Source organism: Salvelinus namaycush, chromosome 4 (genome assembly GCF_016432855.1).
Source record: "Salvelinus namaycush isolate Seneca chromosome 4, SaNama_1.0, whole genome shotgun sequence".
NCBI classification, from domain to species: Eukaryota; Metazoa; Chordata; class Actinopteri; order Salmoniformes; family Salmonidae; genus Salvelinus; species Salvelinus namaycush.
This window is the reverse complement of record NC_052310.1, coordinates 46,642,908-46,787,086: the sequence shown is the minus strand read 5'-3', so window position 1 is coordinate 46,787,086 and position 144,179 is coordinate 46,642,908. Positions and strand designations below refer to the sequence as shown.

The following is a 144,179-nucleotide window of genomic DNA, read 5'->3' as shown; positions in this document are numbered from 1 at the left end:
AGGGGCAGGCAAAACGACAGCTCAAGGGCAGGCAGAGGTCAGTAATCCAGATCAGAGTCCAAAAGGTACAGAACGGCAGGCAGTCTCGGGGTCAAGCAGACAGAGGTCAATAATCCAGGGTGGTGTGACAAGGTACAGAACGGCAGGCAGGCTCAGAGTCAGGGCAGGCAGAAATGGTCAAAACCAGGAAAACTAGAAAAAGACAGGAGCAAGGGGGAAAATGCTGGTAAGCTTGATGAACAAAAGAAACTGGCAACAGACAAACAGAGAGCATGGGTACAAATACACTGGGGAAAATGGGGAAGATAGACGACACCTGGAGGGGGGTGAAGACAAGCACAAAGACAGGTGAAACAGATCAAGGTGTGGATGTAGATGTAGATGTGGACATCCGCCAGGCTCTGGAGTGGAAACCCGCTCCTGCCACCTGGCATCCGGAGCGCATCTACATCCTCAAGGGGGTCAGAGATCATTGGCTGACCTGGGCACACTCATCCCTCGCCGCTGAACATCCAGGTATCACCCGCACCACTCAATCCCTTTCTGAGAAATACTGGTGGTACACTTTGGCGCAGCATGTTGCAAACTATGTCAACTTATGTTCAGTATGTACTCAATCTAAATCTCCTCTGCACGCTCCAGCAGGAAAACACCTTCCCCTTCCCGTGCCTCAGCCTGGTCTCATCTGTCCATTGGTTTCGTCACTGATCTGATGGTTTCACCAACATTTTGGTGGTTGTGGACAGATTCTCAAAATCATGTCGTTTCATCCCTCTCTCTGGTCTCCCTACCGCTCTCCAGGTCGCTGAGGCACTGCTCCAGCAGGTCTTCCGGCACTATGGCCTTCTGGAGGATATCGTCTCTGATCGCGGGCCCCAATTCACATCACGTGTATAAAAGGCTTTCATGTAGAAAATGTGGGTCACGGTCAGCCTCACTTCGGGGTACTGGCCTTAATCTAACGGGCAGGTGAAGAGGATGAACCAGGAGCTGGGGAGGTTCCTGAAGAGTCACTGCCAGGACCGACAGGGGAGTGGGCCCGATTCCTTTCCTGGGCAGAGTACACTAAGAATTCATTGCATCACTTCTCCACTGCCTGACTCCCTTCCAGTGTGTTCTGAGTTATCAGCTGGCCTTGGCTCTGTGGACTCCAAGCCAGACCGAAGCTCCTGCAGTGGACGAGTGGTTCAGGCACGCAGAAGAGGTATGGAACGATGCCAACGTGAGACTCCTGCGCGCCGTCCGCCGTCAGAAAGAGCAGGCCGGATCGCCACCGCAGTGAGGCCCTCAGGTTCCATCCTGGTGATCGCGTCTGGCTCTCCACCAGGAACCTCACCTTTCGCCTGTCCTGTAAGAAGCTGATTCCCCGGTTTGTGGGGCCGTTCAAGGTCCTCCGGAGGGTCAACGAGGTAATTTACAGATTACAACTCCTCGTTAACTACCAGATCTCACAATCTTTTGTTCCTGGTCCTCTGGCTGATGCTGCCGTTGGGGGTGGGGGGGTGGATGTACTGTCACGTCTACTCCTGCTCTCCCTCCGGCACTCGACGTTGCCGGTCTACTAACCACAGGTCCTGGCAACCCATCTTTACATACACCTGCGTCTCATCAGTCACACCTGGACTTCCTTACTCCTTGATTACTTACCCAGTATATAGCACTTTTTTGTTATCAGTTATCAGGCAGTATTGCTTATGTTCCTTGTCAGACATTTCTCCTGTTTTTTATTGTTCTATGTTCGTTCATATTAAACTCACTAACTGCACCTGCTTCCTGACTCTCTGCGTCGACGCTACAACAATAATGCATGATGAGAAAAAACACCAGCAAAACGAAAGCTAGGATAAATATTCAAGTACATATTGTTTCACACACCATAACCAGCATTATATGTGGAATATGAGGCTGGTTATCATGTCTCATAACAAGTATGTGCTGTGTTATTTAAAATAGGGCCTAGGTAATACAGTATCTTTAGCCCATACAAACCAATAGCGCGCGTCTTGCCTCCCTTAACACACACACAAACACACACAGGTCAATGGATCACGTATATATCAGATCGGAAAAAAATATTATTGTTGACAAAGATTTACACTAACGTACTGCATCTGTCATCTTGTCTTCATTTGACAGAGCAATGTACTGTAAACATGCCATTCAACACAACACTAAGCCCTACCCTTAGGATCTGTAACATGCAACTCCACATTTTTACGGATGACATGAATTTCTCCCTTTTTCTCTCCTTCTGGCAGAGAGCTGAGTGTTTCACCTTTTCAAAATGCAAAGCAAGTCTCTAACTTGGAGAGCGAATGGGTGGCTTGTGATTGTGGTAGTAAATTGAGGGACTATTGCAGTAACTCACAGAGAGGGATAATGGTTTTATGTCTGCCCAAGTCCTGACTTGGTTATGGGGATACAATAACACCTTCAGGGGTTATGTTAATCTTTAAAAACAGGCTTTTCTTATGCCGCCCCACACTTTACCTCATTTGAATGAGTATTTTACCTCAATCTAAGTCTCCCTCTGCAGCTTATATTGTGTTATCCTCTCCTTTCTCTTTTATTTGCACACAAAAAGGGAAGCCTGCAGTCTATTTACTCTCTCCCATATAGAGCACTCGTTTGAGAAGAACATTAAAGTCCATAAAACAACCACTTTCTCAACCTCATTCCCAGTCTTCGTTTTTAATAAGCATTGTAGCTACATCAACATCAATCATTTCTGAGGGCAGTCAAACACCGTACATGACCTGGCTGGTATCCATTTTCCCATGTTGGCTTGTATCTCTCCCCACATCTCTTCATGAGTTTCAAAGTTTTACTTTGAAATCCCTCATTATGAGATTGGGTAGAACTCTGCCTTAATAACCCCACTGCACTTCAGTAACACATTAAAGTCCCCACAGACAAACACCCACACATGCATAGAATATAACAAGGATTAACTCATGGGAGAATAATTTAGATTCAATAGTTTAGCAGTAGTTTAACAGAATATAAACAATTAAAGTATCACCTTCACAAATGCATGTGAATGTGCTTGCCTGGGTGCATGCGTGTGCGTGCATGTATGTGTGTGTGTACCTTATTTATCTTTTGCTTTTCAGGTGCTCATTAGAGTCTAAATCCAACAATATTATTATTCGGTCCACATCTCTCAACATTCATATTTCGACTGCACTATCTGGTGAGAAATGCAGGTTTACCACACTCCTTGTTTTCACGATTGGTTTCATGTCATGGAGTCCAATGCATGATAACTACAGATGTAGGATCTTCATTTGGTAACTCTTTTGTTGATGAGAATGCAAACTTGTAGTGTATTTGAGTTTTTAAAAGGCTTCCAAAATTTGTCACTTCCACTTTGAATGAAAAATGTATTAACCCGACAAAAATGTCTATTAATTATAATCAACATAATAATTCACATTTACTGTTGCTGCAGGATTATTTTCCTGCTGTAGCAAACTGGCTCAAATTAAGATCCTACATCTGAACTCTGACACTTTCAAAGAGCCTTCTAAGAGAATACAGACACATCCTCCTCCCCCCCATGTTTCTCTCTTTTGTTTTCTTGCCAAATGTGTTCCGTAGCCCCTCTCCCTAAACAGCAACCTGTTCATGCTCCTCCTTAAGATGAAACACTGACTGGGTTTCAATATTGATGTTTTTGGCAGGTGTGAGAGAGAGTTCAATTCCCACGTTAATGAGAGATAGATACGTTCCAAACCCAGTCTCTTTACGACTGTTAGATTAATACGTTTTGGAAACAGGATAAGTGCTGTTTAGAGTGAGGGTATCCTGTTCCTTTACTATGATTTCCACAATCCTGACTTTTAAAGAACAGAGGTTCTGTAGGAATGGAGAACCCGATGAGAGAGGATATAATAAAGATGTGGAATATGTCCTTTCTTACTCAGAGAAAATTGCAATTACATTGTTTTGAAAGGAAAGTTACGTTTTATTTGTTTCTATTTTGAGAAAGATGTTCTCCGTGAGTGTTATTTCAAAGGAAGCCAACCAACTTTAAAGCTTGATTAAACAAATAACGTATTTGTTCAGGTTAATTGAACTATCAGGGTTGTTGCTCAAATGAGGTAAACAACTCAAAATGAGTCTAAAATAATTTCTGAGTCAAAGGATTAAGACAACCTCCATTTGTCACATACATCACAGGCAATATCTAGTAGGCCACAAGAACATTTGAAAAGGCTAAATAAAGCTTTGTTCCTCTGCCCAGTTGTCACTGAAACATACCTGTGGAATTTTAAGTTTCAGCTAACCACATCATATGTTATAGCAATCTGTCAGTCGATGACACAGTCAATGGCGTGTCACGCAACCATTGGTTGATGCATGCAATGTCTGAGCAGGGGAACGCGACTGCCTACATCTGAGTTTGTGGGACATTTTGATCTGACTGTTTGAGACACTTCAAACGATGGTGGATAAATGAAGACAGTTCACCCCATGCCTTTATCATTGAAAAAATAATGATCAGTTCCAGTCTACTTAACTGGGTGTGTCTCCCATAGACACCCATGCAATAGCATCAGAATAGGGAGCAGAGTTGTGTTGCATTCATAATCTGTAAAATTGAATAGGTTTAACAGTCTTGGGTAATGGGATTAAATTGTTGTGAGGCAGCGGATTACTTAGGAGGGAGAGAGGTTCAAGGGAAGTAGAAATGTGGAAGTCTTCAGGGGTGCTCCATAAAATGAACACACGGAAATGGCCAGAAGCCATTGGCTGAAATAAGAAAAGAAAAGCAGAGGGAACAGGTATCTATCTGTACAATGCTGTCAGGTCAATATGTGGAGAGACCATTGGCTTTGTTTTACAGTGTGTGGGGGGATAGTTTGTCTTGTCAAGAATTGTTTTGGAAATATGTTTTTGGATGAACATCTTGATACATTTTTATATATATTTTTAAATGGGATTTTAAAAAATTATTATTTCAATATTTAGAAATGTATAATATACAGGAGTGGCAACTAATGCATAGTTAATACTAATGTAATTACATGCAATGTAATTTAGACATTCTCTATAACAAAGCCTCACACTCTTTGTCTAGCTGGACTGAGAAAGGTATGAGAATTAGAGAGATTTCCCCGATGTTATGTATAAAATCTCCATATTAGTGCATTTGAATATCTTAATTATCGTGGCAATGAGAAAAGATTACAGGCTGATTAAAGGCATATGCCGAGCACTCAACATGATGAACACACTGAAATAAACCATCTCCATTCACCTGAATAAAAGGGATCCTGTTACTTGATCACAGCGAATTGCATTCTCCGTTAACTAACAGGCTGCACACCCTTTGACATGTTTTTCCATATGCTGTGTGTTTGTGATGGATTAATCCATCCTTGAAATAGGTAGGTCATGTTTTTCTTTCTATTTTCCCCCTCAGGTTGAATAATCCATAGTATATGTATCTAGCTTTTACAGTAAACATAAGGCCATATTAGCCTACACACCCCCCACAAGTGATTTTGCATGCACAGCTGCTTCTTACTTACCTTAGTAAGAAGGAAATGGAGAGGAGTTATGAAAAACAAGTGGGTGTGTGATGTGCAGTAGGAGCCAGTGTTTTATCCCGCCTGGAGCAAACACGCCAGACCAATCGGCCCTCCAACTGGGACAAGAGGCACCAGCTCGGACAAGACCACAGCTAACAAGCCACACACGTGCACACACGGATGGTTACATCCACTCACGTGTGCATGCACGCACAAACTTGCACACACACACGCACGCACGCACGCACGCACGGACACACACACACACACACGCACGCACGCACGCACGCACGCACGCACGCACGCACGCACGCACACACGCACACACACACACACACACACACACACACACACACACACACACCTTCCGTGGGAGGCTAGCAATGTTACTGCCAGATAGAGGCTAGCTAGGGAGTTCTTAACTCGACTGGGCAAACTTCCTCCATGATGGGAACAGTTGCATGATTTATCTTGTCCTCTGGTCGTCTGTAGGAATGAGATAGCTGGTACTTTTATCCCCACAGCCTCTGGTGAGCTTAGGCACATGGTAACAAGGACTTTTGGGTTGGCAGGGGACGCAGACTGACTGCCATGTCCAACAGAGAGCATAGGGATGGACAGAGTAGTGGGACCACATAGCACTGCTGTTAAATTACAGCTCTCTGAGTGGAGTGGGCTCTTTCTCATTTCAGCCTAAAATGAGCACTGTTTTTGTCTGGAGGATGAGACTGTAATGAACCAGTCTGAGCAGAAATAAACACGTCCTAATGTGAGCTCATTGCATCAGTTCAAATTTGTTTCATGAGAGAGAGTGGGGGGGGGGGGATTTATAAGAATGGTAGGGAAGGACACAAAAAGAGGGTGAGGGTGCGGAAGAGCTGCGCGGGAGAGCGGGAGAGGGGAGGAGGGTGTAGTCTTGGCACCAGAGTAAACAGAAAACATTGATATAGGATGTTATGTGAATTTGCCTGGCCATCTCCATGGCAACTCTATTTTCTGGTCGCAGCTTTAATGAATAGGTAATGAAAGAAATGCAAAGCGCAAAACTTCAGGGAATTACAGAGGCTGTCGTTTGCCGAAACTGGCTTTCTGTTTTTGTCCGGCACAACATCAGGGTAAACTTGTGTCTAGCGGGGCTGGGAGAGGGGCAGTATTGGAGCTCTTTGATAGTAATGTTAGAGGGTACGTACCTTCAAGGTAGCAGGTCAAGATGGTGGTGGAGATAGCAGTATGAGGAAACAATATAGCTTTTTTTCCAGACAATAGCTATTCACTAAGACTAGATAATAACAGCTGTTATTGAAATGTTTGACCAAGAATACATATTTGATGCAACATGTCTCTCTTTTCTCTATCCATATACAGTAGACCTATTTGTTTTTAAAGGAAAGACTTGACAATGTCATGCTTTGTGTTCCAAGGACATTATCACATCATCTTACACTAAAATGACCTATGGGTCTACAGGTCAGCATCACCTGCCACCTTGCACTTTGCCTACTCAAGGCTGACCTACATTATCATCCTGATGTAGTTTAGAGATGATCACAAAAATGCATTTCTCAAAATCTGAGGAAGATAAAGGATGAGAGAATGTGCCTTGCAGTAACACGAAGGCCACCTTCCTTTACTTTAGCTCCAGGCCTTCATGCATGCTGGGATACAGGGGTCATTCCATGTCATTTCAGAAATCCATGACACCCACTATCTCAGATTGTTCTGAAATTGTTTCTGTAGTTAGAAACAGCTAAGATTAGCATTCCTGAAACCATATTTGGTTGAAATATAATTTGATCTCTGAAAAATTAAGCTAATTGATTGCACCCAAATTGTCAATTTTTAAAATGATCAAAAGCCATCCTGTCACGCCCTGACCTTAGAGATCCTTTTTATGTCTCTATTTTGTTTTGGTCAGGGTGTGATTTGGGTGGGCATTCTATGTTCTGTAATTCTAGGTTTTGTATTTCTTTGTTTCTGGCCGAGTGTGGTTCCCAATCAGAGGCAGCTGTCTATCGTTGTCTCTGATTCGGGATCATACTTAGGCTGCCCTTTTCCCTCTTTCTGTGTGGGATCTTGTTCTTTGTTTGTGTGCAGGGAGTTTGCACAATGAAGCTGTTTGGTCGTTTTATTCTTTATTGTTTTGTCCTGTTTTAGTTTCACTTCGTGATTAAATTATGTGGAACTGTAAGAACGCTGCGCCTTGGTCTCTTCCTTCCGACGACACCCGTTACACATCCACAGACTCCCCACACTCCTTGCCAATCCCACCCCAACAATCAGTATACAATATCAGTTCTCTACGTCTAATGGGATCTTGAGTGGCACAGCGGTCTAAGGCACTGCATCGCAGTGCTAGATGCGTCACTACAGACCGGGGTTTGATCACAGGCTGTATCACAACCGGCCGTGATCGGGAGTCCCATAGGGCGGCGCAAATTGGCCCAGCTTCGTCCGGGTTTGGGGAGGGTTTGGCCGGGGTAGGATGTCATTCTAAATAAGAATTTGTTCTTTAACTGACTTGCCTAGTTAAATAAAATAAAAACATGACAAGTAGTATGGAGCTGCTGCTTGGAGTATTGCTTCTTCAACCTTTGTAATGTACTCCCTGTGAATCGGGTGATCCCCCCCCCCCCCCCCCCCCCCTGCGTTCAGAGAAATTTTCAATTGAAGTCACTTGCGTTCTATCCCATACCTTAGTGTGAAAGTACCTGTTCCTGCTACTGCCACCACACCCTTTAATTAATTTTGCTGGTCTCTTTTGTATTTTAAATGGATCACAGCATGTTCTTTGCAACTTTGGGTTGAAAACCAATAGCTTTTGCTCATGATGAATATAAATTGTGTGGTCATCCTCACAATTCAAGCCAGTCCTCCATGGAAGCAGGAAACGGCCCCTCTGTGTGTGGTTTATTCCCACACACAGAGGGTCTGGATTAGTTAGACCATTCCTGGCAACTGGCGAACAAGCAAACCATTAGGCTACAGCAGTCTAATGGTTTCAATGGTAAAATGCCCAAACACACACTGTATAGTGTATTGCAATGGTAATGTTATTGGGTTGGGTTTAATGGTAAATGTCACTAGTCACACTACATATTGAGGTGTTTTTTAAGAACTTTATTGAAAAACATACGAATGCCAAGTCACTAGCCCATTTCTCCATCAAAGTTTTGGGCTTGTAGGAAAAGTCTTCATATGAGAATTGCACCATACGGATAGCCCTTTCAGAGAGCTGCCATTTTTTGGGGACTAGTCAAGGAGAGTTGGTTTGAATCATTAGGTTGCTAAGTGGAGGACAAACTGAAATGCTTTCATTGAGGACTGTCTTGACCACACAATTGACCACACAATTTATTTTCTTCATGAGCAAAAGCTATTGGCTTTAATAAACACAAGAGACGAGCAAAATTAAATAAAGGTTGTGGTTGCAGTAGCAAGAACAGTGGCATCTAGTGGGCAAGACTTGGTACTTTCACACACATTTTTGGTAAAGAATGCAAGCAACTTCAACGGCTAATTTCTCTGAACAGGGGGAAAAAATATCACCAGATTCACAGGGAATACATTACAAAGGTTGAAGCAGCAATACTCCAAGCCGCAGCTCTATACTACTTGTTAGACGTAGAGAACTGGTACTGTATACTGGCTGTTGGGGTGTGATTAGCGTGGGGGGTCCGTGGGTGGCTTTTGTATTCCTTTTCTTACTCATTGTTAGGAAGAATTATGGTCCAAATCGGTTTGTAGGTACTATATTTATTGAAGATTATATGAATCCTATAAATTAAAATGTCCAATTTGGGTGCAATCAATAAATGTAATATCTCAGAGATCAAACTATATTTCAACAAAATAATGTTTCCGGAATGCTAATCTTACCTGTTTCTAACTACAAAAACAATTTCAGGACAATCTGAGATGGTGGGTGTTGAAATCCTCTTTCTTGTGCTTTTTGAGGTGGAATGACTCACAAATTACTTTGGTTGTCTGGCAATCTTCATCACCTTATCAAAGCCTTTTCTCTCTAGCAGGTGGAGAACCTCTCAACTCGTCACATCAAAGAGACACACCTGCAAATAAATCACAGCAAACAGACACAGTGGATCCAGACTAGGGCCTCCACTACCAAAGAGGTACGATTAATTTCAGAGTCTAATTTAATATTCATGAAGGTACGCTTGGTTGAAAGGTTGTTTACTGAAATCTGTCTTTTGTCTATAAGAGACAAGAAGTGTGATGCGCCAGCTGGCATCTATGTTTGCACTTGTTGGTCCATATTTACACATCACAGTGTGCACACAAACATGCGCAAACATGCAAAAACGCACACACACAAACATTCATACGTGCACAAATACACACACGCATACAAACATAGTATGGGTTCTTCCACTTATCATCGTTACGACGGTGGGAATGGATTTTGCTGAGTGTTTGTAGAGTTAGGGTGGGGTGGGGGGTAGTGTTGACCTCTCAGTGAACTGAATAAATTAGGATGCTGTGCCACAGAGATTTAAAATATGTCACTACGTCAGAACAGAGGGTGTGTGGTGTGGGCTGAGCAAACAACAACAAAGCTACCTACAAAAATATAGGAAGAGGAAAGGAAGGAGAGAGGGGTCAAGTCATCTGTAATTAAGTTCATACAGAAGTCCCCCTGTGAGTTCTTCCTCCTCTATGAAGAATGTGTGTGTATGTATGTGTGTGTGTGTGCATGCTTGTGTGTATGAGTGTGTGTTTATGCTGAGCTCCTTGAGGCTGGGGTGTGGTGTATAGTCAATGCATCGAACAGGCATGTCGTGGCAAGTCCAAGACGAGCACTACAGTCTTACTATCCAGCAGGTGCAGACATAAAATACATTCTAAACAGTAACACACAGACAGATGGACAGACGGACTGCTAGACAGTGAGGCGCAGGTGTTACTTTGTAAGCAGCACCTGCTTCTAAATACGCTGGAGGCTCCTCTTCATGGCTACTGTATCGACAATTCTCTCCCCAAGCATTACTACAGTCCAAAGGAGGTTGGTGGCACCTTAATTGGAGAGGACGGGTTCGTGGTAATGGCTGTTCCGCCATTAGTGGAATGGTATCAAATACGTGAAACACAAGGTTTCCATGTGTTTGATGCCATTCCATTTACTCCGTTCCAGCCATTATTATGAGCCGTTCTCCCCTCAGCAGCCTCCACTGATATAGTCTCACAATCTACCTGTTTATAACTTTCATCAATCCAAAGGCCACAGAAACACTTATACCGCCTCCATTCCTCTTACCTTATCCTTTCAGTTCAAGGCAAAGAAGAGAAAGGCCCCCCCAAAAATGCAAAAGACTCCAGTCAGCCTATCCATAGACTGTTCACTCTGCTACTGTCCGGCAAACGATACCGAATAATCATCTCTCGGACCAACAGGCTCAGAGATAGCTTCTACCCCTAAACCATTAGACTGCTAAATAGTTAATTAAATGGTTACCCGGACTATCTGCACTGACCCTAACTTGCACTGACTCTATGCACACTCACAAGACTACATATACACACGATATACGCACACTCACACACACTACACTGCACTGACATTCTCACACAAAACCCACACACATAACACACACACGCATACCGACACAACACAAATACACATACACACACACATATGCTGCTGCTACTCTGTTCTTTATTTTACTGTTATTATTATCTATCCTGATGCCTAGTCACTTTAGCCTGCATTCATGTACATATCTACCTCAAATACCTGGTACCCCTGCACATTGACCTGGTATTGGTACTCCCTGTATATAGCTCCATTCTTGTGTATTTTATTCCTCTTGTGCTACTAATTTTTCATTTTATTATTATTATTTAGCTCTTTATCGTTGAAAGGGGCTCATAAGCAAGAATTTCACGGTAAAGTCTACACCCGTTTTATTCGGAGCATGTGACAAATAAAATGTGATTTGATTCATGATGTGCAACTGCCTCTGTAGATAATATATTTGATGGTGATTTGACGGTGCCATATGAATCGCGGATCCAGGTGGATCCATCTTTGCCTTTCTTTACCTCACTGTAAAGTTTGGTAATTTTTAACAAGTCTTCCATAGGGTGGAAGATTAAAAAAAGAGGACGATCTTGGAAGATAAATTACTATCTTCCTCTTTCTCTGTTCCTGTGGTTACTGAACACATGTTCTGTCAATCCACTGTCTCCAGCAGCAAACCTATTAACTGTGAGAGAACGGATGGTTCAAAAGGTCAGTTCATTGTCTAATTCATCTCTTCTTAATACTGTATGATCTAACGGTGAAGTAAAGGTCAGGCAAGATAGAAAGACCCTGGAGAGAAAGAAATTGTGAAAAACAATCTCCCTGGAGAGTGCTCAATGAAAGAGAGCAGCTGCTCCACAGCCCGCTTCTTTCCCTCTCTCTTTCTCTCTCTCTCCTTCTATCTCTCTCTCTCTTTTGCCCGCATAGAGAATATACAGACATCCCAAGCAGGTGTTCTCATTGCCTTACACCCGATCCTCCCTCCCTCTTCTCAGTGCTCCAGTACAGTCGGCCATGTCCTCTTTAAGTGATTACAGTGAAACAGATTGTTTCCGAAGGTAATCTGCCAGATTTTGGAACATGTTGTAGCATGTTTAATAGGCATCATCAAGCTCCCTTCCATGCAGATGCTCTAATTTGCCTGTCTCTGACATAAAGTTCAAACCCGATTTCTTTCCCTTTTTTCTTTTCTAAACCTGTGCCCCGATAGGTGATGTCTTTCTTGATGAGGTCATGCACAACATAACAGATAAGTAAAAGAACCGTTACTCACATAGCTGCCATCTGCTGGAGCTATGTGCATTTAGCCTTAAAACATTCTGTAGGTGCACTGCAGTGCTGAAGACAGAGCAGACCACATGCAGGCATGCACCCACACTTTCCATCTCAATCATGTTTGCCATTGAGCTGGTGTAAGTGCCTGAGATTGTCTGGATTGTAGCAGTATCAATTCGACCAAGTTCGAAATAACAAGCTTGCATTTTCATGGTGAATCTTAATCACGAAGGAGTATAATACCTTAATGTCCAACCTGGTCACAGAGCATTTCATATTATTTATTCAGTATGATACACTACATGACCAAAAGTATGTGGACACCAGCTCATTGAACATCTCATTCCAAAATCATGGGCATTAATATGGAGTTGGTCCCCCCTTTGCTGTTATAACAGCCTCTACTCTTCTGGGAAGGCTTTCCACTAGATGTTGGAACATTGCTGCGGGGACTTGCTTCCATTCACCCACAAGGGCATTCGTGAGGTTGGTCACTGATGTTGGGCAATTAGGCCTGGCTTGCAATCCGCGTTCCAATTCATCTCAAAGGTCTTTGATGGGGTTGAGGCCAGGGCTCTGCGCAGGCCAGTCAAGTTCTTCTACACTGATCTCGACAAACCATTTCTGTATAGACCTCGCTTTGTGCACGGGGGCATTGTCATGCTGAAAGAGGAAAGGGCCTTCCCCAAACTGTTACCACAAAGTTGGAAGCACACAATTGTGTAGAATGTAATTGTACAGTATGCTGTAGCGTGAAGATTTCCCTTCACTGGAACTAAGGGGCCTAGCCCGATCCATGAAAAATAGCCCCAGACCAATATTCCTCCTCCACCAAACTTTACAGTTGGCACTATGCATTCGGGCAGGTAGCGTTCTCCTGGCATCCGACAAATCCAGATTGGTACGTCGGACTGCCAGATGGTGAAACGTGATTCATCACTCCAGAGAACGTGTTTCCACTCCTCCAGTGTCCAATGTCAGCGAGCTTTATACCACTCAAGCCGACACTTGGCATTGCACATTGGTGATCTTAGGCTTGTGTGCGGCTGCTCGGCTATGAAAACCCATTTCATGAAGCTCCCGACGAACAGTTCTTGTGCTGACTTTGCTTCCAGAGGCAGTTTGGAATTCGGTAGTGAGTGTTGCAACCGAGGACAGATGGTTCCACGCTGAAAGTCACAGAGCTCTTCAGTAAGGCCATTCTACTACCAATGTTTGTCTAGGGAGATTGCATGGCTGTGTGCTCGATTTTATACACTTGTCAACGGGTGTGCCTGAAGTAGCCAAATCCACTAATTTGAAGGGGTGTCCACATACTTTTCTATATATAGTGTATATTATGTTTCATATGCTATGCATTAATTTGTGGATGTCCATCACCCATTTCTTATGATATGTTACGAATTACGATTCCTCTTATGTGTTATGACTTTGCAAAATGTATAATATGTTACGACTTCTAGCTAGGTCCCTAGGTTGCTAAAGTTTGCTAGCTGGCTAACGTTAGCTAGGCTAGGGGTGAGTATGGTTAAAAGGTTAAGGTTAGGGGAAGTCTTAGCTAAAAGGGTTGAGGTTAGGGTTAGTGGAAGGGTTATGTAGCATGCTAGGTAGTTGCAACGTTTAAAAAAGTAGTAAGTAGTTGAAAAGTTGCTAATTAGTTAAAATGCTATAGTTGTCCATGATGAGATTCGAACTCTCAACCTTTCGGTTGAAATACGTTTGTGTTATACCCTGCTTTCGTTTTTGCCTTAAGTAACCATCTGTCTTATGTAACCAAACATAACATATCATACTAATTTGAGTGTCCCGGATTTACCTTTACTATGTTCCGTCTAGTCTATGAGACTAGGCTGCAACGTCTCCTCAGTTTATTCTTTTGTCTTTTGTACATCACATCTAATAATCTTTCTCATTTATGATGTAATTGATTTACACGTTTTTTCTATCTAAATCTTGTGACAAATGGTGTACTTGAAAATAGATTGCCCTTCATTACGTAATTAATCTGAATGTGATTAATTAATGAGGAACAAAGGGAATGGTTGTCTGATCTGACTTTCCTTAAGAACCCAATTTTACTGTAAAAGGAGAAATGTATAAATAATACAATTTTACATCTCCGTATCTCAATGTTTCATATTTTTTTAACTTGCACTTGGAAAACCATCAAGATGTGTTGCTTTGTGATTTCCTAAAGAAGAGTATTTGGATAATATGGTATATTCATCTAATGCCTGATCTGGTAGGAGTGTCTGGACGGCTTGGATGAGGAGGAGCAGTTGGTAGCTGCCAGCACTTCAAGGGGCACAGGACGGTCCTCATCATGCCTCCCGAACCACATAAAGTGCTCTCCTGCCTGGGCAGCAGCTGCCACAGTGGACCTATCAAGATGGTTACTGGGAAAACGCCTGCTGGTGGAGGAGCCCTCTGTGTCCTGGCGGTCCTGGTAGTCTGTCTGATAGGCTGAGAAGTCTCCCCTCGTCTCCCCCACGCCACTCACACTTCCATGGTGGCACAGGCAGAAGTGGGAGTTATGTTGTCTACGCTCATCCAGGCACTTCTTGCGGCCTAATCCCTATGAAAAACACCATAAGAAAAATGGTATTGTTTCCAATTTTATTTTGTTGTATTATCTTATTAAAAACCTTAGTGTTGATTTGACAACATCCTTGATGATGTCTTTGTTTTCCTTGTAGTGGGCATATTGCTTACATCATCAAATACATTGATGGTATCTTGCAGTGCAGCTTGGTTATCATGGGCTGAGAATGGATAGACTCTTCCCATGGTTTTCTGTAAAGAGAATAGTTAATTGATATATCACATTTTCTCCTAGGTTTTGGCATAGTTATGCCAACGATTATTAGTAAATTGTATAAAGGATAAATGTAATCATCTTCATGGAAATTAAGGTGATTGCACACATAACAACAACCCAAGACCATGTAGACACTTTTGAGTAAGATGTTTCACTCTCTGCATGAATGTATTGCACTCTGCCAACCTGTTCTGTGTTGATGAAGATCTTGGGATACTTCTCTGTGCTAGATGCTGGAGGTAGTGGTTCACTCTGAGACATCATATACCCTGTGCTGGTGCACGTCTCCCGTTTACTGGTGTCATTTGCTGGTAAACCTGCATGAGCCAACTGCACATTTTGAAAGACATGAAGTTGTTAGGAAAGGTACAGGGGTGTCTTTATAATAACTTTATTTGTCAGTATCTGCAACGTTGCGTGCAATTATAATGGGCTCATCATAAGCTAATAGTGAAAGATTTAAAGTAATCAGAATCGTACCCATTTGCCATCCTTTTCCATTGATGAGTATTTCTTACCACCTTTTGTCATTTTAACAAGGTTGAAACTTTGTAACGACAGCACAAAATATGACCAACTGGACAGGGTTTATAATACTTTTGCTTCTCACATTCTTCTCACAAAGAATGCAAACAACAGTAACTATAATAACATACTAATCACAAATAATTTGTATTCCATTTGAAAAAAAATAAGTGTCTTTATTTCTGTTTGTTACATCACAATTCAGCCCGCCTTATTCCCCGTTTTCTAGTTAATTTGAAGGCAGTTTTATTTAACCTTCCAATTATAAAACAGAAGGAAAGGGAACTGGGGGAAAAGGAACATGAAAATAAAGAAATAATACATTTAGCTAAAGACAAGGAATTAGGGTAAAGAATAGAAAAATAAAGAATCAGAACATAAGAGAATTAATAAAAATTATCCAGAAAATGTCATTTATTGTATCCTTTTCTGTAAACTCACTGGAAGTTAACTTCCAGAAGGAATTGTCATATCCAGAGCATAATTGAACATGTGAAGTTAGCAGCAACTAAAAAGCCTCACTGTACATCACAACCGACTGCTTATATCAAACTAAAAGTCCAAACCTAACCTCTCTTCTCTTAAATGTTTTTGTCGCCTTTGTCCAAATCCAATTATATCAGTTATGTAACAGCTAGCTACCACATCCTGTTGTATTATATTAAAAGCCACTTACCCTTCATAGTTTAATTTGGAGTTTGGCTCAATTCATAATCCTGAAAATGCGGTCTTTTATTTAGCTTTTTTTTACCCGGAAGTTGTGAGCTCTCGCTTTACAATAACGCGTGGTCTGTCAACAGCAGCAGACAGAACGGCTAAAGCAAGTGGTGTTGTTGATACCGTCTGGAAGGTTCTGCAAAACAGGGATAAATTAAATGTAAAAGCAGTAACTCAATTTGTTAGCAAATTTTCATTTCGTTCTGATCATGAACAAATAACGTTATGTCGTTTGGTGTAAGCAGCAGGTGGTGAGTTAGCAGCAATCTTGTGACTGCAATTTTTGTTGACATTTTAAGGCAGCTAGTTTGCTATGAACGGGTACCCCTTGGACAGCATTCGTTTGTGTGGCCAGGAGCTAGCTTGTAGATAGAACATGAGTTCAGCAACAGCTAGGATTGGGAACCGAGATGATGGCGTCCCTCCAGACCGTGGAAGTGAAGAAGTGGATGACAGTGGGGGCGACAGTGGCAGGCAAGTAAGCAATAGCTAGTTAGCTTTGAACTGCAGTTAGCTATCTGTTTATGCATGCATTGCAGGGTCACGTTATTTTATGACGTTGCACAGGACAAGTAACTGTACATAGGATATTTAAATGTATTTAGTTAGTTGTAGCTAACATCACAATATCTACACAATCATTTAACTATTTACTTGTTATATTGAATCAAGTTGTCAGATGTGCCTAGGCAACAACGAAATAAAGAACCGTGCAGTGAAGTACTCTGCTGCCCCTCAACCCACCACCTATATGCACTACTACAGGAGAAGACTGATCTGAAGCCGCCAACTGGCTACGGGAGAGCCCCCAACGTGGGCCTGCAGGCACCTCTGTACTAGGGTCCAGCAGCAAGAGCAAGCCTTTCTCCAGGTGAAGCGCTGGTTATTCAGCCCTCAAAACGAGATGTGATATCTGGTGGTATGCATCATCACTGAATTGTTGCAAGGTGCTCATGTACATGTACTTTCTCCTTGCTCAAGTTTGGGGATGGCTTATGACTTAATTGATTCCATTAGGGATAATGTTGATATGGGTGTAGGACTCTGAGGTAGGTCTATCCACTGAACAGCTAAGAATGTTGCATTGTTATTGCTACTGCTAATATGTATTTGGCTTGTTTGGTAATCAAAACTGTTTGGTGAACCTAAGGGTCTCATTCTCTTTTCTATTCAGAACATCAAGAAGCTGTTGAAGATCCCCTGCAGTAAGTCCCATGTCAGTATGGCAGTCCACCGTGTGGGAAGGACTCTCCTCCTAGATGAACTGGCTCTTCATGAGTTCTTCTCAGGTACAGTTAGACAGCCAGTGGAGAGGAAGCCTGTTTAAATGTCAATGAAGGATGTGAGAAAGCTCATATCTGGATGATTGACAATGCTTGTAAAAAATACATTTGATTGTATGTTCTGTTTTTACACTATGTCACAGAGAGGAGATTGGACATGGCTAATGGAGTTTTACCAGAGGGTAATAGATCAGAAGTGGCAGAGGAAAAAGAAGAGTAAAGAACACTGGTACCAAAAAGCAATCCTGTCCAAGTTCCTCTACTACAAGTGAGATACTTGAGGTTGGACTTCTAACCTACTTGTTAATGTGAACGACGGCAATAGAAACAAGAAAACCTTATTTGAGCCAGAGTAAATCCTAATGGTTGTACTCCTCAATGTCTTCGCCAGTATAAATGGTGATGGAGCCACAGAGCCTGTCCCTGAATCAGACAACCCTGATGAGGCGTGTGGGGTGGAGGAGTTTGGTCCCTCCTGGCCCGTTACCTTCATCAGCACTGCTTCATACTCAGAGGAGGCCGCAGCACACAGAGGTAGGCCACACTTTATGGAATGTGCAGTACCTGGTGCAGTACCTGGTGCAGTACCTGGTGCAGTACCTGGTGCAGTACCTGGTGCAGTACCTGGTGCAGTACCTGGTGCAGTACCTGGTGCAGTACCTGGTGCAGTACCTGGTGCAGTACCTGCTGTGTTGCTTTGCTCTTGTTGAGTTTCACCGTTTCTTCCTTTGTGACTGTATGTCCATTCCTTACAGGAAAGTGTTCCCATGGACAGCAAGTATGCATTGGGACAAGTGGCTTCCAAAGAGCAGAACCTTACCACATTGTTCAACAAAGGGGAGAACAGTCAGGTAGGCTAGTGGTAAGAAACTTCAACAAACTCAGGAGACTCTCTATTTTGTTTTGTTGGCATTTGTTTCTTTGATTGTAAATGAGTTAAATCTATTCAATTCAAGTATCCATTCAACTTTTTTCCCTCAACTTTATTTGACAGGGTTTGAGGCCTCCCGGGTGGTGCAGTGGTCTAGGGCACTGCATCGCAGTGCTAGCTGCGCCACCAGAGTCTCTGGGTTCGCGCCCAGGCTGGGCTGGGTTCGCGCCCAGGCTCTGTCGCAGCCGGCCGCAACCGGGAGGTCCGTGGGGCGACGCACAATTGGCATAGCGTCGTCCGGGTTAGGGAGGGTTTGGCCGGTAGGGATATCCTTGTCTCAGTATGTAAAAATGTAATAAAAAATGTATGCACTCTACTGTAAGTCGCTCTGGATAAGAGCGTCTGCTAAATGACTAAAATGTAAATGTAAAAAAAAATGAATGACTTTGTGAGGAACATCTTGTGGATGTTTGAGGAGATCCACACGCTGGTGGGGTCCAACATGCCTATCTTTGGAGAAGGATGCTACCCAGCCTGCGGCTCAGTTCAGAATCACGAAAAACGGGGAACAATGGCCATTATTCATGTCAGTCAATATAAAAATGTTCAGATGGTTTACTACTGTTCCACAGCAATGTTCCCCTGCAAAATACCTAGAAGGTTCTTTCTTTTTTAGGAATAACCACAAGCCAATCAACATTCTCACAGGTATTGACTACTGGCTGGACAATCTGATGTGCAATGTTCCAGAGCTCGTCATGTGCTTTCACGTCAATGGCATCGTCCATGTAAATAAGCCTCGTTTTTACTGCCCAAATGAGTCATTTGTATTCACAATTTAATACTGTTTTAATGTTAGTGCTGATTGTTCTTTGGTCAGAAATATGAGATGATCTAAACAGAGGACATCCCTGATCTTGAGAACTCCACCTTCTCAACTATGGTTGTGAAAGACGTCGCTCAGAACATTCGGTTCTTTCTCAAGTCTAACTGCACCAAAAAGGGCTATACCAACTGGCTCTTCAAAGGTGGGAGATAACACAACACACTAACTGTACCTCCTGTATGACTTACAAAATACATGTGAGAATAACCTGGTAAATATACACTACGATGTGGTAGTAGGCCTACTTCATCGAATAGTCATGTTTCTGTGTTTCCTCAGCTAGTGGAAGTGACATCGTAAATTGTATGACCTCATCACTCTGTGAGGAAGCAGCAGAGGAGAAATGCCAGAACCCCTTCACCCTGCCTGTGGATGTGCTTCTTTACAAGTAGGTGCCTGCAACCTTGTACGGTATCAACACAGTATACCTGAAACTAGTGCACAACGCGCAGTGTTATCAGTCAATGCATTAATGGCAAATTAGTCCCAACAGATGGCACCAGACTATACATTCTGTTTTATAGAATGTGCATTGTTGTTCTTGCAGAGTGGCAGAATCAGAACGTTGCTCCTGAACCAGGACAGGCACCCACAGGTAATGGCCTGGAGTCGCTGTGGGCGGGGGGCTCTGAGGACAGCTACAGAGGAGGCTCAAGAAGATCTACCAGAGGACAGTCATGAGAATGGTTCCTGCAGTACCACCTCGGACCCACAGGATGATAGCAAAGCTGTAGCTATTATCAAATCAGTGGGGAGCTGTCTGTTCCAGAGAAGTACAAGTTCACTCATCAGATCAGGGTGAGTGTCTCACACATTTGTCGCTAGCTACTCTGTTTGTGTGACCTTGTTGATATGTAACCTTGACATAGCTACAGTAACCATAAACTAGCCACTACCTGGAGTGACTATTGGAGTCTTGGATGTTTTATCTTGACATTTAATGAATCCTGTTATTTTCCCATATTGCAGCCAATCTATGCATTTCCCGTCTCTCAAAACAAGGAGGAAAGATGTCGGCACGTCCTCAGCTATGTCTTAAAGGTGAGTCTCTACTGTAGTGATAACTATGGGAATGGTTGTCACCAAATGCTATGTTCCGTGAGCTCTAACTGTTGGATGTGTTTGGCAGGGCCTGAAAGCAGTGGACGACAGCATTAAGAAGGAGAGTGACCTCCCAGCTGCTGACCCCAACACCCCCATCCCCCTGAAGTACTAGGATGGGAGTGATGCTGTAGAGAAAGGGATCACACTTCTCCTGGAAAGAGGTTGGCCATCACGGACCCCATCAAGATTCTGAAGCATAGCTATATGACATTGTTGATAATGAATGTTGTTATACCATAATGAGCAGGTTCCTTGTTGTATGTGAATTTGCCCCTAGTAAATACCTACATTTCTCCTCCTTATACTCTTTTCCTTTATATCTATATTATCCTCTCCCGCCCTCCCCCGCCATCTCTCCGTTCCCCTCTCTCTCTTTCGCTTGGTTACGGCTGGTCCATTCCAGGAAGACCTGAAGCATCCGTCCCAGTCAGGGATGATCCCAGGGTCCTGGCAGCACCGTATGAAGCTGCAGCTCTCCTTCAAGGCGTCCAAGGCCTACTACATACTGTCAGATGCTGCCACTAACCTGCTGAAGAACAGCCGGGCCCTGCGCTACATCAAACTGGCCCTGCAGTGCCACTGTCAGTGTCTCCTCTCCGGCTCACCTAAGCATGCTGTAGTCAACTGTGGACTGATGGATAATGTAGGCGACCTGTTGTAATAATTTCTTGCGTTACCTCTAATTATCCCTGCGTTACTACGATCAGTGTGTCTGTCTACCACCCTTCCTTCATTCCATTTTCTCTCTCCCTCTGCAGATGCCTACTGTTCTGTGAGGAGTATCATGTACCTGCTGGCGCTACTGTTCCGCATCCAGTGTCTCTCTGTGTGGCGACATCCAGCTGTTGCTGGCCCAGAATGCAAGTAACCGTGCTGCCTACCTGGAGGAGTACAACTACCAGACCAATGAGGACCAGGAGTTGCTGCACAGAGAGAGCAGCTGCCAGGGTGAGGAGACACTCGCACACTTTTCAACGATAAACATATAATATTTCACAAACATGATATCGTTCTTCCAGTTAAAGGTTCAGGATACAGACCTCTCCCTCACTCTAATCCCCCCTTCCTTTACAGTGAACAAGTCTGTATCTATAACTGAACAGGAGATGTGGAAGAAGAGTTTCTCGTGCTTTGAGAAGGGCATGAAGGACTTTGAGGCCATCGAGTACAGCACCAACACCTCTCATCAGTCTGCCTGTGTTGCACAGCAGCAGAGTATCTGTGCCCAGGCCCACTGTGCTGTCTCTGCAGACCTGAGCAGAGGAGAGTTCTCCCAAGAGGAAGCTCTCTATTACAGTAAGGTACCACAACCATATAATTATTTAGTAGACATATAATGATTTCCATTTCAATGACTACCAACCCATGTTGTTTTCCACAGTAAGTAGAAAGGCATGAAGGCAAGACGATCTGCTTATCTTTGTGCCAGTCACATTTGTGTCATTTTGAAAAATGATGCATAAGATCTCTAAGGTTTCTTTTTTTAAGTAGGACAATTCAACTTAAAATCACTACGCTTTCACTAAGATATGGTGCTCTAAAAAATAGACAGAGATCTTTAGAGCAGAGATCCTCTCCAGGCTATAGACTACCTACCTGAGGGCTATGCAGTCCTTGGCCACCAGAGGGAACCACCCTGCAGTGTTGGACTTGGTCAACTGGGAGCTGTCCACTACCTACTTCAGCCTGGCCACTCTGCTGCAAGAAGTTGCCCCTCTGTCCAGGGAGGCCCAGGAACAGGTAAGAGGCCATGGGCCACACTTGGAGAGATTTATAGTTGGTGAATGAACAGAATGGAAAATGTCTAAGTTAACTAACCTTACAAACTCTACATGCTGCCCTAGGTGAAATGGTTAGTGTTTTTTCACAAGTCAAATGGTTATTTGAGCATGTGTGTAGGAGCACAGTAGTCCATAATAAAGTTGTCATTCCTGTGTGTTGCCAGATTGAGCAGGAGGTGACGGAGGCCATGCTGAAGTCTCTGAAGTACTGTGACATGCAGACCGAGTCGGCCCGCCAGCCCCTCTATCAGTACAGAGCTGCCACCATCCACCATCGTCTGGCCTCCATGTACCACAGCTGCTTCCGCAACCATGTAAGGACTAGGCCTAGGACGTACACTGTAACCAGAGTAAAATGTCTATGTTTTAAAACATTTAAAGATTGTGTTGTCTGTAGAAGAGCATTAAGGTTTTCAGTATGTTACTGCTATGTTTCCTCCTCTGTGCCAGGTGGGAGACGAGCACCTGAGGAAACAGCACAGGAGCCTGGCAGAGCTGCACTGCAGCAAGGCTGTCCGCCTGTCCCTCAGCTTAAAGGACGGAGCTGCTCCGCACCCTGCTGGCTGAGGGTGGCCTTCGCCAAGTTCACCATGGCAGGTTAGTCAGTGAGGCTCGCCAGGGCCAGGCTCACACCCGCCAGGTCAGAACCATCTTAGTATTCTGATAGGTGGTGTCATTGAGTAACAATGTGTGTTCACAGGTGAGAGCGAGCAGTTGGGCCAAGCTGAAGACCCTGACAGGAGCACACAGAGGTAGACACAAACATAGAGATAGAACTGGAACTTGATAGCAGAAATTCCCTTCAGTTTGCACCTTTTCTTTGAGAATCTACAGTTACTTCTAACCAACAATTACTCACATGCCTCATCCCTCTGTTAAATTTCCATATTAATGTATTCCATATTAATGTATTAAATAAAAAAATAAAAAAAGTTATCTATTTTATTTTTTGGGTAGACGGATGGCCCAGAGTTGACAGGACCCCCTGACAGTAGTGCAGAGGGCCCCACCTCCTCAGGGCTGAACACAAAGGAAGTGATGAAGTTTATTGGTGTCTTTGAGCTCAGTTTCTCCTTCCTACTGCTGCAGCTGGTCAAGCTGATGACAACCATGAAGCGCAAACCAAGGTGAGGAAAGGACTGGTTCTACACAGCCTGATTAACCTTATCCAGCAGGGTTAAACCAGGACTAAACATATCATCCAGTAGAAGCATAATACTGAACATTCCGTAATCCTTTCAGCCTAAGACTTGGCATCATGTCGGCCTTCTAAAATTACTACTAGTTCACTGGTTGCCCTCAAGACGTCGAGTTACACTGTACTATGTTGATTATCTAAAGAACCCTAAGCATTTAATTCCAGTGTGTTGATCCTGCCACATCTCTCCCAGTGACAGATATCCCTCCACTCACAAAGCTGTGTCTGTTGCTTTCTCTTTAACAAGTGTCAGTCATTGTTATCCGTCTTTAGCAAAAGGCTTTGTCTCTGTAAGACACTGTGGCAAGAGGGGTTAGAGCTGCGGTTCCCAAACTAGGGGTCGCGACTCACTGATATGAAAATGGGGTTATTGTATTTTTGTATCTCAAAATCATTGTAATGTGGTTAACCTTAAAAATCTGAATGAAAATGATTCAAAGATAAAATTCAATCAGAGGCTGCACTTGAATAATTCCTGCGGTGAATGGCTAGGCCCGCTACGCTGTGAAACACCACACTATTGCAGAGACTTTGATATTAACGGCCGCAATTTATATGGTGAAAACAATGTGTGGGGAGGCAAAGGCAGAGAAACTCACACCAATAACACTGTGTGATAAATCATTTATGCTATTGCTAGCAATCAAGAGGTAACTCCCCAGCTTATGCTCTCTAAATGGATGTTAGCTGTGAGGGCCGAGATGCCCAAGAATGGACTTTTGTTCGCTATACATGTTGGGGAATGCTATTCACAAGGACATATTCTTCTGTCTCACGATTCCCGGGTTCCCCTGCACTCTAGTTATGGTGTCTCCCTCTGCCATTGGACGCATTGTATGATACACCGAGAGCAACTGGCGGAAAAAGAGCTGAGCACAGAACTCTGAGATATACTGCAGCAGGTAACTTCGATTTGTAAACTACATCAAACCACATCCACTGTGTGCACGCCTGTTTGCGTTCTAAGTCACTGCATTGCAGTGCTTGAGGCTTCACTTAAGCACTGTGATCGGAAGATCCATGATCCATGGCGGCACACAATTGGCCCAGCGTCGTCCGGGTTAGGGGAGGGTTTGGTGGGCTAGGTTTTCCTTGTCCCATCGTGCTCTAGCGACTCCTTGTGGCGAGTCGGGTGCCTGCAAGCTGACGTTGGCAGCTGGACGGTGTTTCCTCCAACACAATGGTTCGGCTGGCTTCCAACCAGTGGCGTAAAGTACTTAAGTACAAATACTTTTTAAGTACTACTTAAGTAGTTTTTTTTGTTTGTCTGTACTTTATTTTACTATTTATATTTTCGACAACTTTTACTCCACTACATTCCTAAAGAAAATAAATGTACTTTTTACTCATTACGTTTTCCCTGATACCCAAAAGTACTCGTTACATTTTGAATGCTTAGCAGGACAGGAAAATTGTCTAATTCACACATTTATCAAGAGAACATCCCTGGTCATCCCTACTGCCTCTGATCTGGCAGACTCACTAAACACAAATGCTTTGTTTGTAAATTATGTCTGACTGTTGGAGTGTGCCCGTGGCTATCCGTAAATAAAAAATAAAATTGTGTCTGGTTTGCTTAATAATAAGACATTTTAAATGATTTATACTTTTGATACTTAAGTACATTTAAAACCAATTTTGGACTTTTACTCAAGTAGTACTTTACTAGGTTACTTTTACTTGAGTGATTTTTTTTAAAGGTATCTTTACTTTTACTCAATTATGAAAATTGGGTACTTTTTCCACCACTGCTTCCAACGCTTGGAAGAGCACTCGGGAGCTCTGACATCTTTCTAGAGCTCTGACATCTTTCTAGAGCTCTGACATCTTTCTAGAGCTCTGACATCTTTCTAGAGCTCTGACATCTTTCTAGAGCTCTGACATCTTTCTAGAGCTCTGACTTCATAATTTGACCTACTATTTTTTTTTTTTGAGTTCCCATTTATCTTGAAAGCACCATGAAACTCATAGTAGTCTGCCCTTTGCCAGCTCATATCCACAATATATAACCAAAAGTATATGGACACCTGCTCGTCGAACATCTCATTCCAAAATCATGGGCATTAATATGGAGTTGGTTCCCCATTTTCTGCTATAACAGCTTCCACTCTTTTGGGAAGGCTTTCCACTAGATGTTGGAGCATTGCTGCGGGGACTTGCTTCCATTAAGCCACGAGCATTATTGAGGTTGGGCACCGATGAGGCTGTAACATCTTATGCTTCACAGAGTCGTGGCTGAACGACGACAATATCAACATACAGCTGGCTGGTTATACGATGTACCGGCAGGATAGAACAGCAGCGTCTGGTAAGACGAGATAGCGGTCTATGTATTTTTATAAACAAAAGCTGGTGCACGATATCTGAGCTATTGCTCGCCTGAGGTAGAGTTTCTCATGATAAGCTGCAGACCGCATTACCTTCCTAAGACTGGAATATGTTCCGGGATTCCTCCAATGGCATTGAGGAGTACACCACATCTGTCATTGGCTTCAATAAGTGCACCGATGACATCGTACCCACAGTGACCATACGTACATACCCCAACTAGAATCCATGGATTACAGGCAGCATCCGCACTGAGCTAAAGGCTAGATCTGCTGCTTTCAAGGAGCGGGACTCTAACCCGGAAGCTTATAAGAAATCTCACTATGCCCTCCGACGAACCATAAAACAGGCAAAGCATCAATACATAACTAAGATCGAGTCGTGCTACACCGGCTCTGACGCTCGTTGGATGTGGCATGGCCTGCAAACCATTAGACTACAAAGGGAAGCACAGCCGAGAGCTGCCCAGTGACACAAGCCTAACGGACGAGCTAAACCACCTCTATGCTCGCTTTGAGGAAAATAACACTGAAACATGCATGAGAGCACCAGCTGAACCGGAAGGCTGTGTGATCACTCTCTCCGCAGCCGATGTGAGTAAGACCTTTAGACAGGTCAACATACACAAGGCCGCAGGGCCAGACGGATTACCAGGACGTGTACTGCGAGCATGCGCTGACCAACTAGCAAGTGTCTTCACTGACATTTTCAACCTCTCCCTGTCCGAGTCTGTAATACCAACATGTTTTAAGCAGACCACCATAGTGCCTGTGCCCAAGAACGCTAAGGTAACCTGCCTAAATGACTACTGACCTGTAGCACTCACATCTTCAGCCATGAAGTGCTTTGAAAGGCTGGTCATGGCTCACATCAACACCATCATCCCAGAAACCCTAGACCCATTCCAATTTGCATACCGCCCCAACAGATCCACAGATGATGCAGTCTCTATTGCACTCCACACTGCCCTTTCCCACCTGGATGAAAGGAACACCTGTGTGAGAATGTTATTCATTGAGTACAGCTCAGCGTTCAACACCATAGTGCCCTCAAAGCTCATCAATAAGCTGAGGACCCTAGGACTAAACACCTCCCTCTGCAACTGGATCCTGGACTTCCTGACGGGCCGCCCCCCAGGTGGTAAGGGTAGGTAACAACACATCCGCCACGCTGATCCTCAACACATGGGCCTCTCAGGGGTGTGTGCTCAGTCCCCTCCTGTACTCCCTGTTCAGTCATGACTGCACGGCCAGGCACGACTCCAACACCATTATTAAATTTGCCGATGACACAACAGTGGTAGGCCTGATCAACGACAAGACAGCCTATAGGGTCAGAGACCTGGCCGTGTGGTGCCAGGACAACAACCTCCCTCAACGTGATCAAGACAAAGGAGATGATTGTGGACTACAGGAAACAGAGGACCGAGCATGCCTCCATTCTCATTGATGGGGCTGCAGTGGAGCAGGTTGAGAGCTTCAAGTTCCTTGGTATCCACATCACCAACAAACTAACATGGTCCAAGCACACCATGACAGTTGTGAAGCGGGCACGACAAAACCTTTTCCCCCTCAGGAGACTGAAAAGATTTTGCATGGGCCCTCAGATCCTCAAAAGGTTCTACAGCTGCACCTTCGAGAGCATCCTGACTGGTTGCATCACTGCCTGGTATGGCAACTGCTCGGCCACCGACCGTAAGGCACTACAGAGGGTTGTGTGAACGGCCCAGTACATCACTTTGGCCAAGCTTCCTGCCATCCAGGACCTCTATAGCAGGCGGTGTCAGAGGAAGGCCCTAAAAATTATCAGACTCCAGCCACCCTAGTCATAGACTGTTCTCTCCTCTACCACACGGCAAGCGGTACCGGAGCGCTATGTCTAGGTCCAAGAGGCTTCTAAACAGCTTCTACCCCCAAGCCATAGGACTGCTGGACATCTAGTCAAATGGCTACTCAGACTATTTGCATTGCCTCTCGCAGATTGACTCTGTACCAGCACCCCCCTGTATATATTATTTTCTACAGCTGCTTTTGAATTACTTGTTACTTTTATCTCTTCTTCTTGTCTGTATTTTTGAAACTGCACTGTTGATTAGGGGCTCGTAAGTAAGCATTTCACTGTAAGCTCCACACCTGTTGTATTCGGCGCATGTGACAAATAACATTTTTGATTTGATGTTGGGCGATTTATGTCTAATCCCAACGGTGTTCGATGGGGTTGAGGTCAGGGCTCTGTGCTGGCCAGTCAAGTTCTTCCACACTGATCTCAACAAACTATTTCTGTATGTACCTCGCTTTGTGCACGGGGGCATTGTCATGCTGAAAGAGGAAAGGTTTCTTCCCCAAACTGTTGCCACAAAGTTGGAAGCACAGAATCGTCTAGAATGTCATTGTATGCTGAAGCGTTAAGATTTCCCTTCAGTGGCACTAAGGGGCCTAGCCCGAACCATGAAAAACAGCCCCAGACTATTATTCCTCCTCCACCAAGCTTTACAGTTGGCACTATACATTCGGGCAGGTAGCGTTCTCCTTGCATCTGCCAAACCTAGATTCGTCCATCGGACTGCCAGATGGTGAAGCGTGATTCATCACTCCAGAGAACGTGTTTCCACTGCTCCAGAGTCCAATGGTGGCGAGCTTTACACCACTCCAGCTGAAGCTTGGCATTGTGTATGGTGATCTTAGGCTTGTGTGCAGCTGCTCAGCCATGGTAACCCATTTCATGAAGCTCCTGACGAACAGTTCTTGTGCTGATGATGTTGCTTCGAGAGGCAGTTTGGAACTCGGTAGTGAGTGTTGCATCCGAGGACAGACAATTTTTACACGCTACGTGCTTCAGCACTCGGCGGTCCCGTTCTGTGAGATTGTGTGGCCTACCACTTTGTGGCTGAGCCATTGTTACTCTTCCACTAATTTGAAGAGGTGTCCACATAATTTTGTGTGTATATATAGTGTATGTGAAGCTGGGTTCAGTGCTCTCGTCTGCATTAAAACCAAATATCGAGCCAGGTTGGATGTGACGGTAGAGATGAGGTGCGCACTGTCGACCACACCCCCTGACTTTGAGAAGCTCCGACGCAACATGCATCAAGCACACCTATCTCAATTGCACTCCACACTATTTTCAGATATCAAAATGGTGTCGTGGGTCAAAAAGGTTTGGAAACCCCCGGGTTAGGGTATAATCTTGGCATCCATATACCATAATCAAGGAAATAAGGCATAGTGCTAGAGTTTGGCTATTAAGCCCTTTTTCTACTCATGGATACCATTTGTCACGAGCCGTGGAAGCCGAACACAGCGACCTCACGCAAAGCAGTCTACACTCCCAACAAGAGGCCCGGAGAGGATACAAACAACAGTTTCTCTGTCCTGGAGCCTGATCTTCCTGCACCTTCGTTGCTGGGGGGTGCCTGTGTCTGCCTACTACTACAAGTTTGAAGTCGTCAACCTTCCGTCCCTGCTCTGGAACGAGCGGGGCTTCTCCATCTGTCGGAGGCCTGCTACAGGCGCCGGCAGCAACAGGCTCAAGTTATCCTGCCTCTCGTCCGTTCATAAAGGGTTCTCCAAAGCGTGGGAGTGGGTGGATTTCCTCGTCCTTCTCGCCAGCCATGATTCTGAGCAGCTCCATGGTTAGAGATGTAACCATTCCTGGTGCAAAAAAAATGTGTTATCCCGGAGCTCGAGTAAATGACATTACTAAGCTGCTCTCGAATGTACTACGCCAGGACATGTACATTGATTCTATCGTAGTCCATGGGTTTTAATGACATTATGAAGGGCAGCTCTGAACAGTTCAAACTGGATTTAAAAGAGCTGATTGACTCTCTGCTAAACACGAACAAAGACCCATCATATCTGGCCCTCTGCCATCTCTAAATCGCAGCATTGAACACTTTAGCAGGTTTATTTTTCTTCACAACTGGCGACGTGACTATTGCAACTCAATGGGTGTAACTTTTGTTGACAGTTTCGATACCTTTTGGAAACAAAACACGTTTTATAAGGAGGATGGGATCCACCCAAATCTTTTGGGATCCTGGATCCTTTCACAGCACTATAAGGCTGCGTTGAGACACTGACTTATCAATGACTCAAGCCCAGCTCAGCTAATCCCTCCCATTGTGACGCAGAGTTGTTATAATGCTTCAGCAATTGTACATTACACCAGGGGCGTCAGTAGACACAATATAAGTAATCTAACTTATGTCCCTTTAACTGCCCTGAATGCCTCCACTGCATACAATTGCTGTAGGATCAGTAAGCATGTGCCTATGAACCAGATTGATACAGTTCGCACTAAGCCGGTGTACCCTAGGAGGTAGGAGCTCACCCTGCACTAACATAATGAACATGAACACATCTACTGCTGCTATGCTTTCATTGCTTTACTGGGAAGCAAGTAAGCATCCCAGAAAAAAAGTGCTCAAAATAGCCCACATTAATATATGAAGCTTAAGAAACAAGGTTCATGAAATCAATAATTTGCTAGTAACAGATGACATTCATATTCTGACTCTGAAACTCACTTAGACAATACCTTTGACGATACAGTGGTAGCAATACAAGGTTATAACATTTACAGAAAATATAGAAATGCCTATGGTGGAGGTGTTTCTGTTTTTATATTCAGAACCACATTCCTGTAAAGATACGACAGGATCTCATGTCAAATACTTTTGAAGTAATATGGCTACAGGTTCATCTGCCTCACCTTAAGCCAATTCTGGTGGGAAGCTGCCATAGACCACCAAGTGCTAACAGTCAGTATCTGGATAAGATGTTGAAATGCTTGATAATGTATGTGACTGAGAGGTATATTTTTTTGTGGGTGATTTTTAAATATTGACTGGCTTTCATCAAGCTGCCCACTCAAGAGAAAGCTTCAAACTGTAACCAGTGCCTGCAACCTGGTTCAGGTTATCAGTCAACCTACCAGGGTAGTTACAAACAGCACAGGAAATAAATCATTAACATGTACTGATCACATCTTTACTAATGCTGCAGAAATTAGCTTGAAAGCAGTATCCAGATCAGATTGGAGCACCTTAAATGAAATTCTGGGAAAAAAGGAAAACACACCTCCATCATTCATGGAAACAGATGGCTCATTCATCACAAAACTAACTGATATTGCCAACTACTTGAATGATTTTTTTTAATTGGCAAGATTAGCAAATTTAGGCATAACATGCCAGCAACAAATGCTGACACTACACATCCAAGTATCTCTGACCAAATTATGAAAGACAAGCATTGTAATTTCAAATTCTGTAAAGTCAGTGTGGAAGAGGTGAAAAAATTGTCTATCAACAATGACAAGCCACCGGGATCTGACAACTTGGATGGGAAATTACTGAGGATAATAGCGGACGATATTGCCACTCCTATTTGCCACATCTTTAATTTAAGCCTACTAGAAAGTGTGTGCCCTCAGGCTTGGAGGGAAGCAAAAGTAATTCCGCTACCCAAGAATAGTAAAGCTTCCTTTACTGGCTCAAATAGCCGACCAATCAGCCGGTTAACAACCCACTTTTGGAAAAAAATGTGTTTGACCAGATACAATACTATTTTACAGTAAACAAATTGACAAACTGTCAGTATGCTTATAGAGAAGGACATTCAACAAGCACAGCACTAACACAAATGACTGATTAGCTGAGAGAAATTGATGATAAAAAGATTGGGGGGGCTGTTTTGTTAGAACTTCAGTGCAGCTTTTGACATTATCGATCATAGTCTGCTGCTTGAAAAACTTGTTATGGCTTTACACCCCCTGCTATATTGTGGATAAAGAGTCACCTGTCTCACAGAACACAGAGGGTGTTCTTTAATGGAAGCCTCCAACATAATCCAGGTAGAATCAGGAATTCCCCAAGAAAGCTGTCTAGGGCCATTTACTTTTTTCAATCTTTACTAATGAATTGCGGAAAGCCAGTGTGTCTATGTATGAGGATGACTCAACACTATACATGTCAGCTACTACAGCGACTGAAATGACTGCAACACTTAACAAAGAGTTGCATTTAGTTCCAGAATGGGTGGCAAGGAATAGGTTACTCCTAAATATTTCTAAAACTAAAAGCACTGTATTTGGGACGAATCATTCACTAAACCCTAAACCTCAACTAAATGTTGTAATAAATAATTTGGAAGTTGAGCAAGTTGCGGTGACTAAACTGGTTGGAGTTACCCTGGATTGTAAACTGTCATGGTCAAAACATATTGATACAACAGTAGCTAAGATGGGGAGAAGTATGTCCATGATAAGGCGCTGCTCTACCTTCTTGACAGCACTATCAACAAGGCAGGTCCTACAGGCCCTAGTTTTGTCGCACCTGGACTACTGTTCTGTCGTGTGGTCAGGTGCCACAAAAAATAACTTAGGAAAATAAATTGCAATTGGTTCAGAACAGGGCAGCACGGCTGTCCCTTGGCTGTACACAGAGAGCTAATATTAATAATATGCATGTCAATCTCTCCTGGTTCAAAGTGGAGGAGAGATTTGACTTCATCACTGCTTGTATTTATGAGAGTTATTGACATGTTGAATGCACCGAGCTGTCTGTTTGAACTACCGGTGAACAGCTCGGACACCCATGCATACCCAACAAGACATGCCACGAGGTCTCTTCACAGTCCCCAAGTCCAGAACAGACTATGAGAGGCGCACAGTACTAAATAAATCCATGACTACATGGAATTCTATTCCACATCAAGTAACTCATGCAAGCAGTAAAATTAGATGCATATACACACACACGATAGCATACACTCTATACACACATACACATGGATTTTGTACTGTATATACACTGCCGTTCAAGAGTTTGGGGTCACTTAGAAATGTTCATGTTTTTGATATAAAAGCCATTTTTTTGTCCATTTTTAAAATAACAGCATAAAAATGGTATCTATGAGTTCATCTGACTCTGGGTAAGTAGAAAATGGCTTAATTTACTAAATCTCTCACTATCCCTTTAAGCATAGTTTTAAATTTAAAACAATACCTATGTTTTTTACAATAGAAATAAGGTCGAGGATCTTCTGAAGACCTATAAGAATGGTTACTCTAAGCTACTTCATGCTGAAGACTGCTCCACTCCTCAGACGTGTTGAGCTCTTCCTCGACCTCCTGCAACAGCTGACCCCACAGACAGGAAGTGGGGACCTCTGGGGCAGGGTCATGATGACAACCGAAATAACAGACCCTTATCAAGGTGTTCAATGCTCTTTACACCTGCAATGTGAAATTATCACCAGCTGTGCCTTACTACCAGATTGAGCAATCCACAATTTTGCCTTTTGGTAGATTTTGTTTTACAATTCCTGCACTTCACCTTTTCAACTGACATCGTTTTTGGAAATTAAATTACAGATATACATTTTTCTTTGTTATCCCTAACTAAATGAGGGATACATGAACTTAAACTTTGGAGTACCCGTATCTCAACGGGATTTGATTTTATAAACCTGAATTATAGTAACTATGCTGTGAAGAAACAGGTTAAGGAATGAGGCAAGTTGCGGAAGCTGAAATGAAGTTAATGTTACAACATTTCAAAATGAAAATGTGCAATAGCCTGCAGGCAATGTTGAATGCAAACGATCCATTCAAAGGATAATTTGTACTGGTTGCTGTATTTATGTTTGAATGTGTGTGCCTGCATGTTTGCCTTGACATGAAATAAAGGTTAGTATATATTTCTAATCACCTTGTCTTGGTTCACGTTGGTAACGACAGTGTATGAACACTACTACACAACACCAACCTTGGTGCCAAGAAGTTAAACTTATTTCTGTCTGTATATAAAATGCCCTGGATCTTGGCATGAGCATGTGAGTATGTATGCAGGACTAAAGAGGTCACATGGTGCTGTAATGCCTCATGTAGCTACAATACTGTAATGCACTGTCCCTGAATTGGGTCACCCCCACCCCACCTATCCCTTCTCTCTTCACAGCAGATGGAGCAACAAACCCAAATGATGTCCCTGTGCTACTCTGTTTCTGCTCCTCTGTGCTAATCCGTCTGGGACACACATTTTATGCACTATGACAGCCTAGAGTCATTTAACAGAAAGGTAAGAGAAATGGTCCAACTGAGCAGTGGAGGGTAAGGGCAAAGTGTAAAGAATATGCCCGTGGGGGTTAAGTGTCTAAGCTGTATGTTTTGGCTTTTGGACTGACTAAATATACATATTTGAAGCGTTACAGATTGCGCGATAGAAATGTAAAGGCCATTTCCATTTGAGCTGACATCTGCAGCATTTACCTTGAATGCATTCTCCTCTAGCGCGGGAACATTGCCTTTACATTTAAATCACGCTGGAATACTGAACTTTCGCAATACGGATTGAACAGAGCCCTAGATTTGCATTTAGGCTAAGTACTCTTCAAACCTGCATTTTTAGTGGTGTGTTTATTCTTAAACTGCAAGTTCCAAGAAACAACATACATCCCTGTACATACGTAGGGCTCTATAAATTAAATATACATTGACTAGAAAGGATGCCTATATAAATATTGCTAAAACTAACACATTGGCAATCTGGACAGATAGTTTCACTTTTCTTCCCATAATTCAATTCCAGTAATTAACTAATTTAATTATATTAATTAGCCTGACATTAACATTATTCTAAGTTTCAATGACTCAAAAGTAATACTGGTGATGAGATGACTGAAAGGTAACACTGGTGATGAGATGACTGAAAGGTAACACTGGTGATGAGATGACTGAGAGGTAACACTGGTGAAAATGATCATATAATACAGTACCGGGGAATGAGTAGGGAGTTTCTGCCTCTAAGACATTCTCAACCAAAGCCTTCACAATCATTGTATGATACAACTGGCGGTGACTTCTGGTATGCTCTCTAGGCTGGGGCTCTTTTGAATCTTCTTCGCTTTGTAGTGTTCAGCTCCATTGTCTAAGATGTTCTGGAGGATGTCCTTGCTCTCGCTGGGAGGCAGGTTGAAGAAGAAGTATTGTGGAGCCATCTGAATGAACCTGGGTACAGGGAGGGAATCATTGGTGAACATGGAGTTGGACATTGGGCGAGTCAACCCAATATTCTCTGATATATTTGCATTTTCATTCATCTGGTTCTGATTTCACAGTAAGTATTGTCTTATTCATTTGCACTTGAATTTAACATAGCACGGGAACATTTGGTCAACTGCAATTATGGAGAGCAACCTGAAATTCATTTGAATTACAGTGAGAGGAAATTGAAATTAGTTAGATTATCATAGACCAAAGAACGAGAATCTCCCAATGATGTTCACTGCAATTGACCAAAATTCAGCAATCAAGGATTTCCTATGAATGACATCCAATCTCTTTGTTGGAAAGAGCACTTACTGTAACATCAGTCTAACAGTTGCCAGGAGCACCATTTGGTAAACATTTGAGCGATTAAAAAAACAAACAAAAAAAACATTCCAGAGTGTAACCCAACACGGCATGTGAAGGCTGCCGAGCCTTCTCTGTCATTAACAGTCCCCCTTAAACCAGCACCCTCTCTGTAGCTGTGCTCTTCCTAATCCCCTTTTAACCAGCTGATACTGGAGGGCAGGATTAAGAAAACCCCCGCCCGTTACAATCTGACTCTAATGTGCCATGGTGAAGAGCCTGGTGCAAAAAGGAAAGCAATGTGTGGGAACTCTTGTCTCTCCCTGAAGTAAATGTCTGTAGTTATCTATTGGAGGTTACAAGCTAGACACAGTTCTAACCTATTCATATATTTTAATTTGATTTAATTATCTTTGATATACTATATTTAGATATTTTTTATGTTTGGATGATTTTGTTGCTGTGTATCTTTTGCAAATGGTTACTTCACATCAACAAAGCCCTTTTTGAACAAAGAACATCCTCCACCTCTAATCCACTTACTCCTCTGGTGATATGTGGGACACGGTGCGGATGCAGTTGTCCTCTGAGAAGGAGTACTGATGGAAGAGGACCCACTCCGGCAGGCCTAGTTTGGGTGTCTTGGTGCCGTAGGCAGAGAAAGGGTGGATCTGGGCCACGTGCTTGTGTGTCAACATGAAGTAATTCCCTGATGAATCCACATCCCTTGCCACCTGAAAGTCATAACAGTATGTCTTTTATAATAACTTCAAGTTTCACTTCAAAAGGAACTCGCACATCTGAGAACTTTTTGTGATACAATGTGATAACTTGTGGGAACAATGTGATAACTTCAAAGAAAAGAGAAACCCGCACACTGCTCTTGCTAGTGATACGAGTAAGTAGAAGGTAGATTGTATCTTTCAAGTTTCTTAGTAGTAACAGTTATCAATAGATAGCTAATGGTAGAAGCAAAGCCATATTACTGTACCTGCATGAAGAAGCCAGCTAGCAGCGCTCTCTTAATGTTGAGAGTGTTTCCCTTGGAGCCAAAGGAAGGCATGGAGACAGGCAGCTCTATCCTCCTCAGGATGTCAGTCAGCTCAGAGCGGATAGCATCAGCCGTCTGCAGGGCAGACAGACTCAGGAAGTAGTCCTGACACCACTTCTCCACACTGACAACTGGAAAACCACAAACCAGAGAGAGTAAATGAGGGTTTTATGGCCAATGTTATCCTTTTTTAAAAAGCTGGTTGTATGCACTGTGGCTACAGGCATGCCTATGTGAACTCACAAGGCTCATGCTGGTTCTGTTTGAAAGCCTTGTAGATGTTGATGAGGGTGAAGTGGTCTCCCTCTGGGTGCTGGAACTTCAGGTGACACTGAGAGGCCTCTAGCCTCAACTCCCTTGAGGGGACCAGGAAGCAGCTTGGTGCTAAGAGGGGCAGCGTGAGAGAAGGGGTTAGCACACTAATATTGTACATTATGAAGTATCTGTGAGGATTGACGTGACTTCAATTTGAATGAGGTCTGCAAGTGTGCAAGCATGACCACAGCATGGTGGTGGTGTGTGTTAACACAAACCTTTAATGTGGTATACAGACCACAGAGCATAAGTTGAAGTCCCACACACCTGTCAGCATGGCGGCTATGGTGACCACCTCGTTGACACAGTCAAACTCGCAGGAGGCCAGTAGTGTCTTGGCCATCTGGGGCTCCAGGGGGAACTCAGACATGATGATGCCGATCTCCGACAGGTTCCCATCGTCATCCAGGGCTGCTAGATAGTCCAGTTCCTCCAAGGCCTGCATCAGACCCTCAGGATCTGGTGGAAATAACACCGCCATGGAAATGAATCGAACTGTGCGTGACAGAATTGTGAAGTATCTGACTTTGTAAAGAAAGTCACCTGTAAACTATGTGATTACAACCTTGTAAAACAGATTATTTTAAATTCAAGGTACAACCAGCAAGCAGGCTAAACTGATTGTAATTTAAGTCCTCAATATCCTAATGTCAGCTGGTCATCACTATGCAAAATATATGTTCTGAGAGGCTTTGCTCTACACTGAGGGTTTTGGATGTAACAATGTTTTCAACAAGAAAAAAGCTACAGTATACAGGGCAATAAACATCTCAAATGTACTGTCCCGTTATGATCATTATGGTGATAGTCTAATCCTGAGAAACAGCATCACAACATCAGCAACATAATAATAATGACAACATCACACCCATCAACACACACTTTCAATCAATGTCATCCAATCATGGGGCTTATAGTGAAATGCCCACATTGCCCAGCTGCACATGATCATTACGCTGTAGTGCTTGGCAGGGCTTACACACACACACACACACACACACACACACACACACACACACACACAGAGAGAGAGAGAGAGCATGACTAAACTCTTATCGTTAATGAGTGTTAGACCTCTATGGCTGCTGCTGCATCACTAGGCCAGCTCTCCAAACATTGGCCGTAGAACAGGGCTTGTCAGCTCAGCTAACGCATGCCTCACCGACCTCCAATAGAACACAATACCACACAACAGGCCTGTTTGTACTGGAAACACGGGCCAAACGAAATAACTGAGCTCAACCCAAAATGTGTCTCTCTACAGGATGCATGGAGCTCAAAAGCATAAATACAAAACAACATTATTGCCTTATGCATTAAGAATGTAATTTCTGATGTATCACTCCACTCAGTATGTATACATTTAGCTGCCCTGTCACATATGTACTGTAGATACAATAAAAAAAAAAGTAATGTTGAAGAAAGAGCCTGTACTTGTTCAGCCCGTCTTGCCGTACCTGGCCTGTCGATAAAGTCACAGCGGCCCAGACCGCCGATGTCCATCCTCTTCAGGAAGAGCACTGTGGATGTGATGTCAGACTCAAGGATGTGGGGGCGTGTCTCACTGGGCAGGGGTGTGTCCTCTGGGTACAGACAAAAACTCTTCCCTGCGGGAAATGATGCGCTCAGGTTAGCAAGAACACATGACCCTCCAAGCTGTGTGACTTCAATACCTGGACTTTGTTACTGATTTCAATCTTTGTCATACCTGTTGGTCCTACAAGCTGTTTGCGGCTTTCTGCTTGGATCCGACTGATAGGTTGAATGGCGACTGAGTTCGCCCTGATCCTAGGGTTATAAACCTAGAACACGAGGAAAGACAGACATTCATTAAAAAAACACCACTAATTACCATTTATTACAATCTTGTTACCAAAAAGGGGTACAAAGGTTTGCTTAAAATAACTATTCAGCAATAAGTTACTCACATTTCTTTTCTGGACACCGGCATCAATGACAAAGTTCAGCATGTGCACAGCCCAAAAGAGGTCTTCATTTGGACTGGAGGTGAGGAATACTCTTCTGCACCGGCCTTCCTCTTCACCCGGCATGGGCAGAGTTCCACCCAGCCCAGGGTGCACCGAGATAGGGAGAAGTTCCCCTAGATGTGGGGGTATATTGGCCTCCTCGCGAAGGAGGATATCACGGGCAAGATCTATCTCCTAATAAAACACAAGAGAAGGTTGAGTAATGCTGTTGTCGAAGCAACAGTTGCCATGGTATGGCTTCTTCCACGTTCCCAGACTGTAGACTAGGATATGACATTTTAAGAAGATCTTACTTGAGTTGTGGCCAAAAACACGACTATATCCCCTTCCTCTTGGGAGTGGTGTATCTCCAGAACCAGACGCAGGGCAGAGCAGAAGTAGTCCTTGTGGCTGGTACCAGTATACACCACCTCCGCTGAACATACCCCCTCCAGCTGGATCAGTGGGACATTCCTGTAGTGGCCCAGTAGTTTGGGTCCTGGGTGTGTAGCTGTGAGGAGCACCACGCGGAGCTCGGGCCTCTGCAGGGTGATGTCTTTGAGAAGGCCCAGTAGAACATCTGTACTGACCGTCCTCTCGTGGGCTTGGTCGATGATGATGACGCCGTAGTGCTCCAGCATGGGGTCTGACATCATCTCTCTGAGCAGCATGTCATCAGTGCAGTACCTGGGGTGGGGAAGAAGAAAATGGTTACAAACATACATAAACAGATATGGCCGCAAACAGGCGTAGGGTAACATTTTGTGGGAGTAGCATATGTGTTGATAAAGTTCTACTGAAGTGATTTATCAAGTACATACACTCTATTTACAAAAACATAAAATCAATCAATTCTAGTGCTCTAATAGCAAATTGAAGCCAAAGGTGTAAGACAACATGACGTATTAGGAGATGAATAGCTGTCCTCCTGGAAGGGTCCTTAATGAAGCTGCTGTGCTTGGCTACTTTGTGTAATTTAGGGCTCTATTCAATCTGTATCGCTGAAGTGTTACAGATTGCTCGATAGAAATGTAAAGGTAAACCCTTACTCTTAGAAAAAGGTTTCTTTGGCTGTCCCTATAGAATAACTCTTTTTGGATCCAGGTAGAACCCTTTTGGATTCCATGTAGAATCCTTGTGGAAAGGGTTCTACATGGAACCCAAAAGGATTCTCTACCTGTAACCAAAATCATTCTATCTGAAACCAAAAAGGGTTCTTTAAAGGGTTCTCCTATGGGGACAGTCGAAGAACACTTTAAGGTTCTAGATAGCACCTTTTTCTCTAAGTGTGTAGTTATTAGTCTAGTCAGTGGATTCATTAGGTCTCCCTGGCTGCCTGTTTTCTTAGCTTGTCTTGGGTCTTTGTTCCCCGGCTGACTTATGGCAGTGAGAGACGCGGGAGCGTGGCATATGGTCAGAGTGAGAGCTGGGCAGCTGCAGGGGAGCCCCATGAAAAGAGGCTCCTCAACTCTTTTGTTCAGTTCTTTAAAAAAAGAAAAGACAGCCACCAAGAAGGTGGGGGGTGATGCGGGGGGTGATGTAAGTGTGTGAGTGTGTATGAGAAAAAGAGTGTGTGTGTGTTTGTGAATTGGTATGTGTGTAATAGTGTTTACAGACCTGAGAACAGTGTCACCAGAGCAGCATGTCTCTAGGGGGATGCTGTAGCCCACTTCATGGCCGATGTTGACGTCCATCTCATCAGCTACACGCAGGGCCAGATCCACTGTATGTTGCCTGTGGACCTGGGTGCACACCACCATGCCATTCTGGTACTGGACAGACAGGCAGAACTCTGCACACCACTGGGGAATCTGAGCATGCCACAGGAGGGAAAGATAAGAACATGAAACATACTGCCACAACAGATTATCCTTTCTAATCACGTCCTTCAGTCATAATTAGAGTGTTAAACCCCAAACGCCTCATTTCACTTACCAGTTTGAACATCTCTTTTCTCCTGAAGTGTGCACTGGTTCAGTACTCCCCACTAATGTAAAAATATTGAATTAGTATGGGTGTGGGCTAGAGGGAGATTCCACCATAGGCCTATTTCTTATACCAGTCCTTTTCTTTCAAATTCATTATGGTAATCGAACAAGTGCACCCTTTGGGAGAAAGGAAAGATTTTTGGGATGCAGTCAATAGTAACTGCATTACACACATATTTGTGAGATAAAACCTACTTATTATCAGAGGGGAGAGTAATCAACTCACCTGAGAGCTTCTGCCAGTTCTTGCAGTGCCAGAGACAATAATAAACTGCCTGTTGGCCAGCTTGTCCATGAAATCACACTTGGCTTTCCAAACTGGCAGATCCATCCTTTCCTTCAGTAATGTGTAATATCGAGAGGAGTAGGGTAGTCCGTCAAATCGATTAAGCTCCAAAACATCACCATATTCTACAACTTCTTGACCTGCTCCTTCTGTTTCGAAGGCTACTCTATCCTCCCAATACTTCTCTCCGGTTATGCCCTGCGCCATGGTTGATGTGGATTACGCGCTCCTTTCTGGACCCAATCGAGAGATAGGCTACGCGCTAATAGAAAGAGCCTCGACCATGCAAATAATTGAAAGAAAGTTTACGTGATTTTATATAATTCGAAGTCGGTTGTTGAAACTAAATAAAATTGCTTCGAATGAATGCCCCTGCCCTGCTCCAAACCGGGAGAGCCTGAATAATGAAACACGCTCCAGCGACCGTGAAGGCTGACTAGTCATGTGGCCACTAATCCCTGATTCCAACAGATGAGACTAAGATCAATGATGGAACAGGCCAGCCAGGGCATAATAGAATAGAGAACAATAGTTTGAATAGAACATGGCCAGCGTGGAGGATTGTGCGGCTGTGCACAGCTGCATGGTTAATACTTTATTGTGCAATTTCACATTTGCAACAGTGGTGCAAACATAGAGAATGAGACGAATATTGCAACAGTAGCAATAAATCACAGCGTTGTCCAAACTTCGAAGGATTTCCCGCACATCAGGTTTTCCTGCAACCGCCACAATGCGGTTCCCATAGCAACCATCAACTGTCATCAAAAAGGCATTCATTACACAGTGTGAAAAACGTTTCACTAGTTAGCTAACATAGCTAGCTACTTTTTTCATTGCGGCCCTAGAGTCGATGTCTGCGTCCCGGCGGAAATCAAATTAGCATAATATAAACATCACCATACAAATCCTTCAATTTAAACTAGGGATATGTTTTTTTTGCATTGGATGAGTCTCAATCTACTGCATTAGCATATGCAGGTGGAAGGTTAAAACTAGAGATGTTTTTGTCAGACCATGAGACATCCCGAAAATCGGTCTTCTAACAAAATCATCTGTATCATCCGAATGGTTTGGCCTACAAACTGTTATGACCATTTATGTAAAGATGATACTCTCCCGAACACGATTTGCTCTATGACCCACACAACGCCCCAACAAGCGTCATGGGACAGCGATCTGCCAACTTATGTCTGTAGCGTCCGAACAGTGGGCTACACAGTAATATGTAATATACGGTCAATTACCGTGAGACTGGCAGTATTTTGCATGACAATAGCCTGCGGACAACATTTTATGACTGCCATAGCCCTAACTCTCAATACAAGTAGCTGTCACGATCGTCGTATGAGAGAGACCAAGAGAGACCAAGGCGCAGTGTGGTATGCGTACATTATCTTTTAATGAATGAAACACTGAACAAAAACAACAAACTCAATGAATAAACCATGAAGCTATACAAATAGTGCAGACAGGCAACTAAACATAGACAAGACCCACAAACACAAAAGGGAAATGGCTGCCTAAATATGATCCCCAATCAGAGACAACGATAAACAGCTGCCTCTGATTGGGAACCATATCAGGCCACCATAGACATACAAATACACCTAGATAACCCACCCAAATCACCATCACGCCCCAACCAACACAGAGAAAAAACAGCTTACTATGTTCAGGGCGTGACAGTAGCTAAAAGTTGACCCACACCTTATCCCTTTCAATGTCTGTGCTGTTCTTGAGGCTGCCTTGAGGCTGCCTTAAACCATCTCCTCGTCATTGGTAAAGTGGGTCACCCATGGACCTGCTTCTCTGTGGAAGAGATGGACCCCAAATCACACACATACAGTAGTGGTGCATGCATGTATGTTTGTTTATTCCATGTGTAACTCTGTGTTGTTGTATGTGTCTAACTGCTTTGCTTTATCTTGGCCAGGTCGCAGTTGCAAATGAGAACTTATTCTTAACTAGCCTACCTGGTTAAATAAAGGTGAATATATATATATATTTTTAAATGCAGTGGTGATATTAGCAGATTTTTTTTGTTGTTGATTTTTGTCGACTTGATTCATGATGATGACTGCAAGCCAAGATTTTGAAAGTATGATGTTGACATGATCAGTCCAATCAAATCTACTGTACATATGATTTGACATCATTTTATCTGTGGCCAATGACCTTGAGCCTTCTTGGATCGGCATTTCTAATGTAACTCTATGGCGCCACCCAAGGGGCTAGAATTTTTGAGGTCTCCCCTTAGACTTGGTGGTGACGTAGTGTCCTCATGACTGACAGAACACTGAGCCAATCACGGCGCAACGCTCCATATTTTCTGCTGGCTTATCCCACCACCACAGAAAGCACTGAGCTAGGCTGAAACACCTGCATTTTGGAGCTGCCTTACTCAAGAAAACAAAAAAGAGACCATGTTTGTATGCGACTTTATTAACTCAATGACATATTTTTTTTTTTTTACATTGTTTGCAAACTGATATGCGACATGTATTAATGGAAAAATAACATGCAAAACAGGCAAGCCCCACCTGCCCTGAATGACGGGTCGCCACTGGGTGCATGGGTAAAATCACTGGGGAAGCCAGAAAAAAAGCCATATTACAACCTACAACCTTTATAACCCGTTATTTCATATGCCTTGTGACCGTGATACAGTGCATCTGGAAAGTATTCAGACTCTTTGACTTTTTCCACATTTTGTTACATTACAGCCTTATTCTAAAATGGATTAAATGTCCCCCCCTCATCAATCTACACACAATACCCCCACAATACCCCATAATGACAAAGCAAAAACTGTATAACATTTTTAAACTGAAATATTACATTTATATACAGTAGGTATTCAGACCCTTTACTCAGTACTTTGTTGAAGCACCTTTGGCAGCGATTACAGCCACAAGTCTTCTTGGGTATGACGCTACAAGCTTGGCACACCTGTATTTGGGGAGTTTCTCTCTCTCTTCTCTGCAGATCCTCTCAAGCTCTGTCAGGTTGGCGAGCGTTGCTGCACAGCTATTTTCAGGTCTCTCTGGAGATATTAGATCAGATTCAAGTCCGGGCTCTGGCTGGGCCACTCAAGGACATTCAGAGACTTGTCCAGAGACAAGCCACTCCTGCATTGTCTCGGCTATGTGCTTAGGGTCATTGTCCTGTTGGAAGGTGAACCTTCGCCCCAGTCTGAGGTCCTGAGCGCTTTGGAGCAGGATTTCATCAAGGATGTCTCTGTATTTTGCTCCGTTCATCTTTTCCTCGATCCTGACTAGTCTCCCAGTTCCTGCCACTGAAGAACATCCCCACAGCATTATGCTGTCACCACCATGCTTCACTGTAGGGATAGTGCCAGGTTTCTTCCAGAAGTGACGCTTGGCATTGAGTCCAAAGAGTTCCATCTTGGTTTCATCAGACCATCTAATCTTGTTTCTGAGAGTAATTTAGTTGCTTTTAGAAAACTCCAAGCGGGCTGTCATCTGCCTTTTACTGAGGAGTGGTTTCCGTCTGGCCACTCTACCATAAAGGCCTGATTGGTGGAGTGCTGCAGAGATGGTTGTCCTTCTGGAAGGTTCTCCCATCTCCACAGAGGAACTCTGGAGCTCTGTCAGAGTGACCATCGGGTCCCTGGTAACCTCCCTGACCAAGGCTATTTTCCCCCAATTGCTCAGTTTGGCTGGGCTGCCAGCTCTTGGAAGAGTCTCGCAGGTTCCAAACTTCTTCCATTTAAGAATGACAGAAGCCACTGTGTTCTTCAATGCTGCAGACATTTTTTGCTACCCTTCCCCAGATCTGTGCCTCGACACAATCCTGTCTCGGAGATCTACGGACAATTCCTTCGACTTCATGGCTTGGTTTTTGCTCTGACATGCACTGTCAACAGCAGTCAAGCACCCAAGCTAACTGGCTAACAGTTGTTGCAGTGACATTCTATTAAAATGGATACTTGCATAGTGGATAAAAAAAAAAAAAAAAAAAGACATGTAAAAAAAATATATATCTGAAAATGTAGCTAGTAGCTACTATCTTACCCGTGGTCTGATATCGGAGTAGATAGCCAGAGCGAATTTACCGGCTATGTCTGTCAACAGTTGTCGAAGTGACATTCATTTGCAATGGATACTTGTATAGTGGAGTCTTTTAGCTAGCTAAACAATGAACCATAATCCCAACTCATGACGTTACTACCCTGCATGAATCTGCAGGTCAAATCAAATCAAATATTGGTCACATTGTATTGGTCACATACACATGGTTAGCAGATGTTATTGTGAGTGTAGCGAAATGCTTGTGCTTCTAGTTCCGACAGTGCAGCAATATCTATCAAGTAATCTAACAATTCCACAACAACTACCTAATACACACAATCTAAGTAAAGGAATGGAATAAGAATATATACATAAAAATATATGGATGAGCAATGACCGAGTGGCATAGGTAAGATGCCTATGCCGTCCGGTCATTGCTCATCTTTATAGGTAGCTATATAGGTACCATCCATATAGGTAGCCATGTAGGTAGCCATATACATAGCATCCATATAGGTAGCTAACCAACCAGATTCAATGTTTTGCTAGCTAACATTAGGCTATAACTAGCCAAGCAAATGGCTCTGAGATACGAATAATAAGATCATGCACGTAACGTTAGCTAGCGAGCTAACGTTAGCTAGCAAGCTAACAGTACACTTTAACTTGAAATGAAACCACTTTCTGTCAAAATTAGAAACATGTAATATCTGAAAATGTAGCTAACTAGACTATCTTACCCGTATACATCATGGTTGGATGCTTCTCCCTGTCACGGATGCAATGGTTGGCCTTAATTTGAAGATGTAATCTAGAGACAGGTGTTTTCTCCATCTCCTTAGCTATCCTACTCTAATTCCACTGATTGCAAAACTCGATCCTCCAGAAGGTGAAGAGCAACACTTATGCAGTTCTACTAAGCAATATATATCAAAAAAGATGTGTTGGACAGGATTATCTACACATATTAACCAGCTTAAATAGACAGAAGTATGCTATATGGCAGACCAATCCGAACTCATCTTTCGGCATGTCCAGCCCACTCATTATCTCAGCCAATCATGGCTAATGGGAAGGTTGCTGACTTTTTCTGTGGCTAAACCAACTAGGCTCATAACTTAACTTTTTTTTTTGTATTGACAGATGGCTTTTAAGTTTCTTATTAGGGCAGATGAAACTTCACATGTTCCAGAAGGTATTTCTGCCCAAAAACACATTTTGATAAAAAAAAAAAAGATTACGTTCAAATGGCTTTCGTGTGAAGCAGTGACCCGCGACATACTGCTAGTTTCCTGAAATAGGTCACATATAGACAAGTGTGTTCCTTTCCAAATCATGTCTAATCAATTGAATTTGGAAGCAAAAGAAACGCACACCTGTTTAGGCGAGGTGCTGGCTAGCTGAGTAGAACACCTGAAAATGAAAAGGAGAGCCTTTGGTGTTATCACGTGCTCCACTAAGGCAGTTATTTATCTAATAACTTGTCCTTGTGGTAAAAATTATGTGGGTAAAAAGAAGTGCGAAATAAAAGTACGAAAACTCAACGTACCCAGTTGCAGACCACTTTTTGGAAGCAAACCACAAACCACTCTAGGAGAGGGGGTGACCTTGACAATTTAATTTAAAGACCCTTGCTCCCTTTTGGTATTCATTGTACATGTTTGTAGGCCTAGTATGTCGCCTAATTGTATCTATGGATTGTATGCTATCCATTCATGTTTTTTATATGTTCTATTTATATCTGTAAATCAACCAATGATATCAAGCCACCCCCGGCCATGATTACAGACACCTGTGTGTGTGTCCTTTGAAACTATATAAACTAGTGACCCGCAGTGTTTGTCATTATACCCTTATGAAGACAGCTTGTCTGTCAAAACGTTGGTTATTAGTTTATAAAATTATTGCATCTGAGCTCCTAGAGTGTGCGGCTCTCCTTTTCAATCAATTGAATTTACCACAGGTGGACTCCAATCAAGTTGTAGAAACATCTCAAGGATGATCACTGGAAACAGGATGCACCTGACCTCATTTTTGAGTCTCATAGCAAAGGGTCTGAATACTTATGTGAATAAATTATTTCATGTTGACGAAACAGTCTATCACTGTCATACAGTACACGCTTTTATTTTTTGTTGTCTGGCTGAAATGCTTGCTCGCTAGCCTAACTTTCATTCATGGGCAGCGTTAGCTATTTAACATTAGCCTTCTACATCTAGCTACATATTGAACTTCCATCCTCTCAGGCCAGGGTCACAATGTTGGAATTAATGGTTGGATCAGAATCGCCGTTATAATCATTGGCCAGTACGGAGAATTTAAGTCAAACCAAAAGTCCAAATCCTTATCTTCCTCCATGTCTAATTTATAAAAGGGCCAATTTCAGCTAGCTAGCTAGCCAAGAGTGTGCAAAGCCGCCATCAAGGCAAAGGGTAGCTTCTTTGAAGAATCTCAATTATAAACTATATTTTAATTTGTTAAACCGTTTTTTGGTTACTACATGATTCCACATGTGTTATTTCATAGTGTTGATGTCTTCACTATTATTCTACAATGTAGAAAATAGTAAAAATAAAGAAAAACCCTTGAATGAGTAGGTGTGTCCATAATGTTGACTGGCACTGTATATAATGTCATTCAGGTGAACCTATGAGTGCGATGAGTGTTGCAGTCTGGGTGAGAAATGAGCAGATGGACTATAGGTACTCTTATAGTTAATGCCATGCTTTATTTCTCTCCAGGACAGTCAATGTGAACGTCAATGACAAACATGGTTTCACTCCTCTCAAGGTGGCTGCACAGACAGTCTTTGCCAGGTTAAACCTTGCAGTAAAAGTCTTGCTCACCGGTGTCTAATAATAGTGGAACGTCACCATTATGCCTGAAAGCTTTACTCTGAACTTGAATTTCTCTTTTTTAGGCTCGTTCACAAATTGCTAGAACACAGTGCAGACATGAATAAGAAGAACGGTAGTGGGAAAGACAGGTGTGCAAACACATACAGTATTTTGTACCTTACCTTTGCATATAGAGTACAATTTTATCACATTTGCAGTACAAACGTTGTGAATAAATGACAAATGGGTTTGTGATTGACCTCTACCATCTCCTGTGTCTATGTCAGGCAGATGCTGACAAGTTTCTTTGGCCACCTGGACATAGTGAAGTATCTGAAGATGTTTGGGGCCACGTGGCAGTCCCAGGACATGGGGGTGGGGCTGTACCCCCCTCCACTGGGCAGCTGACAGAGGACACCTTGCTGTCATAGCCTACATGATTCAGGATGGCTGTGAGGTGAGATTGGTGTCAGCATTTACGAGCTACACTCTATTCTCTACAGTAAATGTAAAGTGCACTACTATCCAAAAGGAAAACTAAAGGAAGTGAGTTATAATTTTGAGACTAAAAGGCATGTTGATTGTTGTCTCAGTTGGATGTTAGAGACAACGTGTCCTACTGACTGGACTCCTTTGATGAGGGTGTCAGCGGTCACTGGAACCCAGCGGTGGCCTCTCTCCTCATCAGAGCCGGGGCTGAAGTCAACACCAGGACAAGGATGGGAAGACGCCACTTATGGTACACTCCAAACACTTCTTCACAAACTTCTGTTGTGCCACTAAAGAGGTTACTCATAGTGCAAACTCACCGAGACTCCTTAGAAAATAGGACATTGGACAGGAAAGTTCATAGGACAAGGCAAGCAGTCAATACAACAACTGTCTGCTAGGTGGCAGTGTTGAACCACCATGAGTTGCTGGTGCAGTTGTTGTTGGACAGGGCCGACCACGATGTGAAGAACGAGGTAATGACAAGTAACAGCATGGGTTCTGTTTCGATTAGAGCAATTTAAATCATTCTGGAATTGACTGATATTTTTGTCTTTGCAGTTTGGGCCAGGGGCAGCTGAAATAGCAAAGGCCTTTGGGAGAGAGGTAATGCTTTCTCCATAAACATTACTGTTGCGTTGTACAGTATGTTACTGTTATAGTGAATATATGAGCAAGTGTTGTTTATCATTTTTTCCCTACAGAATTTCATCAGTTTATTAGAAGGACAGATGAGTATAGTCAGAGATAGTACAGTCCATTAGTAAAGGGCTTAGCTGGACAGCATCATTTTTTTTTCATAATTTCTAATAGCTTTATTATTGTTGCTTATTTTTTAACATGTATGTATGTATACTAAACCTGCATTTTTATCTGAATATTTGTTTTGCGTAACTAAACATTTATACACATACTGTATGATATTTTTATGGATAAATGAAATAATAAACCATCAAGAATTGCCTCAAGACACAAAGGATTGACTTGGTTTCGTTTTACTGTACAGATGTCTGATAAAACCTTATCCTACAAGAGGGAGACACATTTCACATTGCTGTGCCAATGAGTCATGTATTATTATTTGTAATAATGTGTTTGTGTTAAGTCTTCTGCCTACATTCGCCTGTACAGTCAGCAAAATAAATGCAAATAAATCAAATGAACAGCATAAGAGAAATCTCATTTATTTGGCTCTGCAATAATGTTCAAGTACTCCAACTGCTCCAGAATCCAATCTTTTACCATAATCCTCATTCCAAATGGAGTTCAATAAAAAAAATAAAAAAAATGTTTTATTGAACAGGAGAAACCATCACTTTGTGGTTCTCACTGCTCTTGTAAAATAAAATAATGATTGCTGACAGATACTATATTTACACTAACTGTACAATGGCTTTTAATTTGAAAATGTAACAGTGAAACAAAAAATACAGTACATTTGTAGAAAGCAACTTTTACAAGCGAATAGATCTGAAGATCTGACAAATGCTGACATCAGATAGCAGTTGATCTGTAAAAAGGAACATATACAGTGATTACTAAAAGTGTAAATGCAACTACGCAATGCAAGTCTGATGAGTAGCGAGTAGTGCATTCCACAATATTGAGCGACAAGACATACACTGCATTATGAGTACACACACATGCATCCATTTAATTAAAGCCCAACAGTATATTGGTGATCACAATACAATGCAGACCAGGTTTGATATTTTGTTTTACACCTACAATAATGCAACCACATGTGCCCCTGTTTACTGCTGTACTGAATACTTTTCGATGTAAAAAGTCCCTCCTGTTGAAACAACCTTACAAAAGTAGTTATGAGAGTGAGGTCATAACTTCATATGGTAAGCTTGCTGCTAACGTACACACACGCGGGCATGCACGCACACACACACACCCCGTGCCATGCCAGAGGACTGAGCAGTATGATGAACACTCTTACTCAGCACCCATCAGAGCTATATTTAATGAACCATTTTGTGGCCAAGACATTATGTACCCACAGTCTCTACTTTAATTTGGACAACATTTTAATGTATTGGAAATCAATTGTGTCACTTAGTCCACAAATTAAAGTAAAGTAAAGTTTAAAGGGAAAAGAACAGGACATTCAGTACAGGTATTGGATGTATTTGCTGTAAGACTGTAATATTTCAAAGGACAAATTCAACTTAATTGGAATTGTCTTGAAAACCTCAAGGAGAGTTGTGTGCCAATGTGTGAGACCGAGGTCCAATAGTAAATGAATAATGATAACCATGAGGTCAAGTACCGGCAATTACCTCGTAAAGTAAACCACTTGGGCATACTTTTGTCTGAGTAAACTTTGAAAAGATAAAAATGAATAAAACACTGGACACCATCTAAGTGGGGTTTGGACTGTTCACAACACTGAAGTCATCTTGACACCACAGCATCAAGTGAGTTGAAGTGTAGCACGGTCCTCCACTAGGCCGGTTATGTTGCATTTTTTGCTGTTGCTGTAATTCTCTGGAACCCAGCAGTGTCAGCTCATTTTAGACTCTCCTGGCCCCGCTGGGAGCATTACGTATTGCACTACTGCCAGCAAATACTCCAAACTGTGTGTAAGAGAGTTGAGTATTTATGAAAGCGGTGACTACAGCATTTCCTTCAAGTCTGTGGTCACACCATGAACTATTAAGGGCATGTAAGAGCCCAAAATCATTTGTAAGTTTGTAAACGTGTTCAAGTTCGCCAGCGGAGAAAAACGTCAAGGTCAGAGATACTTTTCTCTGTGGTACTGTAGTTCTATACTTGGATCCAATAACCTGTCAATGAACTCATATTAGGGTACATATGAATAAAGATCATGTATGTAGATCATGTATGAATACAAAGATCGAACAATAATCCAAAATGTCAATTCTCAAGTACGTGTCTATTCTGAACAATTCCCTTGCTTTTGCACCGAATTGGATTAGTTGAAACCAGTGGAGGCTGCTGAGGAGAAGACGGCTCATAATAATGACTGGAACAGAGCAAATGGAACGGCATTAAACACATGGAAACCATGTGTTTGATGTATTTGATACCATTCTACTTAATCTTCTCCAGCCATTACCACAAGCCCGTCCTCCTCAATTAAGGTGCCACCAACCAACCGCCTGTGGTCGAAACACACCTCAATTGACACGTCCAACATGTCAGTCCGACACTGTTGCAGATTATGAAGTGAGTGGATGCCTTGGAATGTGAAAGCAGTTCTTATTAATGACAAACTGAGCATAAACTCCCAGTCCCTAACACTGCTGCTTAGTGAGTTACAAGGTATAGTCATTAAATAGTTCATTTGTACCTGAGCGAGGACAACAAAAGCACCTTTCAGAGGCACAGCACCAATGTTTGAAGTCAGTCCCCTTTTCCTAAAACTCTGAGACCCTTTCAAAGTTGCAAAGGTCTGGTGGAGTCTTGTAGTGCAAATATGGGTCTCCATCCATAGAGCTCCCCGCTATTCCGTCTCCATTTCTTTGTGATCAGCGGTCGAAATGATGAGTCTTAGGCAGTCTCAGGGATTGTATGGGTGCAGGTCTGAAAAGGGAGAAAAAAAAACATGCAGAGCAAAGATTTTAAAAAATGTCATACATTTTTCATTCATACAGTATATAGCTATTAACTTTTTGCCAGCCAGCCCACCATAGCACAGACCTGTTTGGTTGTGGGATGGTGAGCAGGGGCCTGGGCAAGGTGGGGATGGGGATAGGTATGGGTCCAGGGAGGCGGAACCCCACCACCGAGGTGCTGCTTTCCACCCAAGCACGCCTGTCCAAAGGGTCTGCAGGCAGGGGCTTCTGGGGCGGACTGGGCTTCTCACGGTCCTAGGAATGACAAACCAGAAGTTGAAAAGTAGTGTTGGCACAGAAACCTCACTAGAGGGCACTGTGTTATGGAGTGTCACCAGAATAATGTATCTGTCTGTTCTGTAGCCACCACCTCCGTAGCAACTCTCTCTGGAAGGTTATCTAAATGAGGTGCCATCATGTGTTACTAATCTAAAATGGGGAGGGAGAGGTAATGGCAAACATCTGCTAGCAGCATCCCAGCTGCTCTGCACAGTTTGTAGGAGGAAAGGAACAAACCTTGAGCAATACTCACAAATATGTGCCAAGTTACAGCAAACACCCAAATTCAAAGGATTTAGAGAACAGAATGAAGTGTTAAAGACAATTCTACAGTAACAGAATGATGCCAAGACTCCAATATATCACTTTCAAATGTAAAAAAAAAAACTATGATTGCAAAGTTAAACAAACCATACACCTGTATGCACAAGGATGACTTTGAACAATTTCCACTGAACATTTTACAAAAACATATTTACTTGAAGAACAATGCAGATGCAAAGTGTGGTAACAGAATGACGGTTTGTGCTGTTTGAGCCGTCATTCTGTTACCAAACTTTGTGTTTTTAACATAGATATGTGCATAGAGTTGTAGGGTTTGTTTAACTTTGCAATCACTGGTTTTTGTTCAAAGTGAAAAATCGAGGTCTCAGCATCGTTCCATATCACCACAATAGGAACGAGAAAGCATGCCCATGCTCGCACATGGAAAAGTATCGCTGGAGTCTGACAAAATGGAATGTAACATTGAAGATAAAGTTCGTAATGACACAATTTCATGTGTACAACATCTGATGACATACATCACTATACTTGGTGTTTTTGGAGCTTTTCTTTTTATCCGTGCCCTGGCACTGCAGAATGGGCATTAGGAGGTATATCGCGGGTTGGGGTCTGTTTCTCGAAACCAAGTGAAATCGTCCAAAAAGTGTCTGGAATCTTCCATAACATGCAATTTATATAACAAATATGAGCTTGTCCTTCAAGGGCGGAAAGTGTGTCCTGGACTAGATGACTTTGTTGGGACTTCCAGCTCTGTAATGTTTCACACATCAGCAAGAAGGTGATTTACATCAACCATGCTTGAATAACTGTGACCCCCTGATGTGAAAGATTATTATTCCATTATGTGAGTGGTTTGACCATGCATACATGGCAGCGGTAGGTAGGCATGGCATAGTGTGGTAGGTAGAGAAGTGGGGTTGTAACAGCACCTGAAGACATGACGTGTCATTTAACAAATCAGTTATGAATGGCCATCCCCAGTGATGTCATCATTAGTGGCTACTCTGTTGTAGTCGATCAAGCTCTTAGACCAGATATGACTGCCCCCACAAAAACACATTTGACTGAGTCTACAGTACTAGTGTTAATGTTTTGTAGCTTAAACCACATCTTGTGACTTGGACTCAGTTAAATTGTATTAGGACAAACAGTGGAGACCACTTCTTGTGAAACAGCGGTCTGTTTGTTGCTTCAATTTGCCTTTCGAAACGCTAAACTCAAAGAATAAGATCACCTCCTGGGGATGGCAGCTGAATCGTCTCCTGATGCAGTTAAACCAGAGGCGCCACAGAGGTTGAAATAAAGACCTAATCAGATTGAAGCCTTCTCTCCAGCCTGGTGTGGCTCCCAGTAAGTAGAAGTGCCTCTAACCACTCATCCTGCATCAGATAGGTTTTCCTCTCTCTGATAGTTAAGGGGTAGGGTAATCTGATACTAGATCTGTTGTTAAGGGCATCTAATACCTCAAGTGTTGTGTGTCAACCTCTCTGTGGTGGGTAGATGGAGAATGAATCCCACACAGCGGGGGTAGTGCTGGACCAGATACTCCACTACTGCAGGAGTCTATGTAGATGAGACGTCACCTTGGACACCATATAACATAATATGGACCCCCACATTCAACACCAACTGTGCCCCTCAGCAGATCTCCTAAGTCAAGATGTATCTTTTTGCCTGAACTGTGAAACCTGATTTAGACCATGCTGACAACCCTAGGGCAGTTAGATAGCATAGTGGACATTTGGGTTGTAGGTACTACATAAATATACAGCTCACGAGTTTGAATTTCATAATTTTTAAAGTTTTGTTTCAAAGATAAATATGTACAAGAGAGCCTGAGTAATAATAATAATAATAATAATAGTAATGATAAATGGGACTTACAGTGCCTTCGGAAAGTATTCAGACCCCTTGACTTTTTCCACATTTTATAAGATTACAGCCTTATTCTAAAATGTATTAAATCGTTTTTTCCCCTCATCGATTTACACACAATATCCCATAATGACAAAGCAAAAACAGTTTTTTTGAAATTTTTGCTAATAATTTACATAAGTATTCAGACCCTTTACTCAGTACTTTGTTGAAGCACCTTTGCCAGTGATTACAGCCTCAAGTCTTCTTGAGTATGACACTACAAGCTTGGCACACCTGTATTTGGGGAGTTTCTCCCATTCTTCTTTGCAGCTCCTCTCAAGCTCTGTCAGGTTGGATGGGGAGCGTTGCTGCACAGCTATTTTATGTCCGGGCTCTGGCTGGGCTCTGGCTGGGCCACTCAAGGAAATTCAGAGACTTGTTCTGAAGCCACTCCTGTGTTGTCTTGGCTGTGTGCTAGGGTCGTTGTCCTGTTGGAAGGTGAACCTTCGCCTCAGTATGAGGTCCTGAGCACTCTGGAGCAAGTTTTCATCAAGGACCTCTCTGTACTTTACTCCTTTCATCGTTGCCTCGATCCTGACAAGTCTCCCAGTCTCTGCCGCTGAAAAACATCCCATCAGCATGATGCTGCCACCAACATGCTTTACCATAGGGATGGTGCCAGGTTTCCTTCAGACGTGATGCTTGGCATTCAGGCATAACAGTTCCATCTTGGTTTCATCAGACCAGAGAATCTTGTTTCTCATGGTCTGAGAGTCTTTAGGTGCCTTTTGACAGCCAAGTGGGCTGGCATGTGCCTTTTACTGAGGAGTGGCTTCCATCTGCCCACTCTACCATAAAGGCCTGATTGATGGAGTGCTGCAGAGATGGTTGTCCTTCTGGAAGGTTCTCCCATCTCCACAGAGGAACTCTATCAGAGTGACCATCGGGTTCTTGGTCACCTCCCTGACCAAGGCCCTTGTCCCCCGATTGCTCAGTTTGGCTGGACGGCCAGCTCTAGGAAGAGTCTTGGTGGTTCCAAACTTCTTCCATTTAAGAATGATGGAGGCCACTGTGTTCTTGGGGACTTTCAATGCTGCATAATTTTTTTGGTACCCTTCCCCAGATCTGTGCCTCGACACAATCCTGTCTCGGAGCTCTATGGACAATTACTTCGAACTCATGGCTTTTTTTGCACTGACATGCACTGTCAACTGTAGGACCAATCAAGTTGTAGAAACATCTCAAGGATGATCAATGGAAGCAGGATGCACCTAGGCAAAGGGTTTGAATACTTATGTAAATAAGGCATTTCTAAAAACCTGTTTTCGCTTTGTCATTATGGGGTATTGTGTGTATATTGCTGAGGATTAATGTAATAAACGTAATAAAATGTGTAAAAAAGTCAAGCGGTGGGAATACTTTCCGAAGGCACTGTATGTAGCGCTTTTCAAGGACCCAAAGTTGCCTTACAATTGTAGAAAAAAACACAACATACATATACCGTCCTTGTTTGTTGTGTTTGTTTTTACCATGGGGAACTGAACTATGCTAGGCTGCTACACACTCCATTCTCACATATGTGATCCATCTGTTGCCACACCTCAACAGAGACTTTCTCAGGAGAAGGGGATGCATTGGATCTATATCTGTCTCTCTCCATCTCGTACATGCTCTTCCCTTACATCTGGGAGTAGTTATGTGCTTTATACACCAGAGAGAATAGTAACATCTCAAAGTTAATGTCTTCCTTTTTTTCTTACAATGACGTGCATCTGCCAGTGCACTCTGCACCTCATAAAGCCATGGACATCTGACATGGTGCTCTACGCATACAGATCACCTGCCTGCGTGAGCCCTGTGCAGACAGATTGATTTACATACTCTAGAGACACAGCCCTGCTGGCTCAGCACAAAACAGGATTTGTGGAGAACAACTTAAAGGATAAAGTGCACACGGGGAAAAAAAATCTAGTTGTTTGTAACTGGTTCCACAGCATTTGTTTGTTTACTCAACTACTCAAGTGTTACCTGAACTTTAAAAAAATGTTGTTGGCCCAGACTTAGCGCCAACTTGAGAAAACTTAAGCAAAAATTCAGGCAACTTAAAATGATGTGTTTGCTCAACTAGTCTCAAATGTTCCTTCAACAAAAAACATTTTATTTGGCCATCTAAACTAAAAAGGCTGTGGAACTAGTTACACACCCACAAACAGTGCTTTTGACATACCATGTTTTCATATTTGACACACATTATTCTTTTGTGCATGTTAATTTGGACAGTAATTATTATTCAACATGTCCTCACCTAGGATTTGAACTCACAACCTCTAGGTTCACAGCATACCGATCTTCCTGCTACGCCACCATGTCTGTGTCAATAACTGATTTCACCTGTATTACTACACTTTGCACTTCAAAGTAAATCTCAGCTCTGTTAAAAGTACAATCAAGTACATTTAAAAAAAATATATCATAGTGATTAAGGAGTAAAATTAAAACAGAGTAAATATGCCCCACCAACATCAGAAAACCCTTACATTGCTGAAATAAGTCAATTAAATCCAGGATGAGAGACCAGTCAGATGAACTGATAATAGACACAGACATTATGGCAGGAAGATCGGAATGCTGTGAACCAAAACGTTGAGAGGACATGTTGAATAAAAGTTACTGTATAAATGGACATGCACAATGTATTCATGTACTGTATGCTAACGGGTGTCAAATATGTCAGTTGAAAACATTGTATGTTAAAAGCACTGTGTGTGTGTGTGTTTGTGTATAACCAGTTGCACAGCCTTTTTTAGTTAAGCCTTTATTTTCTCAAATAATAATTTCTAGCTGAATGAACATATGAGACAAGTTGAGCAAACACATTCATTTAAGTTATTTAGCTATGCCTTCCAGTGGTTATAGTTACACTATTTAGTATGCATGGTCCATAACTTATCCATTGTGTAATAATATGTTTATTGGGACCCAAGGTAGGTGTTTTAATATATCTACTTTTTACTATGTTGTTTCCAGCAAGATCAATTTCCAAAGAAATCCCCAAAAGGGGAATTAGGGCAGCACGATATGGGCAAAAAATGTAATTGCAATTTTCTTACAAAATATTGCGATTTCGATTTTACTTGCGATATAGATCAAAACACTTGGGTGAACTGATGGAATCCTAGAAATAGAATGATTTATATTAAAAAGCAAAGTGGAACGCAGTGTCTTTCTTGTTTGGAACAATCTGTTGACTGCATTTGACCTAACAGAACAGCATCTAAACTTATAGCAAATCTAACAGCGAGGAGGAAGAACTGCGCTACTTGAATGAGTAAACTATAAAAACAAACATTACACGCAGCTGAGTGACATTTCAAAGTATTGCATGTGATATGAATCTCTTGAGATATGGATATTGCACATGTCAATATTGCGATTTCGTTGTGCATTCGATTAATTGTGCAGCCCTACAGAAAATACATTGGATATTTGTAGTCATAGCGGATGGCATGGCAGAACAGTGACTACTAACCTGGTCCATCCTGTAGGGCTGCTGTCTGGGCAGGCTGTGGCAGGGTGGTGCCCGCGGTGGGGAGAGGGCAGTGTGGGCCGGCAGGGCCCTGTGGTGGGGTGGGACTGGGGGCAGAGGTTGCTGTCCCACACTCAGGGAGACAGGCATGGGGTGGCTGATGTGGATGGGCTGGTAGTTGGGCAACCGTCGTAAGCTGTGGGAATGTAAACTGTGTGAAGGAAGGAGAGGCTCCAAACTCCGGTGGGATGGCTGTGAGGATGGAGAGAGGGGGAGGGGATATGGAGGGGAAGGGAGGTAGAGAAGAGAGAGCTGTTAGTTTGGGTTTTCGGTCAGGGCTTGAGCTATTATGTTCTCCTCCCTCTGCTCCTCCTCAGATCATTTATCTTATTTCCTGTTAGAGTCTCCCAAACAATCATTTCAAACCCCTGTGACCTATGTACAGTAGCTGGATACAGCTAGGAGAACCTAGGGTAAAACTATACCCATGTTCTCTGTCATGGATGTACTATTACTATGAATTAACACGTTTCACAGGCAGTCAATAACAGAAAACATAGTAAGTGAATCTAACACACTGAAAAGGTCAAAGCCAGCACCAGATTGCCTGTCCAGAACTGCTGTTAGTCCTCAAGAATAAATCTAATTGCACCGGAGATGGATAGACTGGCTGAACTGGCCTGGCCTGTAGCTACGCTACGCCAGGCAACCTGCAGAGAGTCTGCTGGAAATCTGGACAGGGGGAACCGTGACTGCCAGAACAAACAGTAAACAGCAGGTAGACTGAATACTGCTGAGGAGCCAGAGTCACGTTCACTAGAGGAGACGATACTGGTGTTGGAGATGGAACTGGGTTAAGCATCCTTCCTGGCCAAGCCAGCAAACCCTTAACTCCTGAACTCTGACCACAATGATACACTCCAGCTGTTCTCCATGGGAATCAACTGTGGATGTTTGAATGCGCACACACACACACACACACACACGCCCGCACACACACACACGCCCGCACACACACACGCGCACACACACACACACGTGCACACGCACACACACGCGCACACACACACACACACATGTTTATCAATTCTAAAACAAGTCCACCCCAATTTGCCTCTTACTCTCGACTCCACCAACTCTTTTCTCCTGTGTCCCTGTACACAAAGGGACACAGTACACACTTATCTCAGGCAGAACCATTATACAGCCCTATAATAATACTGCACCATGATCACCATTTCATTTAAATGGTGCGGCTTCTCAATCAAAGTTTCTTCAGCCTTCTGCCAGCAATACTGTGGCCTCATTAATATTTCTTCAAGAAAAAGACGCTGAGACTAAATCAATTATACGCTTAGCCGTCAACTTGTTTTGACAATAAGTCTGGAATGAATAGGTTCAGATAAGCATGGCAAGTCTCAGACTAAGTTGATTCCCTGTTGTGGTGCTGTGGTTTTGATACAGTATGATTGCATTAGAAATCCAATGGTGTGTGACCGATAGTTTGTCAGCAGTTAGTTTGTAATACTTCTTTGCTAACACACATTTTAGTTCTCCCTACATCCATCTTTTATACAATGCAAAGTGTACTTGTTACATCTTCCATTGTGTAGGCCTATAAGTGAACCATACTAATCAATTGATCATAAGGGAAGGTTGGGGGCGAAAAACTCCAGCTCCCTCACGTGTAACAAACAGTCTGTGTTCTACTAAAGTGACTATCAGGGAAAATCAGCTGCCCATTAACTCAGCAGCAGAAAGAGACCCACCTTGTATACGCTGGCACCTGGAGGCTTGGCTGGGGATTTGCGTTGTGAACTGTACATGGACTGAGTCTGGCTGGGGCTGGTTGCTCTGGTGGACCCAACAGACCTACGAAGACAGAGAGGTAACATTCCAACTACTATACTAGTCTTCTACTAACTACTATTCTACATTTCTTAAAAATCTGCAGCTTTGAGACACACAGTAACAGGCCTTCTTCTGTACACAAGGCCCACGTGCATTGTGAGGACTATGTGCTGGACTATGCCTCATCCTCTCACATGGTTAGTGGAGTCACAAGGTTACTATCGCTGTGAACACATCAAATCACCAGAGAGAGACCATGGGACCATAATGCATATTAGAAACAATATCTCTGTCATTTCTACAAGATAATCGTCTCTACACGAAAGCATCTCTATAAAAGTATTCTGTCTTGATATCCAGAACATAAGATGAAACACAGGTGTGGGAGGAGGTGTTCTACTGTACCTCAGTTTATCCATGGTGGTCTTCTTGTTGGTGAAGAGCAGACGGACCAGAGTCTTCCTCTTGAGAAATACCAGGAACCCAGCACCCATCAGGCTGAGGAGGGTGGCCAGGATCGCCACGGCAACCCCCCTGCTGTCAGCTGACGTCACATACGACAACACGCACATTAATACACACACACGCACATCTACAGCACGGCACAAACAAGACAGACAAAGAGTGTTAATAGAAGCCACAGCAGGGTTTTAGTACATTTGACATTATTTACATGATTATTTCCTTCCGCTCTTGAACAACCAGACAGGGAACGTTGTACGTGTCTAGTTGTAATGAGTTGTGTGTAGCTAGGGTGAATAGGTGACTGAGGTAGATCCGTCTGCAAGTTTGGAGAGCTTAGTAGAGCTTCAACTTGCTGTGAGCAGGTTATGAAAGTACAGCTAAAGGTGTTACCCTGATTATTATCCCAAACTAACTCTCTTACTCCGCCCAGGTTAGTGGAACACAGGGTGCAGATAGTGAAGTATAAAGAGGACGGAGTGTACTGTACCTGACAGTCTCATTGGGCCGCTGTCGAGGCTGCCTCCAAACCCCGCCCTCTCACAGAAGGGAGGGGCCCAGTGCTCCTCACAATGGCAGTTCTTCTTGTTGTTACACATCTAGAATCCCAACGCATGCTGGTTAATAGTCAGTTGACACATCTTTACCTGTACAATACAATACTGTCCATACCTTGTGTTCTACCAATAGATACTGGTCAGAGTACAGGAAGACTTGTGTGTAGGCCTCTAGGCTCTAGGGATCATTCGACACACAATAGTGAGAGACTATATGGCAAGGATCCATGGGATATGGCAAGTATGCATGACTTATTTTACGCACTTTATAAGCTACCAGAACGCATCGTACTTGCCTATGACACACATGACATACGAGAGATGCATTCATCTGGCCCACAGGCCTGCAATTCCTCAGAAAAGAGAGAGATGAAAATAGGACTCCAGCCCACATCTGAAATGCTTGAATTACTTCTACAAATAAACCATACACTCGTTCCATCAGACCCATCAGTTTTCATGTGGCGGGCACCATAGACTATGCAGTGTCAAACATGATGGAGAAAACATGTGCAGGGGAGAGCCCATCCCAAAACACAGTTTTCCGAGCGGGAAAAGGATCCAACAAGATTCCCTGGAGGGATAATGGAGTCCAGCTGTCAGCTGCAGGGAGGCCTGTGGCTGGGATCGCTCCAGATCGGATCTGGCCCCGAACTGGGAAGAACTTTCCCTGTCTGCCTCAGAGTGACTGACACTCCCTTATGTATGTGGAGTGTTTGGGGCCAGGGGTGGTCAGGTCAAGACTTAAGGACACATAAGAACCCCTGAGGGGAGCTCTAAAGATGTGATAGGATTATGCCACAATGTACTGTACAGTACCCTTGCAAACACACTAATTCACATATAACGTTATACAGAATGACATCTACACAGAGCCACATATGGAGATGCATACTGGCTCTGGATTTATTTAAAGTCTTGGGTTGGTTAAGGTTGTGACATCATGTGGGTTTGAAATCATAGAGATCGTATTAAATTACTAGAGGGGCTATGTTCCATAATGGGGTGAAAATGGCAGCCATCTTGGTCAGCGAGAAATCCAAAACCAGTCTAATTTGAATTAACGGCAGTAGAGGCATAGGTGATGCATTTCCTGTTTTTACTTACGCAGGAGAATAAAAGTTCAGCATGTGATGTATCAGAAATAATGTAATGGAATTATAGTCAACCTAAAATATAAGTCCTATCATCAACTGATTTGAGACTTTGTATGGCTGTGGATCGACATCATTGATTGAATGGAATGTTGGCATATTGGCAGTTAATTTTTTTTAAATTATGTAATTATTCCACAAAAATGTCTGGCTAGCTAGCTAACACACATACAGTGAAGATGAATCATTCACATTCATTGTTTTAAACAATATCCTATGACAACAGTGGCAAACCATGGTTGACCAACTCTGACCAACATGGCTGACCTTTGGACCATCATAAGAAGGTTCACATCCATTCTAGTATTCTAATTCCTAATTCTATGGTCTGAATATAGTCAATATATAATGTGCAATTTAGATAAATAAAGACACTAATGTGTAGTTAGTAATAGGGGTGACATCAACCACCTAGTTCCACCTGTTCTTAACGAATGACTGGATCATACATCATCCAATTAAATGTCAAATAAAACTTAAAAGAAGTAATTAAACATTATTATTAAGGTAGACTAGGGCAATTTCTTACTCCAGCTTTGATTCTGTGTTTTATATTCACCTCTGTTAAAGGTGGGGCAGCCATGCAGAGGTTCAAAAGCCAGCCACAGTAAGAAAATCTGGCCCAGGGTCCTGCTTTTCATTCATTCATTCATTCATTCATTCATTCATTCATTCATTCATTCATTCATTCAACTAAACAACAAAGTAAATACAACATAAAAGGCTTCTCTTTGCAGTACTAATACAGCAGTGAGCATTTTGACTAGTGCAGTTTGATGCTTCCAGACTATAGCTACTTGCTAGTATTTTCTACTGCTGCTTGGCCTGCCTTCTCTATGCCAAAAGATGATGGATGGCACTTTAAGCAGAACATAAATGATGCCATTAGATGGGATTGATTTAAACCATCTGGAGAGATGAAGATTGATTGTAAAAGCATCGAGGTAGCTGCCATAACTCACGGGCGGTGAGTTAACTACAACTACGATAACTAGATTGGCGCTCTGTGTAGTAAAATGCCTACTGTACTACTCTACTGTGTGGCAATGTTGAGGTCAACAAGATGCTGTGATGCGTTAATAATATTGATATGACAACAGTGTTAAGCTAACATAGGGAAATAAGTCACCGCATTCTAGATACGCAACATAAAATGATACCCTCCAACACGGAGTACTCACCCCTCGTCCGCTGCACTTCCCAGAACATTGGTGCACACCAAACACACTGACATTCTGGCACTGACGATTTAGACACATCTATGGAACAGAGAAAGAGTCACATTGAATAAATGATTTATCAAATGTGAAGTACTGTAGTACTCCAAATGTGATGTTAGCTATTGAATGGAAAGTCTATCTTCCGAGAACTGCTATCTATTCCATTCTCTGTTCTTTCGTAAGAGACCCAATTCAAATGATCCCAGTGATGACAGTAAGTGAATGGTTTGGAATTGGGCTAAATACAAGCCTTGGCATTAGCATCCCCACCACTGGTGGCTACAGTCTCACTCTAGTTCTGCTTGATAACAGGTGCAGCGCCCTACAGAGTGCCCTCACCATGCCCTCTCCACACGTGGTGCCAGCCAGAACCAGTCCAGGGTCAGGCATGTCATCACCCAGGTAGACGTGCGTCCCCCGACACAGGATTCTCCCTCCTTCCTGAAGAGGGATGTTGGTTTCTATGGAGACGGCATTGGTGCCAATCACAGGCCGGTTGGCCCCTCCTTGACACTGAATTTTACCACACTTTGCGTCTCTGTGTAAAAAAAACAACCCACATATGCACACACACACACGCACACGTACGCACGTACGCACGCACGCACGCACGCACGCACGCACGCACGCACGCACGCACGCACGCACGCACACACACACACACACACACACACACACACACACACACACACACACACACACACACACACACACACACCACACACACCACACACACACACACACACACACACACACACACATGACAAGGCATAAAGTTAAACACTGACAATCTCTGACATGTGAGAGATGGTGTGTAATTGTAACCAAAGATGAAAGACAACTAGACAGCCTTTGTCTCACCTTAATGACTCCCTCAGTCCTCCAGTCATTAAAGCAATTACATCAATTAACAAATGCTTGATTAGAGATCCAAGAACAATTAGCCGACATGAATAGTATAAAGTGTTCATGAATACTTCAAACTGTATTTTGCCTTATATCATCTCCAAATTGTGTTTTTAATTATTGTTCCTTCCTAGGCTATTTGTCCCATATAATGTGCCATGCTGATTGTCAATTGGCACTCTTGATAATACCAAATCAGATAAACAACATTGTTTTATTCCTTGGTCTTTCTAGCCAGCTCTTTTTGCTTTTAAGGTCAATAGACATGACATACATCACAACAGCTGCTAAGTCTTACCGGGCTTCACATTTGGCAAACAATCCTTTGGAGTCCTTGCCACAGTTCCCGTAAGGATCTCCTGCTGAGTTGACCCTCTCAAAGCAGATCCCCGGGGCAGGTTTGGCTCCTGCAGGAGAAAGAGAGAGTGGAAGATAGAAAGAGAGTGAGAGAAGAGGGGGGGAAGTGAGAAGGGAAGAGAGAGAGGGAGAGAGGGAGAGAGCGAGATGTGATGAGTCAGAGATGTAACAAAGCATCCCATGAGCCAAATGTAACCCCTGACCTCCAGATGTTAAGGCAGGTCAACTGAGGAGGAACCTGTCTTCATCAAAATTATTGTTTACATGATGTCTGTCAGCTTGTTCTGTCCAGGTGCTGCATGGCCTCTCCCTTGACATTGAACTGATTTATAAGCTAGGATTAATTGTTCCTTAGCTACTTCAAGAAACATGTTAAGGAAAGTTAGATGTATTCATCTGATCTCTCCAAACATGGAAGAATGTCAAAAAAATAAAATCAATCAAGACTTCCAGTCCCCTGGGGGGCGTCCTACTGACCTGGTCCCCATAGTGTGATGCACTGCTGCTCGTGGGTCTGGCAGATGCCGTTGTAGCAGTATCCGTCCACTTTGTGGCAGGTGTGCCCGTCATGCAGGTACACGTTGGCAGGGCAGTGGGGGTTGGCACCAGTACAGAACTCTGGCAGATCACAGGAGTTACTGGATTCTCGACACGGTGTGCCAGCAGGCTTCAGCTGCAGAGAGAACACATAGACAGACAAATAATCACACACCCACACCTCAATGACAAAGGAATCAGAAGGGCAAACTAAATTGAAAATGTTTGGCATCTTTTTTGTACTCTGGAGGGCCCTGTGCTTGAATACACCTTGATTTAAAAGTCAATTTGTTTTTTACTGTAAACTCTCGCTTTTATAACATGTCAATGGAGCAGAGAATTTGATTTCCACGCTTTTTGTCACTTCGACAGGGAGGAAAGAGGGAGAAAGAGAGAGAAAGAGACATCATGAGAGAGCAAAAGTGCGAGGGACGGAGAAAGAGGGAGGGATAGACATTTGGGAGAGGTAGAAAGATAGAAACAGAAAGAGCAGTCTTACCCTGCAGTCCTCGCAGCACTGTCCGTGTGCACACACAGCATCTCCCTTCAGGGTGCAGGTGGTGGCATTGCAGCAGGGGTTCATGCATTCCTGAGACACAAAACAACAAACGGACCTCATTATCGGTCTGGACCCCCGAATCTCAGCTGTTGTTGCTGTGTCCGTGTCAGATCAGTCTTCCAGGTCAGCTGGTCGGACAGAGCACTGTCAGCCCTGAAGTCCCACAGCACAGCCCTTTAACGCTGTGAGCTAAAGCCTGGAGATACAATACCACGGCACAAACAGACAGGAGAGAGCCCATTCTCTGTCAGGGTAAACATATCTTCGGTCCCTGTACGGGGCTCATATGTTTCGGAATTGGTTCGCTCTGTTGTTAAAACAGCATTCTGTTTTAATGTCCATTGATGTGCATTCTATACAATGGGTGGGTGGATGTGGAGAGACACAGATCAAGTTTAGGGTTTATTGTAGGTTGGGGGTGTGGTAGGGTAAGGGGACAATGTTTGAGATTTCATTGAAGGGGAAGGTAGTGAAAGGATGTTGTAGAGGTAGTTGAGTGGTTGGTGGGGCTTTGAGGCTCCTGAGTGCTGGAGATGACAAACACTGAAACACAACGAAAGGAAAAGGAGACCACACAGGGAAAGAGATGAAGAGAATGAAGGGGTGTTAGAGAGAGACAGATAGGTGCTGGAGAGGGAATGACAAGAGGTGATGGAGTGAGACATGAACTGGGATGAAGAGAGGGAGAGAGAGGTAGAAGTAGATGGTTCATGTGATAGATTAAAGGAGTAAAGGACAGAGACCCTTTTAGATCTTTAATTAGAGGCTGAACCCCAGGAACATTCTCTTCCAGGCCACAACAGAGTCCCGGCTACACCATCTCTCCTTTTTACTTCCCAACAAGGCCCTGGTGTGTTGACGCTGTGGTCTGACGACATGTTGATTCTGATGGGTCAGGACTAGAGGTGGCTTAGTTGGCCTCTGCTTCACTGTTGAAGGGAGTTTTATGGGATTGGCTGTGCTCTTGTGGCCTGACGTCAGCCTATTGTTTATGGGGAGAGAGGGATGCTTTCATCCCCCGGTCCAACTGGGCCTGTGGTGACATCACCGGGTCACGGAGGGTCACGGGGAGGGGGGGGGGGGGGGGGGGGGGGGGGTAATGGAACGGCAGTATGCCAACCCAAACCACACAGCTGGCATTACAGCGTTCTAATCATTGCCTGATTGGAAATACCTCATACTGTAATTGAAGTGACACTGGTCTCATCATTGCTTGACAATCTGTAAACACTTGAGATCGAATGACATCAGTGTGTATCATTGGGGTAGACTCAAAAGCACAGATATGTTCTGTTTATTAGTTTAGTCATTGGATGCCACAGTAAATGAGCTAGTCATCTCGGAGAGGAGTGGATACAGAGAGTTATGTGGGTGTATGATGGAATGGGAGTACTAAAAGAGTTCTATTGTGTGCATATCAAATGCATCTTCATCAACCCCCCCCCTAATGGTATCCTTAACCATTCTGTCATCCTTAAGACAACAACGAAAACAAAAACACACCCACATCCAGTTCATGACCAGCTTTCTTGCTGTTCTGTTTGAAGACTAACACCTAAGCACAGTGCCAGAGGGATTTCTGATATTCTGTGGGATGTGAGAGCAGCTGCTGTGGTGACGCTGAATACTGCTCCAGTACCTGTTCCCCAGATGTGGGTCTGGACTGGTTTGGACTGGCTTCAGTTCCCATGGCAGCCATGTCAGTGTGGTGCTCTGTTGTATTGATGGCACAGAACAAGAAAGCTCCTCCTCGCCCTGATTACTCTCTTGTTTATTAGGATTGTCACAAATCTGGACGGCACACTTGATTAATGAGTAAATGAACAGGATGTGACATTGTGGCACAGTGTCAGGGCAGTGCTCGGCACATATGGGAGGCTGACAGGGAGAGGGGTCTGGGTAAATGGCTGAAAATAGCTGAGGGTCTCCAGTGTTTCGTAGTGTTATGCATGGAGTTGTTTTACACATCGATGTCATTGTCTTTGTGGCAAAATAACAATGTTGACAGCATGGCATGCAACTATACGTATGCAAATGTAGCAGAGTGATGTTGTTACCATAGATTGTGCACAGGCATTTTATTTCGAAGGAGTTGTACAAAGGATTCTTATTTTGATAGAGCAGAGGTGACTGGGTCAATGGGTCCTCTCAAGAAGTGATACATTTATTCTTGGAGTAATTTACATTGTATGTGTATTTTAGCACAGCTGGGTTGCTGTCATTTAATTTTATGTTAAAAGCACTAAACTGTATTATCTCATGTTTAAAAAAGTGTGTAATGTCAGGTTTGATAGTGCATCCTTGGTTTGTTTGGTCCATTTGTTTGGTAACCTGTTGCTTCCCCTTTAATTGTCCTCTCGTCTGCCTATCCTTGGGAGAAGGTATGTTGTCCTCTGCAGAATGCTCAATGAGGTTAAGAAGAATCCTAGAGCATCAATTGAAGACTTACAGAAATCTTTGGAACATTCTAACATCTCTGTTGACGAGTCTACGATACGTAACACACTAAACAATAATGGGAGGGCACCACGGAAGAAGCCTGTCCAAAAAAAACCATTGCTGCACGTCTGAAGTTCGCAAACGAGCACCTGGATGTTCCACGCACTACTGGCAAAATATTCTGTGGACAGATTAAACTAAAGTTGAGTTGTTTGGAAGGAACACACAACACAATGTGTGGAGAAAAAAAGGCACAGCACACCAACTTCAAAACCTCAACTGTAAAGTATGGTGGAGGGAGCATCATGGTTTGGGTCTGCTTTGCTGCTTCAGGGCCTGGACAGCTTTCTATCATCGACGGAAAAATAAAGTCCCAAGTTTTTCAAGACTTTTTGCAGGAGAATGTAAGGCTCTGTCCGCCAATTGAAGGTCAACAGAAGTTGGGTGATGCAACAGGACAACGACCCAAAACACAGAAGTAAATCAACAACAGAATGGCTTAAACAGAAGAAAATACTCCTTCTGGAGTGTCCCAGTGAGAGTCCTGACCTCAACCCAATTGAGATGCTGTGGCATGACCTCAAGAGAGCGGTTCACACCAGACATCACAAGAATATTGCTTAACTGAAACAGTTTTTTAAAGAGGAATGGTCCAAAATTCTTCCTGACCGTTGTACAGGTCTGATCCGCAACTACAGAAAATGTTTGGTTGAGGTTATTGCTTCCAAAAGAGGGTCAACCAGTTATTAAATCCAAGGGTTCACATACTTTTCTGACCCTGCAATGTGAATGTTTACACGATGTGTTCAATAAAGACATGAAAACATATAATTGCTTGTGTGTTATTAGTTTAAGCAGACTGTGTTTGTCTATTGTTGTGACTTAGATGAAGATCTGATCAAATTGTATGACCAATCTAAGCAGAAATCCAAGTAATTCCAAAGGGTTACCATACTTTTTCTTACCCCTGTAATTATACTTACCATGCATGAGAGCGTTTTCAAAAGTTTTATTTACTGTAACTCGCTAGCTAGGTTAGCCACGCAGCCTGTGGGGTATGATGGTGTATTGTTTCCATGTACTTAATGGTTTGCTGTACCCTGACAGGTGCGCAAGAGCTGACACTGCAAACTGTTTTTGTCAACTCTCTGCAGGTGGCAAATGAATACCCACAAATCAATCCAGTTTTCAGAGTGACGTTATTTCCGACGCAGCACACTACACAAACCTTTTCATATGCTTGTGCTTTCTTGTGGGGCTTTGTGTGAGTTGTTGTGCTTTGCTATTTATATATTTTTAACTAGGCAAGTCAGTTAAGAACAAAATTCTTATTTTCAATGACGGTCTAGGAACAGGGGGTAAACTGCCTTGCTCAGGGTAAGAACAACAGATGTTTACTTTGTCAGCTCGGGGATTCGATCTAGCAATCTTTCGGTTACTAGTCCAACGCTCTAACGCTCTAACCACTAGGCTACCTGCCGCCCCTGCCGTCTTGTAGTTACTGTGTGTCATTTGTTGCTATTCTGTGTGAGTGTTCATGTTTTTTTGTATTTCTTTTTGTTCTTTAGTCTGGATAGTGGCTGGTGGTCCAATACGTTAGTATTTAAGTTGTACAATATGATATGAAAAATGTTCCTCTGTGTTCTGTGTGGTTGAATGTTACTGTACCTCCAGCTCTCCACAGTCACACTCCTCTCCCTCCTCCACATATCCGTTGCCACATTTCTGTCCCCCGTAGAGCACCTTGACCTCAGGCATGTTGTACAGACACATCCCCACTCCCTTCTCCAGACTGGCTGCCAGGTCCTTCTTACTGCAGGTGCTGAACACAGTAGGAAATGGATACCTGAGGGGCAAATATAATGGCAACTTGTTGAGTGTTGCTATGGAGATACACTGTTACATTCCACCAGTTGTGTGCACAATCCTTTGATATGGGCACAACCAATATAGAATGTTCCTGGCATTCAAGGTCAGAGTTTCCATAAAACAGTCCAACAGGATATTACGTTCAAGAATGATCTGATTCATTCCCATATGTATGTAATTCCCGGTTCAAATTTGCTTTAAAAGTAAATTTAGGTTAAGTGAATTCATAAGTAAATGTATACGTGCCAGAAACGAACAAACCCAGACAGAGCTTTAAAGGCTCTACTGACTTAGTAACAGGGTTGGGGAGTAATCTGATTACAGAAAACTAATTGTAATCAGCAATGTTACCAGCTAAAACATTTTTTTATCTGATTACAGATACTTTAGAAAAACTAGATGATTACTTCTTAGATTACTTTTAAATTCAGAAAGGATACACAATGACACCTTTCTGTTTTCTGAATGACATTAAATTCAGCATATAAAAAATGTGCTAATTAAAGTTTCTTCCACCTGAGCGAGTCTGACCACAAGTCAGAGACCGCTATGATGACACATCAAATGCTTTTGCTGGATCATTTTTGTCTTCTTCTAAGTAAACCAAAAGTGAGTTTGGGTAATCCAAAAGTTACATTACTGATTATAATTTTAGACAGGTAACTAGTAACAGATTACATTTACCAACCATGCTTATTCATTCATAAGGCCTTGGCACATATTTAACGGTCTACCGACATCGGTTGTGCTCTGATTCGACAGAGTTTCATAAGCACAAAGACAAACAAACAAACAAACAAACAAGCAATACAACAAAGCGACACAGCTTGGTCTGCAAGCCCCTTAGTTCATAAATATGTATCCGCCACTCAGGCAGACCTAAGTCTTCAATCACAGAGGATCTTGGGTAATCTGGGCCGTTTGAAGAAACCGACTTCTGAAGCGGAGGGCTATAGGGAAATTACACATGCCTCTTAGTGCGTGTCTGTGTGTCTTCAACAACAACATAATATTCTACTTATACCACGCGGTGAAGCATATTTTAAACATAATGATCAGACCTGATCAGACCTTCAGCTGCAGCCAAGCTTGTGGCACATACAGTACATTGACATTCTCATTTGACTTTTAACCAGTCTGTGTATGTCTACATAAGAAAGTAAGAAAATCGGAAATAAAAACATCCTACATGTAGAGAAATGTCTGTTTGTAACAGCTGTCCTCCCTGGGGGTTTCTGTGATGCCAGAGTGTGTACTGTATGTACCAACCAACCAACCAACCAACCACAGGAGGAGAGACGGATACACCCTGCTGCTTCACCTCATTATCAACCCCTGTCCTCCTCTAACCTCCCTCCCATCACCCTGACAACTCTGACAGTAAGAGACTAAAGCCAAAGGACAGAACACTGGACGTGACAAATCTGTAATTACAGTACTATAAATGGCAGCAAGTGGGCTGAGCCAGAGACATATAGGTCTACAATACAACTATACTGTCTGACTCTAGGCTGGCCTACCTTCAGTATGTAAAGCTGGCTAATGATACAGTGTAAAGGACTGGTATTGGCAGGTGGCTGGCACAATTTTTTTGGGGGGGGGTAAGCTTGGTATCTGACAGTGAGCGGTGTCGTGAGTGGTGAAGATGGGGAGTTGGCTTTGGACAGGCGACATTTTGAAAAGCCTTCTTAAAAGCAACAGATGAGGATAAGGTCTGGCACCGAGCTAGGAGGCTGGTGTGGATCGAGCAAGATGGCCAGGAGGGTGACGGTTGGCATGGGATTGTGGAAAAGCTGACATCAGACATGACTGCTTCAATAAGTCAGAGGACTAAAAGGACTGAGAGTCTTGGCACTGGGTGGACCAGGTTGGTAAACTTGTCATTGCGCGGGCCAAAAAAGGTTTGAAGATAAACCTTGACATTGGACATAATCACTTTCTTTAACGTGACATTACACAGAGTCGGGTTGTAGCTAAAACTTGGCATCTGGTTTGTGAGGGGATCTGTGATGCTTCGCCTCAGCCTAGGGGGGATTTGGCAGCTGTAACTCTATGGACATTGCACTGTCATCAGTTCACTCTTTAGCCTGCTAGGGGCATAGAGGTAAGGCGGACCAGCCAGAAAACACATTGTACCACTGAGGAAAAACACACTGAACTCTCACTTACAACAACTCCCTGGGAGTAGTGATGACTACCACCACGTCAACATGTCTGCTGCCCTAATCCACTTGCTATGGTTCTAGATGTGTTTACCCCTGCTCTTTAGGAGGGACCAAAGCTAGGGTGAGCAGGGCTACACCAAGCCACTGAGCAGGCCCTCGTAAATAGAATGCCTGCTGCTGATAACACACCAGAGTGGAGGAACCCCATGATCTGTGTGGGGGAAAAACACAGGCCGACAAAGCTTAACTCCACTAGCAGACAAAGCAATCTGCTCCGACCAGCCTGAGACTGTCCATCATCTCCTCCCCAGCTGAGGACCCAGAGCAGGTCCACCAGGCCTGGGGAGAGGCGTGGGCTCTGCTCTCTAGTCCCCTCTAGTCTTTTAATACAGTTGTGGAATTTGGATCCCCCTACACCCCAGTGACTGTTGCCAGCTGATGCCATGTGCCGGCTACACCGTCCAGGAAATGATATTACTATACGTTTCAGTGGATAATATTAGCTTAAAACCCCCATCTTTTCTCCACGTGCAGTCAAGCAATGTAGATCTAATTAGGACTAGGAGGTGTCGGGGCGGACGCCACATAATGGTCGTAGAGTATCTCAAACCTAGTCATCCTGCAGGGCCTGATTGACGGACAGTATGAAAGGCAACACGGGTTGTCATTTCACAACTAAATAAGGTTCTTCATAAAAGCCTTAGACGACACAGAACCTCATTCATATTCTGATCACGCCTTGATAGCTCATAAGATGAATGGGCGTTCATATCTTACTTAGAGCAATGATGACAGACAGCACCTTTTGTACTCCCGGGAGGCTCAGATGCCGACAGCCTGGGTTATTACTAACAGGAGTTCAATGCCAGGCAGACACACAGAGGGAAGGAGGAAATGGATATGATCTGATGTGCTCTTTCGTCAGCCGGTCTGAGGAATTACACAGAACTGATTTACATTTTTCCTTGGAACGCTTTGAAAGTAGAGAGGGCAAGGACAACAATCTGCACTGCAGTCATTTTCAGGTCGCCAGTGCTCAATGTCTCCTCCCCTGCAACAACAAGGCCGTGTAAATCTCTGTTGACTTCTGACATAGAGGATTTGGGACCCTCCGTGGTCATGCCACAACATGCAGAGGTATCAGTCACACTGATATGGCAACGTTGTGCTGAGGCAGATTTTGGGCTGCCACCCCGGGTGACTAACAGTAGCGTTTCTCTGAATCTAGCCTACATCAGGGGGCCCAGAAGACTGTTGTCAGTCTAATCAAGTCAAACAAGGAGCCACTGGGTTCAGTGGAGGAGTAAATGCCAAGGAGGATAGGACGCTGGCATGGGTGTCTGTTGACAATGGAGGTGGTGGGTGAGGAGACTCTCCGCAACATAAAAGTAAACTGTTACACACACACAGACACGGACGCATGCTGACGCACAACTCAGTCAACCAAGCCCATAATTAGTCAATGTTCCCTCAATCCCTTCCTACCTTGACATTGGTAGTTATTTCCCCCTCTCCAGGGGTTCATCTTGAGTGTGCAGCCCAGTTATACACCGTGCTGTGGATCTGATACAGCCCCCTAACTGGGACTACCCAAAGAAAACTTATTTGAGGTTGTCTGTGCTGCCACAAGTGACACAATCCACTAGCATGAAAATTCCTCACCATCCCTGTGGCTTTCTCGGCTCTCTCACTCTAAGATCTGTCATACTTCAAATCAGGAGCCCACCTTTCTTTGGGATCTTCTTTATGTACACTATACAAACACAATCCTGTAACTGTATATCCCAACTAAGCTAGCCCACCACATCTCTCTGTCTCCATCTCTTTCTCTCTCCCTCCCATCGCTCCCTCTGTTCTTCTATTACAAATCAAATGCAGTAAATAAAAGGCCACTGGCCACTTAGCGCTTGTCTAGCCTAGCAAAAACCTGTCTCAGTGGATCTCTATCTGAGCCCCTGATTATAGTTGGCAGCGTCAGTGATAATCACATCATTTAGATGCAGCCTGTCCTCCACTCCATTAGCAAGTCTGAGTAAAGAATGTCCCGACACAACACCCAGGCAGCTACACAGGGGTCACTGGCTGCCTGCCTGTTCCTCGGCTTCTCACATTCTGAAGATGAAGCAGGACTGAGGGACAGAGACAGTGTGCACTATGGTAATGAAGGCAGAAAACTGTGAGGAGGAAGTGCGTTTCAGATTGGACTGCTGAAATGACTGGTTTTGTCAACACTGTAAATTCAGCCCGGAGGCGGATATGTTTGACTGGCTGAAATAAGGTATTGCATATCCAGCTGACGTGTATATATGAACGAATGAACGCACACACACACACACACACACACACACACACACACACACACACACACACACACACACACACACACACACACACACACACACACACACACACACACACACACACACACACACACACACACACACACAGTGTGTTTGCACATATTTAGCATACACACCAATAAACACACAGCACTGCAATGCCTTATTTCTTGTCTTGTCTTGTTCAGCTGAAGTGAACTGAGGACATTGTAGGATTGTTCCCATTGATCCCTCATTCTGTTGAAAACAGGGCATTGTCTGAGTTCTATTTTAACTGGGGTTTAGCCCTGAGTTTCTCGAGTAGAAATGTTTTCACCTCAGAAAAACAGACATGGCAGTACAGTATTTCCTTATCTGCACTGCCTTACACAGTGTGTCAATTAAAGCACACATACTGTGTTAACAAATATACAATACCTGACAACAGGGTGTAAGAATAACCAGTTTTGATTATGCTAACTTGGTGGTCACTCATCACTCATTACATTGGGAAGATGGTGAGTCTAGTGACCGTCGTTTCAACTGAATATATTTGTGACCTACCAAACTCCTAAAATTAACTTAAAGGCCCAATGCAGTCAAAAACGTAATTTCCTGTGTTTTATATACACTGAGTATAACCAAACATTAGGAACACCTTCCTATTGAGTTGCACCCCACCTTTGCTCTCAGAACAGCCTCAATTCGTTGTGGCATGGACTCTACAAGGTGTCGAAAGCATTCCACAGGGATGCTGGCCCATGTCGACTCCAATGCTTCCCACAGTTGTGTCAAGTTGGCTGGATGTCCTTTGGGCGGTGGACCATTCTTGATACACACAGGAAACTGTTGAGAGTGAAAAACCCAGCAGCATTGCAGTTCTTGACAAAAACCGGTGCGCCTGGAACCTACTACAGTACCATACCCCATTCAAAGGCACTTAAATCTTTTGTCTTGCCCATTCACCCTCTGAATAACACACATATAAAATCAATGTCTCAATTGTCTCAAGGATTAAAAATCCTTCTCTTAAGGATCCGCACCTTTTTTCAATTTCACCTAAAATGACATACCCAAATCTAACTGCCTGTAACGCCCTGAAGCAAGGATATGCATATTCTTGGTACTCTTTGAAAGGAAACACTTTGAAGTTTGTAGAAATGTGAAAGGAATGTAGGAGAATATGACACAATAGATCTGGTAAAAGATAATACAAAGAAAGAAAAAACAACGTTATTTTGTATTTTTTTGTACCATCATCTTTGAAATGCAAGAGAAAGGCCATCATGTATTATTCCAGCCTAGCTGCAATTTAGATTGTAGCCACTAGATGGCAGCAGTGTATGTGCAAAGTTTTAGACTGATCCAACAAACCATTGCATTTCTGTTCAAAATGTTGTATCAAGACTGCCCAAATATGCCTAATTTGTTTATTAATAACTTTTCATGTTCAAAACTGTGCACTCTCCTCAAACAATAGCATGGTCTCCTTTCACTGTAATAGCTACTGTAAATTGGACAGTGCAGTTAGATTAACAAGAATTTAAGCTTTTTGCCAATATCAGATTTGTCTATGTCCTGGGAAATGTTCTTGTTACTTACAACCTCATGCTAATCGCATTAGCCTACATTAGCTCAACCGTCCCGTGGAAGGGACACCGATCCCAAATAAGTTTTTAACCTGTCTCCTCCCCTTCATCTACACTGATTGAAGAGGATTAAACAGGTGCATCAATACGGGATCATAGCTTTCACCTGGATAGGCTATGTCATTGAAAGAGCAGGTGTACTCAATGTTTTCTATACTCAGTCTATAAATCCATACTATGAGGTTTGAATGATACTGTGAAAATTATGATAATGCCCTTTAAGTGTAAGACCTGTTTGAAGAGACTGCCTGGAATTTCAGCCTGTTTTGGTGAGATGGAATTTTTCACCAAGACATCGCCAATAACAGCTAGTTTTCCGTTTTCTCCTCCCCACTCAGACCACTCCAAGACAGTCCTAGAAAAAGTATTTCTTTAGAAATATCTATTTTCTAAGAAGCTATATACAGTATACATTGTTTTTAACCAATTTAATTGAAAACAATCACAGTAAGATTCTTAATTGATACCCAGATATTATTTGATATTGAGATAAAAACATCTGCATTGGGCCTTTGACACTAAAAGATACCCTGAATACTCTAAAGGTGAATTCATTTCATGACTTAACAGATATTTTTCTCAATTAATGTCGCATTAGTATAACAGAATGAGCTCACTGCCAACTCGTGAAGAGTTTTTCGGCAAATTTTTGGGTAAAAGGTCATCATTTTTTCTGGCTGACTTCAACAAGCGGATAACGGTCTTTCGCTTATTCACAGACCTGATGGCATTTATTTTCAAAGGATACCCTTGCAAGCCCTGCGCGGTTTCCTTCCAGTGTGTTGCTATGTTGTTTTATGAGCACATAATTGAGAATAGTGTTACCGTGTTTTTCATGGCCTGACTCCAATGACAACAGCGAGAGCCTGGGCCAGTGAAAACACAGAGAGCCCAGAGCCAGAGGGACTGTCGTTGAACAGGCTGTGAATCAGCTGTGTCCGACAGCCGCCCACCCCTCAGATTCTACCCATGATCCTCAGCAGCTCAGTTCTGAACAGGCGCCCTCGGATGTACTGTACTGCTCAGGATGCAGCTGAATTTTCTAAATTTCCAATTCCGATGGCAATAACAGACTCCACTGCTTGGGCACCCATCTGTCTATCTACTCTTTTCCTCTTCTTTCCCTCTCTTAAACGGAGGTGGAATCCATCCCAAACACATCCATCCGTCTACACGCCCAGACTCAGCATCAGATAAAATTAATTGTCATCAGACCAAGGGTGAAATCTCATATTACGCACACGGTACACCTTATCTGACCGCTGTTGACTCAGAAACAGTCACATGGTCCATCAGTCGAGGCGTTATCATGAGATCCCAGGCTGGGAGCGGGGTGAGAATCCGTGAGCAGCCTCTCTGTCTTCAGGCTGGGAGGTTGTTCCCAGCCCTCAACAAGATGCATGGCCATCCACACATTAACAATGACACAAAGGCAACTAGTGTTTACATGAGATAACGATCAACCCTGTACAAGCTGTGAGGGCATTCATCTTGTCTGAATGGTCTATTAGCAGAAGGTTAAAACGCGTTGCTAATTTATTCAGAAAAGTTGAGGAATGAATGGGAACTTAATTTGCATGCTCGAAAAGTGTACGGCTGATTTGGGAGGCAAAGTGAAACTGTTACACATTGATGAGAGAAAAGGGACTATCTGAAATTCCAAGGTTGATGTAACCTCCATTTCAATTCCAGCCAGTACAGATAAACTGAAAGCTATATTTTCCTAAAATGACTGGAATTGATAGAGCTGACCCACCATCCTCTTTGACTCTGTTTTAAAAAGAATTGCTTGAGACAACACAGTATTTATAACCCATTAATATGGTTGGACTGGACCATTGGCATCACTCACCCAGTGGAGGGGGTCATGATGCAGCCCCCACGGTCCACTGTCATCCTGCAGCCACACCCCCGCTCCGGGGTGTCGTGGTTCATGCCAAAGTTGTGCCCCAGCTCGTGTGCTAAAGTCACAGCTGCACCCAGGGGATTTTCCGAATGATCCTACAGTGGAAAAACAACATAAATCCACATTCGGTTTGAAACTGAGATAAAAAGTTGAAGCGATAACACCTTATTAGAACATCACAACATAGCATTGCATTGTATAATGTCTAGCATGGATAGTTAAGCAGCAGCACAATATATTAGTTCATAGAGTTAAGTGGATATATCCATCGATGTTTGGAAGATAATGGATGTTGCATAGAGTAAACAGCTACAAGGTACATTAGAGCCCATTATCCCTTAGTTCAATACATATCTGTCTTAGTTCGGTTGACTCACAGTGGTTCCATTAGGTCCAACTGCCCAGTGATCCACATTTCATTACACATTCTGCTCATGGAGGATAGGAACTGATCAGTTTGTCTGCTGTTCCCTCACCAACCCCAACCCACCCTAATCACACACTACTGCCGGCGGGGACAGATGCTGGGAAGCAATAAAAACTTGGTGCATTATGACATTTTAGTGCACATATAAGCTAGCCAACTGTCCTTCAGAAGGAGAGAGGGTACAGGGAGGGGAGGGGGTGTAGAGAGATAGGGAGAGGGGAAAAGTGATGGAGAAAAACCTAGTAAAAATTTGACAAACAGAAAGCTACTAGACAGAGAAAGGCAGAGACGCATGCATGCAGAGAGAATGGAATAAAGACTGAAAAAAGTGCAGCAAAGACACTGATTGACATGGAGAGGCATAAGAGAAGAAAGCAAGGGAACAATAGAAGTGAAGGTAAGACTGGCTGCTGTAGCTTGCTGCACAGTTAAGTGCTGAGTGTGCACAGCAGCAAACACAACAGCAGTATAAATTATGAAGGTCCCAGCCCATGGAGCTTTACACACACAGACACACTCTGTGGATGTGTGTCTTTACTACTCCACAGGCCTAGATAGGTACACCAGGTGAACCACAGCCACTAAGCCATGAATTATGTATACACACACTGAAACACACACATGCACGCACACATACAGCACTGAATATACTGGCGGATACTGGAGACAGAAAGACTTGTCTCAGTCATATGTTTCCCCTACGTGGATGCTGTCATCCAATGCGACACAACAAGTAGGATTATGAATCAGACATTTTCTTAATCCATAGGTTCCTACTGTATGTAGGTCTCTAGTCTAAAGAGCCTAACAACTAGTCTGATTTCCACTGCTCTGTACATAATGTAGGACTACTATTATGTCCATAATAAACTCATGCGCTTTCCCTTTACAGAGGGTCATATGTCAGGGCCCTATGTAAAGCAAAGCTATTTCTGCCCTGATTACAGAGCTGCATGGTGGGACCAGTTTCCTGGGGTTTTCGTGGAAGGATGAGAACTCCTTCCCTTCCAGCCCTGTCATGTTTGAGAGGTCTCATGGATGTTTCTAAGTGGTGTGGATATACTGCTCGCATCATGGCTGAGCGCCTCTTCACAAGCACTGTAATTGAAGAATCAGAGAGAGTGGATTGACGTAGGTGAAGTCAGAGTCAACCCTTCAAAGCAGCCCTAAGATAGCTACATTGGTGAGAACACAACAGGGTTAGTTTGGTCATGAAGGGGTTTTACGGTCTTTCTGATATCGTTTCAAGACATGCAGGGGATATTTTATCTCCCAAAACATGATGATTGTATTCGTTTACATTTAACGACAAACCCACAGTGGTTGACGTATAGAAGTTTCTGGCGAAATTTGTTTTAAAAACCCAGCGATGTACAAACTGTGAAATTCAACCTACATGTGGACCAAATAAAGGGGGTTGGAGCTGATAACATATGTTGAAATACAAAGTGGTTCATCTGGTCCTTCGGCCCTATAACTCAATACATGGTTCTTTAATCCTGCTCCAAGCCTTTGCCATGTGTGAGTAATGAGAAGGACAAACATCTGGAAATAACCAGCCAACCCTGGCCAGAAGGAAAACATATCTATTAATGGGAAATACACCTCTTTGTTGAAGCTGCATGGCATGGGCTGACTCTGAGAAGGGAACTGCCTGACGATTTAGTATGGGTATCAAGTGATACAGTGGGGACGGAAACACAGTTCATTTTGCTCATTGCATAACTTAACTGTGTGGGCTGTGCGTGGTAGTGAGTAAAGGGCATTCTATTTTGACATTTAGTATATGGCCTGGCACAAATAATTTATCACTCCTCATAAAAATGTTAATGTGTCTTGTTTAAGCTCCGTGTACAATGACTTACCTCAAACCCACATCCCCCTACATTTATAACTAGACTGGGGACTGGGTGGTTAAATGACGGAAAAGCTTCCAATGACCTTGGATGGTATGTGTGTGTTTGTGTGTGTGTCTATGTGTGTGTGTACATGGATGTGAATATCCTGGTGTTTACAATCATCATTTCTCCGACCCCCTCACCAAACAATGAACACCTTTCTTTTTTTACACGCCGTCTCTGGATAGTGTTGACCTGAGCTCATGCTGATAGTGTCATAGAGGACGAACAGTGTGAGGTTGAGGTTGTACTCACCATAACGATGCCTCCAGACTGCTCCACTGTGCACATGCTCATGATGGGAGCCATGCCAATGGTGGTACCCTGGAAGTACACCCCACTGGGGGGAAGGGGGTTGAGGAGAGGTAAAGAAGGTGACTTCAGGGGTTAAATACATACTAAGAATCCTATCATAGTCTATTTGTATCCCAAATCACAAACGCCTGAAGCTTCTATACGAATCAGAAACGGTATGGGCTGTATAACTTCTGTACCTGTGTCACTTCGTTTTGAGTGTGTGCTTCCGGTATTTGTTTATGAGATTGTGTACTGTAGGATCTCCACCTGATGAGCTGAGCGTTGTCGTGTGATTTCGTAGGCAGCAGTTTGACTTTCCTCCAGTCTAGGAACTCATGCAGGGTGTTGAAGGGGTCCTGAGTGACAGGACACTTATCAGAGTCGCTCCATACCTCCAGGCCCACCAGGGCCACGCGGATGTTCAGGACCCTGTAGAACTGAGGGGCAGTGAGTAGAAGGATGCATAGTTGTACTACCATCTTAGGATCTCTCCCATATAAACAATACGTATAGATTTTTAAAAATGTAAATAAAAAGGTAGTACGGATAAATGGTTGGGGACTGGCTTGGGGGCAGGTTGGCATTTATTGTCAGGAATCTTGCCCTGGAGGCAGATCTGCAGAGTGGTCACTAGCTGACACAGCAAAAGGTATAAAATCTGATTTTAAACCTAAAACGAACCTTAACCACACTGCTAACCCTAGTGTATAACCCTATCCTTAAATTAAGACCCCAAAATCATGCATGTTTACTATATAGCACATTTTGCCTTTGAAGCTGGCCCATCTAGTGGAAATCACTGAGTTCTAACTCCAGGTCAAGATTCATGACAAAACGTCGACTTGGGATCCTATATGATACCATTTTAGATGGAATAAAAGCAGTTGTGAGAGACTGATATTAGCCTGGGATGACATTAATATGTACTGGCAGAGGTATTTCTATTGAAACATATGATAGATCTCTCCTGTGCATTGGGAAGGTGTAGGTTTTACCTTGTCCACGTAATTGGCGATCTCAGCCAGCCTCTGTTTGACCTTCTCCACATCCTTCCCTTGTTTCTGGAACTGAACACGCAACCCAGGGTGAATATTGTTAGATGCTAGTAAGCAAAGAAAGACATTAATAGTGGATGAAATGAGTACAAGGTAATGCACATAGTATACAGTACTGCAGACTGGGTTCAATATCATTTGAACAAGTGTGACGATGTGCCTGTGAGACATTGCCACGTCGGGACATTTCCCTCCATTGCTTCACACACAAATGGACAGATTTTTTTGGTACAGACATTTCCAAAATGGCATTATTATTATTATAAAATCATTATTGATATTATACAGTATAAGAACACAAACGCCAGAGTCTGGTTCATATAATTTATTTAGAAACATACCATTGTTTTCTCTTTGTTTGGGGCTGCTAGCCCGTTCTACTCACCACATTATTTTGGAACTGGCTTCATAGGGGACCATCCGTAGGTGATGTTCAGGGATTTAGGAAAAGGTAGCGCGCCTCTCGTTATTTGTTTTTCCCTATTTAAAACTTTTTCAGGATCGGTGGGTCCCCTGCGGGACGTAGAGCTAACGTAGGCTAATGCGATTAGCATGAGGTTGTAAGTAACAAGAACATTTCCCAGGACATAGACATATCTGCAAAAATATTTTTGTCCAATGTTTCGACAGACAAGCTGTCTTCATCAGGGTATGATGACAAACACTACGAGATGACTCATTTATATAGTGTCAAAAGACACACACTGTTCCTAGGCTGTCATTGTAAATAAGAATTTGTTCTTAATTGACTTGCCTAGTTAAATAAAGGTTAAATAATAAAAATAAAATAAAAAGTCACTGATGTGATCTTCCTGTCTGGGTTTGGCGCCCCCCTCGGGTAAGTGCTGTGGGGGAGATCTACGTGGGCTATACTCAGCATGAAGTATTATGTCTTTGTTGTAAATGTTTTGGCACCAAACTGTGGCAGTTGTGAAAAAAGTCAATAGTTGGAAGAGTTTCAGAGTCATTTTGCTATTGTTAATTCATTGTAAATAAGAATTTGTTCTTAACTGACTTGCCTAGGTATATAAAGGTTAAATAAAAATTATAAAAAACATTTTTTTGATGTTTTCCCCCCCATTATTTTCTCTTGAACCATATACTCTATTCTCTAGAAACACACGGACAATATGGACACAGATATACAAAAATGAATACTACATATGAATATATATTTTTTTAAAGTTATGCAAGTATAAATTACCAAAGTTACTATAGATCTCTGGCTTTGCCCTCGACCGGTCCAGGTCATATCTATGCGGCAGATGTTTCTCAGTGAGCCTGGGCGGTTCAGTATCGTCCCCAGCACCTATTTACTTTATTGTCCCTCAGGGGTCATCCTTTTTTCCCTGTACATGCTTCTCCTTGGTGACATCATCCACAATCATAACATCCAGTTTCACTGCTACTGTACGCTGTCACGTTCCTGACCTGTTTTCTTTTGTCTTGTATTTATTTAGTTGGTCAGGGCGTGAGTTGGGTGGGCTTGTCTATGTGTGATTTTCTATGTTGGGATTTTGTGTTCGGCCTGGTATGATTCTCAATCAGAGGCAGCTGTCAATCGTTGTCCCTGATTGAGAATCATACTAAGGCAGCCGGGGTTTCACGTGTGTTTTGTGGGTGTTTGTATCTCGTGTCAGTGTTCGTGCCACACGGGACTGTTTTCGGTTTTGTCACGTTTGTTGTTTTTTTTGTATTTGTAAGTGTTCAGTTTCGATTTAATAAATTATCATGAGCACTACCCACTCTGCGTGTTGGTCCGATCCATGCTCCTCCTCGTCTGAGGAGGAGAACGACTATGACGACCGTTACATACGCGGATGACACACAGCTTTATATATCAATCAGGCCCAGTGACCAAGCTAGCTATAGCTACCCCTCACAAGTTTCTTGCTGACATCAAATGTTGGATGTCTGACAACTCAATGATAAGAAATCAGAGGTGGTTTTATTTGGTCCCGTTGATTTAACTCTGACCTAAACGTCCAGCTGCATGTAAAGAAGGTTGTCCAGTCTTGCTTTTACCATCAGAGGAATATAGTTAAAGTCAAGTATTATATTTCAGTCACTGATTTAGAGAGACTTTTACCTGCTTGTATTTCCTCACGCCTAGATTACTGTAACTCTTTGTGTACATGTCTCTGTCAGAAATCACTCCATTGTCTACAGTTAGTTCAATATTCTGCAGCTCAGCTTTTTACAGGCACCAGAACATCTTTTCATATCACAGCTATTTTAGCTTCTCTACACTGGCTACCAGTCACTTTCAGAATAGATTAAAAAAAAAATATTAATCACGTTTAAGGCTAGGCTTGGCTTAGCTCCATCCTATATCTCTGATCTTTTATCTCCTTACACGTCAGGACGCAGCCTGAGATCCTCTGGCAGGGCACTGTTGACCATTCCAAAGTCTAGGTTGAAAACAAAAGGAGACTGGGCATTTGCTATTAGGGCTAGACTTTGGAATGGTCTGCTCGACGAGATCAGGCTTGCAGATTCAGTGTCTGTTTTTAAATACCTACTGAAGACACACTTTTATAAAGATGCTTTCAATGTATGATTTGAATTAGCTATGTCGGTCTTTGTTTCTAAGTTAGTAACTTTTGTTTTATGACGTGAATCACTTTGTTACCTGTATTGAAAAGCACTATACAAACAAAGTTATTTGTATAGAGCTTTTGCAAATAAGACAATTAGTCTATTAATTACCAAAATTACTGAAGATTCTGGTAACTTCTGTACATTACTGGTAGCTCTGCAACCCTAGCAGTACAGTATAATGGTAGTGTTTGGAGAAATGGCATGGCCCATATGTTACAGATATCTTCAACCAGTCTGGGAGAAAAGGTATAACATGTTGGACAGGTTGTCAAGTTGAGATCCATCTGGATCTGGGCTCATCTCAGAAACAATTGGCGAGAGAACGGGGAGCATGTGCATTGGCAGAAATAGCATGTGAGAGGCATCGGATGCAATCCAAGGTGAGACAGACTCTCCTTTTTCATCCCACTGTGCATCCACCTGCTTGTGTATACTGCGTGTAGACCTACTAGTCAGCTACATCCAGCCTGGCCCTTATAGAGAAGCACAAGCAAGTGGGTCCTCTCCTCCTCTCTCTTCCAGTTCAGGTCAATAGCATCAGCTAGGGGCAGCCAAGGGGAAATCCCAGTGCGAGCATTTCTCTCCTTCTTCTGTATCCACACCGTTTCCTGTTTCCTGTCTAGTCCACTGGGGAATTGTTTAGCACTTCCTGTGGAATACGGCTGCCACCGACGACCGCACTGTAGTAGCACACTGACCTAATTCTGCCGTTACCAAGAGGATTTGTTCTTGCTTTGTTAAAATCTTGCCTATTTTCTTCTGAAAAGTCTGTGTGTCTCTAGCCATTCTGAATGGGCACACCACATACTGTAGTCATGGTAATGATGAGTAGGATGACACTAGGACAATTATCTATGCATTTGAATTCATTATAGATGAGCCTTACTTACCTCTCTGTTGTCTGCTACGATGATCAGCTCCACATACTTGGTAGTCTTCTGAGCGTGCCTCTTGTGCTGTGATGCAGAGAGAGGGGGGGGGGGGGGGGGGGGGGGGGCAGAAAACCCATAATTTGAACAAAGTCTTTACTCAAGGACATGGACATTCTAAATTGAATCACTCCTTTCTCCTCCTCAAAGTCCTGTCTTTTAGCTTTGTAAACAACGCACACTTTCGCACAACTTCTAGTGAGTCCACATTAGGTTATATATGTTAAAGCTACTTCAAAAATATTGCTTATCAATCTTTCAAAAGGCTCCTGTCACGGAATCACCTGTGATTTCAACTTCACATCGACGGCCTACACACCAGTGGCAAAAGCTTCATAAAAAAGCCTATTACTCATGTGCTTAGTCACGCAGACAGCAGACACGTTTCTATGAAATATCCTGTCCTATCATAGTGCTCCTGTTCTTTTTTATCAAGCTTTTAAAGCTCCAATATTGGAAACTGATGATTCACTGTGTCAGTGAGTGTCTTGGTTATTATTTCTGAAGAAAAGGGTAGGATCAGGATTGATAATGGATGCATGCAGATACTGTAGGTGGTGGCAGATGGACCTGTACACCTGCTACATGGAGACTGGTGTGGGGAGTAGTGCCCATGCTCCTGCCCTGGCCCTGATATAGGACTCTGGAGCCAGGGAAAGAGTAAGGGCAAGGTTGGATCTCTACCATGGTTCATGTGCTGGTCTGAGCGCCAATTCAAGTACAAACCCAAGTACAAAACCAATACAGCTCAAGCCCTGGTTCGTGGTCATAGCGAAAATTGCCCTCATTGTTTATAATCGATCACACTGCCACATCTTTGTTACAACAGTATGGTAAAAATAAGTTTGATCCTACCTCTGAGGCAATAGCTATAAAGGCATGCATCAATTTACACATTAACAATAAACATCTCCCTAAGGTCCCCTGGCTTGCCATTACAAAACAAATATCATATCAGCCTGTTTCAAATGGTGTCATGTGTTATATCAGAGAAATTAAGACATAGGTGTTTCCATAGTGAATTCTGTCAGTCGGCAAATCAATTGCTTTCCCACCATGAAAGGTGGCATCATCCCCGCTCAGATTGTTATCAAACCCAGAACATTATGTTGCAGACACTCTCAGACAGCTATCTGGATGACAATGTCATAAGTCCACGAGCCCACGCTCCTACATCACTATCTATCTATCTCACTGATACCATTATTCCATATAACCTGTACAATATGAATCCATTATCAAGCTCTTCCTTTTGAACATCTTCTAGATCTAATGATTTTATCTGATAGCTTTATCATGAACAGTTTTGATAATGGAATGCTACAGTACCAATATTTCTAATGTGGTATTTGATGGAGGTTATCTGAAGGAAATGGTCAGAAGAAAAACCTAGTTGTTGTCGATGAGCCTTACCCTGGTACTGAATGTTCGGAAAGGGCTTCTTAGATGGTTGTCAGGTGTAACAGAGGACATGTTGAAGCCATGACCACAGGTTCCAGAGGACAGGTTGAGGTTTTCCCCTCTGTAAATGATGTGTGTATAATTGTCCTGGTCCAACGATGGTTCAAGGATGAAGGTCTTATTTTCAAGTGAGATGAAACCCCTGTAAGACAAGGGAAGACGAGGCAAAGCTGTTCAACAGATCTGGCATAATAAATTGACTGTGTGGACAAAGCATTCTGTGACCAGAAGGGGGAAGCCATCTTGATTCTTGACTGCATGTTATGGTCAGAAATGTTTGTAATTAGGAAAATGTTTATAGTTTAATTAAAGGCCCAGGTCTTTATCTTTGAGTGAGAACTTTCTCAAAGTCTAGTAAGGGACAGTGCTTGACTTGGACAAGAGCTCACCGGAACGGAGTACCGGTGCCTCAATTTTTCTACTGCTAGAGCTCCTGCACCTCCTATCCTCCACCTCCTCCTGCATAGAATATTAGCTCAAAAGTATTGTGGAGCTCATGCACCTAAATATAAACAGTACCAGCACCTAAAATGAGTACTAGCACCTATTTCAGTCCAAGTCAAGAACTGGTAAGGGATATTGTATTGCTCATCAAGAGAAGTTTCCTTCATGTGGACTGTGGACTATTGACTTCCAAGGACCAAAGTGTGGAAGGATATTTCTAAGGCCTACTTATATATTTCATTTTTTTCTCTCTCTGTACTGCCTTTCCTTTGGATTAAAACACAGCCTTAAAACTCAGCTGGTTAAATCAATCTTTATTTAATTTTTCGCAGCTGGATTATTTAGATTTGTTTTATTTTCTTACTGGATGTTGGGACTGAACAAATGTCTCTTAGTGAAATAACTCAGTCAATGTAAATGGCCCCACTGACTTACAGTAGATTCAACTTCCCGGAGAGGCTCTTAGGCCAACTAAAACTCTGAAACAATTTGTTTTGGCATTGAAGCCAAGCCACATATTGCTCGTCAAACATCTGCCTGCCTCAAGGATTTTGTGAGGTACAAGATTAAAAAAAGAATTACCAGTAACACTCCTTGGGGGTGGACTCTTATTCAGGTCAACATTTTTATCACAAATGTATTACCGCTAAAAGTTCCTCTTCATTAGCTTTTATTGCATCGTTAAAAGGTTTCATGGCATACTAAACGTTTTCTCGTCACATAATGCATCTGTAGTTTGGGGTAATTAAGCAGGAGATGAGCGTACATCAGCAGGCTTTCTGTTGCTGTTTAGACTCAGCCAGGCAGCTTTATTACTTCCAGGTGGCCATTAGGCACAGACACATGCCCAGAGGAGAGTGGAGGAGAATACAGATAATCACTGGGTGGCCCAGACCAAGACCATGTTCTATGTCTAGGGATCTATTATACACTTTTGGTGGACTCTTCCATACTCTTGGGTAAGTGGAAACTCATACCTGTTTGTTGACAGAGATTTAAGGGGCTAAAGTGCGATTCCACAGCAGCAGAAAATATTTGTGGTATCTCAGATTGTTCTGTCAATTTTCACATACAATTTCATTGGGATGAAGGATGCTTGAAATGCTTTTTACATTTGTATCACAAAACATTATTCTGAAAATATGATGAAAGTGGCCATCTATACATGCCTCATTTAAGACCCTACGATATGCGAACAGTACATGAAATAGACATCTTGGTGTCACTATATTCCTTTTGGTGTGCTCTAAGCTATGGAGTATGTCTTGATTCTGAAATAAACATTTTTTACATTCAAATGGTTTGTCATACACATCCTTCCTCCCAATGAAGTTCCTATGTGAGAATTGCCAGAACAATCTGTGGGTCATGATTGTGACCACTTACACAGCATGTCTGAGGCTTCTGGGATCCTATAGACTGAAGTGTTACTTACCGGAGGCCAGAGCAGGTGCTGAGAGTGACGTCAGAGTTAGCGTGGCCTTCCACTTCTCCATGGTAGTAGCAGTTCTTCTGAAAAATACCAACATGACACTCAAGTCAAATTTAAACCGTGTCAGGACATTCTTTAACAAACTATAGTATACTTATCTTTCGTTTCACCAATGGTCAACCAAGGAGAAGTGGAAAGGAAGCCATTAAGTGTACAGAGACATAATGAAGCTACTGTCTATCTGAGACAGTATGATGAGGAAGTGTCTGGTTTGGAGTCAAAACAAAACTTTGTATTATGGCTGAATGGCTTCATTCAAGTCTACACCAATTACTCTAAGACCAACTGCTTTGTTAGCCAAAAGTCAGTTTGAAAAATACTGAACGTCAGTACTGAACTGTGAGACAAAATACTTGAAGCTGGCCTTTTCCGTAGCCAGCTCATACTTTTACACAATCACTAAGGCTGTACTGACTTGACTCCAAAAGAGACCCCTTTACTGCTCTGAAAGGAGACTCCTTTTGAAATAGCATTGCTATGAAAATACTTGGCTGAGTCACCAACTAATTACATTAAACATGAACATGTTGGTGCCATAGACATACAGGAACAATATACAAAAGTATGTGGATACCACTTCAAATTAGGGGATTCGGCTATTTCAGCCACACTCGTTGCTGACAGCTGTCTAAAATCGAGCACACAGACATGCAATCTCCATAGACAAACATTGGCAGTAGAATGGTGTGCTGAAGCTTGTAGCGCGTAAAAATCATCCTCGTTTGCAACACTCACTACCAAGTTCCAAACTTTCCTCTGGAAGCAACGTCAGCACAATAACTGTACGTCAGCAGCTTCATGAAATGGGTTTCCATGGATAAGCAGCCGCACACAAGACTAACATCACCATGCACAATGCCAAGCGTTGCTTGGAGTGGTGTAAAGCTCGCCGCCATTGGACTCTGGAGCAATGGAAACGCGTTCTCTGGAGTGATGAATCACGCTTCAACATCTGGCAGTCCGACGGACGAATCTGGGTGTGGCGGATACCAGGAGAACGCTACTTGCCCGAATGCATAGTGCCAACTGTAACGTTTGGTGGAGAAGGAATGATGATCTGGGGCTGTTTTTCATGATTCGGGCTAAGCCCTTTATTTCCAGTGAAGGGAAATCTTGACTCTACAGCATACAATGACATTCTAGATGAGTGTGCTTCCAACTTTGTGGCAACAGTTTAGGGAAGGTCCTTTCCTGTTCCAGCATGACAATGCTCCTGTGCACAAAGCGAGGTCCATACAGAAATGGTTTGTTGAAATCAGTGGGGAAAAACTTGACTGGCCTGCACAGAGCCCAGACCTCAGCCCCATCAAACACCTGAATTGGAACGCCGACTGCGAGCAAGGCCTAATTGCCCAACATCAGTGCCTGACCTCACTAATGCGCTTGTGGCTGAATGGAAGCAAGTCCCCGCAGCAATGTTCCAACATCTAGTGGAAAGCCTTCCCAGAAGAGTGGAGGCTGTTATAGCAGCAAAAGGGGGACCAACTCCATATTAATGTAGATGATTTTGGAATGAGATGTTTGACGAGCAGGTGTCCACATACTATTCATGTAGTGTATATTGGGTAGCATTATGTTTAGCATTTACCTTAGCATTCTTTATGACACTATGATAAAGAAAATTGAGTTTGTGTACCAATTTACGGTTTTATAATGTCTATAAATACTTAGTCAGTTGTGTTTTGGACAGGAAACTTTGAAATGAAAATAGCTGCCAGACACCATAACATAGTCTACTTTCAAAATATGTGACCTTTAACTGTTGGTTTTGGTCATTTCAGTGGAGCATGTAAAATTGGTTGTTAACCTCTCTTGGGCACGTGAGACGGTAGTGTCCCACCTCTTCAACAGCCAGTGAAACTGCTGGGCGCCAAATTCAAATACAGAAATACTCATTATAAAAATTCTGAAAACAAAACATATTTTACATAGGTTTAAAGATTAACTTCTTGTGAATCCAACCACGGTGTCAGATTTTTAAAATGCTTTACGGCGAAAGCATACCTTACGATTATTTGAGAACATAGCCCACTAGACAAATCATTACAAACAGTAACCAGCCAAGTAGAACAGTTACACAAGTCAGAAATAAAGATAAAATTAATCCCTTACCGTTGATGATCTTCATATGGTTGCACTCAGCAGACATTCATTTACTCAATATATGTTCCTTTTGTTCGATAAAGTCTCTTTATATCCAAAAACCTCAGTTTTGTTCGCGCTTTTTCTTCAGTAATCCACAGGCTCAAATGCAGTCAAAACACGAAGACAAAAAAATCCAAATTGTATCTGTAAAGTTCATAGAAACATGTCAAACGATGTTTATATTCAATCCTCAGGTTGTTTTTAGCCTAAATAATCGATAATATTTCAACCGGACAATAACGTTGTTAATGTAAAAGGTAAACAAGAAAGGCACTCTCTCGGTCGCGCGCATGAAAAAGCTCTGTGACACTTTAGGGTCCACTCATTCCGACTGCTCTTACTTCCTCATTTTCAGAATACAAGCCTGAAACAATTTCTAAAGACTGTTGACATCTAGTGGAAGGCATAGAAACTGCAATTTGAGTCCTAAGTCAATGGATACTGTAATGGCATTGAATAGAAAACTACAAAACCAAAAAGAAACTACTTCCTGAATGGATTTTTCTCAGGTTTTCGCCTGTCAAATCAGTTCTGTTATACTCACAGACACTATTTTAACAGTTTTGGAAACTTTAGAGTGTTTATCCAAATCTACCAGTTATATGCATATCATATCTTCTGGGCCCGAGAAGCAGGCAGTTTAATTTGGGCAAAATTATTTTTTATTTTATTTATTAGGCATATACAGTGCCTTCGGTAAGTATTCAGACCCCTTGACTTTTTCCACATTTGTTATGTTACAGCAAATTCTAAAATCATTTTTCTCATCAATATACACACACCACCCTATAATGACAAAGCAAAAACAGGTTTCTAGAAATGTTTGCTAATTCATTTAAAAAAATGGGAATATGACATTTACATAAGTATTCAGACCCTTTACTCAGTACTTTGTGGAAGCACCTTTGGCAGCGATTACAGCATAGATTCTTCTTGGGTATGACACTACAAGCTTGGCACACCTGTATTTGGGGAGTTTCTCCTATTCTTTTCTTCAGATCCTCTCAAGCTCTGTCAGGTTCAGGTCTCTCCAGAGATGTTTGATCAGGTTCAAGACTGGGCTCTGGCTGGGCCACTCAAGGACATTCAGAGACTTGTCCTGAAGCCACTCCTGCCTTGTCTTGGCTGTGTGCTTAGGGTCGTTGTTCTGTTGGAAGGTGGACCTTCACCCCAGGCTGAGGACCTGAGCACTCTGTAGAAGGTTTTCATCAAGGATCTCTCTACACTTTGCTTCGTTCAGCTTTGCCTCGATCCTGACTAGTCTCCTAGTCCCTGCCACTGAAAAACATCCCCACAGCATGATGCTGCCACCACCATGCTTCACCGTAGGGATGGTGCCAGGTTTCTTCCAGACGTGATGCTTGGTATTCAGGCCAAAGAGTTAAATCTTGGTTTCCTCAGACCAAAGAATGTTGTTTATCATTTAGGTGTCTTTTGGCAAAACTCCAAGCCAGCTGTCATGTGCCTTTTACTGAGGAGTGGCTTCCATCTGACCACTACCAGAAAGACCGGATTGGTGGAGTGATGCAGAGATGGTTGTCCTTCTGGAAGATTCTCCCATCTCCACAGAGGACCTCTAGAGCTCTGTCAGAGTGACCATCGGGTTCTTGGTCACCTCCCTGACCAAAGCCCTTCTCCCTCGATTGCTCAGTTTGGCCGGGTGGCCAGCTCTAGGAAGAGTCTTGGTAGTTCCAAACTTCTTCCATTTAAGAATGATGGAAGCCACTGTGTTCTTGGGGACCTTCATTGCTGCAGACATTTTTTTGGTACCCTTCCCCAGATCTGTGCCTCGACACAATGCTGTTTCGGAGCTTTACGGACAATTTTTTCGACCTCATGGCTTGGTTTTTACTCTGACATGCAGTGTCAACCGTGGGACCTTATATATACAGGTGTGTGCCTTTCCAAATCATGTCCAATCAATTGAATTTACCACAGGTGGACTCCAAACAAGTTGTAGAAACATCTCAAGGATTAGCAATAGAAACAGGATGCAAATGAGCTCAATTTCGAATCTCATAGCAAAGGGTGTGAATACTTATGTAAATAAGGTTTTTCTGTTTTTTATTTTTAATACATTTTCAAAAATGTCTAAAAACCTGTTTTTGCTTCATTATGGGGTATTGTGTGTAGATTGCTGAGGATTACTCTTTTTTAAATACATTTTAGTATAAGGCTGTAACATAACAAAATGAGGAAAAAGGCAAGGGGTCTGAATACTTTCCGAAGGCACTGTATACATTTCTCAACAATTTTCCATCCAAAACGTGTGGAATAAGCAAATGCTTTGATTACTGGTCAAACAGTAATACATTAACACTAGTGGTAAATGCGTTGCTTACAATTGACAGCAGCACCATGGACACCAAGGGTGTTTCTCATTCTGCTGGAGTAGATCTAGTATTTCATATTAAACCTACCTTATGTATCCAGTTGTTTCTTCATTTGAAACTCACCCAACAAAAATCACAATATGCTGTTTTACATTTTGTGTTATTTGTGCTGGTCTAATTCCTAAAATGGAAAAGAATAAGAATCTGTGCATTCTCTGATAGTAATAATAGTTAATATGGTGCTCTTCGATGTCACAGGTTTGTGGCATTGATAAATAAATCATTTTAATATTTACATCAAGTCAGATGTTTATATGTTATGTATAAAAGGCATATGCATGCATTGTTAACTATTTTGATTTCTTTAAAACATTGGTGGAGTTCAGGTGTTTGATGTGAATGATGGGTGACTAGTAGCATTCTTGTCAAATACAGTGCCTTCTAAAAGTATTCATACCCCTTGACTTATTCGACATTTTGTTGTAATACAGCCTGCATTTAAAATGGATTAAATAGATTTTCCCCTCACCCATCTACACACAATACCCCATAATGACAAATTGGTTGTTGATCATTACTAGACAACCATTTTCAGGTATTTTCAAGTAGATTGAAGTCAAAACTGTAACTCGGACACTCAGGAACATTCACTATCTTCTTGGAAAGCAACTCCAGTGTAGATGTGACCTTGTGTTTTAGGTTAAAGTCCTGCTGAAAGGTGAATTAATCTCCCAGTGTCTGGTGGTAAGCAGACTGAACCAGGTTTTCCTATGGTATTTTGTCTGTTTATTTTTTATCTTGAAAATCTCCCCAGTCTTTAATGATTACAATCATACCCATAACATGATGCAGCCACCACTATGGAGAGTGGTACTCAGTAATGTGTTGTATTGGATTTGCCCGAAACACTATGTATTCATGAAAAAAGTTAATTGCTTTGCCACATTTTTTGCAGTATTACTTTAGTGCCTTGTTGCAAACAGAATGCATGTTTTGGAATATGTTTATTCTGTACAGGCTTCATTCTTTTCACTCAGTCAATTAGTTTAGTATTGTGGAGTAACTACAATGTTGTTGATCCATCCATAGTTTTCTCCCATCGCATCCATTAAACTCTAACTGTTTTAAAGTCACCACTGAAATCCCTGAACGGTTTCCTTCCTCTCCAACAGCTGAGTTAGAAAGGATGCCTATATTTTTGTAGTGACTGGGTGTATTGATACACCATCCAAAGGGATAGTCAATGTCTCTCTTTTTTTTACCCATCTACCAATAGGTGGCCTTCTTTGCGAGGCATTGGAAAACCTCCCTGGTCTTTGTGGTTGAATCTGTGTTTGAAATTCACTGCTCGACTGAGGGACCTTACAGATAATTGTATGTGTGGGGTACAGAGAGGAGGTAGTCATTCAAAAATCACGTTAAAAACTATTGCACACAGAGTGAGTCCATGCAACATATTATGTGACTTGTTAAGTAAATGTTTACTCCTGAACTTACTTATGCTTGCCATAACAAAGGGTTGAATAGTTATTGACTCAAGACATTTAAGCTTTGATTTTTAATGAATAAAAAAAATAAAAAACATAATTCCACTTTGTCATTATGAGGTATTGTTTGTAGGCCAGTGACAATACATTGAAAATTCAGGCTGTAACACAACATAATGTGGAAAAAGTAAAGGAGTGTGAATACTTTCTGAAGGCACTGTAAATATGCTTATTCATTCATAACTATGGATACATTCTGCAATGGGTAAATATGGCTTTGAATCTGTAACAGAACATGTCAAAAGTTAGCTCTGGATTGCTTTAATACAGCACTGCATTTAGACACCATGAATTGAAATAGATTTCACGTCATTCATATAGTTAGCAGTAATTATAAGGGACTGATTTTGCTAATATCATCTACTGTAGGTAGCTAGCTAGCTAGCCAACAACCTTATAGAGTTCAACAAATTTCATCAAAAAACAAGAAACTGCAGTTGCAGTGGGCTAAGGAACGAAAACACTGGACACTGGAGAATTGAAAAATTGCCTGGTCTGATGAATCTGGTTTCTGCTGCATGAATCTGGTTCCTGCTGTGTGTCAACATTGCAGGCTGGTGGTGGTGGTGTGATGGTTTGGGGTGTGTTTTCATGGCACACATTGGGCTCCTTGATAAAAGTGGAGCAACTTTGAATGTCACAGGATATCTGAACATCATTGCCAATCAGGTGCATCCCTACATGGCAGCAGCGTATCCATCTGCAAATAGATTTTTTCAGCAGAATAATGCCCCATGCCACAAGGCTAGGATTGTCCATGAATGATTCCACGTACATGACAGTAAATTTAGCTTACTGCAGTGGGATGCCCAGTCACCAGATCTCAATCCAATTGAGCATCTGTGGGATGAGATGGAGCTATTCAGAGTAGAGATCCACTACCAGCCAACTTGACACAACTGTGGGAAGCATTGCAGTCAACATGGGCCATTATCCCTGTAGAAGGCTTTCGACACCTTGTAAAGTCCATGCCACGACGAATTGAGGCTGTTTTGAGGGCAACGGGGGGTGTAACTTAATATTAGGAAGGTGTTCCTAATGTTTTGTACACTTAGTGTATCTTTTGTTTTGGATCAAGGTAGCTAGTAGCAAGCTAGGTAGCTGATGCAGAGGTGTAAGCTAGAGATGACATGCAGGAGCTTGCATGATATCTCGTTTGATGCTAATTAGCATTTTTTGAATCCGAGAGTAAATAAAGTGGAAAATATTGATAAAAGTCACACTGTCCGAAAGAGATTTACAGTTATCAAAATGTCACGCAGACCTTGTTTGAAGTGGTTCTAAAATGAATGGTGACAAAACGATTGGAACCATTTCCGTGTTTGACCGCTAGGTTTTGGGGTATTATGACGCTGTGGGGCTCTATGTGACTGTGACCATAAACCATTTTCCATCCTCATTCACTCAATTTCTTCAATGTCAAGATTTTTAGCATTTCTTTGTATTATTTATTCCTTTCTTATTATATCAGCTCTATACACTGATACACTGACAAGATACTATGTTAACATCTCCTCCTACTTTACTTTATACCACCAATCATGTTCTGAAGAATGAGGAACATCACTGTGTATTTTAGCTTTGAGGAAAATAGATTGTCAATCAGTGCCAAATCACAAACCATTTCCCCTTCCACCTGCCAAGCACCTGTCAAACTGTCCTCACCTCTGCTCAATTAAGTCATATCTTGAAATCTCACTCCAGCTGTGAAGGGGGAACAAGCCTGCTAACTATGTTAAGCGAAAGGCTTTTGAAAATCACTAATGGTTGGCTTGATTATCCCAGAACGCTTCAACACATTGTACCTGAAGGCTGGCCTAGAAAAGCCGCTGTGCTGTCTTGTTGTCAAACCTTCCTTCAACAGTTAAGCTAATTACTGTAAGGAAGAGTAGTTCAGGTGACCCAGATCTGACTGCTGGCACTAGCATTTGTGTACTTACAGTACCCACTAACTAAATCAAACTGTAAGCTAACGAAGCCAAATCGCCTTGACATCCATTGGAATATAATGTAGCATGTTCTGGTTCTGGAGGACTTATGTTGTGCTTTGTGAAATAATGTAAATAGCATGATAACTAGCTCTACTTGAGGTACAGTCTCTTCATAAAATATTCACATCCACATTTGGTTGGTTCCAAGGTGGGTTTAAAATGTATTAAAATACTCTGTAATGTCAAAGTGGAAGAAAAATTATAACATTTGTAAAATAATTATGAAAAATAAAACAATAATATAGCTTGATTACATAAGTATTTAACCCCCCCGAGTCAATACATGTTAGCATCATCTTTGGCAGCGACTACAGCTATGAGTCTTTCTGTGTAAGTCTCTACGGGCTTTGCACACCTGGATTGTACAATATTTGCACATTATGATTTTTACAATTCTTCAAGCTTCAAGTTGGTTGTTGGTCATTGCCAGACAGCCATTTTCAAGTCTTGCTGATTTAAGTCAAAACCTAGGCCACTCAGGAACATTCAATGTTGTCTTGGTAAGCAAATGCAGGGTATATTTGGCCTTGTCTTTTACTTTATTGTCCTGCCGGAAGGTGAATTTGTCTCCCAGTATCTGTTGGAAAGCAGACTGTTTCTTTTTATGCAAAAAAACTCCGTAGTCCTTGCCGATGACAAGAATAGCCATAACATGATGCTGCCAAACTGTTTTCACTGTTTTCTCCTATCACAGCCATTAAACTGTAACTGTTTTAAAGTCACCTTTGGCCTCATGGTGAAATCCTTGAGCGGTTTCCTTCCTCTCCAGCAACTGAGTAAGGAAGGACGCCTGTATCTTTGGAGTGACTGTGTCACGTTCCTGACCTGTTTTCTGTTGTTTTGTATGTGTTTAATTGGTCAGGGCGTGAGTTGGGGTGGGTAGTCTATGTTATGTGTTTTCTATGTTGGGTTAATGGTTTGCCTGGTATGGTTCTCAATTAGAGGCAGGTGTGTGTCGTTTCCTCTGATTGAGAGCCATATTAAGGTAGGTTGTTCTCACTGTTTGTTTGTGGGTGATTGTTCCTGTGTCTGTGTTTACCACATGGGACTGTTTCGTTTGTTCGTTCGTTTTAGGTAGTCTGTTCCTGTTCGTGCGTTCTTCGTCTATATGTAAGTTCGTTTGTTTCAGGTCTGTTGCCTTCGTTTATTGTTTTGTAGTTTGTTTCTAGTGTTCATTAGTGTTTCGTCTTTCATTTAATAAATTATCATGTATTCATCACCCGCTGCGCCTTGGTCCGTTCATTCACCACAAGACGAACGTTACAGAATCACCCACCAAACCCGGATCAAGCAGCGGGTTAACGGGCAACAGCGACAGCAGCAGTGGTTCAAGGAGGAATGGACATGGGAGGAGATTCTGGACGGAGAAGGACCCTGGGCAGAGCCAGAGGAGTGTCGCCGCCCAAAAGCGGAGCTGGAGGCATCTAAAGCGGAGAGGCGGCATTATGAGGCGCTAGCAAGGCAGAGCGGCTGGAAGCCCGAGAGGCTCACCCAAAAATTTCTTGGGGGGGAGGCTAAAGGGTAGTGTGGCGAGGGCAGGTAGGAAACCTGCGCCCACTTCCCATGAGTACGGGCAGACACCGTGTTACGCAGTAGAGCGCATGGTGTCTCCTGTACGTGTTCATAGCCCGGTGCGGGTTATTCCACCTCCCCGCACTAGCCGGGCTAGATTGAGCATTGAGCCAAGTGCCATGAAGCCGGCTCTACATATCTGGCCTCCAGTACGTCTCCTCGGGCCGGTGTACATGGCACCAGCCTTACGCATGGTGTCCCCGGTTCGCCAACACAGCCCAGTGCGGGTTATTCCACCTCCCCGCACTGGACGGGCTACGGGGAGCATTCAACCAGGTAAGGTTGGGCAGGCTCAGTGCTCAAGGGAGCCAGTACGCCTGCACGGTCCGGTATATCCGGCGCCACCTTCCCGCCCCAGCCCGGTACCTCCAGTTCCAGCACCCCGCACTCGCCTTATGGTGCGTGGCCCCAGCCCAGTACCACCAGTGCCTACACCACGCACCAGGCTTCCAGTGCGTCTCCAGAGCCCTGTTCCTCCTCCACGCACTCTCCCTGTGGTGCGTGTCTCCAGCCCAGTGCCTCCAGTTCCGGCACCACGCACCAAGCCTCCTGTGCGTCCTGAGAGCCCTGTACGCACTGTTCCTTCTCCCCGCACTCGCCCTGAGGTGCGTGCCCTCAGCCCGGTACCACCAGTGCCGGTACCACGCACCAGGCCTATAGTGCGCATCGAGAGTCCAGTGTGCCCTGTTCCTGCTCCCCGCACTAGCCTTGAGGTGCGTGTCTCCAGTCCGGTACCACCAGTTCCGGCACCACGCACCAGGCCTACTGTGCGCCTCAGCGGGTCAGAGCTGCCTGCCTGCCCAGTGCCGTCTGAACTGCCTGCACTGCTCGTCTGCTCAACGCCGCCTGCACTGCCCGCCTGCCCAGCGCCGTCTGAGCCATCCGTCTGCCCAGCGCCGTCTGAGCCATCTGTCTGCCTAGCGCCGTCTGAGCCATCTGTCTGCCCAGCGCCATCTGAGTCATCCGTCTGCCACGAGCCATTAGAGCCGCCCGTCTGTCCCGAGCCATTAGAGCCGTCCGTCAGTCAGGAGCCGCTAGAGCCGTCCGTCAGTCAGGAGCCGCTAGAGCCGTCCGTCAGTCAGGAGCTGCCAGAGCCGCCAGCCAGTCAGGAGCTGCCAGAGCCGCCAGCCAGTCAGGAGCTACCAGAGCCGCCAGACAGTCAGGAGCTGCCAGAGCCGCCAACCAGTCAGGAGCTGCCAGAGACGCCAGCCAGTCAGGAGCTGCCAGAGCCGCCAGCCAGTCAGGAGCTGCCAGAGCCGCCAGCCAGTCAGGAGCTGCCAGAGCCGCCAGCCAGTCAGGAGCTGCCAGAGCCGCCAGCCAGTCAGGAGCTGCCAGAGCCGCCAGCCAGTCAGGAGCTGCCAGAGCCGCCAGCCAGTCAGGAGCTGCCAGAGCTGCCAGCCAGTCAGGAGCTGCCAGAGCTGCCCTACAGTCATGAGCTGCCCTATAGTCATGAGCTGCCCTCCAGTCATGAGCTGCCCTCCAGTCATGAGCTGCCCTACAGTCATGAGCTGCCCTACAGTCATGAGCTGCCCTACAGTCATGAGCTGCCCTCCAGTCATGAGCTGCCCTCCAGTCATGAGCTGCCCTACAGTCATGAGCTGCCCTACAGTCATGAGCTGCCCTCCAGTCATGAGCTGCCCTCCAGTCCGGAGCGGCCATTCAGTCATGAGCTGCCCTCCAGTCATGAGCGGCCATTCAGTCCGGAGCTGCCACCCAGTCCGGAGCTGCCACCCAGTCCGGAGCTGCCACCCAGTCCGGAGCTGCCACCCAGTCCGGAGCTGCCACCCAGTCCGGAGCTGCCATTCAGTCCGGAGCTGCCATTCAGTCCGGAGCTGCCATTCGTCCTGAGTTGTCCCTCTGTCCTGAGCTACCTCTTTGTCCTGCGCTACCTCTTTGTCCTGAGCTACCTCTCTGTCCTGAGTTGTCTCCTCTATTTTAGAGGGGCGTTGGTGAAGGTTCCTGGACCATGGTCGGGGGCAAGGGTCGCCACTCAAAGGACGCTAAGGAGGGGGACAAAGACAGTGGTGGAGTGGTGTCCTCGTCCACCGCCGGAGCCGCCACCGCGGACAGATGCCCACCCAGACCCTCCCCTTGAGTTTTAGGGGTGCGCCCGGAGTTCGCACCTTGAGGGGGGGGGTTCTGTCACGTTCCTGACCTGTTTTCTGTTGTTTTGTATGTGTTTAATTGGTCAGGGCGTGAGTTGGGGTGGGTAGTCTATGTTATGTGTTTTCTATGTTGGGTTAATGGTTTGCCTGGTATGGTTCTCAATTAGAGGCAGGTGTGTGTCGTTTCCTCTGATTGAGAGCCATATTAAGGTAGGTTGTTCTCACTGTTTGTTTGTGGGTGATTGTTCCTGTGTCTGTGTTTACCACATGGGACTGTTTCGTTTGTTCGTTCGTTTTAGGTAGTCTGTTCCTGTTCGTGCGTTCTTCGTCTATATGTAAGTTCGTTTGTTTCAGGTCTGTTGCCTTCGTTTATTGTTTTGTAGTTTGTTTCTAGTGTTCATTAGTGTTTCGTCTTTCATTTAATAAATTATCATGTATTCATCACCCACTGCGCCTTGGTCCGTTCATTCACCACAAGACGAACGTTACAGACTGGGTGTATTGATAGACCATCCAAAGCCTAATAAAAAAATTCACCATGCTCAAAGGGATATGCAATGTCTGCTTTTGTAAAAAAAAAAATACCCATCTACCAATAGGTGCCCTTCTTTGCAAGGCATTGGAAAACCTCCCTGGTCTTTGTGGTTGAATCTCTGTTAGAAATGCACTGCTTGACTGAGGGACCTTAGTGATAATTGTATGTGTGGTGTACAGAGATAAGTTAGTCATTCAAAAATAATTTTAAACACTATTTTTGCACACAGAGAGTCCATGCAACATATTATGTGACTTGTTAAGTATATGTTTACTCCTGAACTTACTTAGGCTTGCCATAACAAAGGGTTGAATACTTATTGACTCAAGACATTTCAGCTTTTCATTTTTAATTAATTAGCAAAAGTTTAAAAAAACATAATTCCACTTTGACATTATGGAGTATTATGTGAAGGCCAGTGATACAAAATCTCAAGTTAATACATTTTATATTCAGGCTATAACAGAACAATATTTGTGGAAAAATTCAAGGGGTGTGAATACTTTCTGAAGGCACTGTTTTTAACCCTGTATCAATTCACCAAGTGTTAGGTCTACATGTCAATATGGCTTTATGTCAATAACTAGACAGATATTCCACACTAAAAACTAAGTTAGTCATAATCCATTTACTGGATCAAAACATTCGATCTTTCAGATGTCATGCCATGTCTATACTTCAGACATGTGTTCTCAATATTGCCTTGAGGGCCATTTGATCCAAAAAACATCACTTGAGTTCACATAACATTGTTAAAGGTCCATCCTTTAAAGTCAGCAGCACACAATGTTCATTCAAACATGAATGTCAGAAGCACTCAACCTCCAGCCTACCGTAGAGTTGTGAGCACCAGTGACGGGACTCCCATCCTCCAGGTAATGTGTCTCAGTGTAATGACTTGCAAACAGGCCCCTAAAAGAACAGAAAAGAAAATAAACATCAAAACCTCAGGTCCACATAAAAAAATACATTCGCTTTTAGAGGACAAGAGAGAAGTTGGACACACGGGTTTTTAACGGCCTTATACCGTATTTTCAATGACGTGTGTAAACTGTTAGTGATTAGGGATATGTGAAATATACAGCACAGGGAAGCTAGAGGAGTCGGGGGCAGGGTTTGGGAGTGACCTTGAATGAAATTTTGTCGCACTTTGAAGAATCCCTGATGAGTTAATTATAGTATTTATATGTGTGTGTGTGTCAAACTGCAGGCCATGAACAGATTGACATGGTGAGTCCCACCCCAAGCATTGGCTGAGGAGCGGCAGGAACACCCATCTCTACAGCTGCATAATCAAAGATACATCAGAGGGGATGGTCACAGGAACATACAATACATGACCAAAAGTACAGTGCATTCGGAAAATACTCAGACCCGTTGAATTTTTCCACATTTTGTTACGTTACAAACGTATTATAAAATGGACGTAAAAAAAATGTCTTCATCAATCTACACACAATACTCCATAATGACAAAGCGAAAACAGTTTTTTGGACATTTTTGCACTTTTATTAAATATAGAAAACAGAAATATCTTGTTTACATAAGTATTCAGACCCTTTGCTATGAGACTCGAAATTGGGCTCAGGTGCATCCTGTTCAAATTGACCATCCATGAGATAATTCTACAAATTGATTAGAGCAACTGTGGTAAATGAAATTGATTGGATATGATTTGGAAAGGCACATAAGGTGCCACGGTTGACACTGCATGTCAGAGAAAAAACAGGCCATGAGGTCGGATAAATTGGACGTAGAGCTCCATGACAGAATTGTGTCGAGGCACGGATCTGGGGAAGGGTACAAAACATTTCTGCAGCATTGAAGGGCCCCAAGAACATGGTGGCTTCCATCATTCTTAAATGGAAGAAGTTTGGAACGACCAAGACTCTTCCTAGGGCTGGCCAACTGGCCAAACTGAGCAATCGGGGGAGAAGGGCCTTGGTCAGGGAGGTGACCAAGATCCCGATGGTCACTCTGACAGAGCTCCAGAGTTCCTCTTTGGAGACGGGAGAACATTCCAGAAGGACAACAATCTCTGCAGCACTCCACCAATCAGGCCTTTATGGTAGAGTGGCCAGACGGAAGCCAATCCTCAGTAAAAGGCACATGACAGGCCGCTTGGATTTTGCCAAAAGGCACCTAAATGACTCCCAGATAACGAGAAACAAGATTCTTTGGTCTAATGAAACCAAGATTGAACTTTGGCCTTAATGCCAAGCGTCACGTCCAGAGGAAACCTGGCACCATCCCTACGGTAAAGCATGGTGGTGGCAGCATCATGCTGTGGGGATGTTTTTCAGCGGCAGGGACTAGGAGACTAGTCAGGATTGAGGGAAAGATGAACGGAGCAATGTACAGAGAGATCCTTGATGAAAACCTGCTCCAGAGCACTCAGGACCTCAGACTGGGGCGAAGGTTCACCTTCCAACAGGACAACGACCCTAAGCACACAGCCAAGACAACGCAGGAGTGGCTTCTGGACAAGTCTCTCAATTTCCTTGAGGGGCCCAGCTAGAACCCGGACTTGAACCCGATCGAACATCTCTGAAGAGACCTGAAAATAGCTGTGCAGCAACTCTCCCCATCCAACCTGACAGAACTTAAGAAAATCTGCAGAGAAAAATGGGAGAAACTCCCCAAATACAGGTGTGCCAAGCTTGTAGCGTCATACCCAAGAAGAGGGTGTAATCTCTGCCAAAGGTGCTTCAACAAAGTACTGAATAATGGGTCTGAATACTGCAAAAATTCTAAAAACCTGTTTTTGCTTTGTCAAAGGGTGGCTACTTTGAAGAATCTCAAATGTATAACAAACTAAATGATTCCATTTGTGTTATTTCATAGTTTTGATGTCTTCACTATTCTTCTACAATGTAGAAAATATTAAAAATAAAGAAAAACCATTGAATGAGTAGGTGGGTCCAAACTTTTGACTGGTCCTGTATTTAGTACAGTTTTATCTAAAAATGTTTTACAATTTTTATTTTTATGAAATTCACTGAGGAGGATGGTCCTCCCCTTCCTCCGCTGAGGAACCTCCACCGGTGTAACGAATTTCCTCTTCGTCTGAGGAGGAGTAGCAAGGATCGGACCAATGTGCAGCGTGGTAAGTGTCCATAATGAGATATTTAATAAATCCACAGAACACTGAACAAAATAACAAAAGTACAAACAAACAACCGAAACAGTCCCGTATGGTGCAAACACTGAAACGGAAAATAACCACCCACAACACACAATGGAAAACAGGCTACCTAAATATGGCTCCCAATCAGAGACAACGATAAACAGCTGCCTCTGATTGGGAACCACACCTTGCCAAACACATAGAAAACAAACAACCTAGAAAAAAGAACATACACTGCCCACCCCAACTCACGCCCTGACCAACCTAACACAAAGACATAAAAAAGAAACGTCAGAAGGTCAGAACGTGACAACCGGCGTAGGCATAGCTGGGTCTGTAGGTTGCTGAGTTCTCTCCTCCAAAACTGTGTCTCAAATACTTTACAGAGTACTTATTTCTAAGAAGTAAGTTTCGAGGTGCTACATTTAAGTCTGTTAGAAAGTATTTGTGGCTTGTGCAAGCAGAACAAGAACATCTGTCCATTCTGTTCAGGAACAAGTGGATGTAATGAGTGAGCATCCTACATGCTTCATTGAGTGTTACCTTGCTAGTGTGTAAGAGGAAGAAAACTGAGTCTGAGTACAGGGATATTCAGAGGAACAAGATTAACTGGATTACTGTACCGGAATATAGATACTACAGTAAGAAAAAGAGGAGTGAGCCAAATTGACATATCACAGACACTGAAAAGCTACTGTACAGTTTGAGTTGAGTGGAAAATATCTGAGAAAATATCACTCCCCACTACGTTGACCCATATTTGAGTAAATCTATTACAAAAAAAAATTATAATAATTTAATCACAATACAATTCTGCTGGGGTGGATGGAGAGGATTTGAGGAATCAGTCGGTGGGATAATAAAATAAAAATAGGACCCAGTGTGCGTCGAAGTCCCAGCAGGAAGCTCTCTAGCTATCCTACGCTGTTTACTGCTGACCAAAATGTAGGATTAGATGAGGAGGGATTAGTCAATCATGTCAACATTCACATTTCAACATTCTTTAGGAGGTATACCAAAAATGAGAGGCGGATTGAAGCTTAGAGCTCCTGTTTTATAGCTCTATGTCTTACCTACAGTATGACATAACTGTTGTTTTTATAAATCACAATCTTTATCTTACCATTAGCAACACACCACATTAATATCAATAAGCCAGAAGCGGGTAAATACAGTACACAGTGTTGTGGTCTCATTGAAAATGTATTAAGCTACACTGGGGACCTACATCAGAGCATAGAGGAGGTTTCATAGACAGGCTACAGTAGGCACTGGCATGTACAGGATAAGAGGATATGTTCAGAGTCCAAACAGGATTTGTGTCAAGCTAATGCTAATTCCATGCAAATGCTAAAGAGGAGTTTTTGGGACACGTTTGGAAGCTGGGCTTTGGCAGAGTTGTCCTTGTGTAAGGTTCCATGACATACATTAGAGCAGCAGCCACTGGTTTGACGTGATGAAATCCTGCTGTAATCATCTCCTTGGCACAGGGCAGATGGTGCATATTAGTTAATGGGTGTATGGTGTCTGTATGTGCAGCCTACTTTGCCTCTTGGCTAAACATTACCAGTGCTCTATGGTTGGTTGGTTCTTTGAGGTAGATAGAGCTTTGAGACTGCCTGATTGGCAAACAATATCAAGTGAATTATGTAATATGAAAAATATAGATCCATTCTTGTTACGTACAGTATCCTATATTCTTCCAAACATTAGAATAAGTCATCATGGTATGCTTTGTATTTTCTTCAAGAATAGATACTTCATACGCTTGTTGGACCTCAAGCATACCGCTTCCTCACCAGGCAGCACACACTCTTGATAAAAGAAAAGATAGCGAGAATTCTCTTTTCTTTTTCCCCTGGATATTGAAACAGCTCAATTTGATTACGCCCACTTAAGTAATGACTGCCCACCAGTGGCCCTCTTTTGTCAAGAGGTACAGGCAGCCAATCAAATGACATTTAGATGGCAGAGGACTTCAAAGTAGCTGGTAGAGCCTTTGATCTCCTCTCGTAGGAATCAGTGTGACAGTCACCAGAATCCTTAGCACAAACCCAGCATGAATTCCGAATGCACAGCTGTCATTTTTTATATCAACACTTCAGTGTGCCAACAGTGTTGTGGATGGTATTTCTATAGTGATTGGGGAGTAATGGAACTACGTGATGAGAGGCGGTGAAATGAATTTTGTGTCACAAATAGAAATTGGATAAGTCGTACCGTAATGAATGGTTTTCAGTTGATATACATCCACATGAAAAAATACTATAGTATACTATGGTATAAATACTATAGTATTCACTGTAGTGATTTTTTGTAGACATGACTGTAGTATACTGTAGTATTAACAGTTTACTATAGTTTGTTTGGCAGACATGACTGTATTATACTGTAGTATTAACAGTTTACTATAGTTTGTTTTGCAGACATGACTGTGGTATACTGTAGTATTAACAGTTTACTATAGTTTAAATACTGTAGTAAAAAAACAGTGTAAGGGATAATCAACAAGGGCCTATGTGTTCAATGGAAAATAATAAACAACGTCGAAGGTGTGTTCCACGATGCGTTCGCGGAACTAACCTTCCACGATTATCTCTTTTATCCCTTTTTATTCAGGGGTGAAAGTAAGGCGGAAAATCATTCACAACACTTTTTGGTGTTTTTGTAAGTGATGTCTCTTTACATTTATCAAATGGCACTGTATGAGTGCGGGAATTATTTTAAAGTGGAGTAGGTTAATAGTTGGAATAGTAACTGAAGTCTGGACACTGACTGTAGGCCTCACATGTAGCCTATTATAATTAACTCCTCCTGAAGTTAATGTTCCTCACAGAAAATTAATGATAGACCAAATGTTAATTTTGTTTCAGGAACTGGAGTGGAGAAATATGATTTATTTGTTTCAGCATCTTGAGAGAATGTGAATACGTGCTTAGGGACTTGTTGTTTAGCCTAACGTGCAATTTCTTTCAGCGACATAAAAGCTGACAATATATCATTTTCAACCACATAAAATATGCATCCAAGACGAACTGAAATACAATCAGAAACATGTTGGATCATTTTCATGGCTTTGCATTTCCTTAAATCCGGTCAAATGTCATTTGGAAATCCCCCTGGTGCCTAAACGTCCTTGCTCCACATGAGAGATGCAGAAATGAAAGAGAAAACTTGATCAATGCCAACTAACTTGTTGATGATGCATTGATCATTCTATCGATTTATGACATTACTCTGGTGAGCTAGGCTTTATTTAGTATTCTAGACAAGCATCAAGTAATGACAGAAGAGAAGCTGCATGTAATCTAATTATAGACAAGTTGACTAACAAATAGCCTATCGAATGTCGGAAATTATACTGAACAAACATATAAACGCACCATGCAATAATTTCAAAGATTTTACTGAGTTACAGTTCATTTAAGGAAATCAGTCAATTGAAATAAATGTATTAGGCCTTAACCTATTGATTTCACATGACTGGGCAGGGTTGCAGCCATGTGTGGGGCCTTGGAGGGCATAGGCCCACCCACTTGGCAGCCAGGCCAACCCACTGGGGAGCCAGGCCCAGCCAATCAGAATTAGTTGTCCCCCACAAAATGGATTTATTACAGACAGAAATAATTCTAGGTACCGCTAAGCTTTTTGTGCATATGGAACATTTTGGGTATTTTTTAGTTCAGCTCATGAAACACGGTGTATATTCAGAAAAATATCAAAATGAGTCTTGAAAACAATTATTTTCCCACACCCCATGTCCTTCTGCTTCCCTGAGTAACGTGTGCAGGTTATGAGCCTCATGAAGTAGCCTAATTGTTTGACAATCAGATGAAAACATAATGACTGGTTGTGTTCATGCAACATTACAAATATGTACTATTAGGCAGTGTTTCGGTTTCAAGACCACATATTGAGTGTCTCGGTCTTGTCTAGGTGTCAGTCGGTCTCGGACAGTGAGGACTATTAATTTCTTCTTGAGACCAGCAGAGTAAAAAACTCATAATTATTAGCTTCCATTCAGTCAGCGCATTAAAAACGCTTCGCCAGGCCAAATATATACACTCCTTACTTGAAACAATAATATCTTATCGCCTATTGAAACCTGGGATTCCTACTTTACTCGTAACATTACTGTCCTTTACCTTCATTGAACAATATCTTCAAACTTTGTCCCAATTTCCTTGACTGTAAAACACAAAGGGCCAGTGGTGTCGTGGAGGCTATACACAGGTATACGCCCTATACCCACTTTTTGTCAGTGGGAATTGCCTATACTCACTTCTTAATCCCTACTGTTGTGTATAAAAGTAATGTAGTGGAGGTATACAACTTATTCATTATGTAGAACGACAGACAAACCATGCACAAAGTAGCCTACACAATCGCAAAACACGTGAAATATATCCACATGCGAGCAGCACACAGCCTAGTTTCAGCAGAATATTATCTGCAGGCAGCAAGCGCGATCAGCTCGCAACTGGTTGTCGCATGGAGCAGCTCACAGAAGAATGACATCGGTAGCCGGTAGGATAAAAAAGAGGTTTGAATTTATGATATCTACCAGTATATGCTAACTAAGGCAACAATGGGTATGCAAACCAGGTATTGAAAACGTTTGGAGCTTAGTCTTGGTTAGTAGGCTATTTGTGATGTGCAATCCAGTCATCATGCGCTGTTTGCATGAACATTCTTAAATGCTTTTCCAAAAAACCTTCCCAATTAAATGTTGACCGGCTGATTTGTATCAATGGGGAGGGCACTTGTTTTGCTCAATTGAATTAAATGTAAATTAAAGTGTTCGATATGCAATGCAATCTCCTCGTAAGGAACAGTATCGAGTGTCCTGGAGAGAAGGCAAACGTTTCTAGCTAAGCCAGGCAAAATCGTCCATCATCAGCACGTTATGGATGTAACCAAATTAATGTCAATAGAAAACAGCTTAAACAAATGCAATTGCAGTTACTAATCTGTTATTCCGGCTGCATAGGTTGTGACTGTGTTAGCCGTAGCTCTTTGGCTAGCTAACGAGCAAGGGATAAGAACATTGCCAGCGAGCATGGCAACAGAACATATAGAATGAACAACTGGGTTGCGTTATCTTGCTACAGGTGTACACGTGCAATCAAGGGATAAGCTAGGCTAGATGACGAGAGAAGAAGGTTGCTAGCCTGCATAGTGATCGAACTAACGACTGGGTCGCGTCTCTAGATATAGAACTAATTGAATAAACGACTGGATCGCATCTCTAGCAATCGAAAGTATGAATTTGCTTATAAACTTTAAATATCAATGACAGTTTTTTATTTCTACCGGTAAATGTGTGCATTAGTATTGTTTTCATTGGAAGCTGTGGTATAAGCGGGATAAACGCCTCAGTTCTGTACATTACCTTGAAAAATGAACTCCGTAAAGGGACTATGAATGTTAATTTCTCTACCATAAGCCGCCTCCAACGTCATTTTAGAGAATTTGGCAGTGCGTCCAACCGGTCTCAGAACTGCAGACCATGTGTACGGCGTTGTGTGGGCCAGCGGTTTGCTGATGTCAACGTTGTGAACAAAGTGCCCCGTGGTGACGGTGGGGTTATGGTACGGGCAGGCATAGGCTATGGACAACGAACACAATTGCATTTTATCGATGGCAATTTGAATGCACAGAAATACCGTGATGAGATCCTGAGGCCCATTGTCGTGCCATTAATCCGCCACCACCACCTCATGATTTAGCATGTCGCAAGGATCTGTACACAATTCCTGGAAGCTGAAAATGTCCCAGTTCTTCTATGGCCTGCATACTCACCAGACATGTCACACATTGAGCATGTTTGGGATACTTTGGATCAATGTGTACGACAGCGTGTTCCAGTTCCAGCCAATTTCCAGCAACTTCACACAGCCATTGAAGAGGAGTTGGACAACATTCCACAGGCCACAATCAACAACCTGATCAACTCTATGCGAAGGAGATGTGTTGCGCTGCCTGAGGCAAACGGTGGTCACACCAGATACTGACTGATTTTCTTATCCACACCCCTACCTTTTTTAAGGTATCTGACCAACAGATTCCCAGTCACGTGAAATACATAAATTAGGGCCTAATGAATTTATTTCAATTGACTGATTTCCTCATATGAAGTGTAACTCAGTAAAATCCTTGATATTGCATTTATATTTTTGTTCAGTATAATAGCACAGTATACATTTACATTAGGCTCTACTGTTGGACCAAAAACACCACTTATTACGGCTACTTACTACAAAGTAGTACATTTTATTTAGATTTTTCTTATGCGGCCAGAACTTAAAAGCGCGAGCCACTAGGCTTAACATGCATTGATTGAAACAAAATACAAGTGTAGCTTCTTAACTTCCTCTACTCTATTAAACAATAGCTACTATGCCTACATCATTCAAGAAGAATACGTTCTAACATGCATATTCCCATGAAACTGATTGGGATCAAATGGTTGGCATGTTGGATGTTATGGATGTTATCATTCACGATTTACAGTGATGGTGGCCTATAATTTATAATACAGTAGACCTAATTTTGTGTTTTAATGCTGGCCTTCTAGGCAGAGTTGCAAAGAAAAAGCCATATCTCAGACTGGCCAATAAAAATAAAATATTAACCTCTCTGGTACAAGTGGGATGGTAGCGTCCCACCTCGACAACAGCCAGTGAAATTGCAGCGCGCCAAATTCAAAACAACAGAAATCCCATAATTAAAATTCCTCAAACATACAAGTATTATACACCATTTTAAAGATAAACTTCTTGTAAATCCAACCACAGTGTCTGATTTCAAAAAGGCTTTACTGCGAAAGCACACCATGAGATTATGTTAGGTCAGCGCCTAGTCACAGAAAACCATACAGCCATTTTCCAGCCAAGGAGAGGGCTCACAAAAGTCAGAAATAACGATTAAATTAATCACTAACCTTTGATGATCTTCATCAGATGGCACTCATAGGACTTCATGTTACACAATACATGTATGTTTTGTTCGATAAAGTTCATATTTATATCGGTGAAAGTGCAGAGAGCCACATCAAATTACAGAAATACTCATCATAAACATTGATCTAAGATACAAGTGTTTAACATACATTTAAAGATAACCTTCTCCTTAATTTAACCACTGTGTCAGATTTCAAAAAGGCTTTACGGCGAAAGCACACTTTGCGATTATGTTAGGTCAGCGCCAAGCCACAGAAAACCATACAGCCATTTTCCTACCAAGGAGAGGTGTCACAAAAGTCAGAAATAGAGTTAAAATGAATCACTTACCTTTGATGATCTTCATCTGATGGCACTCCCAGGTCTCCATGTTAGATAACAAATGTTTGTTTTGGTCAATAAAGTCCATCATTTATGTCCGAATACCTCATTTTTGTTCGCGCGTTTAGTCCAGTAATCAAAATGCACAAGGTGCGAGCACAAAGTCTAGACGAAAAGTCAAAAAAGTTCTATTACAGTTTGTAGAAACATGTCAAACGATGTATAGAATCAATCTTTAGGATGTTTTTATCATAAATCTTCAATAATATTCCAACCGGACAATTCCTTTATCTTTAGAAATGAAAAGGAATGGAGCTTGTGCTCACGTCCGCGCGCGTGACTAAACTAATGGCTTTCAGCTAGACCCCTGATTCAAACAGCTCTTATTCGCTCCCCCTTCATAGTAGAAGCCCGAAACAAAGTTCTAAAGACGGTTGACATCTAGTAGAAGCCTTAGGAAGTGCAATAGGACCCCATAGACACAGTATATTGGGTAGGCAATCACTTCAAAAACTACAAACCTCAGATTTCCCACTTCCTGGTTGGATTTTTCTCAGGTTTTCGCCTGCCATATGAGTTCTGTTATACTCACAGACATCATTCAAACAGTTTTAGAAACTTCAGAGTGTTTTCTATCCAAATCTACTCATAATATGCATCTGGGCCTGAGTAGCAGGCAGTTAAATTTGGGCACGCTTTTCATCCAAAATTCCGAATGCTGCCCCCTACCCTAGTGAAGTTTTAAGATGGGCAAAAGAACAGACACTGGACAGAGATATGGCTTGTTCTTTGCAACTCTGCCTAGAAGGTCAGCATCCCGGAGTCGCCTCTTCACTGTTGACATTGAGACTGGTGTTTTGTGGATACTATTTAATGAAGATGCCAGTTGATGACTTGTGAGGCGTCTGTTTCTCAAACAAGACACTCTAATGTACTTGTCCTCTTGCTCAGTTGTGCACCAGGCCTCCCACTCGTCTTTCTATTCTGTGTTCTGTGAAAGGAGTGGTACACAGCGTTGTACGAGATCTTCAGTTTCTTGGCAATTTCTCGCATGGAATAGCCTTAATTTCTCAGAACAAGAATAGACTGACGAGTTTCCGAAGAAAGGTCTTTGTTTCTGGCCATTTTCAGCCTGTAATCGAACCCACAAATGCTGATGCTCCAGATACTCAATTAGTCTAAGACCAGTTTTATTGCTTCTTTAACCAGAAGAGTTTTCAGCTGTACTAACATAATTGCAAAAGGGTTCTCTAATGATCACATAGCCTTTTAAAATTATAAACTTGGATTAGCTAACACAACGTGCCATTGGAACATAGGAGTGATGGTTGCTGATAATGGGCCTCTGTAAGCCTATGTAGATATTCCATAAAAAAATCTGACGTTTCCAGCTACAATAGTCATTTACAACATTAACAATGTCTACACTGTATTTCTGATCAATTTGATGTTATTTTGATGGACAAAAAAAGTAGCTTTTCTTTCAAAAACAGGGACATTTATAAGTGACCCCAAACTTTCGATTGTTGGTAGTGTATGTGAAGAGAACCTTTATAGTTCCAAGTAACTCATTGGCTGACGGTGGGACATGACTGCCCACTGGGAGCAGACGTCAATTCAATGTCTATTCCACGTTGGTTCAACGTAATTTCATTGAAATGATGTGGAAACAATGTGGATTCAACCAGTGTGTGCCCAGTGGGTGGCATCTGCTCCGAGAGCACTGTTCATATTTGGCAATAATGGCCGATTTTAGAGTGAATATATTCAACATGTTTGAAAATGATTGGGATGCCATAGGTGCCAGTATAGTACCTGGGAGTCTGTGACAGACATCAACCACAAATCGGGTATGTGCTTTTATGAGGGTTTTGATCCGGTTTCCTATGATTTGGAAAAATGCGCCAGGAGCCGATCGGGAGCACTGAGAACGGACTAAAAACGTGTAGTGTCCGCCTGTCTTTACCCTAATCATCATAACTATGGATTCCCTAGTCCTCAGAGCCTGTTGCGTTTCATTAAACTCAGACTTATTCTCTAATTAGCAATTTCTTAATAGATGCTGCACAGGTTAATTGTGATAAACGAGGCCCTTTCAATGGAACCTCAGGGAGGCTAAAACCATCGCCATCAGTCTTCTTTTGCTGTTCAAACTTTAAACCTCTTCCTCTGTATTTACATCATCTTCACCAGAGGTAAGTGTATGTCAAGGACATGACTTCCAGACAATTGTTTTTGTACACACATAGAAAATGTGAAAAACACAATATGAGAGGAAGTGTTGCTGCTTTAAAAAAAGTGTTTGCAGCATGTTCAATGGACAGCCTTGTATGAACATTTCTTCAGCCGCTGTTATTCTTGGGCTCTCCATTACGTGAGGTATGGGGTGAAGTGTGGTATCTCTTAATTAGTGGATGAGAAAGGATGATGTGAGAGTTAGGGGGTAGCCTAATAGAAGGTGCCCTTGGGAAGATCGTCAGCACTTGGAGTGCAGATGAACAGAAGTAGGTGTTGTTTAGGTTGCCTGAGGTAGTGTAGGAAAGCAACGGAGGCAAACTAAACCTTTTCCTTGTTCTCTCTTTCTCTGTATCCTCCCCATATCTATGATCTCTACCTCTTTTTGCTCTCTCTCTCACTTCTTTTAAATAACCACTTTTAGCCTCCTCTTTTAGTGAAAGAGTTACCTCCACTTTTCTATAATGGCTTGCTAGAACTTTTTTTCTTCCGACATTCAAATCTCTGACTTTTACCTAAGACTCTGCTGAGCCCAGTAGAGGTGGTTTCTGAACAGCATGAATGAATGACAATAAGAACTATTTCCTCAGTCTGATGAGCATCTTAAAATCCAATTTGGCTTGTGGCCTCAAAGACTTTATCAAATCAAATCAAATTGTATTTGCCACATGCGCCAAATACAACAGGTGTAGAGCTTACAGTGAAATGCTTACTTACAAGCCCTTAACCAACAATGCAGTTCAAGAAATAGAGTTAAGAAAATATTTACTTAAGAAAAAGAATAAGTAACAATAAAATTACAATAACGAGGCTATATACAGGGGGTACCGGTGTAAGTCAATATGCGGAGGTACAGGTTAATCGAGGTAATTTGTAAAGTGACTATGCATAGATAATAAACAGCGAGTAGCAGCAGTGTAAAAATGAAGGGGGGAGGGGTCAATGTAAATAGTCCGGGTGGCCATTTGATGAATTGTTCAGCAGTCTTATGGCTTGAGGGTAGAAGCTGTTAAGGAGCCTTTTGGTCTTAGACTCGGCGCTCCGGTACCGCTTGCCGTGCCGGAGCAGAAAGAACAGTCTATGACTTGGGTGACCGGAGTCTTTGACAATTTTTTGGGCCCTTTCTCTGACACCACCTAGTATATAGGTCCTGGATGTCAGGAAGCTTGGCCCCAGTGATGTACTGGGACGTACGCACTACCCTCTGTAGCGCCTTACGGTCAGATGCCGAGCAGTTGCCATACCATGCGGTGATGCAATCGGTCAGGATGCTCTCGATGGTGCAGCTGAAGGACTTTTTGAGGATCTGTCGTCCTGAATAGCTGGTGCTCTCATGCATGTTTCAGTGTTGCTTGCCTCAAAACGAGCATGACAAGGCATTTAGCTTGTCTGGTAGGCTTGCGTCACTTGGCAGCTCGCAGCTGGATTTCCCTTTGTAGTTCGTAATATTTTTCAAGCCCTGCCACAGTGTCAGATCTGGTGTATTAGATTCCATCTAAGTCCTGTAGTGACGCTTTGCCTGTTTGATGGTTCGTTTGAGGGCATAGGGGGATTTTCTTATGAGCGTCCGGATTAGTGTCCCGCTCATTGAAAGTGGCAGCTATAGCCTTTAGCTCGGTGCGGATGTCGACTGTAATCGATGGCTTCTGGTTGGGAAATGTGGTCACTGTGGGGACGACATCGTCGATGCACTTATTGATGAAGCCGGTGACTGAGGTGGTATACTCCTCAATGCCATTGGATGAATCCCGGAACATATTCCAGTCTGTGCTAGCAAAACAGTCCTGTAGTGTAGGATCTGTATCATCTGACCACTTCCGTATTGAGCAAGTCACTGGTACTCCCTGCTTTAGTTTTTTCTTGTAAGCAGGAATCAGGAGGATAGAATTATGGTCAGATTTGCAAAATGGAGGGCAAGGGGGAGCTTTGTATGTGTCTCTGTGTGTGGAGTAAAGATGGTTTAGAGTTTTTTCCCCCTCTAGTTGCACATATGATATGCTGGTAGAAATGAGGTAAAACGGATTTAAGTTTGCCTGCATTAAAGTCCCCGGCCAATAGGAGAGCCGCTTCCGGATAAGCATTTTTTAGTTTGTTTATGGCCTTATTCAGCTCGTTGAGCGCGGTCTTAGTGCCAGCATCAGTTTGTGGTGGTAAATAGACGGCTACAAATAATATAGATGATAACTCTCTTGGTAGATTGTGTGGTCTACAGCTTATCATGAGAAATTGTACCTTAGACCGTACCCAAAAAACGTCGTCGCGTGTGCGCCGCCGGGCGCAAATTGATTTTGTGGCCCCACACCAAGCATTAACAAATATCATGACATGCGGGTTGAAATATCAAAACAAACTCTTAACCGATTATATTAATTTGGGGACAGGTCGAAAAGCATGAAACATTTATGGCAATTTAGCTAGCTAGCTTGCAGTTGCTAGCTAATTTGTCCTATTTAGCTAGTTTGCTGTTGCTAGCTAATTTGTCCTGGGATATAAACGTTGAGTTGTTATTTTAGCTGAAATGCACAATGTCCTCTACAATTATTCCACATATAAAACGGTCAACCGAATTGTTTCTAGTCATCTCTCCTCCTTCCAGCTGTTTTCTTCTTTGAACTTTTAAATGGCGTTTGGCATCTAACTTTCATAGTTACCACGATGACGACCGAACTCAGTTAATCTTTCAATCACCCACGTGGGTATAACCAATAAGGAGATGGCACGTGCATATTTGCTTCTATAAAACAATGAGGAGATGGGAGAGGCATGACTTGCACTGCGTTCAGCATTAACAAATAGAACTGACTTAAATTTGAGTGCTTGGCAACGCAGACCATCGTTGGCGCGCGCGAGCAGTGTGGGTGCAATAATTGAATAACATATGTTTATGTATTTTGGCTGAACGTGTCGTCGTTCAGCCACGTCTCTGTGAAACAAGATATTACAGTTTTTAATGTCCCGTTGGTAGAATAGTCTTAATCGTAGATCATCAATGTTTTTTTACAATGATTGCACGTTGACCAATAATACGGAGTGAAGTGGTGGTTTACTTACTCGTTGGCGAATTCTTACAAGACCCCCTTTTCCTCCGTCTTCTCTTCACGCTGATGACAGGGATTTGGGCCTTGTCTTGACAAAGCAGTATATCCTTCACGTCGGACTTATTAAAGAAAAAATATGAATCCAGTTCAAGGTGAGTAATCGCTGTTCTGATGTCCAGAAGCTCTTTTCGTTCATAAGAGACGGTAGCAGCAACATTATGTACAAAATGAGTTACAAACAATGCAAAATAAAATAAAAATAGCACAGTTGGTTAGGAGCGCGTAAAATGGCAGCCATCCCCTCTGACGCCATTATAACATTATTATATAATTTGAAGTAAACAAATACTTTGGATAAACAACAGTATCCCTAGAATGCTATTTAAAAATTATATATAAACATTAATTTAAAAGCAGCGCAACCTTTACAGATGGTATACAGTGCATTCAGAAAGTATTCATACCCCTTGACTTATTCCACATTTTGTTGTGTTACAGCCTGAATTCAGAATTGATTACATTGATTTTTTTCTCACCCATCTACACACAATACCCCATAATGACAAAGTGAAAACATGTTTTTAGAAATGTTTGCAAATGTATTGAAAATTAAATATATAAATATCTAATTTATACTGAACACAAATATAAACACAACATGTAAAGTGTTGGTCCCATGTTTCATGAGCTGAAATAAAAGATCCCAGACATTTTCTATATGCACAAAAAGCTTATTTTTCTCATATTTTGTTCACAAATTTGTTTACATCCCTGTTAGTGAGCATTTCTCCTTTGTCAAGATAATCCATCCACCTGACAGGTGTGGCATATCAAGAAGCTGATTAAACAGCATGATCATTACCAGTTGTGTAAAGTACTTAAGTAAAAATACTTTAAAGTACTACTGAAGTTTTTTTGTTGTTGGTATCTGTACTTTACTTTAGTATTAATATTTTTGGCAACTTTTACTACATTCCGAAGGAAAATAATGTACTTTTTACTCCATACATTTTCCCTGACACCCAAAAGTACTTGTTACATTTTGACAGGAAAATTATCCAATGCACACACATCCCAACTGCATCTGATCTGGAAGATTCACTAAACTCAAATGCTTTGTTTGTAAATTTCGTCTGAATGTTGGAGTCTGCCCCTGGCTATCCGTCTTAAAAAAAGAATGTGCAGTCTGGTTTGCTTTATATAAGGAATTTGAAATGATTTATACTTTTACTTTTGATACTTAAGTACATTTTAGCAATTCCATTTACTTTTGATAACTAAGTATTTTTTAAAACCAAATACTTTTAGACTTTTACTCAAGTAGAATTTTAATGGGTGACTTTTACTTGAGTCAATTTCTATTAGGTTATCTTTACTTTTAGTCAAGTATGACAATTTAGTACTTTGTTCACCACTGATCATTACACAGGTGCATCTTGTGCTGGGGACAATAAAAGCCACTCTAAAATGTGCAGTTTTGTCACACAACACAAAGCCACTGAGGTCTCAAGTCTTGAGGGAGTGTGCAATTGGCTTGCTGATTGCAGGAATGTCCACCAGAGCTGTTGCCAGAGAAGTTAATGTTAATTTCTCTACCATAAGCCACCTCCAATGTCGAATTTGTTAGTACATCCAACTGGCCTCACAACCGCAGACCACATGTAACCACGCCAGCCCAGGACCTCCACATCTGGCTTCTTCACCTGCGGGATCGTCTGAGACCAGCCACTCGGACAGCTGATGAAACTGAGGAGTATTTCTGTCTGTAACAAAGCCCTTTTGTGGGGGGGGGGAAATATGAAGTATGACTTTGTACTCGGATTAAATGTCAGGAATTGTGAAAAACTGAATTTAAATGTATTTGGCTAAGGTGTATGTAAACTTCCGACTTAAACTGTTTACAGTAGGGTACAGAAACGAGGTAGTCATTCAAAAATCATGTTAAACACTATTATTGCACACAGTGAGACCATGCACACAGAGTGAGTCAATGCAATTTATTATATGACATGTTAAGCACATTGTTACTCCTGAAATTATTTAGGCTTGCCATGACAAAGGGGATGAATACTTACTGACTCGAGACATTTCAGCTTTAATATTTTTACTAATTTGTACAAATTTGACATTATGGGGTATTGTGTGTAGCCCAGTGACAGAACATATTTTTTCAACAGAGAGATGAGATAAAGTTTTACTGAGTTCCTGACAACCAATTGGACATTTAACCCCAGCACCCTTACTCTGACAGCAGAAATAATATGATGTTATATGTAAATTCAAGGCTGTTGATATCCATTTGAATACACACAACTCCACGACTCTAATAATTCACCATTACAGGAGCCCCCTTGAGCACTGAACAACTTGACCGAAATCCAGCTCTGCTTCTTACAGCTTCCATGCTCTTTTAAAGCATGAATCTTTCATTTACCATGCTCACCTCCCTGTCTAGAACTCCCAGAGCAAAGAAAAACCTTCTCACAGTATGTTGCAAAATACTGCTATTACTTCAGATACTGCTAGCCAAATTGGAGGAGAGTGGTAGGAAAAAACAAGTGAGACAGAGAGAATGAAAGAGAAATTATGAAATAACGCTGGGTGACAGCACTAATTCTATTTCCACACGCATCTGCGTCCCAAATTGATTTGCATACAGCCCCATATACCCCCGGCATACAGGCCAGCTCTGGAGTGCACAGAGCCGAAGAAAAGGATGAAAAAAATCTAATCCTTTCAGCTGAAGAAACACTTCCCTACTTCTCATGCTCGGTCAAAGCCTAGTCAGCTGTACAGTGCCTCTCTTGTTGAGGCACATACTGTATATAATACATCCAGATACTGTTGTTATCTAGCTACTGAAGAAAAAATGAGTGTTTTCTTATCCCACTGTAGATGTATTCGTAAGCCTCTTCCCGATTTGACATATTCTATCTGATGTGCCCTCATGCCCTCGCTGAACACTACAGCATCAGCACCGCATTGGCATTCCAGCACCAGTTGTGGTCAGTCGTGGTCAGGTTTCATTACATTTGAAAAAGACAGGAAGTAAATATGACATAATACCTCATTCGTTGGTGTTGTTTAGCCTCCACTGGCATTAACTCAGCAGCCCACACTCATTGGTTGAGCACTGTTAAAGACATATGTTCCCTCTCTCTTTACAATGCATCTTGTTTCATCCCCTTTCTAGTGTACAAAAAGAGTGCACACTAACAAGATAATAACTCTACCTACATGTACATTTTACCTCAACAAACCGGTGCCCCCGCACATTGAGTCTGTAACAGTACCCCCCGGTATATAGTCTCGCTATTGTTATTATACTGCTGCTCTTTAATTACTTGTTACTTTTACTTCTTATTCTTATTCATATTTCTTTTAAACTGCATTGTTGGTTAGGGGCTCGTAAATAAGCATTTCACTGTAAGGTGTATTCGGCGCATCTGACTAATACAATTTGATTTGAAGATGCATTGTCACAATCAAGATTTAATGTGCAAATGAAATGTTCCATGCATGGGGAAAGCATGTAACACCCCTACACACTGAAGTGCTAAACTCTGAACCCTACAAAGAGTGTGAATAAACTAATGGATGTTCAAGAACTAATCAGGCTCAATAACACAAAGGAAGGTGCTATTTCCTCTGCTCTCCTCTCCTGTTGGTTTTAGGATATTGATACCCTTGCTATGAAAAAGTTATTGCGATCTAGGCTGCTCACACAAAAACTACTAGAGCGATGGGACATGATACCTCATTCGTTGGTGTTGTTTGGCCTCCATTTTAAAGTATTTTGGTTTGTGAGGCATATCAACATGTCCTTATAAATAGGTTATTGAGCTTGGCAGGAACTCAGCAGCCCACATTCATTTGTTGAGCACTGTTAAAGAAAGTTTTCCATCTCAAGGTCTCTTGTTTCATTCTTTTTCTTGTGTAGAAGGTCTTTCTCACCCAATGTTCATTATCTTACGACAAAGGCTTTTTATTAGTGGCAGTCAGTGCCATTTAAGATGAGGGAGGATGCTTTTTTGTTTTTGCAAGACCTTATTTCTATAACAGCATGTGGTATGACTGTCATTCATATTCCATTCACCCAGCTCAATAGGTTTACGCTACTACATAATACTAACATTTTCCCTGTACCCATCATGTGGATGCTGCAACCTAACCTATGAATGAAAGTTTACAACAACACAGGTCGAGAGAATTTTGAGTAATCAAGGTAACAGACAGTGACACACTCAATACTGCCTTCCACACTCTTGCCTGCATCTAGCAGATCTAGGGTGTAATCATTAATCCAACAGTTGCAAATGCTCTCCTGTCACCTTTTCCCTTCGCTTGTGGACATCAGCTGTCTGTGACCAGGGGAAAAAATATTTCCAACCCAAACCTTCATATCATGACTGCTAACCTCTACACACAGCCTACATCATTGTCACCTCATAGTCAACATGGCTACTAGAACTAATGCGTTAGTAAACCTGCTACAATCATGCAGTACAGTGTACAGTCAGAAAGCAGTTTAGCAGTTACACCGGCGGGCCCTGGTGGCAACAAATTAATAAAACCAAAAGCTTACTTTGACTTGGAAGAGTGCCAGTGTTGGACAGCCATAGCCAGCTAGCTAACATTGCATCCCTTTCTGTTTGAGCCGGGTGTTTAAGTAGGCTAAACTAGCTAGCTGCATTCAGCTAGCTAAGTGAAAGTGAAAGCAAAACAAATACAACCAAATACAGCTAGCTCTCTCTCTCTTTCTTGCTTCCCCTTAACTTTAGAAGAAATTAATTTGTTCAACTATTGTCTTTCTTTCTCTTTGAGTCAACTACTTACCATATTTTATGCACTGCACTGCAGTGCTAGCTAGCTGCAGCTTATGCTTTCAGTACTAGATTAATTATCTGATCCTTTGATTGGGTGGACAACATGTCAGTTCATGCTGCAAGAACTCTGATAGGTTGGAGGACATCCTCCGGAAGTTGTCATAATTACTGTGTAAGTCTATGGAAGGGGATGAGAACCATGAGCCTCCTAGGTTTTGTATTGAAGTCAATTGAGGAGGACAGAAGTTAGCTGTCCTCCGGCTACACTACAGTGCCACCCTATAGAGTGCTACTGTAGACCTTCATTGCAAAACAGTTTGTTTTAATACATTTTTTGGTGACATGTTAATATATTTAGGATAGTTTTCTCTAACCTACTGCAAATCCCCCTTTCACTTATTTACACAAAATGATCAAAATGTATCAAACAAAATACATTTTTATATGTCCCATGTGTAGATTAACAGTGAAACTTACGGTCCCTTTCCAACAATGCAGAGTTAAGATTAAAAATATATACTGAACAAAAATATAAATGAAACATGCAACAATTTCAACGATTACAGTGAGTTACAGTTCATATCAATCAATTTAAATAAATTCATTAGGCCCTAATCTATGGATTTCACATGACTGGGTAGGGGCGCAGAGTGCATAGACCCACCCACTTGGGAGCCAGGGTCACCTACTGAGGAGCCAGGCCCAGCCACAAAAGAGCTTCATTACAGACAGAAATACTCCTCAGTTTCATCAGCTGTCCGGTTGGCTGGTCTCAGACGATCGTGCAGGTAAAGAAGCTGGATGTGGATGTACTGGGCTGGCATGGTTAGACGTTGTCTGCGGTTGTAAGCCTGGTTGGACATACTGCCAAATTCTCTAAAATGACATTGGAGGTGGCTTATGGTAGAGAAATTAACATTACATTCTCTGGCAACAACTCTGGTGGACATTCCTGCAGTCATCATGCCAATTTCACGCTCCCTCAAGACTTGAGACATCTGTGGCATTGTGTTGTGTGACAAAACTGCATATTTTAGAGTGGCCTTTTATTGTCCCCAGCACAAGTTGCACCTGTCTAATTATCATACTGTTTAACCAGCTTCTTGATTTTTGTTCAGTATATATAGAAATAGTGACATGAGGAATAAATACACAGTGAATAATCAATAACAATAACAGTAAAAATAGCATGACTATATACAGGGAGTACCAATACCAAGTCGACGTGCAGGTCAGGGTACGAGGTAATTGAGGTAGCTATGTACCTATAGGCAATTTTCCCTCTAAGCTGGGCACAGCAGAAATACAGTATCAGCCCGCACAGAAACGCAAAAGATTGAACTTCACTCAGCTTTACTAAAGTTTGCCCCATTAGTTTACACTATCAACATTTTCCTCAAATGAGGGAATCGTGATTGAAACAACATTATATTAGCTCCTTTCAATCCATCATACCGAAATAAATATAACTATGCATGACTTGGTGTGTGATTTTGTTTTAGGCAGGCCGCATTGGAGGATTGTATTCCATTGACAGCATGAGCGGTCAGGAGTCGATGGGCTTTTCTTTGTAGATCAAAGGGCAAAAGCTGCAAGTAGCCATGTGCACATTTGTTCATATTCTTTGCTAGTGAGTGAGTTATTAGCCCAGTTATAGCTAACTTCTGATCAGCAATGGGGAAGTGATTGCTTCCTACATGAGCATAAACATGTACATTCCTAGCCATCTTCAAAAAGCTAGTCAAGTAAGGAGGTTTTGTATGTCTTAAATTGGCAGTGTTGTATTTTGAGGCAGGCATGAATAAGCAAAGAATCCAATAGGCAGAGGGTAGCATACAGTTTTGTTTGATTCTTTTTTATATTAATGGTATTGGCATTTTATTTGACACAATTTTTTTTATTTTGTGTGAAGTGGTTTCTTGCATCAAACAACACAATACAACCACATTTGTGGCTAAACATGTTAATGTCAAGCCATGCATGTTTTCAAAAGTCTCACTGAATGTAGGCCTACATTGAACACCACACATTGGCTGCTACTGTAGACTGTATCGTAGAACTATTTCAATAGCTATTTCCATGTTAAAATGTTATGGGATGGATTTTCTCCATTGTTTTTGATGGTAAGTCACTCTGATAGGCCTACATTATTATCAACTAGCCAAGGTAGCTTATTTGGCCACTGTTAAAACTGTAACTTAAAGTGGGTTCAATACAGGCAGTGTTCATAGTAAACAGGTGCTGGAAGTTTGACAGAATTTTCAGGTTTGCGCTCAGCAGACCAAAAATGTGCTCTGTGCTGGAAAAAAAATAGAGGGAACATTGCACATAAGTAGGGGCAAAGTGACTAGGCAAAAATATATATAAGAGACAGTAGCAGCCATGTATATGGTGAGTGTGAAATTTTGTGTGGGAGTATCAAGTGTGTGTGTGTGTGTGTGTGTATGTGTGTGTTGGGGTGTCAGTGTAAGTATGTGTGAGTGTGTGGGTAGAGTCCAGGTGGGGGCATAGAGTCAGTGCAAGAGAGTTAGTGCAAAAAAGGGTCAATGCACGTAGACTGGGTAGCCTGAGGGCCAATGCCAAATCTTTTCAGCCGCCTAAGGGGGACTACGCGCTGTTGTGCCTTCACAACTGTGTGGGTGTGTGTGGACCATGTTAATTCCTTAGTGATGTGGACACAGAGGAACCTACTCCACTTCAGCCCCATCAATGTGGATGTGGGTGTGCTCGCCCTTCCTTTTCCTGTAGTCCACGATCAACTCCATTTTCTTGCTGAAGTTGAGGGAGAGGTTGTTGTCCTGGCACCCACTGCCTCATCATTGTCAGTGATCAATCCTATCACTGCCGTGTTGTCAGCAAACTTGATGGTGTTGGAGTTGTGCGCGGACACGCAGCTGTGGGTGAACAGGAGGGAAGTCATCACACACCCCTGAGGGGCCCCCGTGTTAATGGTCAGCGTGGCGGATGTGTTGTTGCCGACTCTCACCTGGGGGCGGCCAATCAGGAAGTCTATTATCCAGTAGAAGATGGAGGTGTTCAGTCCCAGGGTCCTGAGCTTGGTGATGAGCTTGGAGGAGACTATGATTTTGAATGCTGATCTGTAGTCAATGAACAGCATTCTTACATACTGTAGGTATTTCTTTTGTCCAGCATTTCATGGCTATACCCTGAGTATACAACACATTAAGCACGCCTGCTCTTTCCATGACATAGGCTGACCAGGTGAATCCTGGTGAAAGCTATGATCCCTTATTGATGTCACTAGTTAAATCCACTTCAACCAGTGTAGATGAAGGGGAAAAGACAGGCTACAGAAGGATTTTAAGTCTTGAGACAATTGAGATATGGATTGTGTATGTGTGCCATTCAGAGGGTGAACGGGCAAGACAAAATATTTAAGTGCCTTTGAATGGGGTATGGTAGTAGGTGCCAGACACACTGGTTTGTTTCAAGAACTGCAATGCTGCTGGTTTTGTCACGCTCAACAGTTTCCTATGTGTATCAAGTTTAAAGGGTCTTACTCACAGCGGCTATGGAGAGCGAGATCACACAGTTGTCTGGAACAGCTGGTGCTATCATGAATGGTTCAGTTTTGCTGGCCTCGAAGCGAGCATAGAAGGCATTTAGCTTGTCTGGTAGGCTCGCGTTGCTAGAGGCAGCTCGCGCCTGGGTTTCCCGTTGTAACCCGTGATAGTTTGTTTACCTTGCCATATCCGTCTAGTATCAGAGCCGTCATAATAGGATTCAATCTTAGTCCTATATTAATGCTTTGCCTGTTTGATGGCTTGTCGGAGGTTGTAGCAGGATTATAAACGCCCGTATTAGTGTCCAGCTCCTTGAAAACAGCAGCTCTAGCCTTTAGCTCATATTTTGCCTGTAATCCATGGCTTGGGGTATGTACTAGTGATGCGTGGGTTGACTCAACAGGTTTAGGGTAATTTAATAATGTGTGGCTGAAGGGGGGGTGGGTGGCGGGCAGGTTGAATAAAGAGAAACAATACCTTAAAAAATCCATAAATGTATAATTATTGTGCAATTTATATAGGCTGCATTGAGGTTTTTCTTTCATTATATTAGGCTATCTGCTATTAGTAGATAAGCCTAAACTTTAGGTCTTAACTGTACGTGTGAGCCTACACAACCAATCGCCAAATAATGTTTTTGGGAATGGTCAGAAAAAGCTAACGTCAATCCATGGAGGCAAAAAGGATATTGTTGAAGTTTAATTTAATTAGACAAAAGCTGCAATAGGAGAGTTGAACACAAAAGAGAAGGGAGGGCCAGGAAAGTAATGTTTGTAAAAGATTTGGTGTAGTGGTAAAAGAGGATGATAGCACTATGTTATGTGTGATGATTGTGAGGCGCTGTACAAATTCGATAGTAAGAAGACGGGACTTCAAATAGACCTATGGCATGTCAAGGGAACTGTACCCTACTGTTTAGATGGGTTAAATGGAAAGTGAAATCTGGACACTGACTGTAGGTCTATAACCTCTCACATAGCCTTAATAATATCTCCTGCAGAATTAAGCATTTCTTGCAGTAAAATGATTAACCAAATGTAGGCTAAATTTGAACTTGGGAACAGGACTGGAGAAATTTGATGTATTTATTTTTGCATCTTGATAGAATGCAATGCTCAGTTAGATACAATTGGTAGAGGTGCTGTCTTCATCACAAAAGCTTCATAAAAGCTGATAGTATTTCAACCACGTAAAATAGGCATCGAAGCCGAAACTTAAATCAGGAAACAAGTTAGGTTTCCTGACTTTCTTTTTCCTTACAACCGGTCAAACTGATGTCATTTTGCACAGATAATCCCCAGTCCCTAAACGTCTTTGCGCCGCGAAAGATGACATCAAAAACTTTACTGATGTCAACTAGATCGACCTATTACATCATTCTGCTGAGCAAGGGTTTACTTAGTCTTGTAGGGCAACATATATAGTGCATTTGGAAAGTTCAGACCCCTTGACTTTCTCCATATTTTGTTACAGCCTTATTCTAAAATTGATTACATTTATTTTTTCCTCATCAATCTACACACAATACCCCATAATGACAAAGCAAAAACAGTAAAAAAAAAAAAATATATACAAATTTTATGCAAAAAATAAATCCTGCACCCCCAGTCAAAATATCGTTATCCCGTCTTTGACTGTAGCCTATAGTGCATTTTCTATATTTGCGGGTTAGGTGCGAGGCCTCAGATTTTCACTTGATCATATATAGTTAGGCGGTTGCAGAATTTTTACCTTTATTTAACTAGGCAAGTCAGTTAAGAACAAATTCTTATTTACAATGACGGCCTACAAAACGGCAAAAGGCCTCCTGCGGGGACAGGAGTTGGGATTGGATGAAAAAATTAAAAAAGAATTCAATCAAAATATAGGACCCCACACACATCACGACAAGAGAGACAACACAACACTACATAAAGAGAGACCTAAGACAACAACATAGCATGGCAGCAACACAACATGACAACAACATGGTAGCAACACAACATGGCAACAGCACAGGGTACAGACATTATTGGGCACAGACAACAGCACAAAGGGCAAGAAGGTAGAGACAACAATACATCACGCAAAGCAGCCACAACTGTGGCCGGATGGGTTATTAGCAATTGCGGGTGGGTGCGGGTGAACAAACAGCTGACCCACGTACCACTAGTATGTACGGTCACTGTGGGGATGACGTCGTTGATGCACTTATTAATGAAGCCAGTGACTGATGTGAAACTCCTCAAAGTTATCAGTTGAATCCCAGAACATATTTCAGTCTGTTAGCAGAACAGTCCTGTAGTTTAGCATTCGCTAGATAGTAGATATTCCATAAAAAAATCAGCTGTTTCCAGCTACAATGGTCATTTACAACATTAACAATGTCTACACTGTATTTCTGATCAATTTGATGTTATTTTAATGGACGAAAAATGTGCTTTTCTTTCAAAAACAAGGACATTTCTAAGTGACCCCAAACTATTTTACGGTAGTATATATTATCCATGTCCTCATTCAGCCACGACTCTGAGCAACATATGATATTACAGTTTTTCAGGTCCTGTTGATAGGATAGTCTTGAACGGAGCTCATCCAGTTTGTTCTCCAGTGACTGCAAGTTCACCAATAGAACAGAGGACAATGGCGGTTTGGTGTTAAACAGAGGGCAATGGCGGTAGGGTGTTAAACAATAGTTAATCAGACAATTTACAACATTGCCAGATCACTAGCTATCTAGCATCAACTATATGTAGTTGTACACAAGAGCTTCGCAGACAGATGACAATTAAGGATAACAGCCCTGAGGTGCAGTGGTTTTAAAATAATGAACCATTTCATTGCCTGTTGGCCTACACATCCGGAATATGTAACACCATAAAACCAAACCCAGACCCAACATATTTTTCCTTGTTACTGTACAAAGAGCATGATGTCATACTCCCTGAGACTCTTTAAATGTCACAGTTGGCCAATTGTCAGAGAGGAAAATTGTTCATCTAACAGTGACACCTTTACATACATACAGGGTCTTCAGAAAGTATTCAGACACCTTGACTTTATCCACATTTTGTTACGTTACAGCCTTATTCTATAATGGATTTAAATAAAACAATTTCCTCAGAAATCTACACACAATACCTCATAATGACAAAGCGAAAACAGGTTTTTGGGAATGTTTGCAAATTTATTAGAAACAAAAAACTGAAACACCTTATTTACATAAGTACTCAGACCATTTCCTATAAGACTCAGATGTATCCTGTTTCCATTGATCATCCTTGAGATGTTACTACAACTTCCTTGGAGTCCACCTGTGATAAATTCAATTGATTGGACATTATTTGGAAAGGCACACACCAGTCTATATATGGTCCCTCAGAACTGTACTGTGGGCTTGAACTGATGTAAAACTAGCATTAGTCTTACAACATTGTGATACAAAAAGGACCATGAAGAGTTAATTTCTGGTTCTGCTGATGACGTTACTGGGTAAACCGAGAAGCCCAAGGCAGTAGCCTACTGCAGTATCACAACTAACAAGCAGTCGACCAACAGCCTGTCAACCAAACAATCGACCAGTTGACTAAATGGGGTCAGCCCTAATAGCTACCCAGACTAACTATTCAGCAGTTTTATGACTTGGGGGTAGAAGCTGTTCAGGGTCCTGTTGATTCCAGACTTGGTGCATCTGTACCGTTTGCCAAGTGGTAGCAGAGAGAACAGTCTATGATTTGGGTGGCTGAAGTCTTTGATCATTTTTAGGGTCTTCCTATGACACCGCCTGGTATAGAGGTCCTGGATGGCAAGGAGCTCGGCCCCAGTGATGTACTGGGCCATAAACACTACCCTCTGTAGCGCCTTGCGGTCGGATGCCAAGCAGTTGCCATACCAAGCAGTGATGCAGCCAGGCAAGATGCTGTCAATACAGCTGTAGAACATTTTGAGGATCTGAGGACCAATGCCAAATATTTTCAGCCTCCTGAGGGGGAAGAGGCTGTCTGACAGGTTACCTTGGCGTTCTGGTAGGCTCCCGTCACTGGGCAGCTCGCGGCTGGGTTTCCCTTTGCAATCCTTGATAGTTTGCAAGCCCTGCCACATCTGGTGAGCATCAGAGCCGGTGTAGTAGTATTCGATCTTAGTCCTGTATTGACGCTTTGCCTGTTTGATGGTTCGCCGGAGGCCGTAGCGGGATTTCTTATACGCGTCTGGGTTATTGTCCTGGTCCTTGAAAGCGGCAGCTCTAGCCTTTAGGTCAGTGCAGATGATGCCTGTAATCCATGGCTTCTGGTTGGGATATGTACATACGGTCACTGTGGGGGGCCATTTAATTTTTTGGGGGGGGATGCCACTTCTTGCCACTCGGGGTCAGTAATACATAAGGTGATGGCAAGGACCATAAGCTTGGATAAGCATAACATCTCTGTATCTGTGTCATGGTGGAGTCTGTGAGAGCATGGGCAGAACCATTGAGTCTATCTCCATCTTGAAAGTCATTTTTCATCTTCACAAGTAAAATTCATTGGCTGATCCCTCCTGATGTCATGACTCCAACCGGGTCATCAGGTCATGCCAACCAGGTAAGGGATCAACCAATGAAGTTGGAAGTCCTGCCCAGTTGACTAAATCAAAATGGCGAAAATCCTCATTGACGCTGTCCATGCTAACACAGGCTTTTGGCCACTAAAGGACTCCATACTACTCCATGCCAAGACATACAGCCTGGATTCGAACCAGGGCTTCCGAGTGGAACAGCGGTCTAAGGCACTACATCTCAGTGCTAGAGGGGTCACTACAGACACCCTGGTTCGAATCCAGGCTGTATCACAACCAGCCGCCCTATGGGAGTCCCATAGGGCGGCGCACAATTGGCCCAGCGTCGTCTGGGTTTGGCCGGTGTAGGTCGTCATTGTAAATAAGAATTTGTTCTTAACTGACTTGCCCAGTTAAATAAAGGTTAAATAAAAAAAAAGATATGGTTTGGTTAGGTTTAAATCATAAATCAATCCTAATGTGACTTGACATTGGTGCCAAAAAATATGGTGGAAGGAAACTCTCTTGCCCATGTTTACACTAATCCAATGCTTTTTTAACATTAGAAGATCTAAGAAGAATCAAGTACCTTCCCCTGACAGAAGCAGAGGAAAAAACAACAAGTTATCATGACACATTTGACATGTTATGTTTACTTCGTACCTCTGCCCATTGATCTAGTACTGGTACTCCCTGTATATTGCTTAATTCTTGTGTATGTTATTTTATTCCTCGTGTTACTAGTGCTCCTAAGAAAGCAATTCACCATAAAGTCTACACCAGTTGTATTCAGCGCATGTGACAAATACAATTTGATTCGATTTTATGTAATATATACATGTATCACTAACTAACCCCTGCAAATAGCTGCAACAACAGCAAAAACATAAGCAATACAACACTTCCTCACAAATCTATCAGTTCACAGCCAGCCAGCTTGTGTGCGTGTGTGTTTCTGTTCAACTAAACAAGATTTTCTGGTTTATCTTCAAGAAGACACTGTGTTCTAAAGAGGTGGTCATTCGGTTTCTCAAGACTGATGACAGTTGTCCACAGACAGATAATATTGTCTCCAGGAACACTTGGGATGCAGAGGCAGAAATCAGACCCAGTGCCACAAGACACAGCTTTGGAAAACAGCCATCCTTGCCTGCCAGAACTGGAGAGGTGACTCTGTAAACATGCCGCCCTTTACCTCTTTCAGGTATTTCCACAGATCACACAGTGCACTTAATGCCCGGCCAGGTTGACCCTCCGGCAAGACAGTGACCTCAGATACAATCATCGATGTGAGGAACCTATATTTTCAACGCACTGTGGCCGAGATGCTTGCTGGCATCTTCCTGGGGTCCTGCTGCTCCACGGTTGTACTCTGATTTACTGAAGCACAAATGACTCTGCTTTCCTCATCAGTGGCTCGATCTCTGTTGAGCGAAGTGCCAGAGACATACAGGCAAGCTGCTGCAGAGGTGGGATCAAAGTTTCCAGAGGATTCATTATGCGAAGCGCCCACGCAGTGACTTCAGGAGTACCTGTGCCAACTGTTTTGCAACAGTAGTTGACTACAAGTGTACCTCAAGGTTGAGAAGGCACGGGGCACCACATCAGACAGCTTCTGGCTGGCAGTTTGAAGTTGGTCGGTGTGGATTCTGAATGGCTTCAGCAACCTCACAAGCTGCTTTAGTTTGGCACAGTCACTGGTCAGCAAGTTGGTCAGTGTGGATTTGTGAACGGCTCCAGCAACTTCACAAGCTGTTCTAGCTTGGCTCTGTCACAATCCGTGCTCGCCCAAGGATTTCTTCCCTGTTAGCAAGTGAAAGCTAGTGATAGTGATGCACAAGCTAGGCCTATTTAAAACATCGGCATCTACTGGCAGCAATTATTCAGAAGCTTGAAAACCCCATTTGAAAAAAAGTTTGAAAACCCCATTCGATTTTTGCTCAAAGTTGAGAAGAACAAAACTAAATATCATTTATATGGTTTCCATTTTATTTTATTTTGTTTTGCAGTCAAAGATAGTTTCAGTGTAGTTTTAGTTTTTCAAATGTTTTTAGTTTCAGTATAGTTTTAGTTTTTCAAATGTTTTTAGTTTTACATTTTTATTTCCGTTGACTAAATTGTTTTCCAATTTTAGTTTTTGTCTTAGTTTCAGATTTTGTTTACTTTAAAAACCTTTCTGGAAACTATTTAAGTTTACCAGTAAACTAACAAAATGTTGGTGTCTTTCAAGAATTTTATGTAATCTAACACAAGATATCTAGTGTCCCTTTTGGGTACTTCAGATTATCACAGGTGTCTGCAATAATCTCTGGCCCTCTGTGTGGCCTTTTCACATGTAAAATATATGAAATCAATTTAAAAAATAATGACAAAGCTGTAAAACATTAACATAAATTTAAATAATACATTTAGTGCATACCATTGGTGTTTAATCTGAGGGTTTCAGAATGAAATATTATTTATTTTTATTGATAAACTTCTATTTATTTTACTATATCAATATGTATTTGTAGTCAATGTATTGGCATCAAACTGGTGGCAGTCAATAGTTGGAAGAGTTTCAGAGTTAAATTGAAATTTTTGCCATTGTTGATGAAATGCTTTTTTCATTAATTAGGCTATTTTCTCTTCAACCATATGGTCTATCTATCTACTACAAACTCATGAACAATATGGACACAGATATAATAAATGAATACAATATATGAATACATTTTTAAAAAGTTATTCAAGTATAAATTACCAAAGTTACGATAGATTGCCATACATTTTCTGTTAATTACCAAAATTACTGAAGATTCTGGTAACTTTGGTAAATTACCGATAGCTTTGCCAACCCTATTAGTAACTACCCACTGCTCAAATGCAAAACCGCTGCTTTAGCTACTTCCATATTCACATCCATAACAAGTTTTACACCGGAACTAATGAGTGACTGGGGATCTTCAAGCAAGGAGGCTCATTATTATTCAACGAACAGTAAACAAATAATAATCTAAGGTTGCTCCCCAAGGCGGTCTCATTGTTCTGCCATACGTATTTTTTTCTTCAGCCGAAAACAGACAATTAAGGGCTGAATAGAAAATATAAGCAGTATCCAAATTCTCTGCCTTTTATTGTCTTTATTTCTTTCTTTCTTGTTTTTGCAAAGCTTGACACCTCTTCACAATCCATATTTGCATGTGGCCAGAGTAGCCATGGACAGACAGAATAAAAAAGAGTGATTGACAGCTGAGGTGCACAGACCACTGGAGGTGGATGGTAGCAGTGATGGGAAGCAATGACACACTCAGTACAACTCAATAAACACAATACTACTTCCCTTAAATCCCTTCTCCCCCAGAATATGCTCTCTCTGCTCTTTAAATGTCTTGCATCATTAATTCCACTTCTTTTCTGTTTTTACGGCTGTAGCATTGATTCTAAGATAAGATAAAGCATCCAATATGTCATCGCACACATCATTACTCTGGCAACATGGTGGAGGTTGAGCTTCTATTCCAAGAGTGATGTTTCACTTAAACAGAGGATCAGGTTGATGGGTCCGTCACTGAGTCTGCATTATGAGTCATGGCTATGGTGTCCAGCGAGGCACATTTCAACTATGGACTGGCTAAGGCTGAAGAGTAAAGTCACACACAGGAAATACTTTGGAATTCATTAATTTATCAGTTATTTCTGGATCCTAATTATTTGAACTGCTCTCTGAAAATGTTAGAATTGCATTACAATCAGAGCCTCACTTCATTGCTAGAAGCAATGTGCAGGAATACTGGAGCTACACGTGTGTGTGTGTGTGTGTGTGTGTGTGTGTGTGTGTGTGTGTGTGTGTGTGTGTTGAGGTGCCGTACAGTATCGGACAGAGATAGATTGTTATAACAATAGATTGTTCTGAATATCCCTACAGGCAGCATCCTTGGAACATGACATATGTTATACAGTGTTACAGGTTTCAGCTCAAAGCCAGAACCATGTAATCCCCAAAATCTTTACATCACCTGGATCGCCTGACAGCTACTACAGATATTTAACTTACATACATCTGTATATCCATGTGAGATTAAGATCTGTAAAGCTTCTCTGATCTAATACACATGAGCTCAGTAGGGGCACGATCTAGCCTATTAGACTCTTTCTGTAATTGGTCTGTTAGATATGACTACTCCGTACAATATGTGTTCATTAGATGATATACGGTGCATTCGGAAAGTTATCAGACACCTTGACTTTTCCCACATTCTGTTATGTTACAGCCTTATTCTAAAATTGATTAAATAGTTTCCCCCCTCATCATTCTACTCACAATACCCCATAATGATAAAGCAAAAACCGTTTTTTAAAGATTTTTGCTAATGTAAAAAAAACCAAATTGAAATATCAAATTTACATAATTATTAAAATCAAATTAAATAACATTGTATATGTCACATGCACTGAATACAACACATGTAGACATTACAGTGAAATGCTTACTTACAAGCCCTTAACCAACAATGCAGTTTTAAGAAAATACCCCCCCCCAAACAAAAGTAAGAGATAAGATTAACAAATAATTAAAGAGCAGCAGTAAATAACAATAGCGGTGCTATATACAGGGGGTACCGGTACAGAGTCAATGTGCGGGGGCACCGGTGTCGAGGTAATTGAGGTAATATGTACATGTAGGTAGAGTTATTAAAGTGACTATGCATAGATAATAACAGAGAGTAGCAGCAGCATAGAAGGGGGGAGGGGGAAATGCAAATAGTCTGGGTAGCCATTTGATCAGCTGTTCAGGAGTCTTATGGCTTGGGGGTAGAAGCTATTTAGAAGGCTCTTTTACCTAGACCTGGCGCTCTGGTACCGCTTGCCGTGCGGTAGCAGAGAGAACAGTCTATGACTAGGGTGGTTGGAGTCTTTGACAATTTTTAGGGCCTTCCTCTGACACCGCCTGGTATAGCGGTCCTGGATGGCAGGAAGCTTGGCCCCGGTGATGTACTGGGCCGTACGCACTACCCTCTGTAGTGCCTTGCGGTCGGAGGCCGAGCAGTTGCCATACCAGGCAGTGATGCAACCCGTCAGGATGCTCTCGATGGTGCAGCTTTAAAACCTTTTGAGGATCTGTGGACCCATGCCAAATCTTTTCTGTCTCCTGACTACAATTCAGACCCTTTACTCAGTACTTTGTTGAAGCACCTTTGGCAGCGATTGCAGCCTCGAGTCTGCTTGGGTATGACGCTACAAGCTTGGCACACCTGTATTTGGAGAGTTTCTCCCATTCTTTTCTGCATATCCTCTCAAGATCTGTCATGTTGGATGGGGAGCATTGCTGCACAGCTATTTTCAGGTCTCTTCAGAGATGTTCGATCGGGTTCAAGTCCGGGCTCTGGCTGGGCGACTCAAGGACATTCGGAGACTTGTCCCGAAGGATCATTGTCCAGTTGGAAGGTGAACCTTTGTCCCAGTCTGAGGTCCTGATCGCTCTGTAGCAGGATTTCATCAAGGATCTCCCTGTACTTTGCTCCATTAATCTTTTCCTCGATCCTGACTAGTCTCCCAGTCCCTGCCCCTGAAAAACATCCCCACAGCATGATTCTGCCACCACCATGCTTCACCTCAGGGATGGTGCCAGGTTTCCTCCAGACGTGATACTTGGCATTCAGGCTAGAGTTCAATCTTTGTTTCATCAGACCAGAGAATCTTGTTTCTCATGGTCTGAGAGTCCTTTAGGTGCCTTTTGGCAAACTCAGGTGCCAGGTGTCAGGTGCCTTTTACTGAGGAGTGGCTTCCGTCTGGCCACTCTACCATAAAGACCTGATTGGTGGAGTGCTGTATCGATGGTTGTCCTTTTGGAAGGTTCTCCCATCTTCACAGACAAACTCTGGAGCTCTGTCAGAATGACCATCAGGTTCTTGGTCACCTCCCTGACCAAGGCCCTTCTCCCCCGATTTCTCAGTTTTCCAGCTCTAGGAAGAGTCTTGGTAATTCCAAACTTCTTCCATTTAAGAATGATGGACGCCACTGTGTTCTTGGGGATCTTCAATGCTGCTGAAATTTTTTCGGACCCTACCCTGACTCAACCAACAAAATCCTGCCTCGGAGCTCTATTGAGAATTCCTTCAACCTATGGCTTAGTTTTTGCTCTGACATGCACTGTCAACTGTGCGACCTTATATAGACAGGTGTGTGCCTTTCATGTCCAATCAATTGAATTTACCACAGGTGGACTCCAATTAAGTTGTAGAAACATCTCAAGGATGATCAATGGAAACAGGATGCATCTGAGTCTCATAGCAAAGGGTCTGAATACTAATGTAAATATCCTGTTTTCTCTTTGTCAGTATTGGGTATTGTGTGTAGATTGATGAGAATTTTTTTATTTAAATCAATGTTAGAATAAGAATGTAACTTAACTTCTTATGGCTGCAAGGGGCAGTATTGAGTAGCCAGTTAAATCGTGCCCATTTCAAACGGCCTCGTACTCAATTCTTGCTCGTACAATATGCATATTATTATTACTATTGGATAGAAAACACTCTCTAGTTTCTAAAACCGTTTGAATTATTTCTCTGAGTGAAACAGAACTCATTCTGCAGCACATTTCCTGACCAGGAAGTGGAATGTCAGAAATCGATGCTCTGTTCAACTTCCTGCCTATACATGGGCATGACACGTAAGAGTCTACGTACACTTCATACACCTTCCCCTGGTTGTCAAGAGGCGGTGAGAGAAGAAATTTCGTGTTTATCTTGGTCTGAGGTGGAATTAAAGCTCTTTGTATGACGTGACCGTCCATTTCCTGTTTCTGGAGCGCGCGAAAGGGGACATGGATTTGCCTTCTGTTTAGCTGTCGTTATGGACGACTAACATCTCCGGTTTAGATTTTATTTGATACATGTGACCATATCATCGTAAAGTATGTTTTTTCAATATAGTTTAATCAGATTATTGAAATTTTTTCGGGAGTTTTGCCGTGTTCCGTTCTCTGACTTTGTTGACGTTGGAGAGATCCGTGCTACTTGGCAAGTGCCCATGCTAAATCAAGAGGGAAATTTGACGTTCCAGATCCAAACAACGACTGTTCTGGACAAAGGACACCTTGTCCAACATTCTGACGGAAGATCACCAAAAGTAAGAAACATTTTATGATGCTATTTCTAATATCTGTCGTGCATGTGAACTGGTCGTGGGCGCCCAAGTGTTTCTGGCTATTGTGGCTACGCTAATATAACGCTATATTGTGTTTTCGCTGTAAAACACTTGATAAATCGGAAACATTGTCTGGAATCACAAGATGCCTGTCTTTCAATTGCTGTACACTATGTATTTTTCAGAAATGTTTTATGATGAGTAATTAGGTATTTGACGTTGGTGTCTGTAAATATTATGGCTGCTTTCAGTGCAATTTCTGATTGTAGCTGAAATGTAAACTATGATTTATACCTGAAATATGCAAATTTTTCGAACAAAACATATGCTATACAATAAATATGTTATCAGACTGTCATCTGATGAAGTTGTTTCTTGGTTAGTGGCTATTTATATCTTTATTTGGTCGAATTTGTGATAGCTACTGATGGAGTAAAAAACTGATGGAGTAAGAAAAGTGGTGTCTTTTGCTAACGTGGTTAGCTAATAGATTTACATATTGTGTCTTCCCTGTAAAACATTTTAAAAATCGGACATGTTGGCTGGATTCACAAGATGTGTACCTTTCATATGCTGTATTGGACTTGTTAATGTGTGAAAGTTAAATATTTAAAAAATATATATTTTGAATTTCGCGCCCTGCACTTGAGCTGGATGTTGTCATAAGTGTACCGGTGTCGGGCTGCACCCCAAACAGGTTAACAAAATGTGGAAAAAGTGAAGGGGTCTGAATACTTTCCAAATGCACTGTAGGAGGGCAGTTCCCTAGTCAAAGGTTTTTTTACTTTTATAAGACATTTTTCTCTCATTATACCTTTGATATTGATGGCAAAGTGGGCCAAGAGGCTTGAGTCATCATATGAAACATATAATACAGTCGACCCAGGATAGATTCAGTCCGTGTAACCGGATATGCTAGGGCAGGAAATATAACATAATGACACATTGTAATGTTCGCATTGTGTCAGAGACAAATGTATATGAATGCAATAATGTACAGGCAAGTTATCTCCAGAGATCTCTATAGTAACAGAAAAAGAGAATGCATTCCCTCATACTCCATGATGCGTCTTCCCTTCCCGCTATTCCAGATAAATGTTGCCCCAGATAAATAGGGACATTATGCACCATTAACATCTAGGGCTCTAAGCAAGAGAAAGAAAAAGCCCTCCATAACTTACCATATGTTTTGCACTCGCCTACACAGCAATAGTTCATTTCACTGACACCATATCTATCAGTGTGAATTTTAAAAGTGGGGGTTTGCTCGTGAGTCACCTCCCAGGTCTCATTTGAAGGCACTTACTCTCGGTAATGTTCTCGAGCGAACCACAAACTGCTGATGCTCGCAGGACTTCAACCGTTCCGCTAGCTAACACCCTTGACAGGCGACCTATATATGTTACGTTAAAAGCAGTGAAACCTGGGTGACGTCCCACCCAAAGTTCTCTCGGGTAGATGAGAAACGCACACACAAGAAAACACACAACACAAACATATTTGCTAAGTGGCTTGACAACATCTTCGCTAAGATGACTGTTACCTAAAAGTAGCTAGACGGGAGCAGCAAGAGGTGATGTCATAGGCTTTAGCAATCTCAAGGAGATGATGTAAGACTGGAAGAAATTTGGAACATCTTGAATGTTAGAACCTTGTCTGAAAACTGCTCAGCAAACAAAACATTTCCTAGAACCTGAGAGAAAGGGTTGTTCTGTTTAATGTATGGTTGACCAGTGGGGAACCGTCAAGGCCTTCTACTTTTTCAGAGAAATTACATTTTAATTTAGATTTTCTCTTTTCAATAATATTTTAATGAAAGGGTGAAAACCGATGAGAAAAAAAATCTAAGCAGAATTTTTATTTGGTGGTCTCTGGGGAGATACATCTAGCTAGATAGCTCACCATTGCCTAGGCTCTCAGAAGCTCGATAGAAGGCATCTGCCATTAACTGTATTAGAGCAGAATTTTGGAGTGACATTGTAATCAACCAATCACATTTTGACTTGTAATGGGTGGGACCATTTTTACAAAAACGTATGGAAACTTCTGCCTTCTTGGAGGCAGACAGGTCATTACGCAATAGCGAGCAGTAGTTTTCCCATGGTCTAACCTTGCTAGTTTTTGTAGTAGACTAGTATTCGGTGGCGGCTGCAGTAACAGCAGGTGTTATCGAAATGGACGTTGATGCTAATTTTTCAAGATTAACTTTCAACAAGTTAAGATTCAAATGATCATCATCATCTGGTAAGTGGAGCTGTTTTTATTGCAGCTCTCCATTTCTTTGAAAATGGTGTCATGTACGTGAAACATTGTTGCATTTAAATTTTAGATCATTGGTTTCTTTGTGTGCTGAACGTGATAATGAGGTTTGCAATGGGAAATAATAGTTGTACATTTAGTTTTGGAAATGATTAGCATAACGGTTGTGTTTTGTATTCTTATGATAGGGACCTGCTGGCTTATTATGTCAGAGTGAATGGACTGCTTATTCTTTAATATCATGCTGTGTGTGACTGCTTTCTTTCTATCAAAAAGTGTGCTCTCCTACATGGAGCCTGGTAAACTCACATCCTTTGATATGTCACATTTTTAGTGATAGTGTGATAGTCATGGCGTTGGGCAACCATAGGTTGTGTAAGCAGTGTGGGTGCGGTCTCTGTTTTTCTTCATTTTTTAGTTTGGTACAATGTTTTGGAAGATTTACTCCCCTGCTGAAGGCCTAGGTCCAATAGCCACAGTTCACCACTGTGGTTGACACATAACACTGTAGACAGGACAAATCATGTCCCTGTGTAGTCCTGAAAAAAATTGTGAAATTTCAGGAAAGTTTCTAACCTCGATAGGGAATCATATCAGACAACAAAAAATATGGACAACCAAAGGCTTGAATTGAGTTGCCATAGCCCCTAGTGCTGTATTCACTTCCAAACAGGTAGTCCAGTTATTGCATCCCCATTGCCCAGTTGTCCAGTGGAAAAACTGTCTGCAAAGCCATGGCTCCTTCGCGAAACACATAGGACTCAGACACAGGTCCAACAATCCATCTGGAAAAGCACTCATACAGAGAGATGAATAGATGACAAGGAATAGTCTGAGCTTGGCTTAACGTCTTGTCTACATTACCCCTGCACAACACCAAGGGATCCCCCCTTCTGTTCTTTTGTACTTTAAGTGGCAGACAACTCTTCTCAAGGGCACTCTCTGTATTACCCCCTGAACTTTATCACATCCTTTCTGATCCACTAATTAAAAAAGACCACAAGAAGCAATAAGACTATCAATAATGACTGTTTCTAAGCTTAGAGATAATTGAAGCTTCTGCACATGTAATTTGAAAAGAGAAAAATCCACTCAGTTTAATTCTGTATTGGAAATGTCAATGCTTTCAGCTGTGGGGGAATTGTCATTGACCCCTGCACAACTGTACACACTCAAGGGGTAGAAAACCACTGCCAAGTGTTCCGTTTCACAACCCAAGATATTGCCAGAGCCTAATCACTGCAGAGTCCAACAGAAAGAATTTGATCTAAAAGTCAAAGAGCATTTATGTTATGGATGCATAACATTACATTTGTTTTACTTTCCTAAATCTGCTCTCATGTACTACAGTGTACTAAGGCTAAAAGACAACACATGGAAGAACACGTATTCCCTACCAAAGGCTAAGAGCATTTTGTACAGTTTAACCCGGCAACACTGCGCATATTGTGACAGTCATAGAGCACAGAGTCTTGGCACCCGAAGCAGGGGGCACAGAGATTTGGCACCAAGGGTGGAGGGTAATGCTAAGGGCACACTATGTTGGCACCAGACACAGCAGCCTGGTCCAAATCCCCTGGTTTAGGTCCCAGGTCACCTGTGGAGAGGAGGAAGGTTCTGGAAAGGGCTGGTCTTCAGAGAGACAGGCTGCTCACAAAGTCCCCCATACACACAGTCCCACCCCCCACCCACTCATCTGCCACTGGAGGTCCAGAACCAAGTTGGGATGGAAAGAGAGAGAAAGACATATAGAGACAGAAAGAGAATGAGAGAACGTAAACAAGAGCGTGAAAGCAAAAGGGAGTGAACATTTGAGAGAGAGAGGGATTAAAGCTTCAAGAAAAGAAGCAATGCTGCTGATGTCCTGTGCTGCATAGTCATCTAGTCTAGTTTCTGACCCCTGCCAGGTCACTGTAGTGTTTGTTTAGTCTGCCTTGAAAGCCATCATTACAGTGTGTTTACACTGAGCTGTTAGAGAGCTCTTTAAAACCACCCCCATTAGGCTGTGGAGTTGACAGCCGAACTAGCTAACAGCTAATTCCTTTCAACATGATCCGTGCCACCGAAACAAAGACTCAGACACACAGCTAAGACATATCTCTGACTTGACAGATCCAATTACACAGCTAAGGAAACCAGTGCGCTCTTTGTCCAGGGTCTTCTTCTTTTCAATGAGCTTCTCCACTAATGATGTGCTCCTAATATATACCATTTAGCAGACACTTTTATCCAAAGCAACTTAGTCATGCGCGTAGACATTTTACATATGGGTGGTCCTGGGAATCAAACCCACTACCTTGGCGTTACAAGAAACATTTTCTACCAACTGAGCTACAAAGGACCACCAGTTTATATATACAGTTGAAGTCGGAAGTTTACATACACCTTAGCCAAATACATTTAAACTCAGTTGTTCACAATTCCTGACATTTAATCCTAGTAAAAAGTCCCTGTCTTATGTCAGTTAGGATCACCACTTTATTTTAAGAATGTGAAATGTCAGAATAATAGTAGAGAGAATGATTTATTTCAGTTAAAAAAAAAATCATCACATTCCCAATGGGTCAGAAGTTTACATACACTCAATTAGTATTTGGTAGCATTGCCTTTAAATTGTTTAACTTGGGTCAAATGTTTTGGGTAGCCTTCCACAAGCTTCCCACAATAAGTTGGGTGAACTTTGGCCCATTCCTCCTGACAGAGCTGGTGTAACTGAGTCAGGTTTGTAGGCCTCCTTGCTCTCACACGCTTTTTAAGTTCTGCCCACAAATTTTCTTTAGGATTGAGGTCAGGGCTTTGTGATGGCCACTCCAATACCTTGACTTTGTTGTCCTTAAGCCATTTTGCCACAACTTTAGAAGTATGCTTCGGGTCATTGTCCATTTGGAAGACCCATTTGCGACCAAGCTTTAACTTCCTGACTGATGTCTTGAGATGTTGCTTCAATATATCCACATAATATATCCATCTATTTTGTGAAGTGCACCAGTCCCTCCTGCAGCAAAGCACCCCCACAACATGATGCTGCCACCCCCGTGCTTCACAGTTGGGATGGTATTCTTCGGCTTGCAAGCCTCCCCCTTTTTCCTCCAAACATAACGCTGGTCATTATGGCCAAACAGTTCTATTTTTGTTTCATCAAACCAGAGGACATTTCTCCAAAAAGTACAATCTTTGTCCCCATGTGCAGTTGCAAACCGTAGTCTGGCTTTTTTATGGCGGTTTTGGAGCAGTGGCTTCTTCCTTGCTGAGTGGCCTTTCAGGTTATGTCGATATATGACTTGTTTTACTGTGGATGTAGATACTTTTGTACCTGTTTCCTCCAGCATCTTCACAAGGTTCTTTGCTGTTGTTCTGTGATTGATTTGCACTTTTCGCACCAAAGTACGTTCATCTCTAGGAGACAGAACGCGTCTCCTTCCTGAGCGGTATGATGGCTGCGTGGTCCCATGGTGTTTATACTTGCGTACTATTGTTTGCACAGATGAATGTGGTACCTTCAGGTGTTTGGAAATTGCTCCCAAGGATGACTTGTGGAGGTCTGCAATTTTTCTTCTGAGGTCTTGGCTGATTTCTTTTGATTTTCCCATGATGTCAAGCAAAGAGGCACTGAGTTTGAAGGTAGGTCTTGAAATACATCCACAGGTACACCTCCAATTGACTCAAATTATGTCAATTAGCCTATCAGAAGCTTCTAAAGCCATGACATAATTTTCTGGAATTTTCCAAGCTTTTTAAAGCCACACTCAACTTAGTGTATGTAAACTTCTGACCCAATGGAATTGTGATACAGTGAATTATAAGTGAAATAATCTGTCTGTAAACAATTGTTGGAAAAAATATCTGTGTCATGTACAAAGTAGATGCCAAAACTATAGTTTGTTAACAAGACATTTGTGGAGTGGTTGAAAAACAAATTTTAATGACTCCAAACTAAGTGTATGTAAACTTCCCGACTTCAACTGTATGTATATATATGGTGATTGTTTGGGATCATGACATTGTCAGTCCTCTGCTTTGTTTTGTATGGCTCATACTCGATCACATCTCAACTCACCTCTTCTGCTGCCCATGACAGACATGAGGAGGATGTTGCTATGGGAATGTGTCTGGCAGCCATAATGATATTGTTTAACAGTGGCCTTGTGTTTGTCAAGGATCCCCTATCCCCTATTCCTTCCTGTAAGAAAATAATTAGAGAAAATGTATGGTGAATCATTCTGTCAACAACTATGAGCTGTCCAATGGATTCATTGTATTGGAGAAGGAGACAAATATTTCAGGAGCTGGCACAGATAGAGATATTAAAAAGTTATTCTGTTGTCTGTTTATTATTTGTATCATTACTGTAGGTGCATAATGCTGAAAGGATGTGCAGTTACATACTAAAAGCTTTGCAACACCCACAATTACAGCATGACCTGAATCAAATGAATGTACTAGGAACATTGAAAGATGTTACAGTATTAAACAAAATTGGAAAAGTTGGGACTCTCTTTGACATGACATTTATCTTAATCCCTTCAACCCAGTCGGCAGACACACACAAGCACACATACAGTACGTGCACGGATGGACACACACACACATACACACACTCTTTCTTCCATATACAGTACCGTTCTTTCGTTCGTTCATTCTTTAATCAGTGTAATGTCTCATAGGACTGTCATCAATCATTAGAGGCTGTCTAACATGCTCTAGATCACTGCTATACATTAAAGGAGCCACTCTGTCACAAAGACACATACTGTATGTGTGACCAGTCGTGTGTAGAACACGTCAAGCATTAAATATACTATGTCATACTGCTCTTATAAAAAAAAACTTCACAGGCTGTTAGCAAAACATTTTCAATTTGTCAACAATATGTGTAATATTACCGTCTCTGGTCGGCTGCTGACTGACATCTGGAAAATGAAAGCTAATTTGTAAGATGAATGTGTAAGGGGAATTATAAGGCTGAGGCAGAAAGAGATTGGCTAAAATGTGTTGCATCACCTTTGACCTGGGTGTGTAACATCCTGTGGCATATACCAGGATAGGGCCAGGAGTTTTTCTTGACCATGTGACCTGAGTGCCCAGAGTTTTTCCTAGCCCTAATAATATACTTTGACCTTTGAGTCCCCATATGGATTCAAAAGCCAGGCCAAGAGTGCTATTTCTCTATAGTCTCAGTACTGCTAATGGTAGTCATGTACTGTATTGCCTGAAAACTGCCATGGTTGAGGCCCCTGCCATCAAGTGACTAAAACTGGCACCCAAATTAAACTGCCTGCATCTCGAGCCCAGAATATAAAATATGCATATAACTGGTAGATTTGGGTAGAAAACACTCTAAAGTTTCCAAAACTGTTAAAATAGTGTCTGTGAGTATAACAGAACTGATTTGGCAGGCGAAAACCTGAGAAATACATTCAGGAAGATTTTCTTTTTTGGTTTTGTAGTTTTCTATTCAATGCCAATACATTATCCATTGACTTAGGACTCAAATTGCAGTTTCTATGCCTTCCACTAGATGTCAACAGTCTTCAGAAATTGTTTCAGGCTTGTATTCTGAAAAATGTAGAAGTAAGAGCAGTCTGAATGAGTGGACATGCCGTGTCACAGAGCTTTTTCCTGCGCCAGACCGAGAGAGTGCATTTCTTGTTTACCTTTTAAATTGACAACGTTATTGTCCGGTTGAAATATTACCGATTATTGAGGCTAAAAACAACCTGAGGTTTGAATATAAACATCGTTTGAC

General features: G+C 42.5%; 4 protein-coding genes, 1 long non-coding RNA gene and 1 pseudogene across 5 annotated transcripts; 3 read left to right on the top strand and 3 right to left on the bottom strand.

The window, feature by feature from the left end:
* Positions 1 to 14,568: 14,568 nt before the first annotated feature.
* tex36 (testis expressed 36) lies at positions 14,569 to 15,430 on the bottom strand. The gene is made up of 3 exons (XM_038990826.1): positions 15,356 to 15,430; positions 15,064 to 15,144; positions 14,569 to 14,926 (listed from the first exon to the last, which is right to left on the bottom strand). Exons 1-3 carry the CDS (start codon positions 15,428 to 15,430, stop codon positions 14,579 to 14,581), a joined length of 504 nt encoding a protein of 167 aa, XP_038846754.1. The 3' UTR covers positions 14,569 to 14,578.
* A 1,051-nt stretch (positions 15,431 to 16,481) lies between these two features.
* LOC120045897 lies at positions 16,482 to 23,985 on the top strand (annotated as a pseudogene).
* LOC120046566 (erythroid differentiation-related factor 1-like) lies at positions 20,959 to 21,431 on the top strand. Its single transcript, XM_038991911.1, has 2 exons — positions 20,959 to 21,198; positions 21,314 to 21,431. The coding sequence occupies exons 1-2, from the start codon at positions 20,989 to 20,991 to the stop codon at positions 21,329 to 21,331; spliced, it is 228 nt and encodes a 75-aa protein (XP_038847839.1). The 5' UTR covers positions 20,959 to 20,988; the 3' UTR covers positions 21,332 to 21,431.
* Positions 23,986 to 34,490: 10,505 nt separating the features above from the next.
* On the bottom strand, positions 34,491 to 41,033 carry dhx32b (DEAH (Asp-Glu-Ala-His) box polypeptide 32b). The gene is made up of 11 exons (XM_038990825.1): positions 40,767 to 41,033; positions 40,170 to 40,363; positions 38,867 to 39,239; positions 38,514 to 38,747; positions 38,294 to 38,387; positions 38,043 to 38,192; positions 36,853 to 37,044; positions 36,514 to 36,654; positions 36,211 to 36,401; positions 35,763 to 35,953; positions 34,491 to 34,874 (listed from the first exon to the last, which is right to left on the bottom strand). Exons 1-11 carry the CDS (start codon positions 41,031 to 41,033, stop codon positions 34,700 to 34,702), a joined length of 2,202 nt encoding a protein of 733 aa, XP_038846753.1. The 3' UTR covers positions 34,491 to 34,699.
* A 6,423-nt stretch (positions 41,034 to 47,456) lies between these two features.
* LOC120046567 lies at positions 47,457 to 49,242 on the top strand. The gene is made up of 3 exons (XR_005476822.1): positions 47,457 to 47,846; positions 47,985 to 48,154; positions 48,291 to 49,242. It is a non-coding gene; the product is annotated as an uncharacterized LOC120046567 (long non-coding RNA).
* A 2,444-nt stretch (positions 49,243 to 51,686) lies between these two features.
* Positions 51,687 to 124,721, bottom strand: LOC120045895 (disintegrin and metalloproteinase domain-containing protein 12-like). The gene is made up of 22 exons (XM_038990824.1): positions 124,714 to 124,721; positions 123,820 to 123,904; positions 88,217 to 88,293; positions 86,290 to 86,479; positions 84,838 to 84,903; positions 81,287 to 81,358; positions 80,559 to 80,728; positions 80,250 to 80,334; positions 77,616 to 77,764; positions 69,431 to 69,608; positions 65,264 to 65,353; positions 64,705 to 64,900; positions 64,169 to 64,277; positions 63,304 to 63,502; positions 62,926 to 63,003; positions 60,524 to 60,632; positions 59,977 to 60,115; positions 59,490 to 59,592; positions 58,842 to 58,874; positions 57,724 to 57,972; positions 51,859 to 52,028; positions 51,687 to 51,741 (listed from the first exon to the last, which is right to left on the bottom strand). Exons 1-22 carry the CDS (start codon positions 124,719 to 124,721, stop codon positions 51,687 to 51,689), a joined length of 2,610 nt encoding a protein of 869 aa, XP_038846752.1.
* Positions 124,722 to 144,179: the final 19,458 nt, after the last annotated feature.

Bases quoted from the DNA above. Each gene is read 5' to 3' on its own strand.
- tex36 (XM_038990826.1), bottom strand. From the start codon at position 15,430: ATGTCTCAGAGTGAACCACTACCTCCAGCATCTAGCACAGAGAAGTAT. The intron at 15,145-15,355 runs GTTGGCAGAGTG...TTCTCTTTACAG, and splicing joins TCTTCATCAACACAGAACAG to AAAACCATGGGAAGAGTCTA. The intron at 14,927-15,063 runs GTAAGCAATATG...TGTTTTTCATAG, and splicing joins CCATCAATGTATTTGATGAT to GGATTAGGCCGCAAGAAGTG.
- LOC120046566 (XM_038991911.1), top strand. From the start codon at position 20,989: ATGATCCCAGGGTCCTGGCAGCACCGTATGAAGCTGCAGCTCTCCTTC.
- dhx32b (XM_038990825.1), bottom strand. From the start codon at position 41,033: ATGGCGCAGGGCATAACCGGAGAGAAGTATTGGGAGGATAGAGTAGCC. The intron at 36,402-36,513 runs GTGAGTTCACAT...GTGGTTTTCCAG, and splicing joins ACAGAACCAGCATGAGCCTT to TTGTCAGTGTGGAGAAGTGG. The intron at 35,954-36,210 runs GTACAGTAATAT...TATGACTTTCAG, and splicing joins TAGCTGGCTTCTTCATGCAG to GTGGCAAGGGATGTGGATTC.
- LOC120045895 (XM_038990824.1), bottom strand. The intron at 77,765-80,249 runs GTGAGTACAACC...TTTCCACTGTAG, and splicing joins AGTCTGGAGGCATCGTTATG to GATCATTCGGAAAATCCCCT. The intron at 64,901-65,263 runs GTAAGACTGCTC...TTCTCTCTGCAG, and splicing joins AGTGCTGCGAGGACTGCAGG to CTGAAGCCTGCTGGCACACC.